Raw genomic sequence first — 142,845 nt, forward strand, 5'->3', positions numbered from 1 at the left:
GAAACTAAAGATGCTGTTAAAAGGCTCATACCCCTTTTAATTAACATATTTCATTTTCAGGCACCCCTCGAACTATTCGATAACTTATTAAACATGTGAAACCTGCCTCTTATATAACATTTCCGGTAGAATTCAATTCCGCCTTCGGAATTATTATACGAGGCCAGGTCAAAAAGTTGTCGGAAACCACGTTATTTTTTTTATATAGATCATCCCGTACATTTATAAACTATAAAATTTTCAAAAATGTATAATAGTATGCACTTTTCCTTAGTTTATTTCCGTTCTTTTGGTTCTTTTCGAGTAATGAGAATTCAGAGGCAGTCTCGGAATTACATTTCCACTATTATGGCTATGAAAATCTCTATTATCATAACAATTTTGTGCTTGTTAAATACCCAGAACGAAGGCAACCGGTTTTTAAGTAATGTGCTTTTTGAAAGGAAATTTAGTTGAGTACACATCATTTTTTACCCGCGTCCCAAAACGCAACAAAGAGAACAGAAAAAGAAAAGAGGTGGATGTTTTAAGTTATATGAAAGCAACATCTTTGTGCTCGTGGAGAAAAATTAAAAAGGAAATTGTGCCTAAAACTGACAGTCAGAGGATTATATACATACAAAAATAGTACACAACAGTGATATTTGCAATAAATCGATGGTAATTATTGATTTATCCAATACCATAAACTGTTATAGTGAGAATTCGCATTTAATGTTCGAAAGGGCACACAAATTTTTGATCGGGCTCTGTATACTAATTCTGAAAGTGGAATTGCATTCTACGGAGAAAGTTATATAAGAAATACTTTTCACATTTTTGATATGTTATATGATGGTTGAATGAAAATGCAATATTTTCTGTTTAGCTATGTATTATATAAACTAAACTGGTTATGGAAATTGATCCGAATTTGGGACACCCTGCACACTAAAGATATTAGCTATTTCTGTATTGCAGAAAACTACGCCATTTATTAAATATGTTTATTATTTTTATACTACTGTTCCTCCTAATAAATAAAATCTAATAATTTGCATTTTCACTAAACGTAGGCCATTACCCATTCATAAAAAATATTATGAAAAAAAAACTCTGCAGCAAATACTTAAAAAAATTTTTTGTTTGTTTTTTAAATTTATTTTTTTATGTTTATTGACAAATATTAATACACAATATAAAATAATATAATATTATAAAACATATTTTCCCAAAAACTTTATGTAATTTTAGCACTTTTTTTTTGTCATTCAAAATATATATTTTGTAATGGCGGTAAAAATTTTATAACTTATCCATTTGCTAGCAGCAATACACTCTGACGATTATTTCTTGGCAAAATTCCAATTTTAGTTTCTAAAATGTGGTTTGCTACGTCTAACATTCTATATATTTTGGGCAGATAAACATTCTCTAAACAATAAGAAAAAATGTGTGTCTCTCACTCACACAGTATTAGCCTCATATTAGTAACATAGACAACTCAGGTTGCAAGTGTAAAAAGCAAAACAAAGTTGCCCCAAAATTGAATTTTAGGGTACACTTCACTTCAGATTTAGAATGTATTGTACTCCAATTATTGTTTGTTGTATTGTATTTTACGTAAATTTGTAAATTTATGTTAGTCACCCAAAAAATTTTAGTAGCAACAAAAATTATGTATACCATTTTTGACACTCAGAGACATGAAGAGACTAATTATCAAAACGAATTATATAGAACTCGCTAACGATATACCGCTTTTACGACATAATCCGGTTTTTAACTTTGGTAAAAAGCTGGCGGATTTGTGTAGAGTTTCATCGGTGAGATTTCTCGATTATTATTAGTCCATGCAGTGAAAAATCCATTCTTACTTTAAAATGTTTATTATAAATGTTTATAAAAAAAACTTATTCTGCATCAACATAATCACTATTATCACTGGACTCGTCCCCCACATTAATAATTAATTCTGACACTAGTTGACTTCTATAAACATTTTCTTCTTCGTTGACATGTTCTACACAGTTTTTCCAACTAGAAGCAGATATTTTTTCTACCTCACTTCTAATTAATTCCTTTGCCCCAGAACTAAATTCCGGCGAGTTTCTTCTGAATCTGAGTTTCAGCTGTCTCCATATCAGTTCTATCGGATTAAAATTGCAGTAATATGATCGAAGCCGGACAGTAGAATATTGGGAACCATTTTTTCAGAAAACCATTTTTTAAGGTGTCTGCAGTCGTGTTTTCGTGGTAGTCAACCTTTGCTTCTTTGACAACTATTGCAGAAAGCAACTAACCAACACACTTACGTAGTATGGCATACGGTGTCATCTCAGCCGTTAATTTTATGGCTCCACTTTCCGCCAAAACAGAAACACATTTAAAATTATAATTTTGGCAGCCACCGGCAAATTTGTCCTAGTCTCTGATCCATTTGAATTTGACGGAAGTTCATCATCAACAATTATTACGTCATCGACCATAACCTCAACTTCCTCGTCGCTGGACATCGCAAGTGACTAACAAAATTGAATTATCAAATCAACCAATAGCAAACTGGGAAGAGATCCATTATAAATCAATTATCTACATAAGATTTTGTATTCCTTTCCTAGGAAAACATTAAATTGGAATTGGAGTTTAAGGTTTTTAATGTGTTTAATCAAAGGAAATTTCTCTACTCTTAAAATACGATAGTCCGCACAGCACAGTTTTAATCGGGTAATATTTTAAATACGGCCCTGCCTTGTGGCACACGTGCTGAAAAGAATGGTCACTTCCGCTTTACAACAGACGGTTCTTAAACTCATTCCGAAGTCAAAACCATAAAAAGTTGTAAACACGGTATATCGTTCGGCGAGGTTTACTGGTACGTATTTAACTACATAGATAGAAATGAATAAATCTGACAATGCAGCACTCGTTATCTCGTACTACATGGTACATGGTACATTTCATTTTTAATTTTCATTTTCATTTGTTAAGAATATTACGGTATTTCTGTTTATTATTGGGTTGACTAAACAGACAGCGGATGCATGGCATCGGTCTAACTGAACCTCACGCTTTTAAGCTGAATCGCTTATCATTCGTATCAAAATGCGTACCCCGGGGATTTACCCTTCCTATAAAAGTGTAACTAGCAACCACAATGCCAACAACTAAATAAATGTTCAAATGGAATGGAAGCATTTGGCTTAAAATTAGTAAATATCGCACTTCGATCAAAGAAATTAAAACATCCAAAACACTCACCAGCAGGGTTTTATCGAGGTTTTATAACCGCTCTGAAATTCTTCTAAAGGCGCACCAAAATATGAAATATAACATAATTAATCGTTCCCTTGTGATTATTATGGTGTCTTCTCCATTTTCAATGTCACTGTCATTTCAGTGCATTTATTTAAGTTGCCACAAGTATTGTTCAAGATGATACAATTAAAAGAGTGTCCTGTTATTGCACTTCGAAATATTAATTGTCTTAAAAAAAAAAGAAATATGAAAAAAAACTGCTGGATGGTAGTGGAACATGTAAACACATGCTTTTTCGTTAAATTCTGACTCATTTTGATTGCCATCAAATACGTTTTTATAATATTATAGGAAATAAATTTGTAATGAGTATAAATTTTGCTACAAGCGCACTAACCAATCAAGTTAGTTTAGATCCCAGTTAATAGCAACCGGACTAAAACAGCCGCATACTTTAAACCTGGCGCATCCACCAATTCTACACTAGGAAATTTGTAATGTACCATAATAAATATTTACTTATCGATCGGCATTTGAACTTTAAAATTTAATTACTTTGAAACGCCAAATTGCATGTACACTATATTTCCGCTCCTTACCCCTGCAATCTTCTCCGCAAGTAGTTTTGAATTATAGTTACTAAATTGTTGTTATACGCGTTACATTAACCTAAACAACTGTAAACTCACTACCTACCGAATAGGTTTATCAAAAGTTTTGGTATTTTGGCAGCGTTTAAGTTTTTTAAAGCGTGGGCACCCAAATAATTAATAGTTAAATTAGCTCGTGCATAAATTTGTAAAAATGTTACCTGTTAAACTGTAGAATAATTTATTCTAATATCCAATTTAATAAATTTTAATACTTTTACAGTCCACCAATAAATTAAAATTTATTCGTTAAAAAAAATATTCTACCCGCGCACCAGTCACGCACAGTAAAAAGTTTATATATTTTATTAATTATCTCCTTTTCCCACAATATTCCCTACTTCAACACCAAATGTAAACTGCCCAACTTCCGGCCAGCACTCTATTATATTTTATAATTACATCCCGTCTCGTGTGAAAGATTGCAAATTGTAATAATTCCAACGCGATTACATGCAGAGATTTTTAAACGAATTGGAAAATCGTATCCCATTGTCGCGCATGCAATTATTAATACGAAAATAACAATTGAATTCCAACAGAGTGCGATTTAATAGTCTGATAATTAGAAATAGGAAATTAATCGATAGTAGGCAAAAAAAGTCACTCGACCGTGACAGGACTCGAACCTGCAATCTTCGGATCCGAAGTCCGACGCCTTATCCATTAGGCCACACGGTCATGTTTTCTATTACGTTTCAAGTGGATAAAACGGAACAGGCAGATAAGTTATGAAAAATATTTTAATAAATAATAGGCCACCAATGAAACGAATCAATCAATAATAAAAATAATTAATAACTACGACGGTTAACGTGTACATCACGAATTTAACACGAGATTGAATTATCAACCTTAAACAATTTTTTTTAAAGAATATTACTGCCTTAATTGCCGCTTGGGTTTTCCGACGATGTTGATAACATTCCTTGACTAATTACAAACAAGTTTTAAATCGGAATTTTGAACATCGCAATCCGCACAATAAACGGAAAATGAATGATTTATATGAAGAGCGCTCCTATCGATTTTCTGTCTAGCAACGTGAAATATGCGTCTGCCGGCACCTGAAATGGACTCCGGTGGAGAAGAAATAGACTGTCGGGTTGCAGGCTTAGAATGTTAAATCGAAATTAGAAAGATAATATCGAAAACTTATATACAGGGAAACTTTTAAAGTAGAACGTAATTATATAACTGACATTATAATTTATTATTATTACCATTCAATTTCTAATAATGCAAACTGATTTTATGCCTCACAATAATCAGTAGGTTGGATTATTTAGGAATTTTTTTCAAATGAAAAATGTATGTGGTCAAATTTGTATTCGACTTTCATCAGTGGTAAAACACGCAGAAAACGAAGATGGATGATGGGAGACCACAAGAACGAAAGAGATAACTAAGGACCTTACCGCGAAAGGCTTGAAGGGAAGAGGAACTTTTCGCCACTGTTCTGGGATTAAAACCAAATACTAATTTCATTTTTAGCGAATTTTGGTTGGTTTAGGTTGGATTAAAACCAAATAATAATTTAATTTTTAGAGATTTTTGGTTGGTTTAGGTTGGATTTACTATTTGCAGCACTTCATTGATTGTCGTCGCTCTTGATAAATAAAACGCGATATCAAACTAAAATATTATTTTGTAGAAACTTTTCAAACTATGTAAATGTTAGAACTCTAGTTTTCGTTAGTTTTGTTTAGCCATCTTTGGCATTTTTTTTTTCAACATATTTCAATTTTAAGCGTTTTTATTGGTCATATAATTGCTTACCGCCCCAGAATCGCACGCTTAATATTATAAATGGTTTTTGAAGTATGGTTTTATAACTTAAGCTCACCGAGTTATGTGTGACGTGACAGTCAGAATTGTGGACCGTCAGTCTCCGATCAAAACATCCGATCGATTCTAAAGCTCTAGCTAAAATACCGGAAATGGCGTAACGAAGCTGACATTTCGATCGCTTGATCTGTGCATAGTTAAGATTTTCCGGTGAAATTTCAAATTCTTTAGATCTTGTCCCGGTGAGAACTTAATTCCCAAATCTCTGGCTCCACTCTGTCCACCTTCCACAGATTAATGGATAATCCGCTCCTATCAGAGGACCGTCAACTCATATGTCCTCTTTTGATCCTTCCCTTATTCGTCGCTTTATCATTCTTACTGGTGTTGCTGTTTTCCTGCCTGTGCCTTCGTGTACAACGAATGTTTCTTGCACAAGTGCGTTTTCAAAAGGATAAAGGATAAGGACTTGGTGGAAATTCGCACTCTATACCACCAATATGAGGGCAAGATGTAATAGTCATTTGTCAAAATTTGTTCAAAAACATCATCTACCCAAAACGTTATGTAAAAAAAATAAGTAAAGTCAATGAAATTTCCCCAATCTCTTAGTATTTACTTTTTCTTTAGTTATAGGATAAGTATTTAGGATCAAATCAGAAATATAATTCTATTTTTAAATGTTTCTTCGTCAAAATTGTAATAGTCTTAGCAACTCCTAACAATAATAGTTACTAAATAAAGCAAATATAAAAGACTATTGATAAAGTGAAAACATAGGTACCTACTTTGCTAACGGGCAATAAAGCCTAGCAGTGGCGTTTTTTTCTAGGTAATTTTTCAAAATGAGCTTAGATATCATTAAATGAAATTGAAAATGAATTTTTTTTTATCAATATTATTATGTGAAAACACCTGCGCCGACTTGATGATATAACCAATGGCAAGATAACTATGATTCTGCCAAAACATTATGTCATTTCCATTGTTTTATTAAAGTTGAACTATTTTTCACGCTTTTATTGGGTTTCTATAAAGAACAGTATATTATCTTCATTTTAGGTGTGAGTATTTCTTGAATTTTCGAGAACGATAATAAGAAATATTATAGAAAAGAAGCATACAGTTATGTTCTCACCAAATACCAAAAATTTAAATAATTTTGTCACTTGGGCAAAATTATGTGTTGGTGTCCATTTCCTTTCAAAAATTACTAGAATTCTAAAAGCCTTTTGCTGATTATTGAACCATATTTCGAGCTGATCATATTTTATGTATTCTACAATGTATTCTTATATAATATAAATTGTTGTTGGTATGTATTGTTGCCCAGAAGACACAAATAATCAATCTGCGATATGATTGATGAGTTTACTTAAACTTCTGGGCAATGGCAAATGGCATTCTCCCAGATTCATGTCTGCTCCAAATTACATTTGGAGTAGAATTATTGTCCATACACAACAAAAACAATTTAGTGGATGTTTGCGTGATATTGGAAAACATTTTAAAGCAAAATAAACATAAAATAGCTAAAAGAGTTAGATTAGACATATTACAAGAAAGGAAATATGCAATATCACATTTGCAATTATATATTTCCATCTTTTTTCACTACGAGTTTTGATATTTGCGTATTGAACGTTTTTCCTTTTCCCAACCTGCAAATTTCATTTTTGTACTTGTCTTCTAGACGATATTTTAGAAAAATTACAAAACCCAACTATTGAAATTAGTTGTAGCGTTGAGGAAGTTTTTGCAGACATTTTATAGATGCCAATTCAATGGAAAAGGTCTCTATGATCTCTCTATGAACATTTTAAGTATTATGTGCTGCAGGGGACGTGCAGGTGAATGTGTGAAATTTAAATTTAGAAGTATGTGCTGAAAGTCATGTCCTTCACCGTACTTTGACCCCTATATTACATTTAATTTAACTTTGAGTGGTCAGTCGATGGTGGGTGGAAAAGGTCCACACCGCCGAGGTCCAATAATACGATTCGCGCTACTGCCGCTACCACTACCGGCCCGAAAACTTTCGTTTGTTTCGGTTTCGCGCCTCCGTCAGTCAATCCTCCGACGTCGCGACGCCAGCATCGCGTTACGTGAACGTCGCGAAGATTTATTTTCGTATTGTGTTTACGCCGGTGACGTTGTTATCCTGCCTTCTTGATCCGCAAACGCGTGGGCAAACGCAGTGTCACTGCACTCTCGACGCACCGTATCTGTGGTGCGATCGAGTTCCGTGGTCGACGCACGTAGGTCACTTGATTTCGGTGGGTTTTAAAACGCAGTGTTTCAGGCCAGTGTAATTCGTGGGTGACATTTCGTTTAATTGAAACTATACCTTTCTCTAACAAAAGGAAAGAGTACAATATTATTGACATAAATTTTTTGAAATCTAAAAATTAAAATTTGATTTGTTTTTCGGCAATGTAAACTGTGGATTTCGTTCCTGACGAGAATATTAACAAATCCAATGAGTTTAGCAATAAAGCAATAACTATATCTGCCCCTTTCAATGGTACAGTAAAATTTAGATGGCAAATATGGCAAAAGCGTTAAAAATTCTGATATAGCAAGAATATAATTTCTAACAGGAAAGATCTGTTTAATTTTTTATATTTAAAGTGTTGTTCGTATAATTGGCAACAATTGATTTAAAGAAAAACCCGATGACAACTTTATGCCAGCTTTAATATAGCGATTTTTCTATTAATATTAATTTCAATTATTGCCTCAAAAATTTATGCATTTCCCTTTCCTTTTGAATCACCCTGTATAGTTTTTTGTCGTTGTTTCTACGTTGAAAGAGGTATAAAAAAAATATGCAAAAATAATCCGAAAGTGATGGCGACACGAAACATGCAATAATATGCCACTTTTCCAAAAACGGCAAATATTTGAGATCGACGCTACTTCATTGCCTGTTGAAACGACCATCATAAAAATTACAGTTTGTCAAGTTTCGCAGGGAATATCTTATTGAAATTTGACTAACCACTTTAATAACTGTTACTGTTTCTGCTGAATTGATTGCTACATTCAAATATTACTAGTATATAAGATTTAAATTTACAAAATCAATAAAATTACTTTATCACACTTGACGTTTCGTTAAAGTAGCTTTTGGACTCACAAATACAGCTTGATAGATAATGTCATATCATAAAAATGGTATTAAAATACAACGAAAATACCGAAAACCTCAAAAATACATTGAGGATGGGTCAAATTGGGAATGTTTAATCGTCTCTAAATTTTCATAAAAAAACTAATAAAAAATCGTTTTATTAAGGAAAATGAAAATAATGCACTTCCACAGAATTTTTTCGCATTAAGTACATCGTTACCCACAAATACTGGCCAAAAGAAAGTCCGAGAAAGGTAAGAATAAACGGAACAACAAAATGACCCAACAAAATATGGTCGACCTTTGTCGTCTTCAAATTATTATAGCACCTCGTCATTCATAAACGCGTTGGCGCGCACAGACAGCGGAGGTCAAGAACATTGTAAAAGCTGTCGGCGTTTTAGTTTCGTTTGCTTTTTATTGTTCGCTTATAAATTCCGCGCCGACGTGTGACGTTACCGGTAACTAACCGCAAAGCACGTTTCAATCAAATCCAGCCTTTATTTTGGAACCGCTATTCGGTACCGACGATTGTGGCAAAAATATTTTCTTCCGAAACACCATTGTAGTAAATTTTAAAAATTATTTTCGTATTGTACGGGTTGCCTCACAAAAAGAATACATAGAGCAAATATATTTACTTTATTTAACCACCCAGAGAGGGTAAGCCAAGTTTTTGGTTACAACAGAAGCAACAGAAAGTCATTATCATAAAAGAAGCCAATAATTATTTAATATATACCGGGTGGACTAGGTTTTTCTTAAAGGTCCGTAACAATCCATAGGAACCGCTTTTCTATGTAAAAATCTCCTAAATTAAGTATGAAAAATAAATATTAAATATAAAAAAAATAAAGGTATTTCTAAAATATGATATATAATTTCAGGATATCTCCCACGATCTTTTATACCAAAAAATAATAATAGCACTTTATTTCCAACAGGTAATATGACCCATTTACAGGAAATCATGAATATAAATCATATGATATATTAATTACAGAGGACGTAAAAACTAATCTTAAATCTACTAATTTTAAAACTAAAAAAAAAAAGAAAAAAAATAGGAAAGGATAAACCTCAAAGTTGTCGCCTAGTTTTCAAAATGGATATTTTATCTGGATAACTGAATAAAGAAAGTTGATTGATGTCTCCCTTTCAGCCGCGGCACAAGAAAACGTAATTGTTCCAGAAAAAACGGACAACCGATTCCGTAATGAACTAAGTTGTAGAGAAATGATTGACAAATTGCATGTCTCTGCGTTCAACTAGGGACAGTTCAGGGAATATTCCTATTATGATTTTTTTACCTATATACAATAAAATTGGAATGTATTATTTTTGAAGTTTAGGTTTCATTAACTCAGATTCAGCTTCGCATCTTGTGATTTTATATTACAATAAAGTCATCATTATTACTGTTGTGAGCCCACATAACCACCTGGATCACCTCGAGTCTCCTCTCCGATTCGCAGTTATCACTCGTGTTGAGTTTTTCGTAAAGGTCGCGCAGTTTGTTTAAAAAGTCGTCGCACTGCGAATTAATATTGGCGAAACTGAAGTACACGCCCGTCACTGACACGTCACTATTTTAAAATGTCTAGCGACATTTTAAAATAGAGAAATTAGTCGATTAAGGTAGATTTGTCACAATTTGTCTCAATAATTTCTTGATGATGATAAAGTACTTTGAAAATGTTTCATTATCGACGAAAGACAATTGAATAATTTCAAATAAACAAAGTAAAACGGAAAAATAATGTATTCAAGTATAATTTTTATTAAAACGACAATTCAAAAATAATTATGCAAACATGGGCACAGTGGATGATTGCTCCTTAAAACAATGTCATCAATGGGAACCTGGCTAAAATTTCTTTACCATTTGCGCCAAAATGTTACGGTGCACAATGAAACCAATATATTCTGTAATTGTTATAAACCTCTTGAAAGTAATGCATAATGCGGGAAATAACAATTGTTATTACATAAAAAAATAAGTCCAACACACTACCTCTAAAGGTTTAGAGTGTAAACTTGAAGAAAAATGTTTGGAAAAACAATAAATACACACAAATTATTGAAAACCAGAACGAAGCAGATTCCAAAAAAGCACTAAAAGTACAATAGAAATGGTCAGTTCACAAATAAACCTAGATAACCAAAGCTTTCCCTAAGTAAAACTTCTAAATGTGACTGCGCACACCGTAATCGTAACCAACTAAACTCTATTTCAGAAACGTTTAGAGTAATAAAATCTCATTAGGTATGCATGAACGAGTACTTAAGCCACTTTGCAAATAGTAACAGCCATATTAATAAGATGTTTTGTTTCTATTTAAATTAAAAATAAAATATAATATTTGTAATATATCTACAAAAAAAGCTCAACAATAGCTTAAAGAAATATTTTTTGCAGAACTATTTGTATGACGATTTGTAACTTGTATAAGGTACTGCAAATTTTAAAAATGAAAAAAAAATGGCATTAATTTTTAATTATTTTTTACTTGTGTTGGCTATTAAAACCATTACCATGCTCTCCGAATGAAAAATGCTATTTATAAAGAGCTTCAAGTGTTTTCATGTCCAGCCCAGCACACAGTAGTCAAATTTCTTATTTTATGAGTTTAGACTCTTCTGAACTAGCTTATAATTTGAATATGGGTTGCGTCGTAGTCAGGGCCGTATTTAATATTATTTGTTTGAAAATTTCGCCACATTAAGGATTTCCTTTTTGTTTCCAGATCCGCTCCGATATGCGAATCAACTGAAATACCGCAGGAGGCGACCGAAACACAAGATGAGTGACAAATCCAAGTGGTGCGATCGACTTTTCGGCAAGCGGTTGATCAAGTGCGACTCCACGGACAACCACAACGATTTTCGCGGGTTTCCCACGTGCGAAGTGCTCAAAAACGTGTCAGTGACGGGCGTGTACTTCAGTTTCGCCAATATTAATTCGCAGTGCGACGACTTTTTAAACAAACTGCGCGACCTTTACGAAAAACTCAACACGAGTGATAACTGCGAATCGGAGAGGAGACTCGAGGTGATCCAGGTGGTTATGTGGGCTCACAACGACAACTACGGCGATTTCGAGATGAGCCACAGAGACAGTCTCTTGGGCTTGCCTTGGTTTGCAATGCCGTTCAGTGAAATCGACTTGAAAGTAAGCCAATTGTTTTTGAGTTTTACAAATGAAAACAATAATGATGTACCTTATGCACCAGGTTTTTCATGACAACCTCTAATAGTTTATTTTGTGCAATATAAACTCTATAAACATCAGTGGAAATGAGGGGGTATAGTTTGTGATTCTTTAGAACAGAAAGTTACCATTTTTAGTTATCTGCAAACAGATAGGTGTATTTTTGTTTGGTCCGCATGCGCCAATCAAAGCTTAACAGAAAACGTTAAATTATTTATGAAACGAAAGAAGGCGGCATTGCAGAAATTTAAAAATTCTAAACTGGAGTCTGACTGGATACGCTGTAAACCTCTAAGAAAGCCTAAATCTCAGCTCTCACATACCAGATATTCTTTAAATTTATTTTTAAAGGTTTCCCATGAAAAGCTAAAAAATCCGTTACATAACTCATAGTTAAACAGTTTGGCAGCCCCATAAAAGTAGACATCTTAAACTAAGCTTTTTGCGTAAATATTGTGGAGTTCCACTTCTAAGTATTTTATGCACGTGACAAGCCAGATAGAGTTTTAATCAATCTTGCATATTTAACAATCTTTTATTTCACGACTCACATGGTCCCTTGGTTTACATTTAAATATATTGCAAGAATTTCGAATTCTTTGTAATCTTTTCGTAAACTTAAGATCAAGACAAGAACCATGTGCAACGTCTGCTTGTCTGCTTAATTCCAATGTCAGAAAACGATAGAGTGACTCAATTATCATTGACAGGCATCCACAAAATATTGTTAGTCTTATATAATTTCCTGGAGAAATTATTACCCTTTAAAACATTTTACAAACTGGATTTTTGAGAATACCTAGATTTTGTTATTCACTTACCACGGCAATAGCTTTGATTTAATTTAAAATATTTAAATATTTAAAAAAATTTCGCTTTTGAAGAACATAACACGACAGTTGATGATATTGTTAATTATGCAGCATTCTTTAAATCAGAGTAGACAATTATCGAGAAAAATTAAGCAGTTATTACCTATTTCTATTACTATATTCGAAAACTAAGCCTTCAGAAATATGTTTTGTATGAAAAGAATATAAGAGACACCAAGCCACTCTAGATTTTTGAATTCAGGAAGCAAATTTCTAATTTTAACAGCCAATGATTTTTTTTTCTATCGCGATCAACTTTTCTTAATTTCGATGTTGTCCTATTTATTGTATACATATATGTTGGAAGAGGTCCGTGAGAGCAGTTTGTTTTCATTTAAAAATAAGAGAATTTTTTCATAGAGAATTTATTCGGAAATTTTTGAAGAAATATTTTAAATTAAGATGAGCCGAGTTTCAGTTACGTCGCTAGAACCCATCTCAATATGTGCGCAGTCCTGCTGCCTTGACTCATAGTTGATTGCGGCAGTTTTTGGATATGTTTATATGTATATATATATATATATATATATATATATATATATATATATATATATATATATATATATATATATATATATATATATATATATATATATATATATATATAGACTCCGTTTAATGAAATTATTATGGGGTATTGCTATAGAAGGTCGGCAACTCCTTTAGCCCAATACCGTAGTCCGGATAGATCAGGGCCGTTCCGAAGACTCCAAATCTTGCCTATATCAAATCAGGGCACTCGGTGAGCCGATGATGATGATACGGGGTCTCCTCCCCTGTCATGTACCATCTGCACTCCGGGTCGTCTCCAATGCCTAGCAAGCAAATATGCCTCCTAGGCTTGCAATCTTCTGTGTAGGCTCTACACTCTTTTCTGGTCAGTCTAAGCAGGGCTCCCTAGTCCGAGAGTGGGAGGGCCCATCCATCATAAGCCTCGCCCGCCTCATTCCCGGAGTAACTCTCCAGCCCACCGCGGCCCGCTCTCTCACCCAGGCCTCGAGAGCTCCCCGACTCACGCACGGGGCATCTCCAAGCGGGGCTGTGGTCCCGTATACTTATGCGAGGAGCCCTCCCTGGCTAAGGCGTCCGCTGCCTTATTGCCCCGGATCCCGGTGTGATCCAGGACCCAGACCAATGTGACATTCCTCGTCTCGGACACTTTCCTCAGTACCCATTTGGACTCCCTTATCAACAAGAAGCAAGTACGCATTGACTTCAGCGCTATGAGTGCAGCCCTACTAACAGAGCAGAAGAATACGCTCCTGCTTCCGTGGTTAAGCCGAAGCACCTCTCTGGTCGCCATCAATATAGCGAAAATTTCCGTGTGATACACAGTGCAGTACTGACCCAAAGGGACCGACAAGCTCTCTCTCCACTCTTCCCTTGATGGGAAGAGAAAGGTCCACTTCTCAAAGAAGATCATCTCGTGGATCATGACGTCACTCGGCATGCTCATGACACCGGGATCCCCGGGCCAGCCCTCTAAAATGTCGTACGTGCCCCGATTGAAGGTTCCCTCTCTCCAGAGCCCGCAGCTCGCTAGCCTGACAACCGTCCTGGCCGCCTCCATCCGCACCCGATCCGACAGACAGGGCAAACCCACCCAAGCCTCTAGGGCCCTCATGGGTGACGTCCTCATGGCGCCCGTTATACAGAGGCAAGCCAATCTCTGCAGTTTGTCAAGAACTAGCCTTGCTCCTGCTCTTTTGGTCTCCGGCCACCATCCCACTGCCCCATGCGTGAGCACAAGCACCACCATGGTACCGTAGATCCACTGCCCCCTACCGCTCTCCGGCACGCCCACAGAGCTCCAAAAGCAGATCTGGTCCTTGATCTTATATATTCCTGGAAGGTCAACTTGGAGTCCAACCATACCCCCAAGTACTTGACGCTTCTACTTGCAGAAAGAGGCACCCCATCCATCGAAATGTTGAGGTTACGCTCCAACTTAATCTTCCTAGTGAAGATGACCATCTCCACCTTGTCAGGATTGACAGCTTAGTTGCTGTCCCGGCACCGTTGTGAGAATCTTACCAATGACCCGTTCAGGAGCCCCTTCCCACGTGCGTACCTTGTATCATTATCACAAGATCGTCTGCATATGCCTGAGCATAGACCCCGTGTTCTTCCCTCAGAATATGCAATATCTCGTTCACCATTAGGGACCACAGGAAGGGGGACAGCTCCGTGATGAGCCGATGGAGACCTGCTCCCCACCCAGTCTTGCCTCAACCCTCCGGTCGTTTAGCATGGAGCGGATCCATTTTACAATGGCCGTCCCTCCAGTACGCTCCACCGCTCTGCAGATCGAATACAGGGCCGTATTATTAAAGGCCCCTTCGATGTCAGCGAACACGCACAGCAACAGCCGTCCCGAGCCCATACCCTCCTCCAACCTGGTCTATAGAGGAGGCCATATTTTTTTGCTTGTTCTATACTACAATTTTTGCAACTTCATTGTGGCGGCCAAGGTATGTCGTGTTAGATAGAGCTGGGAAATCCGCCGTGATATGTTCAATTGTTTCTCCAGGCGTGCCACACTTTCGGCATATGCCCACCACGTTTTTCTTTAGACGGGTTTTTCCATATCATCTGGTTTTTATCGTACGATCTTGGATGGCCACTATAAATCCTTGGGTCTCTTTATACATTTGGCCTTTTTTCAACCAAGTGAGTGAACCCTCTTTGTCTATGCGCCCATCCTGTAGAGTCTTCGGGTATTTGCAGTGCTTTCTCTTGCCATGATTCGGTCCTACTCACCCCTGGTTGCCTTTGAGTTTCTGTATGGTTTCTTAGATTATTTTTATTGTTATTTTATTGTTGTTGTTATTATTATTAATTATACTTTCTTGGAGCTTACGAATATTTTGAAAATTAGCCAGAGACGGTCGGTATTACTAGTGAAAATAATAATTTTTGGTGGGCGCAAGCTGCGGTCAAAATTATTTCGTTTTAAATGCTTCTCCGGAGCGAAGGAAGACATCCGGTTTTTGCCGTTTTATTGACTTCTCAACCGCCGAAGGTTTGTTTACCTTGCAGTAATTAAAGAATTGTTTGGGTTGTGTATCATCTGGCACCGCGGAATGTAAGTAAATACCTCGCCGGTTCGGTCGGCTTCGCATCCAAGTCGAGAAGTCGGGTTTGTTAAATAAACAAGCCGTTTTTTTATCTGTAGGTAGGTAGATGGAGAGGCCGTCGGCGCATTACACAGGGTGTTGTACAGTAAGATGTACTCATTAAATAACTCAGTAACGTAGGTAGTTTTGTCCTAATCGAGCGCCCTCTATATTGTCATCTAGTAAAATTAGGCATTTTTTACGCTTTTCAAGCATATATAATTGTATGTAAGCATATTTTGAGTTTTAAAAATAACGACGTAAATGGCATTTTTCTAAGATTAAATGCATTTTTATGTATTGGGCTACTTTACTTTACTAATAAAACAAAGGATTACTTGCCGTTTTGACAATTTAACAATAATTTGGTAAAATACCTGGGCATAACTTTAAGATCTCAAAACCAAGTGGGCCAAGCGGCTTGGAACTGTGATTAAGAACTATGCTATACGAGTCTACTACATGCATTCCAACGAAAATTTACTTGATGGCGCAGAAATATATTTTAACAGGATATATGGTAAAATTTCTCGTTAATTCAATTATTTTGTTATATTTTTTCTTTCACAAGTAGTTTTACCAACATAGGAATTTTTTTAGTAACGAGTTTATAGTCGGAATTATACCCATTTGTAATGACGTCATTTTTCTCTATCTTTGTTTAGCAGGTTCGAAACCAACAAAATTTTCAAAAAAAATGAATTAAAAAAAATTTACATACCTTTATTTAAGGTTATGTGAAACTTGTCGAAAGACATTTCAAAGTTTTTAAAAATGTAATGGCATAAAATCCAAGCAAAATACCGCATAAACCAGATATTTTAGTCCAACACTACATAGGGAAAATGTGACTGTTAATTAGCAACTTCTACATTACATTAAAAATTGGTATAATTGCGATTATAGTAACGAGAATAACAAATAATAAAAATGAGAAAATTAGGTGCCCCATTGAATTCTAAAAAGAGTTCTATTAAGAATGTACTATGGAGACGTGTCCCAAAAAACTTACTTTTTCAATTTCACTGTGGATCAGAGCTACGACACTATAAAACAGCAAGGTCCGTTCTCTATACCCACAGGGTTATCCACATTATTAAAGCGATTGGTTTTTTTAATATATGGACAAAAATAAAACGTACAGAAAGGACATTTTAAAGAATTGCTATTGGTAGTTAATTCACTGCCGTGAATGTCATCTTCCAAATTACCGCTCAGTTTCAATTCGCAAATATTTCACGTGACGACCAATAACTTGGCATTATTAGTAACGTTTAAACTGATCGTCAACTTGCAATAATAAGAAGCTGCACCAACTAAAGACTTATTAATGTACCACCGACCCTACATTGATTTATGGCGGAAGGTTTCCAACTAAAAGCCGAACTGATGTGAACTGAAATTGAACGAGAGTACCAACTGATCATTTTTTATCATTTATCATTCTTATATTTATATTTCAATTTAATTGTATTTATATTATATATTGATTTTGGTTAATTGCCGGATGGCTATTCTTGTTATTGTTATTAACCACGTAAACACGACGAGTACGATTGCTTTTTGCATGCAATCGACGGTACTGGTTTCCTACTTCCAAATGTTTTTAGAACTTCTTGTCATTAATAGATAGATATAATAGATATAATCGGACGCCTCATTGAAGATTTCAGTTTTTTGTGCATTTACTTATTTCCTTCTCTTCTATTAATTACCATATTATGTATATTACCGCTAGCATCCTATTAAATTTTTATAATATGGATGTCTGGAGCGTTTGAAGACTGAAACTGCATAAGAAGCTGCTTCAGGAACCATAATTCCAGTATTGCAAGATGGTAGCGAGACATTTAACATTTAACTCTACCATTCTAATGTCACAAATTTTGCTGCTACACGTTTCATGCCCACAACTTAAGAAAAAATTGCATGGCACGAACCAATAGAGCTGCCGACGTCTTCAGCCACTTCTGTAATAGTGAATCGACAATTTGTTTTATTTCTTCAACGCTTTCATCAGTTATTGACTTGCTAGGGCGTCCAGAACGAGGTTCGTCACCGGCGTCTTCTCGGCCATCTTGGAACAGCTTGTACCACTTATTAAATTTTTTTTTGCTCAGAAAATCTTATGCAAAGTCTTTCTTCAATTTTTTTTTGACAGCAGAAAATCGCCGAGCACACAAAACACGTCTAGCGCTTCTATCTCCCAAAAAAACAAACATGCAAATTGGCTGAACATATGTTAGGCACATGTGTACCAAAATTATATATATATATATATATATATATATATATATATATATATATATATATATATATATATATATATATATATATATATATATATATATATATATATATATATATATATATATATATATATATATATATATATATATATATATATATATATATATATATATATATATATATATATATATATATATATATATATATATATATATATATATATATATGATGACACTATATTCCGGGATATCATCCGTTCGCTCGTTGAACTCCGACTGGAATCCTGCATCCGACTGGAATCCTGCCAAATCTTGCATCCGACTGGAATCCTGCAGACGTTTCGCCAAAATCTCACTTGGCATCTTCAATGCTCGCGCTCCGAAAACACTTCGAACACTCGAAGTGTTTTCGGAGCGCGAGCATTGAAGATGCCAAGTGAGATTTTGGCGAAACGTCTGCAGGATTCCAGTCGGATGCAAGATTTGCAGGATTCCAGTCGGATGCAGGATTCCAGTCGGAGTTCAACGAGCGAACGGATGATATCCCGGAATATAGTGTCATCACATTTTTCCATCCGTGAATCAATACGTGAGAATATATATATATATTATATATATATATATATATATATATATATATATATATATATATATATATATATATATATATATATATATATATATATATATATATATATATATATATATATATATATATATATATATATATATATATATTATATATATATATATATATATATATATATATATATATATATATATATATATATATATATATATATATATATATATATATATATATCGAAGAAATTCGTAGTGTTAGTTTTTAATCCTAAAACGGTCTAAAAAATATAAAATAATTTAATAAAATTCCAATGTTGGAGATTACACTTCGTTAGTTTCTATTTTTTTCTAAAACGGGATACTGCCGAACATCAGACTGCGAAACGGCAAATTTGACAAACCCAAAAAACAAACATTCCAACACGGAGCGTTTCAGCATAATGGAGGAAGAAAATCTATTAGCTTGTCTTTTTATTTTCTCCAGTCTCTTTCAGGCGAGGGTTGCGTTTGAACAAATAAAACCGTTAAACTAGATTAGGAAAGTTCACTACGTCGGATATTTTGCCTCGAAGAAAACACGACAATAAAATGTTTTTGCCGTTTCTCGATATCGTCTTTACATTTTCCCTATAAAAAAATCCCTTCTCGTATTTTAACGAGCTCCTGTGATTGTGTTTGCTTCCAAACTAAGGCAATTTTAAGAAATAGTCTTTTTTAGTGATAGCTATACTCTATTTAAGAACGGTGCAGAGTAACACATCTCATCGGTACAATACTTAAGCCAATTTCATTTCATTATCGAATGCAAGCAGTACCAGCCAGCTTTGGGTCGACTAATTTATACTTTCTGATTATTGTTAGGATAGCCAGGATAGCCAGAAATAAGAAAAAAATATTTTAACAGAATAATAATTAGGCATTATGTACAATAGCATTGGGTACTAACTGCCATCTCCTCTTGTTAAAAAGAAAGGGTTGCCGATCCAACGGATCAAGTAATCACATTTTCTCCTATTTTATGTCAAATAGGAATTAAATTCTTTATTGTTCTTGGATGCCACTTCCTGATGACTTTCTAGGCCTATCGCCGACCTCTAAATTGAGTGAAATTGAACGAACGTCCCCTTTTTTTGCTCTACACTTTTCTAAAAAGGCCTATAGATAGAAAAATCGATAGATGAATTCGTTGTAGATTAAGTATAAGAATATGGATCGTAGTTTTTAATTTTTTTGGTTTTTTTGTCTGATCTATTCAGAAATTTAATATAATTTCGAAAACACAGTCCGACGTTGACGAGTGCGTTCACTTCCTAAAGAAAGCTGGATTCACCTGCTACATTTACAAGTAATACTTTTTACAAAACTTCTGGATTCCTCCTGCGTCGGTTTTTGCTGAGTCGAACTTGCTGCCGATTCGCCAATCATCCTGTTGGCTTCTTCAGAGCTTGACTGAAACTGGGTCGCATTTTACTCTGTACCTGCTTATATATTGTTTGAGGGAGGCGGAGCTAAATGAGAGGCATATAAACACCGTCTCTATGACTAGCTCCCATATTGGTGACAGATAAAGACCTGAGTCGCGGTTAAGATTGTTAGGTTTTTTATAGATTCCTATAGACTCTCTGATTTTTCGTTGGTGGAATTTTATGTCCGGTCTCGTGATTGGGTTCGGCAACAGCTGACGAATTTATTTGTCTTAGTCGTAAGGCTCTTTCGTGTTCTTTGAGCCTAGTTGATATTTTGCTCCCGGTCTCTCCAATGTATTCTTTGCCGCATATGCATGAAATTCTGTGAACTCCTGGCATCTCCAATGGAATTTTGTCTTTGTATTTTGCTTATAACGGTCAAATTTTTTATCAAACGTCAGAAACAGCTATTGGTTCTCAACTATCACCAGTCTTCGCGAATATATTTATGGAAGCCTTTGAAAAGAAAGCTCTAGACAGCTTTCATCTAAAACCAAAATTATGAAAACGCTACGTCGATGATACTTTTCTTATTTGACCTCATGATCAAGAAACCCTAGTAGATTTTCTTAGACATTTAAACTCTATACACACGCACACAGACCGATACCTTAATGCATGGTCACATCACCATCCGGCCCAAAAATCATCGGTTATCAACTCTCTTGTTTACAGAGCCGTAAAGCTTTCTCAGCCCGAGTCATTGAACCCAGAATTAAAATCTTTACCCCTGCTCTTCTCTCTAACAATTTCCACATTAAAGATATTAAGCGTTCCATCAAAAAATACGCTTCACCACAACCTTCCAATAGCAATGAGGCCGAAAGCAATCCTATACTTGCCACTGTGTTCCTTTCTTACATTCAAAACACCACTGACCATATCTCAAAAGTTCTGAAGAAGTACAACGTCAAAACCAAATTTACCACTTGTCCAAAAATCTCTTAACATCTTCGGTCCTTCAAGGACAAAATTCCATTTGAGATGCCAGGATTTTACAGCATTTCATACATATGCAGCAAAGAATACATTGGAGAAAAATATCAACTAGGCTCAAAGAACACGAAAGAGCCTTACGACTAAGACAAATAAACTCGCCAGCTGTTGCCGAACACAATTACGAAACCGGACAAAATTTTATTTGATAAAACTAAAATTCTTGCATGTAATAATTTTTTCTACCAACGAAAAATCCGGAGTCCTAATAGTAGAGGATCCGGTTTAAAAACAACACCCCTCATTCTTTTCGGTGATATTTTTTTTTTATAATGAAACTTATTGATTAATCAAATGAGAAATGATTGACAGTCTATATCTTAGCAAGACTATTTTTAATTAAAAATTAATTAATTTCTTTTTTTTTCTTGATTACCGTCAGTATTTTTCTTTATAGGTTTAGTCTCAATCAAAGAAAAAAAGTATATTGAAAATGCCATACAATGTGTGACTACGTTTTTTTAGGCAACAATACACAGACACAATACAACAATACACACGCCTTTCTCTTTCTGGCAAGAGTCTTATGCGCAGCTGTTATTGTACATCCTTCTCTGCCGTACATGAAAAAAGATATAGCGCTCGCATCACATCAAATTATTGAAACTTTAGATCGTGTCAATCATTAGCTTTGCCACGATTCCGAAAGTCAATCATATATCGTTGGGTTCGTAATAAAATTCTGTATATTTACATATTAAATTTTTAAAGAAAAAGAATGAGGGTAAATCACTACACCCGATTACCTGTTTACACCTGGTTGACACGTATTGTTGCCTAAAAAAAGCTAGTCAAACATTGTATGGCATTTTCTATATACTTTTTTTCTTTGATTGAGACTAAATTTATAAAGAAACATACTGACGGTAACCAAGAAAAAAAATGAAATTAATTAATTTTTAATTAAAAATAGTCTTGCTAAGATATAGACGGTCAATCATTTCCGGATCTTAGACTATAACAATCTTAACCGCGACTCAGGTCTTTATCTATCACCAATATGGGAATCAGTCATCCTCATTTAACTCCGCCCCCTCAAACAATATAGAAGCAGGTATAGAGTAAAATGCGAGTCAGTTTCAGTCCACCTCTGAAGAAGCCAACAGGATGATTCCAGGAGGAATCCAGAAGTTTTGTAAAAAGTATTACAGTAACATGTGGAAATTTCTTTGAAAAATTAAAATTAGGCACTATGAAATACACCTAATTATAGGTATGCTCTTTCTAGTCCAGATGCAATTATGAATAATTGCTAATATGTTTATCACTTCCTCAGCTTTCCCAAATGACTTAGTGATGTCAATTATTTTTGTACTTACAGCGAGTATTGAAAAAAGTTTAGCATGAGTTATTCACCTAAGTTTGAACCCTGCTGCTATTTTTTCGTTTTGACTTGCATAATCTATAATAATGTTTAGTATATTCCAAACTGTCGCATAGCAGGTTAAAATTCTGCCTAGGATTTCTGTTTTAAAATAGAATGAGAATGAGGGAGGTTCTGCACTTGATCTTGACATGTTTCAACGTTTTATTCTTGTCTAAATTATTACTGCTTCTTTTCATTTGAATGAATGTCAATGATGTACTTGCCATTTTACTAACATCGTTATTACAGAACATACTCAAGTTTTTACTACTACTAAGAGTATTTATCTATATTTATATGGTTTTATTGGTTAATTTGGAAAGTGCACATATGCACTACCTTTAATTATAAGTCCACACCATTTCGAAACAGACTTTAAAAGCTATAGGTATACTCAAAGATTGCCAAGTAAGCTGTGGTGGTACAGAAGTAGCTGCATATGGAATACCTGTATGTCAATAAATAAACAAACCAATTTTTTTAAAAATATAATACGTTAACTGTGGTCAAAATTGGAAATTGAAATTTGTCATTATACTAAGCATAAATGAAGTAACACAAATCAAAAAGGTGGATTAAAATATCAAAAACGGAATATACAAATACATGTCTTGTCTCGATCTTAGAAATTTCGTTTAATTGCGTTTAATTCTGTTTTTAATTTGCAGGTCGATTTTGAAATGGAAATGCTGTGATTTTATATTTTAACTTAAAATTTAATTCTAGACAACAAGAGTTCTTTTTTATTAACTTCACTTAATTTTTACAATATAATAATTTATTTTAACGTTACTTTTGATAAGAACTATTTTTAAATAACAAAATTCTATGTGAATGAGTTTTTTTATAATTAAACAAACATAAAAAGGTTTTAGATAAACACACAAAAGTTACGACAACAAAGTGGTGTGTTCTGATTTCACTGATGGGAGTTTTTAAATCACAACAATCGGACATTTTACGGGAGGAGTATTATATACGTATGTTCTCGAATCCCCACACACAGAAAATGCGACCGCACGAAACCGCCTTTCACATGCGCGGCAGTGAAACATCTAATCCGCATTTCAGTTATATCCATATATTTTCAAGGGGCTCTCTCCTTTAATGGGAAAAGAATTCGAATTTTTAACTTCCCAGGTTCATTGGACACGAACCCTCTCGAGTTTCATTAAAAAATGTGATACGTAGAGCCGTATTATGTATTGCAGAAACGGAGGACTTCGTATCCACCCCAAACAACTCTAAAAGAGGATTTATAAGCACAAATGACTTCATTAAAAGCACAAAAGAATGTATTTAGACAGACGAATCGAAATATCTTTTGTAATGTTATAAAAAACCGTTATCACAGTTTTTTTCATAAACGGAAGAAGATTTATAAAAGAATATAAATGCATTTTTTCGTAAACTGTAAATAAGAAACCGGCAATACTTGACGCAAGAATTAATACGAGGTTATATACCTAGTAAAAACAGAGAGAGTGCTAGCTCCTGAAAAAAAATATCTGGCAGTTTGTAAGGTGTGTTAATTGGGCGCTAAATGTTGAAAATAGCAAAATTCGCGTTTTCTTTTACCTGACGATGAAATATTAAACCCCTTTTTTTGCTATAATTTTGTTTTTACTAAAAGCTGTTCTCTATTAAACTATCATCAAAATTTATTTTTAATATAATAACAAACATTTCCAGATGTTGAAAATGCGCATTTTGCATTGGAATCTGATGCAAATGCAATTCTCTATTAATTATGCTAAATGCGGTTAACGCCAATTTCATTTGTTTTAAAAGTTACGTAGTGCACCCGCAGAAGAATTAAATTCAAAAAGAACGGATTAAAGATGTATTTTCCCTTCTTCCTAGGCTAAACAAATAGGCACCATAAATCATAAAATCTCCTTTTTCGTTGATAATTTGAAATCACTCGTCAATCTTTGAAAATAATATTTGAGCAATCAATTAATAATTATTATGTAAAATCTTTACACTATGGGTACATTCGCAGCACAGTATAAGAAACCCGTTATATAGTGTATTGCAAGATTTTGCTGCTTTCAGAAATCAAAATTGCTGCTGACAGACCAGCAATTCTACAGTTTTCAGTTTGGATCTCTCATTTTATCAGTCGTATTATGTCAAAATATACTTAGATCGGTACATTTACAATAAAAAAAACGAATTGCGTGTGCGAAGATCGACATTTAGAAAGAAAATGGTCAAATGCGCATAAATTTTTACCAATGCCATATTTTTTTTAACTTTTTTCGCAAATTTTCAATCCAGACATTAAGGAACTGATCTCAATATATTCCCCTTAAAAATAATATTGATTATAATATATCGTTGTCAATTTCATTCAATTGAAACAGTATATTTATGACCAACATTTTGTACATTCACAGATAGTTGTTTGCACACAACTTTAAACTTTAAAACGCAAACTAACTTTACAATACAATTGTTAAGACATATGTAGGTATAAATTGTTCAAGCAGCGAATTGAATTCTGCACAAGATCGAACTTGGTTTTTGATGATGTTTTGTTGGATATTTTCAGACCAGGCTGAGCCGACGATATAGAATAAAATCGGGAGTGCCTACTTTGGTGCTCTTGGACAAAGAGGGCGCTACCGTCAGCGTGTCGGCACAGGAAAAACTTCTAGAAGATCCCAACGGTACCAACTTTCCTTGGAGGCCTCGGCCCGTGGACGAAGTGAGTAGACATTCAATGGCGGCTCTATGACTTAGCTATTGAGTTATTATCGGTTGCAGGTACTGAAAGAGGTAGTACTGCAACCTGGAGGTCGATATTTTGAAGACCACCAGAATATACAGAACGAGTTGAGGTACAGGGATTTGTCGGATGGAGTGAGGGGCTTCTATTTTTCTGCTCACTGGGTAAAAACTCGATCAAATTCAAATACTGAATATCTATGAAAAAGTAATTTCAGTGTCCGCCGTGTAGAGCTTTTACCCCACAGCTGGCCGATGCGTACAAAATCGTAAGGAAACGAGAACCCCATTTTGAAATCATCTTCGTCTCGAGTGACAGGTAAGTTAGGTTTTGGCTTTAAGAGTAACTAACTTTGATTTTATGTTTACGAATAATTGGGGGTTTTGTGTATCAAGTGGGGAGTCTTTTTTTTTCTGTCTTTGTTTTATGTACACTGTGTCTCATTTTATGACGTTTAGTTTTTTTTTAATAAGTTTTTTGTTTATAATTTAACACCCTATATCTTATAGGCCAAAGCTTCTCAAAAATGTATAACATTATTCGTATAAATGACTTCACAAAAATGTTTTTTTTTAATTTTCATGAAGCTATTTGCAGTAGGCCTTGGAAAAAGGATTTATTTTAATTGGATACGTACTAATGGGCCTAATAGGTGGCCTGAGGGGTCCCCCGATTTAAAAGTGTTAAAAAAATTTTGTGGCCACATTTAAAAAGTAAAATAAATATCAATCGCCAAAATAATATCGGAGAGCTCCGGGTAGCCATTAAAGAAGCTTTTGAAAGTTTGCGAATACAATCCGAAAGCTTTGGGAATGATTGAAACTGTGTGTGTGTTTTGCGTTAGAGAAAATGGTCTAGATTTTGAAAATAATTATGTTCAGATTTGCAAAAAATGTTAATATTTTTTAATTTTTATGTTCCTTATCCTTATTATTTTTTCGGTTTACATTTTTTAATAATATATAGGTCGTAAAGCTATGTGAAATGTTACAAATAAAATGTTAATATTAAACTAAGTTGACTTCATGCAAATTATAAAAGTTATTGTGTAAGTATTGTCAGGAATAAATAACGTAACTATTTTAGATATTAACAAGGCTCTATTTACACTAACAACGAACATACCCCTCAATCGTAACCTAAATGGACACAGTGTACATATTTTAATAGACCTAATTATTTGAAACGTAACGGAAACATTTGGATAAAAGGCTACCCCTATGGTATTCCAGTATTGATGTAACATAAAATTAATTGTTGTTAGGCAAATAGCAATGATCTTTCTATCAGGATTTTTTTATGTAAAGAGATCGTATTCAAGCTTTGGAAATTAGTACCTTGCTTCCTGAAGACATTTTTGTTGCTGTTCGTAGATCTTAGCCAAATTAAAATACCTTTTCCTTGTTTTATTTTGTCTATAAATGTTACCTACAGGTTTCGATTCTTTTCAGTTGTATTTCTTCTTTAAATTTCTTGGTCATAAATCTCCAATGTTTTTTTTTTCAAATTGGTGGCTCGTTATTTATAATTACAAGTGTGGTACAACAGTACAACCTTTAAAAATCATAATTGATATATCCATTCCAACTACCTAGGCAGCGGATTAGTTTTGGTTAGTGAAAATTGAAATGTTTCTAAAAAAAACGCATCTGCTGCAAAAGCAACAATAATGACTTTGACGAATGAAAGTGAAATAAAACTGCACCCCTTTACACCGGGGTTTAAAAGTTAAGTAAAAAAAATACTTCGCTGTCTTTAACCTGGATATTATTAACGCAATACTCACTTTTTTTCAAAGAAACTTCCGCAGGCTGCGGATCCTTTTGGATTTCTTCAGGAAGACTGTACCTCATCAAAATCTAGAATATCAATCAATCAATAACAAAATTAACATTCCCTCTGAAAATGAAAGAACATCTTCTATTAAATTTTTTCAATATTTTCAAAAATAACCTCATTATAATTTAATATTTTTTATTAAAAAAAAAAACAGTTTTCGTAAATTGATGTATTTATTATTTTTGACCCACAAACTACACCCAGGATCAAAATTTGCCAAAATTTTAGTGGAAAAGCTGTAATTTCGGCCGATTTAGAACCATTAATGGCGACGTGTTGGTCAGGCCGTTTGGTCGTGGTTTAATAACAGGCTTATTCTGAAATTGAATACTCACAGGGATTTTCTCCTAATGATATTACGAAAAGGCGAAAGTCATCGCCCTATGTAAATTTCGCACTTGAATACAAACAAGAGGTGTTATATATCCCGTAATTAAATTAGGGTAGGGTGTTTTGCTTGGTCATTTACCCTCGGTTTTGCGGAGGGGAACGTGCGGGACAGTTCAACCCTCGTCGGTGTTTCGCGTACGTGCCGAAGCGGTTAGAAATAAATATTTTTCGGAGAAAAAACCTGCAAGATCCTTTTATAATAGTTATAACACTTTCTGTGTTTTTCCGCGTTTTTTAATCCGTCAAGTATTTATTTTTGCGCGAATACGTGAAAAAAATTAATAAATGTCAAATTTTTACCAGTCGATGATTTTTAAACGAAACACTCTGCATATGATTTTATGCTCTTGAAAACCTTTTATCTTTTTGTTGGTCCATATATTAGGCAAGCCGTAACATCTAGAGTCGGTAGTGTATCAACACGGGAGTTGGTATAAAAAGAAAACGAGAACGTTTTCAATTATTTTTCACTTTCAAGTCACTTCAGTTTCACCGGAGATGACTCCAATTTCAAAATTTTACACTCTGTATTTTATTTTTTTTATCAATATCTAATTATATTTATTATATCTTACTTTTCAATCAGAATGGGACATTTTTTAGGCCTACTTAGTTTTTTCGGAGTCACTTTTAATTTGCTCTGTTTAAGTAAATGATTATAAAAAATAAAATAAATAAATGATGATTCTTGCGTCCAATTTTTCGTATACTTTCCGAAAAGAGGATTTTTACCGAATATTAATACTTATATTTATGCCATACTAATATACATATAAAAATTACCAAGTAAAATACTGAATAATCTGAATCATAATATTCCCCAATCTGAGCCAGAATCATCTCAGATATCCAAAATGTAAAAATATAGAGAAAATCGCCCTAACGATAGGTTTTTGATAGAAAAATCACCACCAAATAGTGAAGCTATTTAAAGAACAAATTTAGAAGAATCTCACTCTAGATGAAACCATTTATATCAAATATCTAAGAATTACCGATATTTTCTTATAAAAACCAGAATTGAAGACTAAAATGCATTTTTTGTTCAACGCCTTGAAAATTAATGAAAATTTTCAATCTTCCCTAGTGGCTAACTGTTATATTTTAAGACTATTATTTATTTTTTACCCAAATCTGGAACTCATATATTTCCAAACATGGTCAAAGAAGTATATATATTTGAAAAATTAAATAAAAAAAAAACATGATAATGGAACAAGATTCAGTGTTTTTCATTTTAAAAAATACAATCTGTGAAAATTTTATGTTTACAAGTGCTATTATTATATTATATTCGTCCAATAAGTTTTAGTTACAGTTTACACAGTTTACACAGTTACGTAGGGGCTAACAATATCGGAAGAAACCTTGGGGAAATTCCTACAGTCAAGAACTCTGCTCTGCAAAATGTTCAGAAATACGTTGGAATTTCTCTGAAACTCCTTATCATTGTACAGTAAGTCTCATTTTTGATGGTTTAATGGCGTATCTCTTATTAACAATGCTGCGCGTATTGGGGCTTTTGGTTACTTTTACATGGAATGAAATATGGCACAAACAGAATTGTTATAGCCATCTTGGATTTTTAGATACATGGTGAATTTGGAAAAGTTGAACTTTTTGAAACTGATTTGAAGAGGCTTTTTTATGTAGGATCCAGTGGCGTAGTTAGTTTTCTTCTGAAGACCACAAATTTTGATATAAAATTAAACTCGTGTTTTTTTTTTATGGAACGTCTCCTAATAATTTTATTACGCTTATTGCTGTTTATTAGGCATAATTTCTTTTTTCTTAATATACCTTACTGGTCAAACAACCATGATATTTCGTAATTATTATATATAGGATGTTCTTTTAAAAAAATAAATAGAAGAAAACTTACTGCTCCACTGAATGCTCATAAGTAAGAAATCTATCGGGACTAGTTTCAGCGCGCTACAAAGGATGTCCAAAATACTTAAATTTTCCAAAATTACTCTGTATAATGATGAGGAATTTCAGAGGAATTCCGAGGTGTCTCAAAACATTTTCGGTTACTTCGAGGAATTTCAGGGTATTACAGGAGATTTTCTGGAAATTTCGAGCATATGAGGGTATTGTTGCGGAATTTCTAAAAATTTTGGGAAAGTGCGGTGAATAAATTACTCGAAAAGCAAAAACTAACCAAAATTTTCGCGGCCCAATCACCATTTTAGTATACAGCCTCGTATTTTAAATATCATTTATCACGCTAGATTTATTAATACTATATTAATTATTAATTAATATATTAAACCACCTAAAATGGGCCACATTGTACACGACTTTACCCTCGGTGCCGCGTTTGTTGGCAAGGACGTATGGTATCTTGAAATGTATTCTGCTGAGTGGCGTATTGCTTTGACTTTGAGTCGTCAACCTCACGAGACGCAATCATTTTGCTTTCCGCGTTTTTTCATTAAAAATAAAATCGCTTTCCCCCGAACCCCGCGTATTTTAATTAAGCCGCATCACCTTAAGTCTAACGATATTGAGGCTCCAGAATACACGCGCTCCGTGTGCATATTCCAAACAGGAGCAATCTGATTATTCCCGAACCCTTGGGGCGTGCCTCTTCAAAACCCCCGTTGCCGTGGCGACGGTCGCTTAATGTCCCATTACTTCCCCCCTAGGCGAGCGATGCTGGCGTTCACTATTATAATATTTTAAAACAATAATTTTTCAAAAAAAAAAAACAGAAAAATACTCCGGGCTTCGGACGTCGCCCTGATGCGATAGAAAAAAAATGCTTCGCCGATGAGTGCTTTTCAACGGGAAATTTTGTGCGAGCGTCCGACAATCGTGGGTAACATCTGGCAGGGCGAAAAGGGCGCGACGCCATGGGGTGGGCGAAAAAGCGTCGAAATAAACCGGGAACATTTTATCTTCGCCGTAACGTAAATCGGAATTGCGTCAGGTCGATCTGCTGAGGGAATCGAACGGGAAAGCCACTTAAAGACGATGAAATTTTCAAATCAAATTCCCAACCGCTGGGAGGTCCATTTTCAGGATTCTAGTTGCGATGCATAACTACACCGTGACTTAGAAATTATAACGCCCAGTATTTGAGTATATGGTAAATATATTTTATTAATATTTCGGAAAGTAGTTGAGATAAATACGAATAAGTTGGTTGAAAAGGATGCTTCAAAATTCAATAGCTGCGCCTCCACGAAGTTTTAACCTGCTGCGACGTGTATTGGTATGGTCTGTTCATAGATATAAGAAAGTGACCAATTGCTTTTGAATAGGATTATCCAAGGGTGGTCATTAACGTACAATGCAACAAGATTATTACCTAAAATTTCGGAATTTTAATTCAGGTAAAATTGTGGTCCGTAATAGAAAATATTTTTATACCTACCTGTGTTTAATATTCTTTGGTTTGGTATACTACTTAGTTTAAGCTTATTAGTAATCATTTTTATTTCGTGTGTAATACAGCGTGTGTTGAATCGTGTGCGAATTATGCAAAATATGTGTGTGGTGTATCTCAAAAGATGCACCCACCCAAATGTAAAACACACTATTCAAATGAGACTAAGGAAGTTATAAACAATGTTTATTTGACTCTCGTTGAACGTGGTGTCAGCAAGCAAGCATCTTTAGAAGAAACGGCCACATTGACGAGAATTCCAAAATCAACTGTATGGAAAATTGTGAATAATCCCATTTCAGTGAGGAAAAAAAGAAGCGATGCTGACATTTGCTCGAGTGTAGATGAAAGTGATCAAGATATAATACGGCTTAAAATTTACCAGTTATACGAGGAACAATGCGTGCCTACATTAGATATCTTAATTAGGAGGCTTGAAAAATATGAAACCGGTGTTAAATTTGATTTGAAAAATTGATTATGGAAGTGTATTCAACACATGGGTTTTAGATTTTAAAAAATTGACAAAAGGCAAGTTTTAATGGAATCTTTTAGAATTGGGAAATGGCGACTGGAATATCTAGAAAAAATTGGGATTTACAGAGAATAACAAAGGCCAATTATTTACTTGGATGAAACCTGGTTCGACACATGATACCGATAGTAATACTGATATATTATGTGAATAATTTTAAGTAATTTAAGTAGGTAATAAAAATAATTTGTAATTTTATTTTAGATTTAAACATAAATACATACATAAATAAATATTGTTTAGTATCTTTCCTAACAAAACCCCAAATAATTAAATTCTAAGCAAAGTACGGACCTGTTCGGCCATATTTCATTCTTACAGCTTGCCCGGGTCTCTCCTTAATTCGTATCAGTTAGTCGCTTTCTTATATCTATGAACAGACTTTACGTATCGGATGGTGGATATAGTCGGTACCAAAACGCATTTACCTGCCAGTGTTCTACCTTTGTACGCCTTGGTGTCGTACACTCGACAGAGACAACACCAATTACCGGATAATTACACTAGTTTCCATTACAAAACAGAGTCCCATTTTTACATAAAATCAGCAAAAACTGCTGCCGAAACTCCAAAGGCCGTCTTTAATTATTATGGACATTATCATTCTAGATTTAGTAAATGTGTACCAAACGCATCGACAAAAAAAAGAAATTATAGGCTGCGCAGTAAGCGGATTAATTACCCAGAAAATGGCCTAAAAATGTGAGTTATTAAACATTGTAAAAAATTACACAACAAACTTGTCGCATGCTACAGACGAAATAATTGCTGCAAAAGTTTCAAGATTGCCTCCTTATAGAATTGGTGTGGGCTTAGTGCAAAATATAAAAAATAAAAAAATATTATGGGTGAGCCAAGACACGATGACACTGCGCTAGTATATATTTGGAAGGCAGCTCTCCAGACAGTTAACAAAGAATATTGGATCAGTGTATAACACGCACAGAAAATATAGTAAAAGAATACTGGGAAAAAGACACTTGATATAACGGTACCACCACGATTATTAAAGTAGACTAAGGATAATTTTCTGGTAGTAGTAGTTGCAAATTAGGCCTGGAGAATGACGATGTTTCATCGTAAATACAAACTAAATAAGTTTTACTTGTATATATACTCTAGGCAAATTGTATTTTATACGGTATGATTTTTTTAATTTTCCGAATTTTATATTGTTTTAATTTTTATTGCATTGACAAAGTTTTCGGGCAATAGTCAATATGGGCGAACTAATTAAATTAATAAATGCCCAGTGCAACTGATTCTGTCTCTCTTACTCCCAACTAATATAATCGTAATCGTTAGTGACTGCTGTTTTGCATTGATTAAATAGACATTCATGGCGAAACAACATCTATTGAAGTATAAGTGGAAGCAAGATGAACAATCTATTTTATTCTGTCTGGCATTTTATTGCCGACTATGCCATCACAAATCGTACCGACTATATGTGCCAATGGTAGATTCTTCCAGTATATTCATACCTCCTTCGCCGTGTTCCTTACAATACTACCCACTATACTACCTGGAAATCTAGCCTTGTTAGGGATAAAAGTTTAATAGAAAAATGTATTGGAGTATTGTATTGTAGTCGGTTGAGATATTTTAAAATATAGTAGTTACAGGATATCCCGAATTCACTGTAGCGGTTTTAACTTTAAATATTTAACCGAGACATCTTATATTTTTGTTCATTTCTCAATTATTTTTCAAACTATAATCGAATTTGGCAGCTACAGTAATTTCGGGACGCCACATGTGCATGAAATTGCTATATTCTAAAACATCGCAACATAGCAATACAAAACTTTTGTATTAAAGTTTTTCTCTATCTGTACTAGATTTCGAGAGGATATAGGGGGTAGTTTTATGTAGTACAAGATATAGCAACCCGACTCGGTGTTCTACTTATCATTGCTGGTCGGAGGAAGTGTCTAGTAATTGCAGCGACATGTGGTCTGGCAAAGTCTTGCTGAAAAGTTGAATCTTGCAGTTGCTGGCAGTAGAGCAACGCGACAGGTGGTAATACGGTATTAACGTAGAATCGTAGATCACATTTTTGTCCAGAAAACTAGAAATGACCAGCTTCCATTATTACGTTACCTTGAACCATAACGCCACTATTAAACGAAGTGTCATACTCGATCTAAAATTGAAGTTAATAGCTTTATCGACGACTTCAGCGGACTTCTTGTAAGACCATAATGATATATCTCCATGGATATCGGCCCGTAATTAAGATAGCGCTGATTATATTGAAAAGGCCTCTAACGGCACTAGTTGTATACGATCTGCGGTTCTTTTTAAACGCCTAATGCTCCTAGCGACAGTATCCAGTTGCCCAACATCGCATTACTGATGTAGCATATAGCATTTAATTGATGCTACGTGACCCGTCTTTCAAGTCCCTAAAGGCAACTTAACTGAAACTAAGCAATATCTTTAAAAAATAAAATCTATTTATTTTATTATGAAACTAAAAAAGAAACATGTTATTTCGATTTTAGATCAGATTGTACGTCACCAGTAAAGTGACTATATTTTTACCACGAAAACATCGACGAAAATTCAGAAAAAGTTTACTTAGTAAATGACTTTAAAACTGTTATCAAATTAAGCAAAAATACATACACAAATACATATGCTTTCAAATGAATCTGATAAATCAAATGAATCTAACTTAATTACGCTTAAGAGTAAGAAGGAACTCAAGGAAAATAAAAAATATATAACAAGACAACCATCTATATAACAAGACAATAAAAAAACAAGTACATCAACAAGTCAATCTTTTGTCAAAATTTTGATTTTAAACTAGTATCGTATAAATATATTCTGAAACGTTTTAGGCGCCAAATTTAATTTATCAATAAACTTGGTAAAAGATCTTGCTATTTTGTAAGAGAATAACCTGTAAAAATAATATTTTTAAACAATATTCATAATATTTCGAGTGAGAAAATGCTTCATATTGAATTTTGTACATAGTCTCGAAAACAAGGCTGTCCACGGCGTATCGGAAGGATCAAACTTGAGTCCAGACTATATAAATATTTTACTTCCACAAAAACAAGAAGCTTCAAGGACATGGAAATAACATTCTATGTTGATGCAATTCAATATCACAGAAAAACGTTCATAAATGAAGAAATCCGCTTACGAAGGTATGTTTTATATTTTTCCTGTCTTTATGTGAAATTCTTTTGCGTCAAGAAGTGGGTGCTGGTTCCGTACTATCAATTTTTACTGAAGATAATCCTTTTAGAGCTTGAAATATGGATTATTTTTGTTATAAAATATATTATAATATTTTATATGCTGTGTATACTTATTATTATTATTATTATTATTATTATCAATTTCCATTCAAGTGCAATTTCTCATAAACAAATATCCCTTTTTCCAGAGATAATACTGAATCCAAAAGCAAAAATCAATAGCACACATTTTTTATTTGTAATAAATTAATAAATAGATTTGGGCCTCTTTCGAATATTTTTTCTGCTTTTCCAGCACTGGAATCAACCTTAATTATTAAGTGCAATCGAGCATATAAAGAATAGGCAAATTATTTTCTTATATTTTACTTGCAGCGTTAATAGTTTACTCAGTTCCCCGTGGATAAATTAATTTCACTTTTGATCGAGCTCCTGCGGAAAAATTTACGATCGGTCGTGGTAGCTGATAAGGAACCCTAACGGCTTTGCCGTAATAAACTCTATAATTTATGGCGTATAAAAATTACGAACGTCTTAAACTAGCCGGTTTATTTTTCAACTCCGCTTCGAAAGCATTTGGGGCCTGTTTATCATCAGTCGTTTATCGCTAGGTTAACCCTGATGGGCCAAAGGTGCACGTAAGATGTAACTGAGAGTTCAGACCCAGAGCGTTCAACTTTATCACTGAGTTAATTGATTTGTAGTATTGGAGTTGCTTCGTTTCAACACTGCATAATATGCGTCATACTGAAACATTTTACCTTCCTACTACACTGTTTATAAAACACATCTCTAAAGAAATTTAGCAAGGTACGAAACCATTGCATGCAACTTACTTAATTATTGCCAGCAAAGGTGGAGTCACAAAAGACTCACCTGCTGGGGAATGACAGCATTGGTTCACAGAAAAGCATGTTGGGATTGGTATCTATAAGGAAGATCGGTCTACGCATTGGAAAACCAATATGCCACGAGGGAAACGACAAAGCTAATCTTTCAGCAAAAAAGAGAGCCCAAACATCATCGCTAGACGAAGTTCGGATACTCAGATTACTGGAAGACTGAAATAGAAGGGTTCCAAACCATTTTGGTTTTCATTGGAGTAAAATCCTTATACCAACGTGTTATTTGAATAAAATCCAGTTCGAATAAATATCCCTTTAAGATGTTAATAAAACTTTTTTTTTTTGTTTAAAAAGTCTGCTTGGGTAGCGTCTTTCGTAGATATAATTTCACTGTCACACCCATCAAAAACAGTAAAATACTAACGTGAATAAGAATGCACTGCAAAGTTATAGTATATTATGCAACAATTGCGGTAAACGGCATTTGACTCACGAGTTTTTAATAAACGAGTGAGTTAAAAAGTTTTCCGAACATGTTGCATACTATACTTTTTCTACGACCGTTAGTTTTTCGCAAAACAACTTGAATTCATTCACTGTCATGACCGTCAGAATTGACAAACGTCAAAATTCAAAGCGTGGGAAATATCTCCGAAAACATCCGATTGCTTCCAAATCCGTGCGGTAAAATCCCGGAAATGTCCGACATGGCTCGAATTAGGTATTTTACAGACGGGAGTAAAAAAAAATATTTCCTTGTTCATAATTGCGGTGAAATCTATTTTTAGTTTTTTGTCATAGGTAGGTTAAAATATACTAAATAACATTCGAGTCCCAAAGTCTCCTAATCCCGCAACCCTAAGAAGTCTAGACCGCCATCTTTTTTTGTAAATAACTCATTAACGGTTATTTTTTTTAAATGTTAAAATGCTTTATTGTAGATTATTAAAAAGCAGTCATATTTGTCTTTTATTTGTTAAAACAATCCTATAAATAAAACTTTGTTATTTTTTTAAACAACGGTTTTAAATGTTTTAAAATACAAAACCGACCTACAAAAAATAATTCATTCTTACAAGAGATAGAGAAATGGAAAATGTGATAACAACTAAGCTTAAAAAACAAATAAGCGTAATATAATTTTAACATCATTAAGTGCTTTTAAAAAACATCTCAAAAAATTTGTTCTATCTGCAAGCCTCGAAGCAATAAACATATAAACATAATAAATAATAATAAATATAAATACATAAAGAACAACAAGTAAACGAAATATGACAAAATATACATGTACAAGAATAAATAACAAAAAATGGGCGAGAATATCGAAAATAAAAAGACTAATATTTATGTGTAAGATGTTCTTGTTTTCAATATCAAATTTAAATATTTGTATTCAAAATATTGTGTAGGTTAGACTTTGTATTTTATATAAATTATCCTTGAACATTTATTTATGATATATAACCCCGTGCAACTTAATGATTTTAGGGACAATTTTCATTTATTTATTTTGCGGATATAGAAAATGTGATCTATTATTTTTAATTTAAATTTGTCGTTGTCTATAGAATAACCATATTATATTTGATGGAAAATTGTACCTTCTTATAAGTTATTTCTTTTTTCGTGTAAAAACGTGTACGCTGATCCCTGCCTAGTAGTCATTGGGAGATGGAGTTGCGCTGTTAGCGAACGCTGTTTTGTCGATCAAGCGTAATAAGCGAGCTCATGCCCCGTCGCAAATTAAACTTCCTGCCGTTTTCCCGGCTGCTTCGACTATAAACTTCCCCGCGAAATTCGGGATAAGTGCCGTAATTTCCTCGAAATCCGCCCCGCTGGAAAACGATTGCCGCGAGGCTGACGCGCACGGTCCGAAATGCTTTACTTTTTGCCCTGTGCCATTTTGTAAATTGATTCCCGCTTACGACATCATATTTTTGTTTCAAATTTACGTCTTGATATACGATTAACCTAGTAGAATTAAAATTTATTTTGCAGTTATCGCCGTTTCGAAAACTAATTTTCCGATGAATTATTTGTTTAAAACAAAAAATTAACAATGACTTTAAAAATTAATTTAAGCAATTTAAAATCGATGTTTAATAATTTTATTTTTTTAATTTCTCGAATAAACCTTGTCCTATGACTTCTGGATCGTTTCAAATAAACAATTAAAGAAAACCTAAAAAGTTATTAATTATTATTAAATTACTTGAAATTTTCTGGGCGTATTTTATGTCCTAAAGCGCTTTTTTTGTTGGGGTATAAAGTTTGCTAGATATTTTTCTGCTATAGTTTATTGCCAATATTTCTCTAGAATATATTACAAGAAACAGTTTCTTAAACCACACATATACCAAAGTATACAATATAATCCCACCGAGTTATATCAAGAACAAATCAAAAAGCCAATTACATATGCATCATGTAATTCACCACTTTTTAATGACGGAAAAATATCAACTAATAATTTTGAATCCTCAACCTCCAAAGTTAAATTAATGAAATTACACGAACAGGATATGCTAATTAGGTCTGTAGTTTCTTTTGTAAGAACACAATCAGTTAAACTTTGAACAAGATTAATAACGATTTTGGAATATCATATCATATCAAAATAAGACTTGTAAGATAATTTAATAGTTTGCTTAAACCAAAATTATTTTCAATTTAATGGTCAGTTTTATATTGCTAAAGAAGGATTAATTATGCGAAATCCACGTCGTCTGCTACTTGCAGACATTTTCATGGACAATTTAGAAAATATCCTACATTATCTGAGTAAAAGTTTTCTTTGGTGGTAGAGATGCGTAGAGATGTTTTTGCTTATTTCAATGGAACTGAAACATAATTACGGTCTTGTTTGAATCATATTAACTCTATACATAACTGTATAAAATTTAAGATAGAGACGGAACTAAATAACTCTTTAAACTTCCTGAACTAAATTATAGAACAAATTAGATTTTTCCATTTACCATAAACCCTCACTGATACAGCCTTTTATTCTTTTAACCACAGACTGCTTACTGTACCACAGAAAATTTGTGAAAGAATTAAATATTATTAAACGAATAGCTTTTAACAATGGTTGATGGATAGAAATGTAACTTAAATACAGTGTCAAATAACTATGAACTCTATGCATCACATATTAAACACCGAAACTAAAATTTACAAAACAATAAAATACATAGGAGAACCTAGGGAGAAAGTTTCGAAACATCTATCTAAATTTGGCCTCAATATTGCTTTTAACACTTGTTGAAATGTGGATCAAAATTTATATCGGACAAACATGTAAATCATTGAAGAAACGCATTTATAAAGAAAGAAAGAAAAGAAAGTTCGGATTCTAATCATACCATTCATTTAAATACAGAAATGTACAAGTTTGACGATAATTTTGAGGTTTTACATAATGATTCAAAAAGCAAAAAATAAGATATTCGAATCTATTACCTAATGAGAACTTGGATTTAAGTGGGTCTCCCTTGTTAAATGTAAATTTTGCTGAGTAACGTGTGACGTTACCGTCAGAACTGACAAACGTCAAAATACCATTCGTTGCTAAAATTTACCGCAAACATTCGATCGTTATTCAGCCACTGATCTTAAGCTTTGCTTAAGATCAGTGGCTGTTCGTATGTGTTTAGTTCCACAGAAAATGTTTATAAATTTATACAACTATTCACTCAATTAGCATAAATAACATAATTTACAACACAGAATTTTAGAGCTGCGTTCTCTCTGTATCAAATGAAGTCGCGATTTGTGAAACGTCACAGCTTTCGCGAGAGTCAACCTTCTGTTTGTGCCCGTGTTGGATTTTGAACTCCACAACGTCATTTGTAAAAAACGAGATTTTAAATCTGGCAATTTTTTTTCATAGTTGTGTCATAAGTTCCTGTAAGTTAGATTTAAAAAAATGGTTCGTTTGAAAGGCTAAACGGTAAAAAGTTATAAATTTGTAAAAAACAGCAATTATATTTAAATTATTCCCATTGACAACTCTTTTCTAAATGGGTATTGAATATTTGATGGGACAACTTTTATTTTGTATTGTCAAATGGGAATATCAGCTATTCTGTCATATTATAACGTACGACAGGTGCAAGTTGCTTTTCCTAATTCCTAATATTCATTGGTAAATAAATTATCAATAACATTCAGAAATACATTAAGTAAGTATTATGAATGTTTTGCGGGGAAATATAATTTTCGGAAATCCGATGCGAAATAAGTTGGAACTTCGTGGAAGAGCTTCTCGGTAGTTTTAAAACGCAAAACATCTGGGCGGTATTAAAGCTAAATGTAATTCATTGATACATTTTTATTAAAAAAAGTGTTTTACAAAACCAGAGTTCGTTAATGTGATTAATTCTATCACAATCCTATATATTCTATAACCAACATATTCTTCACTGTTGTTCTTTCTTATAAAAATGAATTGTTTTGACTAGCAACATCTTGTCAATAAGTATACGATGAGAACTGGCGCATGCGCCAGTGCCGCAAAATAAATGAATGCACGCTGCGAACGAGTTAAGCGGTTAAACAAAGAACGAAGCAATAAAATCGACTGTAATATCCAAACTCGTCGTGCCCGCTTCCGTGCCGGGTTAAATTCTACATGGTTAATTTAGGGGTTAATTTCACCCTCGCGTTCGGGCGCGGGGAGTGAGTTTGACGTAATCCGAAACACGGGACAAAACAAACACACTCGGCATCGGCGTCACGACGACATTTAACGTAGAGCACAAATAACCTTAGATTACGATCCCGTGGGTACGAACTGTTCGTAATGTATACGATTATTGTTTGATTTTTGAAAAATTAAAACAAAAAAATTAATTCATATTCTACTTTACGAAATAAGCGAAAGAACAGTTTTGAGCTCTAGTAAAGATAAAATCTTTCCCAGCCGTTCCTACTAAAACTTTTAGGAGCCACCTAATGCTAGGTAGCACCTTAATTTAGTTGAAGAGTTTTTCGAACGGTTTACCACAGAATTACTATAATGCGATTTATGGTCCCAATAAGCACTGCGAAGTGCGAATCTATGAGCTTATTTGACTAAAAATAATGACCAGACAAGAATAATAGTGAAATATATGAAGCCAAAATTTATTTGTGTGAGAGATTATAAAATATATGAAATTCTTTATTCTTAGATGATACATTGAAGCTCAGAAGCTTCAGATTCCTTATCTAAGTTCCGACCTGTTTCTTGTAATTTTTATATAAATCCAAAAATATGAGAAATTGTATACTGTGTTTCTGGTTCATTCTCTTGCAACTGTGTGGTTGACAGCAAAATCAAAAATTCCGACTAAGCTGTAAAAATAATGTATTTGCATCCAATAGAATACATTAAAAAAGTAAAATTACTAATTGGTTAAATTGGTTAAATTATTCTTTTTTGGTATTTGAGCCCAGGTCTTAAACATGGAGAGCGAAATGTTGAAACTCTAGAAACATTAGTAGAAGCGTATATTCTTGGATGAGTCTCTCGTTATCTTACTCTGTAAGTTGTCTTGATCCTCACTCTAAAAAAGTGCAAAAAAATTAAATTCTTGGGTTTGCTTTATATTAACCTTAAACCAAAGGGACCATACGAGTCATAAGATAAATATTTAAAATGGCCAAATATGCAAGGTCGATTAAAGCTCCATTTTGGTTTGTCACCAGCATAAAAATACCTGCCTAACACCTAAAAGTTACTTAAATGCGCTTCTGCTCTCTGCTAATATCTTTGTCTATATAGCATTTATTTTTCCTAAAAGTGACAGGGACAGAGCAATATTTCGTCCTTTTCAATGCTCAGAAATAACAGCTTTGGATAAATTCATCTTCAAAATTGACAACCTTAAATTTTACGAATGGTTATGACGTTACAGGAGTATCGACTCGTACAACGCCTACTTGGAGTCAATGCCGTGGCTGTCCGTGCCGTTTCAGCACGCCTCGGTCAGGGCCGAACTGGCCCAGTTGTATGGTATCAGGGGAATCCCTACTCTGCTTCTACTCGACAGCAACGGTCACGTGATAACAATGGACGCTCGCGCGGAACTAGCCGAAGATCCTCTGGCTCAGGTGATTTTCAAGAAATTTTCTGATTGATTTTGTAATACTCTTTGAGTTGCAGAATTTTCCATGGAAACCACGCCCAGTCAACGTTTTGACAGATAGGTTTTTAACGAAACTGCACGATTACCCAGCGATAGCGTTGTTCGTCGGTAAGTTGAGACAAATTTTAGTACGATACTTACCAGCGATAGATGCAAATCCAACTTCTCTCCACCTAATGCAACCCGCGATGTATCGAACAAAAAAGCGGCGACGACACTGCTGTTGGTACTCGACAACAAACAGCAACCGTTCGCCGTTGTTTACGCTCGTAAACATGATTTTTCGTAAAACAGATAAGAGAATATTTGTATATTCGGCGAAACTTGCTTATAGTTTATTAACAGTGTGGTGGAGCGCTATCACCATTTCGTCCGCTACTTCGCTTGATGGGTGTATTTTCAGAAAATACCGTGGAACAAATTCCATGGTCAAACTGAAAACTATGAAATTCACTAATTGTCAGCCTCCCTGTTGAATGCCGCAAGGTCTTATTGGTAGAAAACAAAATCTATGTCTCATATCTCTTTAATCATGTTTCAACGGAGTATTAGATCAGGCGCTTCTATATCATTATTAATATTTTTTGGCCATTGACTAGCAAATAACATTTACTGCTTATCTTAATAATTTAACGAATTGCGTAAATATTCCAACACTGTTTTCTTAAATAACCTTACACTAGGTATCTCCAGTAGTGGATTAAAATGACAGAAACTATCGCAGTTATTATATAACTTTTCCAGGTATAAAATTAAGTGTTATGGTAGTAAATTATTTACAATTTTATATAATGCCCTACTCTATATTTAACCCATTTAACATATTTAACATTAAATCCTAATAGTAGAACCAACCACTTGTTTATTGTACAAGAAACCAATGTTTTTTTTAGTACAAGAAATGAATATAATAATAATAATACTTTTTACAAAACTTCTGGATTCCTCCTGCGTCGGTTTTTGCTGAGTTGAAATTGATGACGTTTCGCCAATCATCCTGTTGGCTTCTTCAGAGCTTGACTGAAATAGTCTCAGGAGGAATCCAGAAGTTTTGTAAAAAGTATTACAGTAGCCTGTGGAAGTTTCTTTGAAAAAAAACAATAATAATAATAATAATAATAACATTTATTTCAGCAATTAGATAATAGATTCAAAAAAATATATATCAAATGCGTAGTGAATTTGAGAAATTTGTGCGTGCATTTGTTCAGTCTAATGCATGTTGATATTCGAATTGAAAACTTATGAACTTATGAAAAGTATTAAATTAAATCGCAACTTATCACCCACTTAATTTTATTCACAGCTAATTTATCACTTTTAGAATGTCATAGTCAACACTAAACAACTAAGAGCCTCTTAATTTTTGTATATTTTCCCTATTTTGCAAATACACTAGAAGGGCGTTATATATTCTAGAGACTGCAAATAGAAGGCTCCTCTGCACTGAAGTAAATTTTACCATCGGTACTGGCATGACCTGATGTGATACAAATCTGGTTTTTACTGAATGTCTAATTGTTTCTTTACGAATTTTGTTGAGACTTAATAGTCTGATGACTGTTCTAATATTTATTTTTTAATGATTTTGTTGATACTTAGTACTTTCGCTTCGGTAAACAATTCTTTAGGATATAGTTTGTTTTTCAATAATATTATTTTCAAAACACGCTTCTGGCTTATTTCTAGCGATTGAAGAGCCATATCCGCTGCAGCACCCCAAAAAAAATATACCATAAGATAAAATTGATGATACTAAAGGTTTATATATCCTAATAAGGGAACTCTTTGACAAACTATGACGTAATATAAAAAATTATCATCAAAAACTAGTTTAGATTATTATAGATGAACCATCGTGAAACTGTGGTAAATTATTGTGCTATATATCTACAATTTAGGGCAATGAGGTACACTTGATGATACTGGGGGAAAATGTGATCTTTTTCTATACAAGTAGTTAAATTCATTCCCAATGTAGCAGCCAAATCTTTTATTTCATGCATATTTATTTTTATTTGTCAAATATTTTTTACCCACTAATTTCCAATTTTTCTTGTACCAGAACTTTCCCAGATAGTAGAAGGTCGTCAAAATGACGTCATTAACTAGTCATTTGACTACTGATGTCATTTAAGTGACATCTTTTTTAAGTCAACTTAAAGTCAGATTTTGGTCATTACTGCCGAAAAATATAACGATTTTTAAATTGCTTCTTTTTTTGAGTGAGGAATTATATAGTTAATGAATATATATGAGCCTTTCTTTTTAAAAAAATAATAATGGAAATATAAGGTACAGAGACTTAAATTTGATTTTCTTTTTTTTTTATGTTGACTCTCCCTGTATAAACAATGCGAACTAACTTCAAGACAAGTATAGACTGTACCATTTTTTTAAATTGTTGGCGTAATAAAATTACAGCTGTCTGAAACGGCGTCAAAAATATAGGGTATTAACCACAAAGCATTTTTGACGAAAAAATGGCCATAACACTCAATATTGACCATAACTTATAAATTGTTTCTTTTAATCTCATCTATAGCATTTAGCATTTTTCTCAAAAACAAATAATAAACGAGTTATATTACTTTGACACGCTATTTCGGCACCCGCTAAATATCTTCTGGTTTACAATAGAAGAATTTGATAATAGTTTAAATTAATCATTAAGTTTAAAGTCGATATCTCAAATTAGTCAAGTAATTTTATGACCGCATTCTGAGGTAATTTTTATGATGTTAATAAGACATCCTTGTTTGGTTGGTTTTTCGGACCACTTATAAATCGAAAATGACTGCACTTGCCCCTGCTTCCTGGGTTATTACGGAATAATATGGAAAAGCTTTAATAAATCTGGCAGAAGGGTAATGTCTAATGAAGCAACCGAGCTAATGCGTCGCACTAAATGATCAATCGCCACATTTAATTCTTCTCCTTTGCCCTTAGACTCGGAGGAAACCGAAGTGCAATTCGCCGAATCAGTATTGCTGCCCGCCGCCAGTAATTACTACAAAGTTAACGACATAAATTTCGCGTCGACGCCGGAAAATCGGCTGTTTTCCAACTGCAACGAAGACGACTACTTTCTTCAATTCTTAATCGGTACCGAGAACGAAACGACTGACATTCTTCGCGATCTGATAGGGTTGGACGACGTGGTGCCGCTTCTGGTAGCGATCGACTTGCCCAGCAGGAGGTACGCTACCATGGAATACGGGATCGAGATAACCACCGATTCCGTCAACGATTTCGTCACGAGATTCCAGAGGAACGATTTAAAATTTAAGGACATAAACGAAGAAGGTGTGGAAAACGCCGAAACCGTGTAATTGTTAAACGTTTCGGCAGTGTGACACTCTACAACTTTTAAACGGTTTGCGGTGAGGTTTTGAAATATTTGAAACATTTTGTATAATTGTCTAAACGAAACAATCTCCTATTTATTATCAATTTATCAATATCAAATATCGAATAAAATAAAGTAAGTAAAGTAAGATACGAGAGCCACTTAAAAAATTTCCCACCTAACAATGATACAAGACATTTTTTTTTATTTACCTACACAGTCTCCTTGTAACTCTCTATGGAATACCCAGCGTTTTTCTCCGCAAAATATTTGTTCACGAAGGTTGCCTCCTGATTTGACCAAAATCTTTGTCCTTTGAACAAAAAGAAGTCGCGTGGGGCTAGATCCGGTGAGTAAGGCGGATGGTCAAGCGGTTCGCACCGCTATTCGTGGATTTTCGTCGTGGCAACCGCTGAGTTGTCTAATTTTTGTCTTCTCAAGTAATGATGTGTAGTATGCTTTCCTAATGGTTTTTCCTTTTTGAAGGTAATCGATTAAGATAACTCCACGAATATCCCAAAAAAACACTTTCACATCACTTTCCCAGCCGAAAAAACAGTTTTTGCTTTTTTCGGAGTCGGTCCCCCCTTGGCGGTTCACTGTTGTGACTGTGTGTATCCAAGTTTCATCATGCAGTAATTAATGGGTTATTGTTGAGCGTTGGAAACGTTTATTCGAACTCGGTTTTGGTTTAATGTAAGTGAACGCGGCGCCCCCAGCGCGAACAGCTTTCTCATGCCTAAATCTTGATTTAAAATGTGACAAACACGTTCTTGGGACATTATAGTAACCTCTGCTATCTCTCTAACTTCAATTCGACACCATTCGATCGACTTTAGCAGCTGCCGAAAATTTCGCTGTGGTAAATGATGGTGCAGAGCCCCCATACATAGAGTCCAACTCAACTTTAATTTGCGTAAGGGTATTGCCTTTCAAAAACAAATATTTTGTAACAACTAAATACTCAATTTTTCCATTTTCATGAAAACACTCACAAGTGAAAACCACCCGTCCAAAATGGCTGAAACTTTGATAAGTAACTATCAAGAGGTGCACAACTACAATCAGTAGCTAGTGTCGTCATCTTCAGGCTGCGGACGGAATCTTTTGAAATGGCCATCGTAACTCTTTTTTTAATGGGTAATCTTACTTACTTTTATAAATCCGTTTGAAAGAAATCTGAGGGGAAGTAAAAAAATTATAACCTGTACATCGAACGCGTAATAAAAGATAGACAGCAAAAAGATATGCGGTACGACTTACACCACACAAAAACACCATACGAATCCTAAACCTCCTTAAAACTTTGTATTTCTAATTGGACAACGATCATTAGTTTCTCCAGGACGACCAACGATTACTAGAAATACTAGCATTCTCTTAATCCTTACTAATTATTTATAGAGCCACCCCTCAATCTTAAAAAATGCAACCATGACTACAGTCTTTTCTTAAAAATTGGTCGTTTAACTACCTAACATTGTACAATATGTCATAATTTCCAATCGAAAAGACTGGCGTGATTTTTTCTTCGTGCGAGTTTATTTTCAAACAAATTTAAAAAGTGCCGGTTTAAAAAAATGTTATTCTCGCTCTGCGTAGGACTTATTTAATAAACTAGATAAGCGGAATTCAATTTAGAAAATTTCCTATCAAAAATATTGATTAAAATTTTCCTCATCAAATAAAAATAAGAAACAAATCAAACATTGCAAATAAAAACAGCTTTCCAAATTTTAAATAGCTACTCGAAGCCGTTTAAAAGTTTTTAATAGATTTTCCTGCGTCAACCGGATAGGTCCTTATTTATAATCCTGTATTCATATTGTATAGAATTATTTTCCAATTTACAGTTCTGAGAATTCACTTTAATGAGTAACGTGTCGATAAGAATTGTATTCATTTCAGCAGTCAATAACATCGCTCTCCATAATGTTCGTGGTGGTATTTGTAAGGGATATAAATTTTTGTAGGCACGATCGCTACTGGTTTCGTCCCAAAATTGCATACACAGCTCTAAAATGTGATTAGAAACACCTTGTTTAAATGACAACTTCACAGCGATCACACAAAAAAATTTGCCCTATGTAGCGAACATCATGGAAGCACAGTATATGGGCCGTTGTTTTTTAGTCAGCTCTGTTTTTGTGATTTTTTAAAACAGAAACAACGCAACACTGTTGGACTATTAACTAACTATTTAATTAACTTTTTTTATATTTCGCATTTTATATTCCAAAAAACGGTAACCAACATAAATAAAGCCTCCCCGCTCACTAAAAACTATAAGGGGACAGATTAAGTGCGCACTGATGTATTGTCATCCTCTGTTAGCTAATGGAATTCACTATAAATAAACTATTTAAAACCAGGCGCCTTTTTACCACTCATTTGGCGCAGATCTATGTGATGCGGTCATTATTTTTATTTGTTTTATATGCTAAAACTGTCTTAAGAGTTTCTTTGCAATTTAACGAAGTGAAGGTTTTAAATTGCAACGCCTCCATGTAGATAGGAAATGAGATCGTTTGCAACGGTATAAATAATTGTAATGTAGCAAGAACATGATGTGATTTTAGCCATAATATTAATATTAGATAAATGCGAATGGTTCTGCCCCAGAAAATGTATGTTCCAACCAATTATCGTTAACCGCGGAAAACTGAGGAATCTTGTATCTGAATGTTTTTTTTACACACCCTATTCTGGAGAAGTTAGGCAGAGTTAACTTTGATGTCATTAATAAAAATTACATTTTTCAAGCTGATTTTTATTTGTTTTGCGTTTGTAGTTTTTAAGTAGGAAAAATACAATTAAAATTCTATACATTTATAAAGAAAGTGATTAAAACCAATAAAAATATCAAATAATACCCAATTTTCATTAAAATAGCACTTTATAACTTGAATTAAGAAATAAAATTGTTGAAAAAATGTAATTTTAACAAGAAAAAAAATGCTTTGTCAGGTGTGGGGTTCGAACCCACGCTCCCTTTCGAGAACCAGAGCTTAAATCTGGCGCCTTGGACCGCTCGGCCAACCTGACCTATGAAATGTTTATCTACTACGCCGCATATATACATATTACATACAATTTGTACCCGCAAAGATTTTAGACGATTACAAGGGATTTCATAACTTCGTGGATAAAAATTAGAATTGTAATTTGATAAGAGCACGGCGTTGTCGAAGAAGCTGTAGATATAGTAATGAACCACTGTTCAATTCTAAAGCTTTTTTGTTCTAATTTAATTGTGTTAAATGGATTTCAGTTCACTTCAGTTCAGTTTTTGAAAGGAGCTGAAAATGGTTCTTGGCTGTTTGGTACTTTAAACTTTGTAATTTCATGAATAAAATTAAACTCGAGAACCATATTTTCCATTAAAGAAATGATAGTGTGCCTATCGCATAACTCTTTGGCAATAGATTTTAACATTCAACATTGTCAAATAAAGAAAATTCGAAAAACTTGTATGAAAAAGATTCGGACTTCCGTCCACCGTGATTTTTTGTTACTGTATGCAACCATTAATTCACCGAGGATTTTGCATGGACAGGTGAACTTTTAATTATTTCCAGATTATATTGAATAAGCCTATGATGTAGGTAGGTAATAGTTTTTTAGTATATACTATAGTTTAGGGGTCAGATTATAAAATAACAATATAATAAATTAATCTGATTGAAAGAAGGTAAAATCATGCAGAGACAAAAAATAATAATTGATTATATTGAATAAACCTATGATGTGGATAGGGAATAGCTTCTTAGTATATATTATATTTTAGGGGTCAGATTATAAAATAACATAATATAATAAATTAATCTGATTGAAAGAAGGTAAAATTATGCAAAGAGACAAAAAATAATATATTGAATATATACAAATAATCAATATCTTCCGCTTCGTTTTCGGCCACTGTATTTTGAATCAGGCCTCACATTTTTCCCTTGTTTTCTCCTTCGCTCTTTCTTGTCCATAATCCAATTTTTCACACTCTTCAATGGCTTCCCCTTCTGCTGTTTTGCTCTTTCTCGCGTTGCATAGCTGACACTTTGTGAGTTTCCCTCGGCTCCCAAACCTTTAGGCAATGGTACATTGCCACCAGTCATCAGAACTAAAAAAAACTTCTTGGCTTTGGTCGAGTTGGGATAATCTACAACCACTCCCCCATAGAAGCCAGCCCTCATTGCTTGGGATGTTACAAGTTCCATTTGTTCAGCATTCTCTGGGTAAAATTGAAATACAGCCCTTGCCGATCTACTCTAAAGCATATTGCATTGACATGTGTAACATTTGATTTGAATTATTTCTTACCAAACAAGAGTACAGGGTACTAAAAAATTTGCCGAGCCTCTGTATTGGTTTGTGAGATGTTTTGTCTGCATTACACAACCACTGAAGTGCAGAAATTGAAATCGCTCCATCAAAAGACCCTAAACACCAAAATATATTTGAAACTAAACATTTCAGAAAATTCCATCACCTGCTCTGAAAGGACAACCCTGGCCCATATCAGAAAGGATTAAATCCCCTTCCACTTCTCTCTCCATAGCTACATCTAGCATAGCAGTAGAAATATCAAGGCCTATCCAAAAATGACCCTGCTCTTCCAAAACACTACCACTTAATCCAGACCCACAACCAATATCTAAGATAAAACAAGAAGTGTCTTCAGGCAAAAGCAATAGTTCTATGGCTCTCTCAGACATCTGCTCTTGAATCTCAATGATTCTGGAACTATAATCCACTTAATTTAAATTAATATATACTAAGATGTTTTACTTACTTCTGGGTATATTTCTTAGCTTCTTCTTCATTATAAAACTTAAAATAATATAAATCAAATTTAATCTAAATCAATTAATTTACTAATCTTACTATATCGGGAGGAGCCAAGTGTTCTGGACGAGACATGACTTTGTCTTGACTTTAACTCTCAGTAATTCGAAGAGCCTCTTACAAACCAAAATAAAACAATCACACATAACCTCAACGGTATGCACGTGGATCATAGATGAGCCATGGAAAAATAATTATTGGCTGAATTCTTTGATTTTTTAGTGCACACTAATTTTTCCTGCTTCATTTTTGAACAGCAGAAAGAATAGAGCATGGTTTTTACTGTCAATGGTACACGTCTAATTATTTGGAGAAGACGATTTTTTTGACTCAGGCCGAAGCCTGTCCTGCTGATGGAAATGACCGTTTAAGGTTATAATTCGTTTGACGTTTTAGAGTGGTGGTTAAGCGATTGTTTTGTAGATTTATCATGTTTTTCGTGGTTCTGCACATTTGAAAGCGAACCACTGGTAAGTTTGGCAGTGATTATTCCATCTGACTGTTATTTTTACCGAGTTTGTACATAAACAAGGCTGTCATAAGGAGATTAAAGTTGTTGCTTCTTGTTCTATCAGAACATTTTGATTTACACATACATGTTATCTTATAGCTCTATATCTTCGAGTTTGATTTTGATATTGGCATTCGAAAATACATTTAAAAGATAATTGCGATATATAAGTTTTTACATCCGTCCTTAAATGAAATATATCGTAAAATTACAACAGAATATTAATAGGTTCCGATAAATGCACATAATTAAATAACGCTACTAAGCAGTTCATTTATTGCTAGAATCGTGTAAAGGTCAAGTAGCTTAGCGTCCTTCAAATGTTTTGAGCATTTCTCGATAAATACTTTTTTTAGCCTTTCACTGATGGCATTATTTGTTATGTAAATTTTACTAGAGCAGATATTAGTATTTAATTAGTTTTAGCTTTTAAGGTGCGTACAAACAAGATAAGTTTGCATAAGTATTATCTAAAATAAACTTCATTTTTCTATTGTGTAATATAGCGTGATTAAATCGTGGATAAAATATTATTTTAGTATACATGTGCCTGGTGGCCGTAAGATTTAAAAATGGATCCGGTTGCTCCCCATTTCGTATATCCCTTCCGACGACCTTGGCTTAGGGAAAACGGAGCCGCGGCCGCTGCTGGTGGCTCTAGCAAAGGTGTAAAAGGCGTCATAGCCGGTAAGGTGCAACAATTCATCTACCAACCTGTCCATTACTGTATACTAGGTTTGATTTAGGTGGCATCACTGGCGGTATCGAAATATGCATAACCTTCCCTACAGAATATGTCAAAACTCAACTCCAACTTGATGAAAAAGGTGCTGCCAAGAAGTACAATGGCATTGCAGACTGTGTCAAGAAAACCGTGAAAAGTCATGGATTTTTTGGGCTTTATAGGGGTTTAAGTGTCTTGCTGTATGGTTCAATTCCCAAAAGTGCTGTAAGGTACATATGACACTTTTTATCAACCAAAAATTTAGCCGACATAAAAGGATGGATGTTTTTAATGACAATTATGTTGCACTGACTTTCTAATTATTTAATAAAATTATTAAAGGAAATTTGATGTTAGGCAACATAAACAAAAACCTTTAAACTCATTGAAGGTGAAATATTGATACTCTTTGTGTTATCTGATGCTTAGGACATGAGGACAAAAAAAAATCTGTGTGTTTCCATATAGAGGCTAGATATATAGAAACTTATGCTGATAATACAGGCAATTTTCTATAAAACTTCAACACATGTAGGGGTCTATAAGATTTTTGGGCATGCCCCTGAAATTCACACACGAACTTGAACTTTGCACTATTTTCACGCCGTCTTATTGGTTAATTTGAAATCACTGGTATTATTACCGGACTTCAAAAGTGCCTCTATTATCGCAATGGTCAAGACCTCTATATATCAACTAATAAGACCTTGGTGCATAAAAATGGCTTCACCCTCCTAGATTTGGTGCCTTTGAAACGTTCAAGGGTGCGATGATACAGCCCGATGGCACTTTATCGCCGGGGGGTAGATTGTTGTGTGGTCTTGGAGCAGGTGTGTCGGAAGCTATTTTCGCCGTCACTCCCATGGAAACGGTCAAAGTAAAATTTATTAACGACCAAAGGAGCGCCAATCCGCGGTTCAAGGGTTTTTTTCACGGCGTCGGCATCATCATAAAGGAACAGGGTGAGTTTTTGCCGTTCCGAGGGTGAACCTTTTCTTACCGTAGATGTATGCGGTTAGGGATCGGGGGAGTGTACAAGGGATTGACGGCGACGATAATGAAACAGGGTAGCAACCAGGCAATTAGATTTTTCGTTATGGAAAGTCTTAAAGACTTGTACAAGGGCGGGGATCAAGAAAAGAAGGTTCCAAAGTGGCTGGTGGGACTATTTGGCGCGGTCGCTGGTAAATGATTTTTAATTTGAAGTGTGGGGATTCATGACGCATCTGATTTCGTTTGAAGGTGCGGCGTCGGTGTTTGGTAACACGCCCCTGGACGTAGTGAAAACCAGAATGCAGGGACTCGAAGCCTCCAAGTACAAAAATACCCTGGATTGTACTATCCAGATCTGGAAAAATGAGGGCGCGTGGGCCTTTTACAAAGGTACTGTGCCTAGATTAGGCAGGGTTTGTTTAGACGTTGCCATCACATTCGTGATATATGACAGCTTCATGGAAGTATTCAACAAAATCTGGCCATAGAAGCTATTTGAACTTCGTATCAGGGATCCTAGCTGTAGGTACTGCTTTATTGCATTTCGAGGGGCATTTCCAATATATTCTTAATGTACTAAAAAATTACACATTCCCGAAGTTTTTTACATTGATCAACAAAAATGTTAAGGACAAACTGCCAAACTTTATATATTTGTTAATTTTATTAATTTATTATCAATTGTTTATTGTTATTGATTGTTTTTGTCGAGTTTTTTTTGTTTACAAAGAACGCATTTACACCACCAAATTTTATGTTTGTGACATTTTTGTTGTTTATATTGAAAATATATGACTATTGAATAAGTGAAGTTCTTTACCTAAATCACCTTCTCAATTATAGGATCTACCGGGTGGCCAATTAAAAAAGACACTCTGGCCTATCTCGAAAAGTTTTTGGGGTTAAAAATGCAGTCAGGATAAAATGCTGGAAATTAAGTTAAAAGTTTCTTGAATGGTCATCTGGGGAGATTAATTTGAACTGCTTGTATCACCGCTAGAGGGTGTTTTAAAAACTTCGTTTTATTTATTTGTAATATAAGATTTCTTAAAAAACGGGATTTAAAATTAAAGAATGCGATTACGCCCCCTGGCGACCATTCTAGAAATTTAACATTAATGCCCAGCATTCACCCGGTGCATATCAGTAAGTTCAGCAATTTTGTGTAGTATCTGGTCAGATGCAAATGAGAATCAATCAACGATAGCAAAAAAAAACGGTTTTAAAAATCGCAGCATTAATGTCACTAGCAATATTTTAAAAAAATCTAATTGAAAGTGACAATGATAAAGACTCTGATTGCAGCAGTTTTCAAATCCAATAAAAATAAATATGGTTAAAACTTTTATTTGTTGAAGTTATTGAAGAATGTAAAATATAAATTAGTGACATCTTATGTGGACAATCAATATGATTAAACAGGAGTATATATTTGTTGACAATTTTTTTCTCTAAACCGCTTATTTGTGGCTCAGGGAATTGAGGAAAAGACAACTGCGCTTCAATAAAAACCTCGGAATGCTTTTTTATAAACGTTTATTTTTGTAACCGACAAAATGTTTTAAAAAACATTTTAATGTATAAATAATAAGTGTGTTTCAGCAAGTCCGAACGGTCTCGATAATTTCGTGAATGTGATTCATTTTTAATTTTCTTATCGAAATTAAACTAAGTAGGTGAGTTTCCCCATTTTTTGCTCTTCATTTTTCTTGAAACGTTAGTTTAACTCATAAAACACCAAATTTTTCTGGTAAAATTTTCGTTTATAACAACATCCCGATTGAGGAAACTTTACGCAAAACAATAACGCAAATAATACTGACAAGCTAACCTACATTTAAAAAAATATATATCATTCAACCCTATTTGCCAATCACGGGACCGCATGCTAAAAAATAAAACTCCCGAAGGTAAGAAGAATCGAAAGAAACTGTGAGGACGTTGTTATAAATGCAAAATTGCAGCTTCTCTGCCTCTAACTAGTATTAACATCTATTTTTTTTACCAATAAAGTCCCTTAATCAAACACTTTTTACTTAATCTATTATACACGGTGATGTGGCTGACGCGCTTTCAGGCAGTGGCGTACGCTGTCGCGATTAGTAATTCTAGGCCTGCTTGAGGATCATTCTCTGTCTTGTTGACCCATAAAACGGGAAAGTGGAAAAATTGCAAAATAGTTCGTGGATCTTATTGGATTGTTGATTTAGACAAAACTTCTTCATGTAACTTTGGCACCAATTAACAACCTTTCAAAAAACTGAACATATTTCATATCCAAATATTTCATTAAAAATTATGGCTTTTGGAGTGTTCAAAGAGTCGAATTTCCATTTTTTTACCATTTTACATTTTTTTAAGTTATCACTTTAAAAATCAAGCGGTTTTGGTTAATTCAAGTTGTGTGAATGGCGATATCACAATAATAGATGTGCAAAGCCGGTTCCAGAGCAGAAATCATGACATAACCTCAACATCGAACATTTTGCCTTTTTCTCCCTCAAAAACTTTTAATATATTTGTACCATGTACTCAATCTGTTTTCAATTAAAAACAATAAGGAAAAAATTGTATTTCTCGAAAACCATTTAAGTAGTTTTTCGATTGTCGATTGCCTTTGATTTGTATGCTTTTCTAGTTTTTACTGAACGCAGATTGTTATGTCAAAGAGATGCGAGACTACATTTTACAATTATTTTTTTATCCAGTTAACCTACGTTCAATTAGTAATAAAACAAGCTGTACACGTTTAAGATCTGCTTAATAGAAATGGACACTGTAACATTAAGTTTCTCTGGAAGGTTTTCGCATCACCTTTAGTCGCATTTTTGCCGACTTCAAGTCTTGACACGCCCCGTTCTGAAGCCGTTACACCGGCCACATCACAATTACAGCCATGTTCTAAATATGTTCATCCCATAAACATAAGTAGAATTCTACAATCTTACTTTAAATATAATTCTTGAAATGTAGAAACTTTTCAAAAGTACAAATCCAAAATGATTCGTGGAACGGAAACCGACAAACCAAAGAAACCCTCTGGATGGCATCTATTCGTACTTTTAAAAGTTCGGATGTGTATCCGTGGAAAAGGTCCGGAATCCGCCCCCGGGACGGTGAAAACGGAAACGCGTACGGGGCGGTGTCGAATCGTTAGGGTGTGTGTATCCACTCCCGTACACTGCCTAAAGGTTAATCGGTGCATAACTGAATTAATTCCTGGGCGAATCCCGGACGGTTCAAATTAATATATATCATATCGTATATAATTTCTAGAAAGCTATTTTTCAATTTTAAATAATCTTTGTTATTATAGTTCTGTATTTCTTTTTCCGCAAGTTTCAACGCTTGCAAAATCGCGGGGCGACACATGGAAACGACCGGCGACAACGTGACGTCACGTGCGTTGTTGTACTTTGTTTTTTTTTTGTACGATCATTAAGGAGGAGAAACACGTAACGTCGCCGTTGCCGTCGGGGGTTCTCATAATTAACACAAACGAGGTACGAATTATGTTTTATATTTATACCATAAAGAAAACCAATAAAAAGAGAGCGAGGTCTCAGACGTCCCGAATTTGAACAAATCGAGTTACGACTAACGCATGACTCTCCGTCTTTATCTGGCTAGCTGGGATAGAAGAAGAAAACAAAGTTAATTTTATTTATTATCGTTTTCTTGTACATATACTAATTTTTTACGTGTGAGGGAAAGTGAATCGAAACTCCAAATAAAGGTAGATTAATTGTCAGCGAAGTTATTATATTTAAATAAAATGCCTAATAAACCTTTGACAAGGACACTCAAAACGAGCTTGTCACTAAACAATTCTACGAACTCATAGTATTTAAAGGTTGTTTGGGTGTTTTTGTTGTTTGGTCATAATAGTCCTTATTTAGCTAAACATATGAAAGCTCAGACAATGAAAAAATTTTTAGAGAAGCAGTAAGTGCAGAAGATGTGGTAATAACTCTAATCATAGAGTCCACTATTTCCTTGTTTGTACCAAAAGCTTAAAGTAAACACTTTAAGGGTCGAATTTTTAAAAATAAATTAACAATTTTTTTTGTATGACGCTAATTATAATATGTTAAGGTTTCCTCAAATGTATTCGTGAACCAACTTTATGAAGAAATTTTAAGTCCAAATTAGGATTTTGTTTTTTTTTAAATTTTATATTTTTTATCTTTCAAACAAAGCGATGTTAATTAGAAAATATCGCATTTTTATTACTTTTCTCTATAACTGTAATACAACCGTCCTTATTGAAATTTCCCGCCACCAGAAAATTGGTTGGTCCAGGGGATCGCGGTGGCGCTGGCGGATGCGGTTCCGATATTTACCCTCATTATTATTAGTTTTCTTATGATTTATACTCATCGAAACTGAAAGCCTGCCCGGACACAATACAATTTCCCGCCTCAACACCGCCGTCGACGTTGCAAGCGAGCAAAATTTTAAACGCAAATTAATTATCCGCCAAACCCTTATTCGAAAACTGACTAGTCTACGGAAAATAAACATCTCTAAAGGCATAACGCAATTTTTTATACATATTTATAAAAATTCGAAACAACGCAAAAATGTGTGTGTAACACTTTTTTTTTCTCGTACGACCCGAAACAAAAATATATATGAAATAGCACAATGGTACGCAGTTAGAAATTTACTAATCACAATTTTTAGTGTAGTTTTTGGTTTGCTTCACTTATTTTAAAACGAATCGAAAAACAGACCCGTCATCGTTTAAATCAACCAAGAGTTGTAAGTTCATACGTAAACTGTGTGGGGCGGGGCACCACCTCAAATTCCGTGTAACAGCTTCAATACACACATAGTTAACAAGTTGAAATTACCAATGTTAATCGTAATACATCACACGCCCGCTCATATTTTGCCCATTGCTGGCGACCTGCGATCGTCAGCTGACAAATTGTTGAAAATCAGTTCTGTTTAACAAACTCGATTTTATTCTACACTACGAAAGATGACTCCAGTTCCCAAACGACTTGCTCTTAATGTCTGCATCATTTCATCGAACCTTAATAAGGGATGAGAAGGGACACGGTCGGTTTTCTAATCGTTACGATTAGAGTAAAACCTTCCAGAATAACGGGTCGTAATATACTAATAGCCAATAGTATTCAGATCTGAAACATGCCTATGTGAACATTGAACCTTTGGTTGCTAATTGGTTGCTAAAGTCAACCAATTTCTCGAATCTTTAGAAAAAATATTTCTATTGACAATGGACAAACAACTTGAGATCTTTTGAACTTAAAACTTTTTGATATGTCATCGATAGCGGAAATCGTAGCTCAATTTCAACTCGTTAAAAGCAAACTTAGCCTAATGGCCAAAGTAATCCTTAGTGAAAACCAGTTTCCTGGTATGAAGCATGCCAGGACGGAGCAAAATATGAGCGTAACTATATCACAAAAAAACAACTATCGTTACCGTGAACTTTTATACACAACAAATTAAAGAAGTGTATATACACACGAAATTTTCATAATCGTCAAATTTTATTTTTACCACGCCTTGGTATGAGGAACAAATCAGACCGCAGACATTATCTCGGATCACTAAAATAAATAGTTTACTATAATTTCAACCGGTCGCAATCGAAAGTATGACAAGGTGCCCTACGAACGAAACAAAAAAAAAAGAAAGCAAATATTGTCACTAAAAAAGCACTTAACTTTGGCAGTGAGAATAATCTTATCAATCTCTCACGTCTCCCCCGGTATAGCTATACATTGTCAACATTTTAAGAGAATCTTACCGAAAAAACAGAAACACCGTCCGGCGAATGTTATCGTCAAAAACCGGAGAAAAAAAAGTGAACAGAAACCCAAGAACAATAAGTCACAAAAATAAAACGAATAAATAAATATAATAAAAATATAATAAACCGTGTAAAGGTTTTCCCGTTAATTTTTTTTTCTTTACAAAGACAATAGAAAAATCACAGAGCGGCGGCGTCCCGCGGGACGACAGCTTGGCTGCCGGCGACGCCATTTCATATAATATTTAATATAATCACAAAAAAGAAAACAATGTGGTGCCCTCTTAACCTTTGAGAAGTAAAAAACAACGTGCCCCGAGCGAGATCGAAAACCTAACCTCGCATTTCGGCGCGCGTTCCGATGTCGCTCCGGGCGCATCCTCGAAGGATGAAAAAATTTAACCAATATGGTACACGCTATATTATAGCAACAACTTAAAAACGACAAAAAATAAATAATCTTTTTTTTAGTATTCCTTCGTAACATATAATAGAGAATCTAACATTTAGTGTTTTTTTTTTCTCGTGTTAAAACACTGCACGAAAACCAACTTCTGAGACTGTCTCGAAATCGAACCGTCGTCGTTTTAGGGCCCCGATCGGTGATCACATCTCGAAAGGTCCATATTTGGGGGGGACCAACACCGAGTCCTATCACATGAGGTCGCCCAACTACGTTAGATCGAAAAACAAAGAGGTTAAGTTTAACGAAACACCCTAAAGCTAATTAATTAATAGCTCGACGTTGGTCCCCGAGACTCCACAGCTCAGAGTGCTATACAAACTAAGGGCGGTAACCCGACGACGGCAACTATCCAATTTTTTTAATTTGTTATATTAATAAATCTAATATTTTTAGTCTAAAATGGGCACACTAGCCTACTTTAAACTCGTCCCACTGTCTTGTTGGGTATTATTGCCAACCTGCAAGGAAACAAATTATATCAGCACCTCGACGCAATACAATCAACCACAAACTGTCCCGTAAGTCCTCAATTACCGCATAGAAACTAATTATGTATTTACATTGCAAATCATATTTCAAATAGAATTAAAAAAAATTTGATTTTTCTCCGAAAAAGTTTCGTTTTCTTTTCTCTATAAATCTTTAATGCAACAAGTCGCAAAAATTAAAATTTTTAACAAAAACAACCCTTCTATTTTCTCAATAATCACGATCAAATAAGTTAAATCAACACCCGCACCCTAATATAATAAATACTAAATAAAAACAAGATAGCTGCGAAGGCAAAAATAAATCAAATAAATTAAAACTAGAACTTAAAAGTGTTAATTTATAATGTTTGTCCGATGTTTTTGTAATAACAGCTTGAGTTAAATGTGTCCTAAACTTCACTTTTAGTTGTATTGATTATATCATCGAACTTGTAGAGTATGTGCAAATTAATGTGACAGCTTCCATAATTGTTAGAAAATCATCTTCAATCTCTTCCTCGGCCTCATCCCGGAAGAGACTTTAAAAGTTAAACCATCTATGTTGTTTCACTACACAACTTATTAAATGATTAATTTTGTTTTTATCGTTACGACTGGGTGGTATGAGATGCGTAACGTTTCATTTTCTACACATTTTTCTGCATATCTTGAGGTCCGCTAGGAGGATAATGACGCTTTCATTCAAGTGAAATCTTTTCTAACAGAAGTAAATTGATAACATAATTTATTAATCACAGTACTTGCACTATATTCTATATTAATTTATTAATCCAGTGGTAAACCCATTGCGATAAAACAGTAAATGACACTGGTATACTTTTTACAAAACTTCTGGATTCCTCCTGCGTCAGTTTTTGCTGAATCAAACTTGCTGATTTTTCGCCAATCATCATTCTTCAGAGCGTGACTGAAACTGTTTCAGTCAAGCTGTGAAGAAGAAGAAAAAATTTCTGGATTTTTCCTAGGTCGGTTGTTAATGAATCAAACTAACGTTTGGCTTCTTCAAAGCGTAACTCAAACTGGCTCGCATTTTACTCTGTAGCTGCGTAGATATTATTTGAGGGGGGCGAAGCTAAATGAGGGGCATAAACATCTTTTCGGATGACTGATTCCAATATTGTGTGGCTGTTAAGATTATTTGCTTGCTTTATAGATTTCTACAGATTCTCGGATTTTTCGTTGGTAGAAGAATTGATTACCTGGAAGAATTTTAAATATCCAAATTTGTTATCTCCAGCATTCATAAGACCAAATTTAGAAATTTTTTTGCTAGATTCTCCTATGTATTTTATTGTTTTATAAATTTTGGGTTCGGTGTTTAATATGGGATAGATAGAGTTCAGAGTTAGTTGAAACTGCTTTTTAGTTATAATCTTATCTATCAAAGAGGGGTCGTAACCATTGTTGAAAGCTACTTGCTTTATACTATTTAATTCTTTTTTTAAATTTTCTGTGGAAAGTAGTATATTAAGTAGTCTGTTTATGGTAAATGGAAAAATCTAATTTAGTCTGTAGTTTAGTGATAGCCGTCTCTATGGTAAATTTTATACGGTTATGTATGGAATTAATATCTATCTATGAAGCAAGCAAACAATCTTAACCGCGACTCAGGTTTTTACCTGTCACCAATATGGGAATCAGTCATCTGAGTAGTAGGCAGGGAGTTAAGCTCTGAAGAAGCCAATAGGACGATTAAGGAATAGTAGGTTAATGGAATTTCGAAAGAGGTGCACAAAGTCCCTAATATTGCTTATCATAAATAAATAGCTGCACTTGGGAAGTCGCCGGCCGGACGTCATGATCAATGAAAGCATGTTTATCCATTTTAGCCCAATAAGCACATCTCTTTCCTTTTTCCCTTATTTTTATTTTTTACTTTTTTGACATTTGGAAGGAATTAAAGCCCTTTTTGAACAAACGTTCTTTAAAACCGATGAATTCCGTAAATTTGGCAAAATAGCTGTAAGAGTGGAATAAAAGTCAAATTCCAAATGGTCACTCACCAATGGGTGAGGCTGATCTTGCGAGAGCATCCCGCCGCCGCCGCCGCCCCCGCCCTGCAGTTGCCCGGTGGCTCCGCCCGTCGGCTGCTTAATCTTCTCGCAATAATCGCTCAGGATGTCCCGAAACCGTTGCCAGCTCTTCTCCGGCACGGTTATGGAAGTCCGGAAGTTGGTTTTGACCTCGGAAATGCGCATGTAAACGCCGCGGTTGTTTTGACCTCCATGGAAAACCACACGTTAAAAAATCTCGAATCGAGGTGTGTGTCGACGGCCAACTTACCAATGTCAAAGTAGAAATTTTTGTTGTCGACGTGCATGTGTCTGCCTTCCGGTAAGTCGGGTTTGTACGCGTGCTCGTCGGTACTAAATTCGTCTAGGAGATCTGTGAGAGCGTCCCGGAACTCGATCATTCCCTGCGCCGGTATCGCAACCTGAGACCGAGGCCCGCCCCGGGTGATCGTTTGCGATACACGCAGAAAACGCCCCCTGGAGTTCTCCTTCAGGTCCAGGTAGTAGCGACGATTGTCCTTGATCATCATCTCGCTCTTGAGCTTGCCATCTTCCGGCACATTGTCGGGATTGGGTGGGCCTAAAACAGCATTCTCGGCTATCACAAAAATGATTCAAGTCACTGAATATTCATTTGACCAATTAAATTTAAAAATGAGTGGGGTCATAACATACCAAGTGAAGAATAATAATCGCTAAATGTGGAAAGGTGGTCTCGAAACTCGGCGGCAGTTGAAAGGGCTAGAAATATCTGGGATCGTCGGCCATCGGCTCCAATCTGTAAAGTTAAACCAGCAACCTTAAACGTGATTTAGTGCCAGAGAGTCTCAACCGAAAAAGAAAATCGTCACCTCAAAACAGGCTATTTGACAGTGGTAATAATAACATACTTAATATTCGTGTTATAAGTAAGTTTTCTCTTGATTGACTATCATATCGGCAAACAAGTTCAGTTCATCATGGTTACCCTGCGATTATTTTAAAAAGTAATGACTGAATTTGAATAAGTAACTCTTTCACTAATTTAATTAACATTGAAGTTTAGACTTAGGATTGGTAAGTAAATAACACAATATTTACGTAGATTGAAATGATCATCGGAGAAGCAATCACATGAATATTCTCTGTTTTATTGGGAACGCTAGTTTTTTGAAAGTATTTTATTTATAAGGAACGGGAAAAAGTTTTATGTCTAATTCTCGCTGGTTTTTTGATAAGTAGCAAATACATTGCTAAACTGGGTTAAGTAGGTTTACAGAATAAAATTATTACGAATTATGAAATATTATTATGAATAGAAAAATAATATTTCCTGAATGACATCCATCAACAAACAGGTAAGTTTTTCCTTTAATATTGAACATTCGTATGTGTCCATAACATTGCAAACATGGACTTCTTATGCAGCAATGCAAGCATTCCCAACTTTTAAACTGAAATATTTTTTCTGCTGATTTGTAAAATTGCCAATAACCTAAAAGTATATTTTGACATGTCGCGTGACAAATGTTATGGCGGGAAATTGGAACAATTGGACCTGAAAAGGCAAAAAGTGGAGTTAGATAAAAACATATAAAAAGAGTTATTTGAAAACGTGTTTAGAATGAGGTTTTGGAGCTGTATATTAAATTTGGAACTAAAACATCAGAAGCAAGAACACATTTTACCATCCATGATAAATTTAAAAGAAATCAGCATGTAGCGAACATTGTGGAGACATTAAAAAAGTATCACATTTTGCAGGCACCATATAGATACCAACCTGAGATCGTTACAAACCAATCCAATAGCCTATTTTATCAGTTGTTCAATTCAACAATACTTAAACTCCTTTTACCTCAGCAACTTTGATAAATCTGCCTCTTCGATTCTGTTTCACATCTAAATAAAACCTCTTGCTCTGTATCTGTAACATTTTTGTGGCCAGTTCCTGCTCAACTTGACCTTGCTGGCCTAAAACACAAACGCACGGCGGTCAAAAACCTAACCAACAAAAACACTTAAATATTATAAATAACAAATTCATCACATTTTGACAACAAATTTTAGGGTCAACATACTAGGATCATGCCAGTATTGTATTCTGCCAAGGACCCACTCACTGTTCATTTTCAAATAAAATTCGAAAACTGCTGCGGTACCGGCAAATCGAGCGTCGACACTAATAATTATGAATCACATCGTGAGGGGGCAATAGTAAAATCTACTACTGGATTCCCAGAAACGGTATGAGTCATGACTTTAAGAATTTCATTCATAAATTTAGGAGATTGGCACAAAAAATAAAGTGTCCCTCGTTGGGGAAACTATTGAAATATAAATGGAAACAAAAAGATTTTCCCGTGAAAGCCGTAATAATTCCCCAAATTTTGAACTCACCTGAGTCATACTCGCTTCCTTGTTCCATACCGTGATATTCTACAATAAAAATAAGAAAATACGGCGTGAGTGTTTCGTTTCGGCGTTGTTTTGAATTACACTAATTTCTGCCCTCCGGCAAACTAACAAGCACCGAATAATTTCAGTAAAATTGATTAAAAACATAAAATCCGCACGTAAGGTCGAGAATTGCAAATTTTGACATTCACTTTGAAGGGAAAAGGCAACCGAACTGACGTTGGCCAAGGTCACTGTTTAACCACGGCTACATTTCGAAAACTCCGTCGGTTTTCCGGCTGTATTTAACAAAGCAGCGAGAAAAATCGTATCGTCCACCATCGCATCACCTCCGTTGGGGATATTTAACTTAAAAATTCATATAATCGGCAAGATGTGAATAACTTTGTCTGGAAACAATTGAATTTTACGCCATCTTGCTACACTTGTCGGGTTTGCGTGCGGGTTTAGCAGCAATATAGCCCGTGTTTTCGGACAAAATTTTGCACACGAACGCGGGAAAGTGCAAAGTTTCTTTGGGCAGTGGAATTTAGGGGGCTTTTTCTACTCACTTTGCGAACTAGAACCTTCATCTCCGCTACCTATATCCGACATCGCAAACCCTACTTACACACTCCACTCAACCTTCTCAGTTTAGGGAAAAATCGAAATGTCACTAGAAAACAGTTTCATGCTACATTGAATCCAGGTCCGGACGCGGCTATTTTTAGGTTTTCCCCAAATTTCCCACGACTTTTCAAGGAAAATACTCGATGCCTTAATGCAAATTGGATGCAAAGAAATGCTAAGAAAGTCGATTTGTTGATATAAACAATGCTCTCTTGAAAAAGTTTTAGTTTCAATCATTTTGAGGATGTTATATTTGGAGCTTCAATATTGCTCACAGAACATAAAAACAAATATTTTCCCCAAGATATGATATGTATATCTGCAACGCAAACAGGATTTATATCGTCTGCTTGGATTATGTAGTCAACATCGAAATCAAAATAACTGGAACTTGAACTCGTCCGGTCCAATTATTAAACAATGATCTAATAATAAATAACGTCATAAAGTTATGTCATAATCGTTCGGCGGAATCCAAATCATGCGCTCGTTTTGCCCGAGACCGGAGGGGAGATTCACGCGTGCGTGCAACGCTAATCGTGTCTATTGCTTGCTATCGCTATTGCGTTCCAAGGGGAACAAAGATGGCTATGGATCTATCGGCCATTTTCTAAAGTGAGATAGAATAAGGAGTTTTTTGAGAAATTTCGACATTTTTACAAGAAAAACTCGATTTTTCTGCTTTACGGGAATGCCCAAGGGCACGACAATTAACGTTTGACCCCTCGTTACTCGCGTTTAAGTGAAAACGTGCGAAAAATTCGGTAACATCGTCGCAGCGTCTTCCTCAACGAGACAGAGTGAAGGTAAATGGTTTTCTTTGTTACTTCTATACACTTATTTCATTTTATCACATCGTCTTTGTTGTGTAAAAAGAGAGAAATTTTGTGTGGAAGGATAGCCACTTTTGTATATAAATTTAAATACTTTTTTTACTTCCTATATACGCATATAGTTATTTTTGACTGGAGTTTGAAATTTCCGAAAAACACCACGCCCAGCTGCGTAAAATTTCGTGGGACGATCAGGCTGATTAAGCATTATTTTTTGCTGCAGAATTCAATTGATACCCGCTATTTCACCGAATCCGAAAAGTGTAAATGTTTTTTTTTGTATAAAGTTGGAATTCATTCGCTTTTATATCATCACAAAGTAATATCTAATCATTAGAACAATTAACCAATAGCAAGATACCTAGATGCATTTCGGTTAAGTAGGTAGTCCGTTCACAATAAAATTTTGATTTGGATTTTAAGTTGTATATTACTTTTTTGAATATATGTTCGCACCTAATGTGGTTTAAATTAATTAATAATGCGCTTGTTTGGTTAGCTGGTCTGTTCTTTTTCTGAAGGCAATTTTTGGCGTTTAGTTTTATCGATATAATAGACTTTTATAAAAAGTTTTATGATGGGCTGCAGAGGCGTCATAATCTTTAATAAAACCCAAAAAAAAAACATTAAGCAGATATTGACGTCTTATAAGGTATACCAGCACAATAAGTTTGTTTTTTCAGAGCGTTCTTTTTGTAGCCGATATAAACTCATTTTATCTGTTTGTTCAGTTGGAGTGGGTCAGTTACAATTTAACAGTAGTTATTAATAATAATGTCTTCTTAGCAATGAAGTGCGAAATTTTACAAAAAATATATTAAATTAAATTAGAGAAATCTTTATCGTCTAAGAGATTAATATCCATTCGCAAGACGATTTTATCCTAACATCTATTAACTACAACCATTCAACTATATTCTCTCCAGTAAAACAATAGCAGAATATACTGAAAACGTCAATATCACTACAGAAGTTATTAAACAAATTTCATTAACTGATAGTATTTTTTGGGGTTACTAGGTGAAATACAGGTGTTACCGAAGAGTCTTTGAAAGTACCAAAATTCAATTATTTCAGCCACTCAGGGCAGTCCACTAATAAGTCACATAGTTTATAAAAAAACTGAAATGATACCTCCTACAACAGTGCGGCAGCCGTAAACATTTCTAATAGATCACTCTGTGCCAGTCATCTAGCCTTTTAGAAATTATTTACATGAAAGTGCAAAAATGTATAAGATTTAAATCGTTATTTGCTATTCGTGAATAGAGCGAGTTATTTACAGATATTTATTTATTTAAGGTAGTTGCTAAACAATATAATTTTTATTTTTAATGAATTAGTATCCGATATTTTTAGATGAAAGAGTAGTCTGTAGTAGATACACGGAGAACATCAGTTAATAAGATTAGTTCTAGGATAATCACATGAGATTTTTCTTAACAAAAAATCTTCATTTGTTGAGATCTTTTCTGTAACTCCATCTCCATATACTATACTATACGATAAAGGACGGAACTAGGTACTTCCCTGTTGCTATATTTGTTATAAAATTAAAAATATTCTCAATTATGCAGCATGTTTAATCAAACATGCTGCATAATTGAGAATATAACATGAAACATTTTTTTTAATGAAACACCCTATCCATCTTTGCTTATTAAGATTTCTGCAAGACATAGTGAATAATAACTATTGGGCTACCCTCTGTATATTCAAAGTTTGTTTTAAACACAGCTATATAGATAATACAAATATTGGGCATTCGCGTTAAAGCATATCTTTAGTAACACCTTGGTATAAACTCAGATTTGTCAACTTTAAGATTAAATTTTGTTAAAATGCTTAGGGTCAAGAGCGGGGTGATCGAATACTTCGTAACCCACATCTGCTTCACGGAGATTTCTTTTATTATTAATATCAGAGGTAGCAGAATTGAAGTATATTGGTAGAAATAAACCATGTCTTCACTAATAATTGGAACGACTTTGGGATTGGAAATGTAAGTCCGCAGGAGTAAATGAAATATTAACGAAATCTTTATTGCCCAATTCAAAAAGGTTCTATAATTTAGGAATTATTAGAGTATACAGTTAATATATCCCTAAAAAAATTTTTGAGTTTTATGTACCTTCGGGTTCTAGTTTTAAATGATGAATCAATTATGACGCAAGGGACAGATTTCGTCTGTATCATATAGTCGACATGGTTAAGAAAATTGTCTAGGTATTCATTTTTCCTTAAAGTCCCAAAAGTTGCCGGGTGGTCAAACCTGCTTCATCATGTTTGACCCGAATGCCATCACGACTCAGCAGTCCCAAATCCAGTACCAGCAACCGCAACAAACTGCCGATAAGGATAAGTCGCAGGAGCAGAAGCAGCAGGACACGTTCGCGCCGTTTTGCTACGCGAATGTCAACATGATCCATAAAATCACTCCGAACACAACTCAAACGCACAACTCGACCGTTAACATGTCCCAACTGACCGACGACAAATGTTACATCACGCAACCATTCAGTTACAACTACACGTTGGTGAATCAGAACTTACTCACTCAAAACGCTATTTCAAATATAACTTTCAAGTGCGAGGTGTGCGGTTTGATGTTCGCCCACCTCAGCCTTCTCAACCACCATAAAAAGGTATCTCACGGTCAGACGGATCAGGGGCAGGTCCAGCAGCAACAAATCACCGTGCAATTGATGCCACAAGTGCAACAGACTCAGCAACCGACCCAGATTGTGGTGTCGGCGGACCGTATCCGGTTCTCTTGCGAGGAGTGCGGACTGACTTTTAGCACCCAAAATGATTTGAAGACCCACAAAATTCAATCCCATCAGCAACAACAGCAACCGCAGCAGCAGCAACAGCAGGTGCAGCAGCAGACGCAACAGCAGTCGCAGCAGCAGCAGAATACTTTAAAAATTAAAAACTGCGAGTCGTGCGGAACCTTACTCCCCCAGGATACCAACAAAAAGAGGGCTGTCATGAAGGTGATTGTTGTAATTGGTGTTGCTTTGTGGCTTTTATACTAGGGCAGCGCCAAAATTTCCTGAATATGAAAGAAACAAAGTAGAGTAACATTTTTTTATTATTTTTAAATATAATCCCCCTTAACTTCAATACACTTATTACATCTCTTTATTAACAACTCAATCCCTTTAAAAAAATATTCTTTTGGTTTGTCTGCAAAATTAGCTAAAACAGCCTCTTTTAACTCAACTTCGTCGTTAAACCCTGTTCACATAAGTCCTTTTTCAAATATCCAAACAAATAATAGTTGGTGGGAGCCATATGTGGACTATAGGGAGGATGATCTATTGTTGGAACCCACACTCTAAAATGACATTATACAGCAAAAGATGCACGCCTCTGGTCAGTTTTCCTCAACGTTTTACTCTTATACAGTCTCGCAATTTATGTAATAATGTTGCGTAATATTTGCCATTGACAGTGGTATTAGTTTCTTTAAAATCTATCAAAAGAATTCCTTCACAATCCCTAAAGATCGTGGCCATCACCTTTTTTATTGACTGGCAGACTCTGAATTTTCTTGGAGGTGCTTCACCCTTAGGAAGCCACTCCATTGATTCTTTTTTCAATAGAGGGTCATAGTAGAGAACCATAGTTTCATATCCCGTCACAATAGTTTCTATCACAGGCTTCGGTTCCGACCCACAGAGTTCCAAAAAAAGACCTCGCACACTCGACACGACGTTGTTTTTGAATAGCCGAAATGTTTTTAGGGACCCATCCTGCACTAACCTTATGCATACCTAAATGATCATGCAGGATTCGACGAACACTTGCATCAGAAAGCTTAGTAATTTCTGAGATTTCCTTGACCTTTAAACGTCGACCACTCAATGCCACCTCTTCCACAATCGCAATTTCCGTTATGACCTCCACTGGTTGACCAGTTATTGAATCATCTTCAAAGGACTTCTGCCCCATTCGAAACCGTTTTGCTCATTCTTTTACTACATAATGCGAAAGAGAACTTTGGCTGTACACACCATCCAGCCCTTTAATAATTTTAGGTGCTAACCCTTCTTTTGTCAAAAACTTTATGACATGTCTTGTTTAAAATGCTGTCAATAAAAAACTATTTGACGCAAGACTTCAATTTTTTTTTCGCAGCCTACTAAGATATATATTTAAAAGAAGACAAAGTTTTATCGTGATACTGGAGCTGCATCTATGTCAGGCCGGAAAATTTTGGCGCTAACCTCGTATATTACGCTAGTTCAACTTCAAATGCTTCCATTTAATCAAATATTTCGTCGGAACCCTTCCTATAATTCGTTGCTCCACCATCTGGTTGGGTTGAGCTATTATTATCTATTAGAAAAGTGCATCAGACCTAGAACTTACAATTTTGATCATATGACAAGTCTAAACAAAATTCTAGTTGCTAAGCGAATTTTTATAGGATATAAAGCTGTGGTTTTTATTTAATATTGAACGGAACAGTAAAATTTAAAATTACTAAATGTGTCAATAGTGTCATTTATGAATAATAGGTTGTCTTCTTGCTTATTTATATAGATGCTGAGAATGGGAGCGTTCTCGTTTGATTACTATTTTTGCCGATATATCCTTACTGAATTTTTTTACACATACATTTTACACATTGCCAATTCGATAAACGTAGTTCACTGCAAAGCATAGAAAATGTTCTCATGTTCCGGGAATTTATTTCTGTATAATTAGGGAATATGAAAAAAAAATTAAAAAAATGTGGTGTGATTGAAGTCATTAAAAGTTGCTGGCAATTCTTGCAATTTTTCAATTTATAATGCAATTAAGTATTTTGGAAAAATGTAGCATATTTAGCTATCAATAATATAAACTAGTTTTTTCTACCAGCCAGCTGGTGGGTCCAGCGTATACATATATGTAAAACAATTGGAGTGAAGGAAGGGTTCGCAACTAACTGTGGTCACTCGGTATCATAAACACAGATTTTATCACCGAGTGAGCAGTTTCCAAAATATCTTTTATAGGTGAAATGCGAGAATTGTTTGAGCGCCGAAGCAATACAGCCGCAGATTTTCGTGGTCGCCGCGGCACCCGAGACCGCGGTCAAATTCGAAGAATCCACCGGCACACAGACCCAGAGTAATTTAGGCACCCAGAACTCTATCCCGATAGGGGTGAAAAACAACCACCCCGTGAAACGGAGAGGCGTGGCTAGCGTCACCAAATGCACCAAATGCAACGGTAGCGGCATCATCTTCATCGGGGGCACCAAGAACCAGCAAAACGTCGACAAACCGTTCCATTGCAACATTTGCAACGGCTCCTTCAGCAGGTATTCCTCGTTGTGGTCGCACAAGCGGCTACACACAGGCGAAAAGAATTTCAAGTGCAACATATGCGGGTTAGCGTTCGCCAAGGCGGCCTATTTGAAGAACCACTCACGCATACATACGGGAGAGAAGCCTTACAGGTGCTTCTGGTTCCGTTTATTTGTGGTTCGTTTTCGTTCAGTCCGCGATGTTTAAGGTGCAACGTGTGCGGTATGCAGTTTTCGCAGTCTCCGCATTTGAAGAACCACGAGAGGATTCATTCGGGCGAACGACCGTACGTCTGCGAAGTGTGCGACAAATCGTTCGCTAGACACTCCACCCTGTGGAACCACAGGAGGATCCATACGGGAGAGAAACCGTACAGGTATAGTGTTCCATGTTCAGTCTCCTGGGTTCGGTTTGCATGACGTCTTCACTGTTGTCATTTTTTGCGAAATCATAGCAAAATACTGACAAAAAAATGCATTTTTTTATATGTATTGCTTCACTGCAGTATTAGTACAAAAAAATATAAATTAAATATATAAAAAATAAAGTATTCATTTGCCATGTTTATGTGTATTTATGTTCGCATTTATTATTACTAACACTAGGCATTATTAGACAAAGCAACATTTTACACTTCCAACGTTTTTTGGATATTAAATTTTTTGAAATTTTTGAATTATTAAAATTAACGTGAGCCGCCAAATAAACTTATGTTGCACATAAACTGCAGTTAATTCCTAATTGACTCTTAATATTTTAAAAAATAATGTTTTTTTCAATTTATTTCCGATAACCCGAAGAGTTGGACATACAAAAATAAAAATATTTATGAAATTAGATTTGGAGTTATTGCCATGTGCGTCCCTCTAATTCCATAGTTGTTATAACTCAGTTTTTTATATTTTATCATTTCATTATGCTTCTATTTATCTTCTACCTTCTACCTATGGTCTGCCTACCTACACCGGGTGACACAAGAAAGTGGGAGCACTATAACTTTTAAACGGCTTGAGATAGCTATTTGAAATTTGGAAGGGGTAATGTAGGCTGAATGTCCAATTTTTTCACAATATGTTGCACTTCCGGTTACCATAATAAAACACTCTCAACAAAAAATTCTAACCGTTGAATCTCAGAAGAAGCTCTCCCTCTAGAAATTACATTCTCAACATTTTTGAAGTTATACTATCAAATGCAGACTATATACTTCGCTGTAATTCGGTAAAATAGATAACCAAATAAAAATGTGCAAACTGTTAGAATTTTCAATCATGCCGACTTGATGATGAGTAGAAGCAAAGCCACCTAAGTAATATTTTGTTTTTATAAAAATGAATTTACTTATGTTTTTTTTCCTAGATTTTGAAAATTTTGGTGTCAAAATTTTGCAAAAAACGTACCGTTTTTAAAAAGTTTTTGTTCCCATTAGGGTGCTATTTGAAAAAATAGGTTAGCCTAAAATTAATAGTTCATGATCAGGTGACCCGGTCAATAGTATTTACGATGGTCACAGCCTCCTAGACACAATTTTCAAAAAATAAATAAATAAAATAAAAGAGAAAACCCGTCCTATCCTTAGTAGAATGCTCTCCTTAATCCAAAAATGCAAAAAATATAGGGGTTTTTACGTTCGATCCAGTGGCGTAGTCAGTTTTCTTCGCAAACTTCACAAATTTTTATATGCAAACTAAACTATTTTTTTTTTTAATGAAACACCCTGCATTTATTTTAATAATTTTATACCATCACAAATACATATAGTCGCTTACCTATTCAAATTCATATATCTTGTTAGTCTTGCTAGTCCCCACTTGTAAGTTTCGTTTGCTTTTGCTAGCTGTACCATTCTTGAGCTTCATAAATTTGGTTTTATCCAGCTTAAATTGGAACCCAAAAGTTTCTGCCTTTTTTATAAGTTGTTGTATGATAGGCATTGTTTATAGCCAAGGGTGTTTATAGTGGATCCCCTTTTCTTAATATTTTACGTATATTAAAGGTTTTACTTTGCCTTCCTTTATACTTACTGCTGTATCTTTTTTTTTTAATTTTATTATTTTCAATAGTTTTGGTGGTATATCTGCTCTGTTCACACTATCACATACTCCTTTGAAATCTAGAAACAGCATAAATGTAGGAATATTTTGTTTCTAGCAACCCGTTAAAACTTGCTTTAACATAAAGATCTGATCTGTTGTCGATCTATTTTTTCTGAATCCTCCTTGGTTATCTCCTAATATTTCGAGTATTCTTCCATTTTGTTCTTTAATAGTTTTGCCAGTACTTTTATAAGTTCTGTTATCTGCGTTTGTAGAAATTCTTCTCCGTACTTTATATTCACTCGGGCTTTTCTGGTTCTTCAGCTTTTGTTATAATGGCCTCGATTTCTTTAGTGGCAGGCTCAGTGGTTATGCTATCCTCATGACATCCATTGACATGTCCTCTTCTATGCCGAAATTTAGGTTCTCCTCAAAACATTCTTTCCGCCTTTCTAGTATCATTTCTTCGTCGCCAATTTTGTAATAATTTATTCATAAAAAAATAATATTTTGCGATTGCTCTTTGTGATTAACGTAGGGTACTTGTAAATTGCAGGTGCGATATTTGTAGTTCGTGCTTCAACCAGGCGACTCACCTAAAGAACCATGCGAAGGTACATTCGGGCGAGAAACCATTTAAGTGTGACATTTGCTCGGTGGGATTCTCGGACAGGTTCGCGCTCAAACGACACCGAAACATCCACGAGAAGTACCGGACGAAACACCAGATCCAATCGAACGACGAGGGTCAAGGATCGGTTACGAACGATTCTACGGGCGTGTCGACGGTGACCACCGTCGCGACGACCACTGACGGCGAGGAGCTGATCGAGGCCAAGTTCGAAGAGAAATACGAGGCGGAAGAGATGAGCGGCGAGGAGATCACGGATATCTCCGAACTGCAAGTGCAGCTCCAGTAAGATCGACGCGTTTCGTTTTGGGGTGATTGATGTCAATTCCGACCGTACTGGCCTGTGATATTAAATTTTCCGGTAAGGTTACGATTGTTTTTCCATAAAAATTCGACGGGGCGCCTTTGTTTTCTTGGAATTGACATCAAAAACTGGGATAACGCGGTTAGGGGATCAGTATACGGAACATTGTTTTAAATGTTTTTGTTTGAAGTATTTTTGTACAGTTCGATTGAATTTGAATGCTTTTATATAGTGTTTAGGTACATATTTTGACTTTGAGTAAACAATTGCGGGCGGGATTCGTATAGGCACAATTATGACAGCTCGAAACGTGATATACGTTATAGGTTAGGTGATAGACGTAAACGTATGTCACTTGATGTAAATTTGGCAGTTTTATTGCGCACGTGATACAAAGGCTTTAATTTTTAACTCAAAATACAGTCATATCAATACTGATACATAATAAAAAATAAAAACCCTAGCGTTAGGTGGAAATATACAGCGACCAGGTACTGGTAACCAAACCTTGAGTATGATCGTGCGCCAGCTATTTCAACATAGACTACGTTCAGGTATATTCAACTTTTTAAAAGCAGTTTACGTTTACACTATTTTTATTTATATTTAATAATTATTTTACTATTGCCTTCCATTGTTTCATTAGCAGTCTCTGCTTTTCAGCGTGAGAATCGATTAAATGTTTTCGAATTCGTCCCACATACGTCCGATTAGCATTTTTTTCGTGCATCTTCAAACACTGCCAGAAAATTCCGGCTTTTTTTGTGTACTAGTTGTTGGTCAGAAACGTCTTTTCAGGCTAGAATTGATTGTCAACGAACATGTTGAAGAAATCAAGCGATCTTATTTTACGCTTAATCAAATCGTTTGCATTTAGCATCAACCAAGCAGAAAAGTTCAGACGAGTAGTAAGTAACATCAAACGTTTGCAAGTTGGCCGCTGACAGTTCACGAATTTGGCAGTTTTCTGTGTGTGGCATTTTTTTGGCAATATTTTGTCAAATTCTTAACGAAAAAACGAGTCACGTGTGTGTAGGTTACATAGGAAGAAAAGGGCAAAGGGCATTTTAGTGTGTGAAATTTGGGGACACGCGCAGAAGATCTATGTGTAAATACGATAAGTGTATTGAACTGTAAGTGTTTTTGTTCGGGCTTAATGGCCGTCGTTGAGTGGAAATTGTTCCTGACGTTTCGCTAGCACGAACTGCTAGCTTGTTCTGAGGTGCTTCCATCTCCGATGTTGGATGCAGACTGACGCGCTCCCGGCCGTAAGTTGTATTTATGCCTGGGGAGTCGGAGAGGGGAGGGGGCGGGGCATTTTAACGCATGAGTGGTTGTGACTACCGGGGTTGTCCTTGTGTTCCTTAAGATGGGGTTCCAAATTTGTTTGAGCTGCAATGTCTCTTCTTTTCTATTGAAATTATTTGTATGTTTATGGATTTCTATTGCTTTCCAAATTTGTTTGAGCTGCAGTGTCTCTTTTTTTCTATTGAAATTATTTGTATGTTTATGGATTTCTATTGCTTCTCGTACGAGGCGGGCATGATAGCCCGAAGTAGGCGCAAGAAGCCTGGCTTCCCCAAAAAGAATGTCGTGATCCCCTTCACTGAGCGCGTGTTCCGTTACTGCCGATTTGTCCGCTTGTCCCAGTCTGCAGTTTCTCTGATGTTCCTTTATCCTGGTTGCCACAGATCTTTTTGTCGTTCCAACGTACACCTTTCCACACGCGCATGGTATGAGGTAGACTCCGGCGACTGACAGTGGATCTCTCTTGTCCTTGGCTGATCTTAGCGTTTGTTGTATTTTCCTTGTTGGTTTAAATATTGTGTTAATATTATGCTTTTTCAATATTTTTCCGATCCTGTCTGTCACTCGAGGAATAAAAGGTAGATAAGCACTCGCAACCGTTAGTTGTTTACCCGGGTCTTGTCGTCAGGCAGTTCTGGGCCTCATAGCCTTATCGATCTCAGATATCCTGTATCCATTTGATTGGAAGGCTTCTTTGAGTTGATCTAGTTCTGTTTCCAGGTATTGTGGATCAGAAATCCTCCTGGCACGTTCTGTTAAGGTTGTAATGATTCCTCTTTTTTGGCTTGGGTGCTGGTTGGATACGGCATGTAGGTACCTGTCTGTGTGAGTCGACTTGCGGTACACTGTGTGGCTCAGTTTCCCATTGCATCTTTTTATTAGAACATCCAGAAACGCTATTAGCTGATTTTGTTCTGTCTCCATGGTAAATTTTATATTTGGATGTTGAGCATTTAGATGGTAGGTGGTCCAGGAAACGATCAAGTCTATCTCTTCCATGACTCCAAATTACAAAGATGTCATCCACGTATCGGAGCCATTTTGATGGTTTGTATTCAGACGAGCTGATCGCTTTCTGCTCGAATTTCTCCATAAAGTAGTTGGCTATCACCGGGCTAAGTGGGCTTCCCATAGCTACCCCATCCGTCTGTTCGTAGAAGTCGCTATCCCATAAGAAGTAACTGCCCGTTAGGCAAGACTGGAAAAGCTTGACAATGTCATCTGGGAAAATTCTTGCGATCAGGTCTAAAGATTCTTTCACCGGGACCTTTGTGAATAAGGACACAACATCAAAACTGACAAGGATGTCATCTGGCTGGAGAATTATGTCCTGAATTTTGCTGATAAAGTATGTTAAGTCCTTGACATACGACTCCGAATTTCCCATGTGGGGTTGGAGCAATGATGCGAGGTGTTTGGCTAGGCTAAAAAAACTAAAAAAACAGGAATTGATGGAGACAATAGATTTCCGAACAATGAGGCAACTTATATTTATTCTGTAAATTTTTGTATAAAAAGGCAACCATGACTTCTTTCTGTCTTTAAAAGTATAAAAAGACGAGGTTCGCGAATGCACATCAAAATTTATTCTTAAATTCTTGTTGCGGATACGTCTTTGACCTTGCCTTAACTGTCTAGTTTTTTTTTTTTTTTTTTGTAAGTCAAAATTGGTCTATAATGCTAGTTTGACACTGAAAACAAATCGATGATATAATTGATGGATTGAAGATTTAGAGGTTCTGTTTGAATGTTTTTGTCTTTTTAGAACAGTATTCATAAACTTATACAAGAAATAGAAAAGGCAATGATGAAATAAAGAGGGGAGGAGAGTTAAAATTGGTGAAAATAGTATATTATGCAATAAGTGTGGTAAGAGTCTCGAGTTTGTCACCAGCGAAATGCAGAGGAGCGAGTGTTTAATAAACGAATGACTTAAAAAGTTTACCAAACATCTTGCATACTATACTTTTCCTACGACCGTTAGTTTTTGGGTAAATTTTTGCAAAACAACACGTTCACCAACATGACTGTCAGAACTGTCAAACGTCAAATTTTCCCCTGTGGTAATAGCCCGGAAATGTCCGAAGTAGCACGCAGCGCTAAGAAACGTTACTGACGTGGTAAAATAACACTCTACACGCTAGATCCGTGTATAATTGAGTATTTTAGAGAAGGGAGTAGAAAATGGGAATATTATGCAACAAGTGTGGTAAACGTTTATTAATAAACTCCTGACTTTAAAAGTTGACCAAACGGCTTGCTTACTATACCTTTTCTATGACCATTAGTTTTAGGGTACATTTTTCGTAAACAACAATATTTTCACTGATAAAACAACGTCAAAATCCACCCTGCATTAAATATCTCTTTCCGCACACTAGATCGGTGTATAATTGGGTATTTTAGAGAAGGGACTAGAAAGTAGTACAAGTGTGGTCAACTGCATTTGAGTCACGAATTTATTTGGTACAAGCGGAGCGAGTGTTTTATAAACGAGTGAGTTAAAAAGTTTACCAAACCTGTTGCATACTATACTTTTTCTACAACCGTTATTTTCTTGGTTCATTTTTGCAAAACAACACGAATAAATTCACTGACGTGACCGTCAGAATTGACAAATGTCAAAATTCAAGCCGTGGGAAATATGTCCGAAAACATCCGATTGCTCCCAAACCTGTGTAGGAAATGTCCAAAGTGGCTCGCAGCCGTGAGAAACGAAACACTTGGCAAAATGACATTTTCCGCACGCTGGATCCGTGTATAATTGGGTATTTTACTGAAGGGATTAGAAAAAAAGTTTAAAAATGCTGCTGAACAATTTAAACAGTTAAAGAAGACAAAAGAAAGTTTGAATAAAATACAGTCTTGTGAAAGCACAGATCGAACTAATGAACACAAATTTTTGAGATGTGATGTGTGCAGAAGGTAAACATATAGTTAGGCTTTAGATTTCTAGCTACAGGTGAAACTTATCGAGGTCTAGTGTACAAAGTGAGCTATTTCTTTATTCGTACCAAACCTTTAATATATGACATTTGTAAGATAAATTCTATTTCTTGAATAAATTTATGAAAAACTTCATGACTTTGTTTAACGAGTATTTGATATCAATGTAGTGATGTCGCTCTTCAAATCTGTGAACTAACTTCATGAAGAAATTGTCAGTGTAAAACTAGTATAAATATTAGACAAATAGGAGTTGTAAAAGTTCTTAGGAGCAATATTCCATTACAGCTTTTTATTTAATATTGGAACATGCTCCAATAAGATTGTACAGATGTTCTGCCATCTTAAATTGATGTTGCGTTTTTGCAGAATCGAATAAATCGCGTATAGTAACCCTTGGTATTTTTGTTTGTTTGGTCACAGCGGTTCCTTTAATAAAATGACTATGTTAACCTGAATACTCCTTTCCAGATACCTCGACTTGAATGGCTATAGTATTTTAAATATAGCTTCTAAAATTGTAATTACCATTTAGAATTCGAATACTCCATGAATTAATTTTAATCCGTATTTTCGCGGGTATACTCGCCATAGGCACTGTCACATACAGAACTCATTTCACAAATATTCCAGGCCTCATGGAACTCGGACATGCATTTTGGCTAGAAATACATAGTTCGCATGTCCCCTATGCTAGTCGTAGTCGCCTTTAAAGTGGCCGTAATAAAATAAAGAAGAAGAAAAAGGACCATACCTAAAAGAACTGTCAACTACAATTCCAGATAATTTGAGAGAAAATATTGTATATTTTTAAAATACGAAATGTCAGATTATTACAAGAGTCTTATTTCAGACGAGTAAAATTTTAATTAAACAATTTCGTTTACCTCGTTGCATATACTTTTTATTTTAGAGAGGTAATTGCAGCGTTAATAAAAGAAAGTCGAAGAAGGGAGGGATTCTTGTCCACTGAGAATACTAGATTAAAGCCAAATTTAAATTTTTTTCAGAGAACTGTTACCAATCTGGTATCTTCAAATACGCGGTAAGCCCTTTTTTGCATCCACTTTCATTTAATTAAGCAGCGCTAATATTTTAGAATTAATAAAACACAAGATTCCTTGAAATTGCGGCTGCAGAGTGATAAGAAAAATTTAAAGAAGAGCTTTGTTGAATCAGATAAGCGGGAAATCGATCACGTATTTGAAAGAGTGGAGTTCTTAAAGCGGAAAATACATTTTGTTCAATCATCTGAAGATATTAGTGCTCGGGCCAATGTTGTGACAGAAGTTTCTTTAAATAAAAGTACACAATGTTCTGTACATGAAAGACTAAAACAGAGTGATAAGCAAGACAATATTAGCGACTGCTTTAAGAAAAGTTTTAGCAGTGCCAAAAGCATTCCTAAACCCACAAATAATTTATTTGATGGTGATGTAATTTATATTTCGAGTGAAGATAGCTCTGTGGAGGTTGTCCCAACCACTGTAGATAGAAAATCAAAAAGGAAAAAGAGATGTAAACTTAAGCAGCATAAAAAAGACTAATTTAGGTGAGCGAAACTGATATATATGTATTGAAACATTTTTGTGCCATTCTTAATATACTTCATTTTTTAATTTTGCTTTTAATTTTTATCCTAGTAAATTGTTAAACTGAATTACAATGATTAAATAAGTTATTAGAGTAGCAAAAAAAGCAGATAACAATTTCTGGTTAACAATCCAGAACCCACTAGCATTGAATTCTGGATTTAGTCCTGCTGTAAAATTTATAACCTCCAATAGTTTGGTTTTCAAAGCCATGTGAGTGGTCGATCCATACAAAATATGACTAGTTTTATGTATATTTCTGCAGCTTTTGACTGCTCTGTCACAGGATAATGATATTAACACCATAGGGATCTAAAACAAAGGCGATCAATGCCAAGTCAATACATGTTAAGACGGAATTTACCAAATATCCAACTGGGAAGGCAGTATAAGTGATAGCAATGCTGATTTCAATTTTTGTCGATAATAGACCATAGTTTATGTCATTTAAGATTTCAAACAGTGTGCGTATGGTCAGGAAGAATTGTGACCAACCAAACACGACATTAAATTCATTAACTGCCATATAAAGCAGTTTGTAGAGGTTGATGAACTTATCAAAGTTTTTGTTCCACAAAATTAGCGTTTCGCCATCGCTAGCTGATTGTTTCAACATTTTGTTGAGGAAATTGTACCGGTTTTTGAAATACGTCGCGAATAATGTCACCAAGATCATATAATAGATGGTGTAGAAGTTAGATATTCGGAACAAAATGTAGCTCATGTGAAAATTCATGTCGTCCAGAAACGTGTAACTGTCATACAAATGTACTACAGAATAACTGCAATACATAGCGATAACTTGCATATTAAACCAGTATACTGGGGAAGCTCTTCCGCAATACCCGTGGACGCTAATTTCTTCCTCCACCCGATGCATTATCTGAAGCATCCTTTTCCATTGATCTCGCCGACAAAGGCTCATCAGTAGTATCGCCTCGATAAACAAGAAATCGCAAATCGCTTCGATGTACTCCAATATAATCTCCGACAAATAAAAATCATCATCCATAAACAAAAAAGTTCTAGCGTATGAGCAAAATATCGTTAGTCCTAAAATAACGAGTCCCAAAACGATTAGAAAAAAACGAACCGATTTTGGGTTACACGCTAAAATATTCATTGGCGTTACTCCGAGATAATTACCGGGCTTGTACCAATAACAAATTAGTCTGTAATCGTCTTTTATGGGAATTGACACCACACTATTCATGGTAAAGGTAGCTAATAGATAGAATCTTTTTGTAAGGGTTACATAAATTCTGTGCGGGATATAAATTATGCATGCGCTAGCTATAATGAGCCCGCATTTATGCTGACTAGCCAACATTAATGGGTGAAATGTCATTTAAACTGAAATCACCCTTAAATTTTTACATATTAAAAGGTAAATATGTGCTTATGCCAGGCAAATGCAACTAATTATGGGGGAATATATTGGCAGACTTCGTTTGGTTTTGATTGATTGTTAAACTGCAGCAATACGCGAGAATTGTGGAAACCACATATTTAGGAATTAATGAGGGCGATTTTTGTGAAAGGTGTCATAAGGTTAGAAGAGCAAGCTATGTAACAAAGAAATAAAAGCAGAAATAATGTGTGTTTTTGGCCTTTTTTACAAATTTCGATCTTAAAATGCTCATATTGTGGTTTCTAATCACTATTTAAGAAAACACTGTCGAAAAACTGCAGACTGTCAACGGCAATATTCAACGCACCGAGGTTTTATTGGATAAAATCCAGACTCGCGCATGCGTATATTGAATGTCTACCAACATTTTTAGTAGTAGTAGCTATATGAAGCAAACTCATATAGCTACTAGATATAGACATAGAGGTCCAATCTAATACCGATGGTACAGGAACTTTTAAAGCCGCTATAAAAAAAGGTTGATAGGGGCCATTCAAATTAAGTTTCACTAATCAAGCAGTTAACTTAATTTTTCTTATCAATTTTATTTTCCTCTGAGGTTGAGTCCAAAAGTATTTTTATTTTTTTATTGTTGTTACATAAGTAGTAATTTTTTATTTTAATGGCACTGTGAAAGTTCTCCCTCTCTAATTAATTTAATTAATTAATTAATTTATATCTATCCCATTATTTATTTATTTTTTGCTTAGATAAAATTGCATACATACTATGCAATGCATAACCTGAAAAGACTTGTCCTTAAAGGCGATAATTCGCCAAAATCTCACTTCGCATCTTCAATGCTCGCGCTCCGAACACAGTGTTCGAAGTGTTTTCGGAGCGCGAGCATTGAAGATGCCAAGTGAGATTTTGGCGAAACGTCTGCAGGATTCCAGTCGGAGTTCAACAAGCGAACGGATGATATCCCGGAATATAGTGTCATCACATTTTTCCATCCGTGAATCAATACGTGAAAAGTATATATATATATATATATATATATATATATATATATATATATATATATATATATATATATATATATATATATATATATGATGACACTATATTCCGGGATATCACCCGTTCGCTCGTTGAACTCCGACTGGAATCCTGCATCCGACTGGAATCCTGCAAATCTTGCATCCGACTGGAATCCTGCAGACGTTTCGCCAAAATCTCACTTGGCATCTTCAATGCTCGCGCTCCGAAAACACTTCGAACACAGTGTTTTCGGAGCGCGAGCATTGAAGATGCCAAGTGAGATTTTGGCGAAACGTCTGCAGGATTCCAGTCGGATGCAAGATTTGCAGGATTCCAGTCGGAGTTCAACGAGCGAACGGGTGATATCCCGGAATATAGTGTCATCACATTTTTCCATCCGTGAATCAATACGTGAGAATATATATATATATATATATATATATATATATATATATATATATATATATATATATATATATATATATATATATATATATATATATATATATATATATATATATATATATATATATATATATATATATATATATATATATATATATATATATATACATATATTCAGTGCGCGCAGGAATTAGTCAGAGACGCTCTATGTCAATAGGGACCAAAACCAATGTGTTCAAAGTTCAAATACCAATTCCAGTGCCATTTTTATTTGCTAAATAAATAGTTTTAACCATATACTTCAAGTATATATTATTGTGTTGTCAGAAGCAGTTTATTAATTAATTAATAGTTAACTTACTATAACTTATCGGTCCTGGTTGTTTTTGGCTAACGGTAATAAACTTTCTCAAATTTTCTATGCTATTTTAACGTAATATTAAACTGAATTATTATAATCAAATAAGTGGTAACGGATGAAAATAAAGTGGACAAAACTAGCTGATTGACTTTCCAAAAACCGGCTGCGTCGAACTGTGGTGACAGATTTTCGACGTAACGCGCGAGGTGCAGCAAGGCCGCTTTTCTGTCCGATTTCTCCGCCATTTCGTACAACAGGTAGCAGGATTCTTGAATTTTGACCCCGCTTTTTTCCACCGCGTCGCAAGACATCACCACCGCAATGGTTGCTGCCTAAAAAAACTCCGTTAATTAAATTCTTAAAGTGCTTTGTACTTCTTGGGAAAAACGCTTCAAGTTTCTTTCACCAACAAGACGCCGTCATTTTCAACATTTGATATCAATCAAGCTGTTTGAAATACTCTTCAGTCATATTCGTCTATCTCTGACGTAATTACAGGTACCAGTAAACAGTCGAATGAAATATACATCTTTGTACGCACTTAACCAAGAACATGTATGCAAAAATGCGAAAATGTATGCAAGTTAGTAGATATCAAAAGAATGCCACAATATGTTATACGTCAGAGCCCTGAATCATTATGTGAATCATAGTGCGGAGGAGGTATACTAAAAAATATATAGTCCAGGAGCCAGCTGGCTGAAAGTGCTGAATACAAACTATATATCTATACACGCTCAGGAGATAAGCAATTATTGGTACCTCCAGATATATATCAAAACACAATCAAGTGTGTATAATGTCGAATAATATCTCCATAATCGTATCAAACCTAGGCATTGCATCAAAAATCAAAATTGAGACATGTTTCATTTATTTATTATAATTAGGTACCCTAACATGACAAACTAACTTCACAATTTACAAAGGTACACTAAAACTAAGTATATTTACCTTAATTCAAAAGAATAAGCAAAAATAATGTAGAAATAAATTTAATTTAGTCTGAGCGAAATACTCTTATTACTTGATTTTTAAATGAATTGAGTGACAAAGCAAAATATCTATGTGCAAAAAGCAACTGCTACAATTTCTTTGCAAAAGAGATATTGCTGAGTTGCTTCCTTGATTTGTACTATATTTAGGCGCATAGAATAAAGCAGGCGTTCTAGTCATCACCACCCTAGCATTAAACGATAATTATTCCATCATCTTTGGACAGTCTAGTCTGTTATTAACCATATTGTGCAAAAACATATTATAGTTCATGAGAAAAATAAACTTTTTTGAATGTTTGTAATTCTGTTTGCATTCTTATGATGTTGGAGACTCCATATCACACTGGCAAACTCAAGACGCTCATCCTTGTAATAAAACCCAAGTTTCTGTAAACCTTTTTCACTATGCTTGAATTTCAAAAGTAATTTTTCTGTCTATAGTTACTTTAAGATCCCTGATATGCTTTACTTCTTTAATAATTACTCCATTGAATTTATAATCAAAAGTTATATCATTTTTTTATTTACTGAACTTAGTATAGTAACATTTGTCAATATTTAAGAACAGTCGGTTTCCTAACTAGTAGTCATAAAATCTATCAAGGTCCTTCTGAAACTTGCGAAAGTCGTCGATACTCCCTGACTGGCGCATACACACACCTTTTGGTCATCAGCATATGAAATAAATTTTGCAAAACGAAAACATTTAGCCGCGTCCGCTCTGAACAAAGAAAACAGAATAGATGTCAGGTGCAATCCATGGGGTATGTTTTAGTTCCATTTACCTCAACAAACATAGAACAAATATGTGATTGAAGAGTTTGGTAAAGAGAACCGTGCGCACCGAAATTTTTACTAAGATTGTAGGATGATGTACTTGATCGAATGCTTTGGAGAAATCATTATACATTGCATTCTATTATCTAACGCCTTAGACATATCCTGAACATACAGTGAGAGATTAGTAGTGACGGACTTACCCCTTAAACTGCCATGTTGGATTTCACCAAGAACGTACCTAAGTTTAAAAAGTAACTCCTCTATTATAATTGCCTCAAGCATTTTGCCTGTGTTCATTCTGAAAGTGTTGCTACTCGGAACTTCAAATTATTTTTGTTAGACATATACCATGGAAAACACCCGAAGCAGTGGAAAGTGTCATACATTAGACAACTTAGCAGCTAGTATTGGCAAGATCTGGCAGTGTTACTAATTGTTAATTTATTAATTAAGTAACTAGCTCCTCCTCCATTAAAGTTAGAATTGTGTTTGTCGTAGTTGGAAAGGTCTGATTATGGCTATTGATCACAAAAGGGAATAAAAATTGTTCAAAATACAAATATGCAAAGTGTCATTTTAAGACATCAGTTTCGTTAACTACTGTCGCGAGCCACTTTGAACGCTTCTCGTACTTAAGTCACAACATTGGACACGCTCTAATGTTTTCAGTAGATTTTAGCCAAAAATAGTACGAAGGGAAGAGACGAATTTACCTGTTTGCGAGGTTTGCTATGTGTGTGCGGTTAAGTTAAGTGGATACTTGCCGCGTATAAAATGGAAAACAAAGCGTTGACTGCTATAATTTCGGAGCTTATGGGGGCGTTCTTCGGCATCATATAGTCGACGCCATTCAAAACTTCCAACACACCTCCAATCGTCATGAAAAATATCAACCAGCCGAATATAGCGTTCAGTTCTCGCACCACGTTATGCATCAGCCTGTACAGGTGACAGAACTCCCTCAAGCTGTACAGAAACTCGTCAGTTACCACGACAAACTGCGCCACCTTGCGCTGAACCGAGCGCTTTACCAAACCGTCCAAGAAATCGTACCTGTTCTTCAACCACGTGACGAAAAACATCAAGAATATAATCGTGTACATCATGTAGTAGGTGACGAATCGGAATATGACAAAAGCAAGAGAGTAGGATACGCTGTTCCAGTTGGCTACTGAGTCGAAAACGTGGATACCAACATACGCGCAGTGGCTAGAGTACACTTTGATTCGCACTCGCCATCTGTCGGAATCGTTCAGAATTATGTCGTAATAGCAGGTCAGCTTTCGCTCCAAGTGGTTCATGGTGTTTAAGAGGCGTTTCCAGTTGCGTCGCCTACTGATACTCGACAACACCGCTATTTCTATGAAATGCAACTCCGAAATGCCTTGGATGCCGTCCATGACCGCCTGAGATATGTTGAAGTGGTCGTAGAACTTAAACCGCTCGAAGAAGGAGAATACTGTTGCTCCCAAATAGCATGCAGCCAAAAGTAGGGGGTAAATTTTCTGCGGCAGGGTCGATTTCGATTGCAAGTGAATCGGAGTTACTCCCAAATAAGTGCCAAATTTATACCAGGATCGGATCACTGTGTAATCAGTTCGGAAAGTGCGTTTTGCGTTGGTATCCGCCGCCATAGCGACTACTATATTTTCACCGATATAATTGGTCGGAGTTGCTATCTTTATTTACTATCCGGAGTGCCCATGTTTATTCGGCGTTCTAAGCTTAACGATCAAATAAAAATTATGTGCCAGTCGTTTTATTATATGGTTTATTCCGCCAGCTAACGGGAACAAACACATTTTTTTAAACACCTTTTACCTTCCCGGGAACGAACAATAAATTACGTCCTTTTATGCAGTAAGTTTTAATGGAAGTTTAACAGAACTGAATATCCTGTAACGTTTTATAGGCTGATAGGTTCTGCCTAATTCTTGATTATTACCCAACTTGTTTTTTCGCGTCATACGTGTATCTATCATTTTGACGATCTTACAAGTCATTTAGTCTCGTCTAGGAAAAAGAGGCTAACCTATATATAATGTTGATTAAAAAAATAATGAGCTATCGTTTGCCTTCTAATGCTTTTATGGTTTCATACATGTCTTAACGGAAAACTTAGCAGACCCACATAAATTGTTGTGTTGATGGTGTCATTCAAGAAACATCAAATAATAATTATCCCAATAGTAGCTTTTGATATAAAAATTGTGTTCTTTAGGTCTAGCACGTTTTACGTACAACTGCAAGCAACAAGATACTGTTTAATGAGGTAATAGCCATCTTCAAACAATATTGAAGATATTGCATGTTGCATAGCTGAGACGTCAAGAGTTATTTTCCTCTCTCTTCTAAATGGCTACTTAATATCGAAATGTGGTTCATCTTCAATGCGAGAGAAAGTGATTTTGATGTGGAGTTAGTTTATTACAGCCTCAACAGATAACAGAATTGAAAACTTCATAATATTTATAAAATTAATTTTTATTGTTTATTAAATAATAATATGCTTATTCTGTAGACAACGATAAATTTAAATTAAAAACCATTAAGTTGTGCGGGATCACATATCATAAATTTACCCTGCCACATATTGCAGAAAGTGACGTTAACAAATGTTTAAAAGGAACTGCTACATAATTTATATAAAATACAAAATCTAACCTACATAATATATAAGATTTGAAACACAAATATATCTTATTATCTTAGATGTTATTTTTCTTTTTATTTTAGACATTTTCCCCTTTTTTGTTATATATATATATATATATATATATATATATATATATATATATATATATATATATATATATATATATATATATATATATATATATATATATATATATATTGGACGGGGTTCCCCTGCGTCCAATCGTAAGCGCCTTTAACTCACCATTATGCAAGCTGGAAAAACATCTGGCCAGTGCACTTCAGCCTATAGTGGAGAAGACAAGGCAGATTCCTATGTTAAAAACTTAGAACATTTCACTCAGATTTTAGGTTCTCTCAGGATGGACAAGGACGACATTGTGGCAAGTTTCGATGTCAAATCCCTCTACCCCTCTACCCGAGTATTCCAGTAAAAGAGGCACTCTTGCTTATAGAAGAAGTCAAGACATTGCCTGAAAAACGCTTACTTTATGTACAACGGGAAAATTTACCGACAAATAGATGGAGCAGCACTGGGATCATCTCTCTCACCTGTGATTGCCAACCTCTTCATGATTTACTTCGAAAAGAAAGCAATAGAGAAGGCAAATCTGAATCCAAAACTATGGACAAGATACGTTGATGACGTATTTGTTGTATGGTCTTTTGGAAAGGAGAAGTTTTTGAAATTCCTAGATCATCTGAATTCCATTCACCCAAGGATTCAATTTACAATAGAACTTGAAGAGGATAACAGTCTGCCCTTTTTAGATGTGCACATCACAAGGACCGAAGATGGACACTTGGAACACACTGTCTATAGAAAACCAACACACACTAATAGATATCTGAACGCTAAATCTCATCACCACCTATCACAGATACAGGCAGTGGCAAATACATTAATTGCTCGGTCCTTCAGGCTCACAAACGAGAGGAACAGAGATAAAGAACTGAAGAAAATTAGTACCTGTCTTCGACAAAACGGATACCAAAAACGGACCATCAGCAAGGCAATCAGTAAACAACAACAGCCGCAGCAGAGGGTGCAGGACGAGACCCAACGAAGATCGGTCGCTGTCCTGCCATACATCAAGGGGGTTACTGACAAAATCGGCCGAATATTACGGAATCACGACATATCAACGGCATACAAACCTGACCATACCATCGGAGCAATACTAAGAAACCCAAAACAAAAAATTACTCTGGAAAACCAAGGAGTATACAGTGTAGCATGCGGATCGTGCAGCCTGACGTGTGTGGGACAGACCAACAGAAGGATTTCAGCCAGGCTCGAGGAACATCGTTTAGCCATAAGAAACAAACAAACAACATCTGCTTTGTTTCAGCACCAACATCAGACAGGCCATAAAATTGATTTCGGCACTTGCAAACAAATAGCTAATATTCCTGATTTTAGGACTAGGATTATACGAGAGGCCATCGAAATAGAAAAGTCCGGACACCTGAATACGAGAGACGACGCTCTGCATTTATCCAATACGTGGAGAACGATAATCAAACAGCAGAGCGATGCGCAGCAACCAACGGGGACATCGCAACTACGATCGGGCGAAATTAACAACGCGACAATTCGGGGGGCGGAGCTACCTCCCCCCACGCACAAGCAGCACCGTTACCATCTACGTTACCATACCGCACGCACCGCCGATAACCTCCCAGTGTCCGAAGTGTTTTCGCAGCGCGAGCATTGAAGATGGCAAGTGAGATTTTGGCGAAACGTCTGCAGGAGTCCAGTCGGATGCAGGATTCCAGTCGGAGTTCAACAAGCGAACGGATGATATCCCGGGATATCGTGTCATCACATTTTTCCATCCGTGAATGAATACGTGAAAAAAAAAAAAAATATATATATATATATATATATATATATATATATATATATATATATATATATATATATATATATATATATATACAGTGTGTCCAAGATAAGGATGCACAGCATGGGGATCTCGGAAACTATAAGAGATACAGTGTCGGTTAAATTAGACAAAAGTTGCGCATTTTGATACCGAACAAGATCCCGTTTTACAAATTTGAAAATTCCAAGCCGTTCCGGAAATATCCGAGAAAAACCGAAATATTGCGATTTCGTTTTTATTATTTTTTAAAGCTATTTGAAAAGATATGAAAAAACGGAAAACACTTTTCCATTGGCACTTTTTAATCTCTCCAAATTGACGTTAACAAATTTTCATTACAGCGTTTCGATTCCATGGAACCACCATCAACTTTGATTTTTCTTATGGGACGGAAAAAAAGTACACACAGTATTAGGTTGTGCTTTTCATTGCGAATTCAACGATGTACGATACAATACGGTTACTTATGTTTTTATCCAGAAAAATGGCTTTTTAATACATTTCAGCATTTAAATGGAGTAGGCCATGACAAAATGACATCCTGTCAATTTCAATGACACATTAATGTTATTTGTCTTTGTTATCAGTCGATCATAAGTTTATTCCTTTAGTTATTGTTTTTGTATTTTTATTGTTGTTGTCTTTTTCTAATTTATTTTGTTCTACAATGGAGGGAGGTAATTTTACAAACGAAGAAAAATGTGATATGCTGTCTTGCTACATCTGATGCCAAAGAAATTGTGTGGAAGCCGAGCGTATGTATTCTAACAAATACCCAGAGCGGAGACAACCTGACAAGAGTATTTTTCGGCGTTTGTTATTTAATCTGAAAGAATATGGATCATTTAAGAAGCCTGCATTATCCCGACAAAAATCTTCCAATGAAGAAAACCAATACATTGTTCTACAATCTGTTATCGAAAATCCACAAACTTCTACCAGAAAAATTGAAGACCAGAATGGGGTAGCTAAATCTACAGCTCAGTTTATTTTAAGGAAAAATGAATTTAAGCCTTACAAATTCAGAATATGTCAAGGATTAAAACCGGGTGACGACGAACGACGTAGACATTTTTGTGAGTGGTATACCAGGATGTGTGATGAGAGTTTTAATTTTCCAAGTGATTTGGTCTGATGAAAGTATGGTGACCAATAACGGTATTTATAACAGGCGCAATACACACTATTGGTCGCAACAAAATCCACGTGTTAATAGACTATCCAGACATCAAGTTCGCTTTGGGTTTAATATTTGGTGTGGGATTTTTGGTAGCAAGATTATAGGCCCTATTTTCTATAATAATTCCTTAACTTCCGAGCGGTACCTTGACATCTTGAGGCACGATTTAGAAGATGCCTTAGATGATTTACCGCTAGGCGCTGTGCAAGGCTGCTGGTTCCAACAAGATGGTGCCCCAGCCCATAACTCCAGAGAAGTGCGCCAATATTTAACTGAACGGTTTGATGGAAAATACATTGGGACTTACAGTGAAACACCTTGGCCTCCAAGGTCCCCGGGCTTAACTCCCTTGGACTTTTTCTTATGGGGCTACATAAAAAATGAGGTATTCAAAGAATGTTTTGACAACGAGGAACAATTACGTCAATCAGTACGAGCAGCGTTTAATAAAATTACTCCTGAAATGTTAAGTCGTGTTTTGGAGTCTACCGTGAGACGGGCGTACTTATGCCTAGAAAATGGAGGTCATTTATTCGAGCATTTGTTATAGAATTTGTTTTTCATTAACTTGTTGGATTTAGTTGTTATGTTAAATGAACAGTTAGAGTTAGTAAATAAATAAACACATTAACTCGAACTTGTCAACCATTTTCTTTTGCCTTTCATCGTTCGGATCTCATGGCCTACTACAATAAAATACTAGAAATGTATTAAAAAGCCATTTTTCTGGATAAAAACATAAGTAACCGTATTGTATCGTACATCGTTGAATTCGCAATGAAAAGCACAACCTAATACTGTGTGTACTTTTTTTCCGTCCCATAAGAAAAATCAAAGTTGATGGTGGTTCCATGGAATCGAAACGCTGTAATGAAAATTTGTTAACGTCAATTTGGAGAGATTAAAAAGTGCCAATGGAAAAGTGTTTTCCGTTTTTTCATATCTTTTCAAATAGCTTTAAAAAATAATAAAAACGAAATCGCAATATTTCGGTTTTTCTCGGATATTTCCGGAACGGCTTGGAATTTTCAAATTTGTAAAACGGGATCTTGTTCGGTATAAAAATGCGCAACTTTTGTCTAATTTAACCGACACTGTACCTCTTATAGTTTCCGAGATCCCCATGCTGTGCATCCTTATCTTGGACACACTGTATATATATATATATATATATATATATATATATATATATATATATATATATATATATATATATATATATATATATATATTATGCATTTGTTGTTTATTGCTTCGAGGCCTACAGATAGAGTAAACAGTTGTACAGCACTGCGACATGTCGCAACCAAAATTTGATCTCTCAGTTCTCTGCTTTTGATATGCCACTGAGCTTATAGAAAAATTTCTTAACAATTCTTAACAGTTCTTAACAACAAGTCAGAAAGAATTAGACTACAAGTTAATTACAATGCCAGATTAGAGTTTTATAAATGAGATCCAATTTCAACATTTAAGAAAAGACTGGAGGTGCAAGTTGCTATTTCTACTTTTATTGAGAAGTAGAAAGGAACAAAACATAAAAAAAAGAGGCAAGAAAATTAAATATGCAATTTTCACCAATTAATTCAAACAAACCAAAATAATATTATTATTAGGTTATTTTGTTTGTTGTTGTCATTCTGACACAGAATGAAACGTGTTTTTAGATAATAATAAAAAATAATAAAATATTTTTCCACTCCCGTCTGTAAAATACCTAATTACACACCGATCTAGCGTGCGGGAAGCGTCACTTTACCACGCCAGTTTCGTTTCCCACGCATCCGAGTCTCTTCGGACATTTCCGGGATTTCACCGCACGGGTTTGGGCGCAATCGGATGTTTTCGGAGTGGGATATTTCCCACGCTTTGAATTTTGACCTTTGTCTATTCTGATGGTCATGTCAGTGTTGTTTTGCGAAAATGTACTCAAAAACATAGAAAAATTATAGTATGCAACACGTTCGGTAAACCTTTTAAGTCACTCGTTTAATCAACACTCGCTCCGCTGCGCTACGTTCGTGTCAAATAAACTCGTGAGTCAAATGCCGTTTACCGCACTTGTTGCATAATATGCTATTAAAAGGAACCAGAGATATTAAATTTTCCAAATATAGTTTAAGACACTTTTGCATGGCAGGTATTTCTAAAACATAATTACGGGAACCGGTTGGTTAAATTGCATTATGACGATGATGTACGTGGCAACTGCGGAAAGTAACGAAGAGAGCAGGAATTGGTTGACCTGAAAGAATATCGCGTAGAAATTCGGCGATAAATCTTGGGAATACTGCGCAAGGAAAATTAACTCCTTGACGACTTCTTCGTTGTCGACGTTTTTCACTAGTAAGTAACATTTCCGTGAAAACTTTCTCCCCGACTTCTCGACCCGATCGCAAGACATCACTATAGTGATGGCGAGTACCTAAAAAGTTAAAATTGCGTGATATTGTTTTAATCATTGATAAATATTATATTTCAAAGAGACCCGACAAGACCTTAAAGTTGTTAACCCACATGTTCCGGGCGAACACCTGGTGTACAGAATGGTTTATTTTAGATGCCCCAACCTTGTTTCCACAAGTACGACACTGCGGAAAAAAAGTTAAATACAATAGGAGTTTTACCTTAAGTATATATATTTCATAGGGTGTTTAGTTTAGCCTGTCGAGTTTAGAAGTTATGACCAATTTTCTGCAGCAACTAGTGTATTTAAATATCTAGTTTCTTAAAGGTAATATAAAATCAACAAGTAATGCAAGTGAAGAGAACTCATTACAAATGATAAAACGTGTTCTAACCCCCGTAATCATGTAGTATAGTTTCAATTTTCGCAATTGCATTTCTAACAAAGTGTATATTAAATAATTTATTCCCTGAATTAAACAATTCTTAACATTACATACGTTTAGTATTAACCGGGATACAAAAATTATTGCAAATTAAAATTTATTTGCTGCAATTAAATATCCAATCTCGGAAGCGTATTCTTTTTGACGCCAATAACCGGATTTTTTGAACATTTCGACGGGAACACACTTCGAAGTGTTTTCGTAGCGCGAGCATTGAAGATGCCAAGTGAGATTTTGGCGAAACGTCTGCAGGATTCCAGTCGGAGTTCAACAAGCGAACGGATGATATCCCGGAATATAGTGTCATCACATTTTTCCATCCGTGAATCAATACGTGAAAATATATATATATATATATATATATATATATATATATATATATATATATATATATATATATATATATATATATATATATATATATAATGATGCTGAATTAAATCCCAAACCCAATAAAAGTGTTCAATGAGTTTTTTAATTAGAAAAAACATGTTCATTTGTGACCACAATGGTATAATATATTCTTGTCATAGATAGGTCAACGCATTAAATAATGGATCCATAATAAAAATTCCCAATTTTAGTTTTCAAGTGTAAAAAAACATATTTTTCCGCAAAAAAATGGATAAACTCATTTTTCTCAAAAACTGCTCAAAAAATACTGAAAATCAACCAAATAATTAGAATTTTAAAAAATATTCATGGCACTCTGTTTAACAACGGAACACAATGTATACACAAAAATAATATAAATAGAATATATACTTAGGGACAAACACTTTTTGTATTTATCTTTTTTTCCTCAGTGTGGAAAATATTGAGAGGTATAGGAGCATCTTAAATGGACTCTGTAGGTACAAGATTATATTTAAGTCATGCGAATTATTACGACTACTAAATCGGACCCACAAACAAAGTTCGAGGAAAGAAAAGAAGAAAATGAGATTTTCCCAAAATTTTGTCAAGGGAAGAGATGTTAAAAATGAAAAGAATAAAAAATAATCTTAAGTCAATTTCGTTTTTTTTTGTTTAGACCATTTTTCCATTTCTGCTAACATAAAGTGGTAAGGAAAGGATATTTGTTATTTTAATCTTAATAAGTGTGGATTGAGTCATCAGAATCAAACGAGCTAGCTCTCGTTAATAAGGGCGTTCCTTACCCTATATTCTACGTTAAAAGTAATAATAATCTGCATTTGACAGTAGAGGCTAACAATCGTTGCCCGCTTTTTCAAAGATTGTAAAAAATAAGCGAAAATCGCAGCAAAATATTAATAAATATAAAAAAGTAGGTTTCCAACTACATTATTTCTAAAACAGGGTAGAAAGCAAGGTAATAAGTTTTTTTTTTTAATTTAATTTTTAAATGCTTTAATGGGGTACTACACCAGTATTGTGTGTATCTATCTATTGCAAGTATTGATTATTATTCGATTTAAAAAACTTTTGATTTACATACGACTAAACAAAAAAACCAGCAATTTTTTAGAAATTTTAGGTACTGGTCGTGGTCTCCTGTATGGATAAATAGGTTCGTTCCATCTTTAAATCACAAGCAGGTTTGAAATAAATATTTCAAATTCATCATTATCATCGTTCCATTTCATTCCCAATTATAAAAGCATCAAAACTATAGAAAAACACATACGTGTATGTTACGTTAAATTTAATAATAATTAGCAAGCAGAAAATCTCAAAAGCAAAACTAAACAAACTTAAACACTCGGTCCGCTGTTTTCCACTCTTGCCAAAACCAACTCATGACTAGAGTGTCGTTTATCAAAATTGTTGCATAATATGCTATTAACAAACATGATGTTTCCGTGAAAAGTAATCCTTAATTTTAAATACATCTCTCATCAAATCGTGAAAACAAACTGGGAAGTACACGATAGTTGGTTAGTTTTGGTTAGTTTTTGACTACTTACCATCTTAAGTCTTAAAGTCTTTTGAAAAGCAAAACTTATAGCAAATTCAAATTTTTTAACGTTTAATTACTTGATCTATAGGATATAATGGTACCTAATACTATGTATATAATGCCTAATTTTTAGTATGTTAAAAGTTTTTCAAACCAATCAAAATCAATCAAAGTGGCTAAAGTATAATTGGGTCAGTCCCTTTGCATATCCAATGAGGTTTTGAGACTTTACCTGGATAGTCTGTACTTAACAAACCGTATCTGACTAGAGTTGGTACGAACCTAATGTAATTGGTCTTTGCTGATGACGTACCGCGTATAGAAACAAGGGAATCAGGTGGCCCATACCGTAGCTGAAGTTATAAATATTGTTATCGATGACCGAAAAGGCGGAAAGAGAATAAAACACCGACAAGATAATGACGAAAAAGATTTGTAGTTCGAAGAGACCGCGGGCCGCCACCAGAAGTTCCCAGAGGTTCCGGCATATTTTCGCAGTGAATTTGATCCGGCGTATCCTTAGCGTAACATTGAACCTGTCATCGGTCACCGCGTCCACCACCATCGTCTTCAAGAAATCGAAACGCCTTTTTAGATAGCTGGTGAAACTGCAAACGCAAAACGCAACGAAGATAGCATAGAAATTGGTCAACCTGAAACACGCAAATAAATGAGATTTTCTTTTCGTATACTTACTTTTTATTAAGTACAAATTTATATTTTTACTGCCGCTACCCCTACTCATCCCGTAACCAACTCTTTTTTTACAATAATCCTTCTAACCAATTTTGGGTCATTTAGTAGACAGTAGAGGGCTCTGTGTGCAGATTTTCTTTTAAATAAGAAATGATTTTTTTTTGCAAATTACTCTATATAAATTTTATCTGAACTAGCACTAGAATGCCTTTGTTGACGCGTCAGTGGACAAGGGGGTCATGCTTAGTGGGATTGAAGGTCATGCGCAAGAAGAAATCATGCAGCTGACTCCCCTGTCAGAAGGGTTGCTGGACTAAACTTTATAGCAGCGGAACCTATTGTCATCATAGCGACGTTAGTCATTAAAGAGCTGATAAAGGAAAATCCCGGGAAATAATTTTTAATTTTTAAACAATCAAAAAACTCTGTAACTTTAAGCTTGATCAGTTTGACTCACCATTTGGAAAATAACAGCAAAATTCGATATATTTTACATCCTCTGGACAAATAACCAACGAATGTGCGACACATCCAGCCGATTTCCCAAGCAATGATAAAGGAAAATATGCAGATGACGAGTTTGACGCGAAAACATTTGCTTTTCTGAGAAAAGTTCGTCGACTTCAGTTTGTTTTCGATTTGTTCCAATTTTTCGTAAAACTTGATCCAGTTTTTGGTGTTAAACCCGGAATTTAGGATACACGTTATCGCGAAGCCCACTACTGAAATTAAAGACTAGGTGGTCATGGCTAATGGAGCAACAAATGTCATACTAACCCGTTATACCCTTCAGGTAAATGATTACTGCAAAACTGATGGAGCATAGACGATATTCTAGTTCTGGTGCCCAAAAAATGGAGACTATGACTCCAATTGCGACTCCGACGATAGCAGAAATCACAAGTTTAAAAAATACGGTTATCCAAAATTTGGTTAACGAAATGGGCACAATCAGCAGAAATTTTCCGATATTGAGAATTGTTATTAGTAATTTAATATCTTCCTGTGCGGTTGCTTGGTGTTGATTAAAATGCTGCATATTACTAATTCAACGAAACTGCCTGTCGCAGACTGTTTTATATCTACCCAACAATATATTCCAATTGGGCACTCACATGTAATTAACGAGTAATTACTGCATAGTATATTATACTATTGTTACGTTTTATCATTAATCATCCCTCGTGGAACAAACAATTTTTGTTTTGGTTCTAATAATTATGGTGCAAACAAAAGTTATTGGGCTGTTCCGCCCACTTATCATAAAATGAGTTTTCACATTAGCTAGAACTATCGTAGTGCTATGATACTACCGACACTTCCTTTGCCGTAGCCGATATATATGTATAGAATGTATAACGCTCCAAATTTTACTATAAGGATAGTTCTTTAGCTATATCCACGGTCTACATCGATTTCATTTTCTGAAAACTAGAAACAGCTGTCTTATGCAGTTGATTAACTTTTACTTGTTTGACTTGTTAGACCGTATAACCATAGCGCTTATGATATATGTATGTATATTATTTGCTGTTATGGAATTGGAATTAAGTATTCAAAAACATTACAGTGTTACATAGAATTGGTATAAACGCAGTTTACAATTTGGGTACCATACAGGGTGTTATTAAAATGAAACCATATAATTTAACGAGTGAATCTCATGGTCAAGGAACATATGACTAAAATAATCGCTACCACAGTTGCAGCCTGGTATTCGCGAAAAATTACTCCAAAAGTTTAATATAAAATATTAGTCAGGTCACTGCTTCTTTCAGCGGGCCACATTCGATAATATAGTGGCCCTACTATGGTAAAAATTTTCCCCCGCATGCCTCTAAATTTCACACACTTAACTCGTTTTCACAGAACATTTAACGAGATCTAGATATATTTTGTGAAAATACTGGCGTAAAACGCCGCAACGAAACAAATTGACGATCTATCAGCGGTCATATTGGTCGTTGAAGATCGCAAGGTCATTGGTTCAAACTACGAGATTTTAAATGTCGCGCATGCTCAAATTGCGTGGACCTTCTCAAAAAAAAATTGACGCACGCAATCAAGGAGATAAACGCTGAGTGCACCAAGCTCCCGAATGGGGATGCGTGACGTACTACGTAGAAACATCAAAAGACTAAGTAATTTGATCCTCATATGCAAGTAACTCATTAAACTTTTTCGACCAGGATTGGTGACAGCACTACCAGCTGAACTGGCGGAAATATATATCCGATGTAACTATCTTTTCTGATTCATCGAGCTTGGGCTTGGGCCGCGTGTTAAAGTTAAGCAGAAAAATGTTGCAAATTATTTATTTTTTCCTTGGTTAGAATAACAATTTCTTAACTATCGTCGAACAAGTAGTAACAACAGTCTGTACTTTAGGCGTCTTCGGCGAGGAAGAAGACATAATTGTAGTCATTACTAATTTGATAAATGCATCATGCTCATTCTAAAGTTTTTAAGGCATTCTTAAGTCCTGATAATACTAAGCTGCTGCTTTATATTTTAAGCTTGCATCGCTTCATTCCGTTGGATATTTTATCTTCCTACTAAAATTATTCTGTGGTGTTGATGCAAATGGTTGATGTGATTAGTAAACAAACTCGATTTTAATATCTGGGATTCTTGTTTGTAATTTTATTCCAGTCTTGGATTAATCGTTGTTTGTTGTAGCAAAAAACTCGTGGTTTTATTTAACGGAGTGAAATGGCTCTTCGTACTTATGGCGACAAACCTATTAGCTTCCAACTCGAAGAGAATGGCGAATATTATTGTGTTGGTTCTGAGGTATGTAGTTTTCATTATTTACATTTTTTAGCTACATGAATATGATGCATTTTAGGTCGGTAATTATCTTAGGCTCTTCCGCGGGTCCCTTTACAAGAAATACCCTGGAATGTATAGGCGTTCCATCACAAATGAAGAAAGAAAGAGGCTCATTGATCTAGGCTTATCGCAGCATGTTCTTGCTAGCAGTGTTTCATTGCTCCGCACTATCGAGGTGGAAGATATTATAGAAGGCAACGACGAGAAGTAGCCGTTTATGTACAATTTCACAAACCAGTTGATAATTTATTTTGAAATTTAGGTACAAAGCAGTATCAGTGCACACGAGCGATCCTCCGCTACCTAGGGAAGGAAAGAGTAAGAAAAATTTGCAGTGGGTACCTAATTTGCCGAATTCCAGTCATCTAGATGCAGTGCCACAAGCCACACCTATAAATCGAAACAGAGTAGCAGCAAAAAAGGTTCGTGTGGAATATGGTAGTTTTTTTAGTTCTGTAATGGAAGGGCATAGATGCGTTAATTCAGGTACGATCATTTCCGTTGTGTTTTGACGATACTGATCCCCAATTGAACCAAGAGAACGCCTGTCAGCAGGAAGTTTTGGTTCCCATAAGGCTTGATATGGAAATTGAAGGTCAGAAGTTACGAGATACGTTTACTTGGAATAAAAATGGTAAGATAGGGAACGAATATTTGGACGTTCATGTAGTTGATGAATTTCAAGCAACAAATTAGGGACATTGATGTTTGCACCAATATTTATATAAAAACTAAAAATTGCAAAAGAGAAATGGTATTAAATAACAACATTTTGTGAGTCATTGAAAGACTATTAAAAGCTATGTCTCACAAATGGAACCCTTTAGCTGTCTTCAGAAATATATGTAAAAATTGCAAAAAAAAATTGGATTGGACAGGGGTCTTTGAAATTTCCCTTCAAAAACTACTTCTAGCTGCCCTACAAGCTATATATGCCTTTTTTAATATTAATGGTAAGAGAAGATTTTTTAAAAAAATCAAAATGTGAAAAATGAAAAAAAAAAATTAGATATTAGAAAAAAAGAAAATATTGAATTTACCTTTACTATATATAACACTCACTATTGACTATTTTTTTATCACGATGTTATTAGCTTCACTTGTAAGGTACTCGCTTCGGCGGTACATATACTGAGTAACTGTGTATAGGAAGCTTCCACTTCGGGAGTCCGGTTTTGGGTGGAGCTTTTTGTGACCCTTCAAAATTTTTTTACTTTTTAAAAATTTGTCTTTTTTTATCTCAATTGTAAGTAAGGAGTTTTGTTTGTTAATAATCTCCAGGATGACCCATTCCCACAAATTTTGTTGTTTAATAGCATTTCTTTTTCGCAAATTTTAGAAAACGTCAATGTCCCTAATTCGACCCTAACATCACACAGGTAGTACTTGGTTGCTTCGCTTATGTTGTCATGTGCATATTTCAGAAAGTCTTATTACGCCAGAACAATTTGCTGAAGTTCTTTGCGACGATCTGGATTTGAACCCGATTGCTTTTGTGCCCGCCATAGCTCAAGCCATCCGTCAGCAATTGGATGCGTTTCCCAATGAGCCGCCCAGTATAATTGAAGACAATAGCGATCAGCGGGTTATTGTCAAATTGAATATCCATGTGGGCAATACTTCTTTGGTTGATCAGGTCGAATGGGACATGAGCGAGAAGCAAAACAATCCTGAGGAGTTTGCGTTAAAACTTTGCTCAGAGCTTGGATTGGGCGGAGAATTCGTGACGGCTATAGCGTATTCCATCCGGGGCCAACTTAGCTGGCACCAAAGAACTTATGCTTTTAGCGAAGCGCCTTTGCCAACTGTGGAGGTTCCATTTAGACCTCCTTCCGAGTCTGACCAGTGGGCACCATTTTTGGAGACGCTGACCGATGCCGAGATGGAGAAGAAGATTCGAGATCAGGATCGGAACACGAGGAGGATAAGGAGACTGGCCAACACTACACCGGGCTGGTGAAGAGAAAGAATAAAATAAAGTTTTAAATTATTGTATGATGTTTATTGTATTCCAACTTTTTCCATGACAAGTTCGCTTAAGTATAAATTGAAAATAGAGTTGTTGTCAGATTTCCTCCCACACCTTCTGCTGGCAAGGCCAGTCATAGATTACCAATTAAATGGTAATGTTAACAGATCCACGAAGGTAATTTTTTCAAAACGACTTTTTATCCAAATTTTTTAGAAATTGGTAAAACAATTTAAAAGGGGCTAATTTTACTCCAGTAGATTTAAAATTTTGAAGTCCTGCGTACTAAGAGTATCGTATAGTCTATCTCCATCTTCATCGTGCTGGCTTTTGCGAGCAATTATGGAAGTTACCTGCCAACGGAAATGAAACTCGGGTCGTTTTTTTTTTATTTAGGTGGATATAGTCTAATTAAATTGCACGAAGAAAAAAACTCACATTGCATATTCCAATTCATAGCTAGGAATATACCTTGAATTAGAGTTGTGTCAATCGTGAATGATTCGGTCACTTTCATTTTCACTTCATAGTATCGAACGACCGAATCCCGCTTGTTCGTAACGATTCGATCACCATGTTCGCTCTCGCGGCCGCCCTGACCTGTCTGAAGTGACCGAATACAGGACGAACGATCGACAGACCGTACCAAAACAAATCGAATTCCCCTTGCGGAAAACGATTGATTTGAATGGTTTAAGATTTAAATGAATGAGTGAGACAGGTCACGGAAAAGGAATGGCAGTATTATTATAATTATTCTATAGTATTGAGTTGCGACATCGATAGGTAGGTTCGCTAATTTGTTGAATTGAATATTGAATGAAATTTCTATTTCCACACATGTATTTAATTTAAACAAATTAATGTATTACTGGTACGACCCAATACGTAGCACCGATTTTGATAAAATCCTGAGGCAATAAAAAGCAGAACACAGCTAAATATTATACTAACTAAAATAGCAAACAGAACATATAGACACAACAATAATTTAAATTCAAATGAATCTCAATCGGTCGTTCGGCCTGTTCCGATTCAGTGATTATTGAAAAGTATTGAAATGAACGATTGATTAAAATGATTCGGAATCCGTCACTGATTGATTCAGTCCTCGTAAAGTGAACGATGGAGACCACACTAATTTGAACAATGCGATCGACGCGCCAACTTGTTCCTTATATATATGAAACAGCAAATTAGTCGAGAAGACTGCCGAACGTTCTCGAACGAAGTATTCGAGAACACCATAGAATCAGAACAAAACTTACGAGAATTTGCCTTGTTGTTCTCGAAAAACTGTCTGTCCTTGTTGTTGGAAGCCAGTGCAAGCGAGACAAGCGCACGTCATGGCAAACATTTCTCGATAAATCTACTCTCTGTGTATTGGGTGTCCCAACGAAAAGTTTTTTTTTAGTTAATAATTTAATCTTCTGAATAACTACGTATACCTACACTGTTGGAATATTTATATTATTACGTCATATCCGACAAGACCCCGTAACAAAGAGGCGCCGCCTTGTTTTTTTTGCCGATCGTAAAATGTATCGGCGTCTCAGGCAAAAAGGACAGGGTGGGCAAGCTGCGGTGAGGAGATAATTAGGGTATTATTATGCGATGTTTTTGGGGGTTTACGATGAGTTAGTGAAGACGTAGTTGTCGAACGGAGAGGATTAAACTCGATTCTGCTTCATTACGTGGTTTTATTTTTGATGATCCTTACAAAGCAGCGGTGGGATCAAACTAAAATCACTTACAATCGTTTTTTTTTTTCTCTTCTCGGACAAGTTAAAATTATTGTACGTCATGGGAAGATTTAAATCGAAAACAGTTACAAGTGAAAAGCGTAATAAACGGAAAGAACGTTCATCCTCGTCTTCGGGAAGTGATAGTGACAGTTCGAATTCGAGTTATAGCTCTTCCGATAATAGCTCGAGGAGAAAACGGACAATAAAACGTTTGAGAAAAGAATTAAATGATTTAAAAAGGCGTAAGCCGGTCTTTCGCGCGGGAGACGAACTTTTAGTGCCAAAATTTGACCCAAGTCGGGATGACGTGATGGTGGATAATTGGTTGAGTAAAGTGGATAGTTTGGCAGAACGTTATCAGTGGGACGATGATACTATTCTTCGAATAATTTCCGGACGATTACGAGGTAATGCTCGTCAATGGTACGACGAGAACGTGGAGTATGACTCAAGCTGGATTGAAATTAAAACATCAATGAGCCTCTATTTCCGTAAGTCTGTTCCATTTTCCAAGTTACTAAAGGACGCTGCTAATTACGAAACTAAGCCGGGACAAAACCTAGGAGATTATTGTTTTAAAAAAATGTCTAAATTAAGGGCACTTAACATAAATATACCTGACGTTTATTTGATTGACGCAGTAATCGGCGGTATTAAAGACGATAATATATCGCGAACTGTTAGAGCCGCACAGCATGAGAATGCCAATGCACTTTATGCGTATCTAAACACCGTGGGTAACATGCCTACGGAAATTTGTAGTTTTCGTCAGAATAATACTAAATTCAAACGTCTGCCTTGGACTGGCTTCAATCGAGGAAATTCGAATAATAAAGAATTTTCTAGAAAATCTGAGTCCCGCCCAACGTGTTACAATTGTGGTATTCCGGGTCACATTTCAGTTAACTGCAAAAAACCACGTCTTGAATGTAATAATTGCAAAAAACTAGGTCACACTAAAGAAAAGTGTCCCTTTTTACAAAAGGAAATACAGCACGTTAATCTGTTAGCAAAGGAAAAGTTTCCTAATATATTCTTACAGCCCGCCCGAATTTTTGGCAAAAAAATAAAATGTTTAATAGATTCGGGCAGTTCAAATACGCTAATAAAGGAGTCCCTCGTTAAGAGATTTGGATTGCAACGTATTGATTCGGAGAGTATGACTTTGTGTAGTTTTATGGGCACTTCTTTAGATAGTAGGTCCCTTTGTAAAATAACCGCTACTATACAAGGGGTTTCGGCACAAGTAAGTGCCATAATTCTTCCGGACAAATACCTTAAATATGATTTATTAGTTGGTCGGGATTTTATTAACCAAGAACATGTAATCATGATTAAACGTGACGATCGATTAGTTTTATACAGCTTATTCCCCATTACAAGTGTGTCTGTGAGTTTGGTTGAGGTTTATGACACTATGGATTTAAATAGTGTAAATTTGGGCCCTATTTCAGAGGCTGATAAAGTAAAATGTATTTCCTTATTGCATAGTTTTTCGGATTGCATTTCATCTTCCATGGAAAATTTAGGAAATACGAATACGGTAGAGATGGAGATAAAATGTATAGTCGACACACCGGTTGTACGTTATCCTTATCGTATGCCTGAGGTTGAAAGGGGTATTCTCCGAAATATGATTCAAGAACTTTTGGATAATGAAGTCATCCGCGAATCCAATTCTCCGTACTCCAGCCCGATTACACTTGTTAAAAAAAAGGATGGAGGCTATAGAATGTGCGTTGATTTTAGACATCTCAATGCAGTAACCATTAAAAACCGTGGTGTATTGCCACATATCGAAGACCAAATCGACAAATTAGGAGGATTTAAGTATTTCACCAGTTTAGATTTAGCATCCGGTTTTTATCAAGTTCGCATGGCTGCTAATTCCATTGAAAAGACTGCATTTGTAACACCCGATGGCCATTACGAATTTTTAAGGATGCCCTTTGGGTTAGCAAATGCGCCTTCAGTTTTTCAATCATTAATAAACAAGGTTCTGGGACCGTTAAAAGATGAATTTGCCTTCCCCTATATAGATGACATTATAATTCCTTCATTGACGGTTGCGGAGGGACTAGAACGCTTAAAAAAGGTGTTAATCCAACTTCGTGCACATAACCTTACTTTAAAAATCAGTAAGTGCGTATTTCTTGCAACTACTATAGAATATCTTGGGAGAGAAATCAGTGCAGAAGGAGTGAGGCCAGGTAAGAAGAAAATTCAAGCGGTATTGGATATGAATTATCCTTCCAACGTTAAGCAAGTGCGTCAATTTCTTGGATTAGCAAGTTATTTTCGAAAATTTGTCAAGAACTTCTCCATGATTGTCGAGCCTCTAACAAAATTAACTCGCAAAAGTGCGAATTGGATATGGAGCGCACCACAAAAAGAAGCATTTCACCAAATTCAACAAAAGCTTATATCTTGTCCAATTCTTGCAATATATAACCCTAAATTAGAAACCGAACTTCACACAGACGCATGTTCCATCGGTGTCGGGGCAATATTGCTTCAATATGATGCTGAGGGTAATACACATGTTGTCTCTTATTTTAGCAAAAAAACAACAAGCGACCAAAGGCAGTACCACTCATACGAACTCGAGACTATGGCTGTAGTTTATGCCTTAAAATATTTTCGGGTTTATTTATTGGGGATAAACTTTAAAGTGGTTACGGATTGTAATGCCTTGCGAACGACCTTATCAAAGAAGGATTTGATCCCGCGCATTGGAAGATGGTGGCTGGAAATTCAAGAATATACCTTCGAAATTGAGTACAGGGCCGGCAAAAAGATGACGCATGTTGACGCTCTTAGCAGAAACCCTATATCGAACAATAATTTTAAAGTTGAAGTTTTTCATATAGACTTGACAGAAGCTGACTGGATTACCGCCGCACAAATGCAAGATGAACAGATTTGTAGAATCCGAAACATTTTAGCCGATAAAATAAAAAATAGCGATACAAAGTTTTACTTTGAGCAGTATGAGTTAAGGAATAACAAATTATACAAAAAATTAGGAAATGGAACCAAAGCATGGGTTGTTCCACGAGCAGCACGTATGCAAATTTGTCGTTTGTGTCACGATGATTCTGGGCATCTTGGTGTAGAAAAAGTGTTACAAAGAATTTGTGAAAACTATTGGTTCGCAAAAATGAGGAAATTCGTAACGAAATATGTTAACGCATGTCTAAGTTGTATGTATTACAAACAGTCGTTTTCTAAACGAGAATGTAAATTGAACCCTATTGAGAAACATCCGATTCCTTTTCATACATTACATGTAGATCATGTTGGGCCGTTTATGACAAGCAAAAAGAAGAATAAGTATATTTTTGTAATTGTTGACGCATTTACTAAATTCACTGTAATCGAACCAGTACATAATCAAAAAAGTAAATACGTTATTAGGGTTTTAACCGACCTAATATATCTATTTGGAGTACCTAGCAGAATTATAAGCGATAGAGGGACAGCTTTTACATCTCGAACTTTTAGAACATTTTGTAATACTTATGGGATTAAGCACGTTTTAAATGCCGTTGCCTCGCCCAGAAGTAATGGCCAATGTGAGCGATATAACAAAACCATTGTGAGTGCGCTATCAACAACAGCTGCAGGCAAGGATGAAAGAGATTGGGACAAATATATAAAACAAGTGCAAAGCGCACTTAATACAAGTTTTAATAAGGGTATTAATTCGACCCCCATGAAGGCGCTTATTGGCTATAATTCAAAACATGCGGCAGAGGCAATAATTCTGAATGAAATCCAAGACGAAATCGATAGGCTAGACCTGGAAGAGCTTAGGTGTAAAATTTCGGATCACATATCGAGGGACCAGAAAAAACAAAAAGAACGCTATGATAAAACACGACGAGATGCCAAAAGGTACAACGACGGTGACCTAGTTAGAGTATTAATAACGAGTATACCTACTACGGGTGCCAGTCATAAGCTTCATCCGAAATACAAAGGCCCTTTTCGCATCACAAAAGTACTATTTAATGACAGATACGAAGTTGAAGACTTACGAGAGGGGTTCAAACGTAGACGAACTGTTGTAGCCGCAGACCATGTTAAAAAGTGGATTAGTATACAAAACGAAGAGGATTAATGGCAAACGTGCCTATGAGCGAACGTCGCTCGTGTTTTGTATTTTGGCAAACGTGCCTATGAGCGAACGTCGCTCGTGTTTTGTATTTTGGCAAACGTGCCTATGAGCGAACGTCGCTCGTGTTTTGTATTTTGGCAAACGTGCCTATGAGCGAACGTCGCTCGTGTTTTGTATTTTGGCAAACGTGCCTATGAGCGAACGTCGCTCGTGTTTTGTATTTTGGCAAACGTGCCTATGAGCGAACGTCGCTCGTGTTTTGTATTTTGGCAAACGTGCCTATGAGCGAACGTCGCTCGTGTTTTGTATTTTGGCAAACGTGCCTATGAGCGAACGTCGCTCGTGTTTTGTATTTTGGCAAACGTGCCTATGAGCGAACGTCGCTCGTGTTTTGTATTTTGGCAAACGTGCCTATGAGCGAACGTCGCTCGTGTTTTGTATTTTGGCAAACGTGCCTATGAGCGAACGTCGCTCGTGTTTTGTATTTTGGCAAACGTGCCTATGAGCGAACGTCGCTCGTGTTTTGTATTTTGGCAAACGTGCCTATGAGCGAACGTCGCTCGTGTTTTGTATTTTGGCAAACGTGCCTATGAGCGAACGTCGCTCGTGTTTTGTATTTTGGCAAACGTGCCTATGAGCGAACGTCGCTCGTGTTTTGTATTTTGGCAAACGTGCCTATGAGCGAACGTCGCTCGTGCTTTGTATTTTGGCAAACGTGCCTATGAGCGAACGTCGCTCGTGTTTTGTATTTTGGCAAACGTGCCTATGAGCGAACGTCGCTCGTGTTTTGTAGTTTGGCAAACGTTGCCTATAAGCAAATGTTGCTTATTTTATTGTTTATAAAGGAATATCGCTTATGTTTAAGATACCCTACTAATTGATTATGTTTTTTTTATTACGTAAGACTAGGAACCAAGCTAGAATAGTCAAATTATTGTAGTTTTGAAAGATTTAAGTTACGTTTAAATTTCACCATTAGGTCTGAGGACAGACCAATAGTCAGGATGGCCGAGTGTTGGAATATTTATATTATTACGTCATATCCGACAAGACCCCGTAACAAAGAGGCGCCGCCTTGTTTTTTTTGCCGATCGTAAAATGTATCGGCGTCTCAGGCAAAAAGGACAGGGTGGGCAAGCTGCGGTGAGGAGATAATTAGGGTATTATTATGCGATGTTTTTGGGGGTTTACGATGAGTTAGTGAAGACGTAGTTGTCGAACGGAGAGGATTAAACTCGATTCTGCTTCATTACGTGGTTTTATTTTTGATGATCCTTACAACACAAACTTTCCCTTTAGCGGTAGGCCATAAAGAATCATAGAGTTTTTAAACCTACGCGTAATTTTATTCTAATTTTCTATATTTGCGAGGTATAATTAGTCGTTAGTTGGAAATAAACATTGTCTAATGGGGGCTATACACGTGCAGGCAAGTCCGCACGCTAGTGTGTCCAGATAAGTCCACGAGCAAGTGCAAAACGAATTGCGGCCACACACTATTCAGGTAAACGTCGAGGTTCACTAGTTGGTGGGGCCTGCTGCTGTGCGAAAAATCAACGTCGAAGAAATGTGTGTGATTGCAACCGCTGTCGTTCTTGCAGTTAACAGTATGGAAAAAAAAGAAAAGGAAAAGACGGAAATGGGTGAAGTCGTGGTTATCCAGACGTAATACATACTGGCATGTTAATTTAATAAACGAATTGAGATTAGAATCGGATGATTACAGAAATTATCTGAGAATGGAATGGAATTTAAACAACTCCGCATTAAATTATTTTTTTTGATAACGTCTTCCTTTGCTGCATCTTCGTTAATTTCTTTTAACTTCTTAACTAAAATTTTGTATGCCTCTTCTTTTAATATATTATTGGAATAGTCTTTTAATTTTATATTCCACAAGCACGGATTGTTTTTATATAATTCTATGAATTCCCTCATAATATATTCGTGTTTCTGTGATAATCTAGAATTTGCCATTTTTTCCAGCGACTATTCTGCCACGAAAATCACGTAGAAATAGTCTTGGCGCGAAACCTAAATCTAAAAACCTAAAACCTAAAAAACACACTAACTACTTGACCTTCGCACTTGCTCTAAAAATCAGACACAATCTGATTCTTTAATACGTCCCTTATTTAATTGGTGAACAGTTTATTTTTTTGTATGATTGACGTGATAATTAGGGTGGGTATAAAATATTTGTTATTAATAATATTATTACCAAAAATTAAAAAAATAAAAATAAATACTTATAGATTGCATCATAATTGGTATCGAGTTTGATATATTGTAAGGATTTCCAAGACAATGACCTACAAAGTAATGATATTAAGTCACAAACAAACATTATAATAGAATGGAAAATAACGCAAGTTTGCCTTTTGAGTGGGTATAAATTACAATAAGTTTTGGCCTCACATTTACTTTATACTTGGTAGATGCCCTAAAGTCACATCAGACACGTTTTTTTTAAACGTACTCTGTCTATAAGATTTCGGGTTTTTTTCTTTTTGTAAGCCTTTGAGTATTAAAAATATTGGTCAATTTCAGCTAATCAGTTCGTTGGTTATCATTATTTATTAATTTCCAAATGAAGAGAATGTCACAAAACTCGTAATTTGAGCGAACGAATGCTAAAGAAAATATTTGGCTCCCTCTATATTAAAATCGAGAATTTTCTGTGCTTTCCGTTGTTTCTTCATTCAACGCCAAATGCTTTTTCTCTCTGTTTAAGCCAGTAAGTTAAAAAGAGATAGAACGAACGTGGAAAGTTCGAGAATTTTCGATACTGTTCGGGAACCTCATTCTGCAGCCTATAAAAGCGTCGCCCATGCGCTGTATCGGCAACAGTTGAAATTGAAAAGTGATATATAAAAGTGCTAGTAAGAAGCGAAGCAAGCGAGCGACAATTTTCCAAGTTTCGTATAGTTTATTTGTAAAAGGAGAATAAAGGAAAAACAAAAATGGTGAAAGCTCCAGCAATCGGTATTGATTTGGGAACGACCTACTCGTGTGTCGGTGTTTGGCAGCACGGGAAGGTGGAAATCATCGCCAACGACCAGGGCAACAGGACGACTCCTAGTTATGTGGCGTTTACCGATACGGAACGTCTCATCGGGGATGCGGCGAAGAACCAGGTGGCGATGAACCCGGCTAACACCGTATTCGACGCTAAACGACTGATCGGAAGGAAGTACGACGATCCCAAAATTCAACAAGATCTCAAACATTGGCCGTTTAAAGTCGTCAACGACTGCGGTAAACCGAAAATCCAGGTGGAATATAAGGGAGAGATCAAGAGATTCGCCCCGGAAGAAGTTAGTTCGATGGTGTTGACGAAAATGAAGGAAACGGCCGAAGCATATTTGGGAATGCCTATTAGAGATGCCGTCGTCACTGTTCCGGCTTATTTCAACGACTCCCAAAGGCAAGCTACAAAAGATGCGGGCGTTATCGCGGGACTAAACGTTATGAGAATCATAAACGAACCCACGGCAGCGGCGTTAGCGTACGGCCTCGATAAAAATTTGAAGGGAGAGCGGAATGTTTTGATATTCGATTTGGGAGGAGGCACTTTCGACGTTTCCATATTAACCATCGATGAAGGTTCGTTGTTCGAAGTAAGAGCAACGGCCGGTGATACACATTTAGGAGGAGAGGACTTTGACAATCGATTAGTCAACCATTTAGCAGACGAGTTCAAACGCAAATACAGAAAAGATTTGAAAACCAATCCTCGAGCGTTGAGAAGGTTAAGGACTGCCGCGGAACGAGCCAAGAGGACGCTATCGTCCAGTACAGAAGCCTCTATTGAAATCGATGCTTTGTACGAAGGTGTGGACTTTTATACCAAAGTTACAAGGGCCCGTTTTGAAGAACTTAACGCGGATTTGTTCAGAGGAACCTTACAGCCCGTTGAGAAAGCTCTCAATGATGCCAAAATGGACAAGGGTTCTATTCATGACATAGTATTAGTCGGCGGGTCCACGAGAATTCCTAAAATCCAGCAGCTTCTGCAGAATTTCTTTAACGGGAAACAGCTAAATCTTTCCATTAATCCAGATGAAGCAGTGGCTTACGGGGCTGCCGTCCAAGCAGCAGTATTGAATGGCGAGAAAGACGAGAAGATTCAGGATGTGCTGTTAGTTGATGTAACGCCTTTATCGATGGGCATCGAAACTGCCGGTGGGGTTATGACCAGAATTATTGAAAGAAACGCCAGAATTCCATGCAAGCAAACTCAAACGTTCACAACATATTCCGATAATCAGCCCGCGGTGACTATTCAAGTCTTCGAAGGGGAAAGGGCCATGACAAAGGACAACAATCTTCTGGGTACCTTTGACCTAACCGGAATTCCACCAGCTCCCAGAGGCGTCCCTAAGGTCGAAGTCACCTTCGATTTGGACGCCAACGGAATCCTAAATGTTTCTGCGAAGGATACCAGTTCAGGCAACTCCCGTAACATCACCATCAAAAACGACAAGGGCAGACTATCCCAACAAGATATCGACCGAATGTTGTCGGAAGCAGAGATGTACAAAGAAGAAGACGAGAAACAAAAACTCAAGGTGTCTGCGCGAAACCAATTGGAAGCTTACATATTCCAACTGAAGCAGGCTGTAAGTGAGTGCGGTGATAAACTGAGCCCCGAGGACAAGTCTAGGGTGGAGCAAGAATGCGCGGACGCGTTGAAGTGGCTCGACAGTAACACTCTGGCTGAGAAAGAAGAATTCGAAGACAGACAGAAGCAGCTCACTTCCGTCTGCAGCCCCATAATGGCCAAACTCTATGGAGGCGGCAACCAGCAGAACTTTGGCCCTGGACCCTCCTCAGGTGAAATGCCCGGTGGATGTGGAAGACAAGCAGGCGGATTCGGTGGACAGCAAGGTGGACCGACAATCGAGGAGGTCGATTAAGAAAGGAATCTAGCGTTCTAGTTACTATTTAGAAGACAGAATCTGTGATTTTTTTATAATTATTTATTTTTTATACATATTTTGAGTTTAATAAAATTTTGTATGAGTATGTAAGTCTTTTTTTTTAAATTGGGAACTATTAACTTTACCACTCGGAAGAAAATAATATGTAAATAAGATGGTCAGTGTTTGCAACCAAAAAAAAAAATCCCTGAAGGGATAGTAGATTTTCTCGCAGAACTTATTTCGCACCTACAAAAAATTGAGTTGTGGCGTAATATCACAAATTTTTGAAGTACAAGTCGGAAGCTCTGAAAAACAAATCGAAAATTCTAAGAAATAACTTGGAATTTATGAAAAATAAGTCTTTGACATGAGTCTCTCGTAAAGGATATTGCGAATCAAAACATCAGATGATTCATAAATGATGGACAATATCTAAATTGGAGGTAGTATAGTCCAAGTCGCACTGAGAATACAGTGTGGGTTGAAATCAACAAAATGTTAGGATTTGTTGGGCTCGACTATCTAATGACCTAAAAAAGTAATATCGTATAATTTATGTTTCTGGAAAATTACATAAAATCATCGAAGGTTAAATTTTATGGAATGTATACCCTCATGTCAGAGCTCTTTAAACGCGGATTTTAAAAATACATAACCCAACACGGTTATTTTTATTATTTAAAAAACAAAATTTCACTTAGTTGGCCACGGGTCGTCTTTTTTTCATTAGTCTTTCCATTGTTTGTTTAATTATTAATGTAGCGGTTTCCTCGTCCCAATTAACCAATTTTGACGGAAAAGTGTTTAAATATGGAGGCCCATACCATCTGTTTTACATTGTTGTCGAATTGGGCACTAAATTACGGAACTTTCAATACATTACGTTATAAAATTTGAATAATTAATTTTTGCTTAGTGCTAATGATATTTCGATAAATAAATAAAGTAGTTAACCACCCTTAAGTACATTTTACGATCATATAAATATTGTTATTGGTTATACAGTTATACGAATGTCAATAATTAAGGCGGCGATTTTTGAGTCCACTTTTCAAAAGTAAAATATATTTTTTCAAATATTTGTAATATCACTTTAGACATTTTAATGAGATTTTGCATCTATGTACTATGCATCAACAGGCATTATTTACAATATTTTTTTAAAAATACACTTCTAAATTAAAAACTATTCTTCACTTGCTACAAGTTTGCACTGGTTAAACCGATAACTTTTTTTGTGAAAAATAAAATGTCTATCTAAAGCAAAATATTTAGTTTATAACTACCAACTAGTGTCCATCAGAAAAAAAACTACTAGAAGACTGTCCCTTTTACTTTTACAGTTTTAATGAAATACAAGATAAATGAAATACGATTCTTATTTTTAAAAAAAGCATTACCTACTACGTACAATCCTATGTACGAGTTTACGTACACGCCACCTATGTCTGCCCCAACAAACAGGTGAAATTTCGTACGCCCGCTACTGATGTATTTTGGTTTCTTGTCGTAGAGAGACTCATTGTTTTTCTTGCTCCTACGGACCACTATGGAACTTTCGCAAAATCGATGCAATTTCTTCTTCTTCTTCGTCTTCCACGTCTCGCTGAACTTCAACGTTACGGGAAACTTTGATGAATATTATTTTTTTTACAAATAATAGCGATTTCCAATATTTTTTCTAGTATCTCGCGCACCCTGTGTGATAGACCAAAGCTGTAAATCTCTCTCGACACGGTTTACGATACTGTTGAAATCAAATTATCGCATCTTTAACAGTTTTTGATTTATCCCCAATAATTTGCCCAGAAAAACGGAAATTTTTAGGATATTTTAAATTTGTTTGCCCATAAACGACACACCCTGTATATAATTCAAACAATGTGCGAAATGGAGTTATAGCCCTGGATCTCCCATCGTAAATACAAAAAGTGCGGCCTATAATACCGTTTAAAGCAATTACTCATATATTCTGCAAATTTTGATTAACGGAAAATAATTTACTCTGAAAAAGAACAATTTTCAGGGTCTTTTATATCTTTGTCTAAAATAGAAAAACCGTGTAAATAATCGAAAAAATGCTTAAAGTAAAAGTTATAGTACCGGATATTCCGCGTTCGTTCAAGAATTTTGTCAATCGGGTAAATAGTTTTTGAAGAAATAATTTTTTTCTGGATGCCAAAATAACCAAAAAAAGATTTCAATTTTCTACTGTTTAAATGTGGACACGGACTTTTATTTCGCTGCTAAATTTGAAGTTGATATCTGTAAATTTAGGACACTTGACACATTTCTTATATAGCACGGAATATATTTGGACATCCTGTACAATAGATGAAAACCTTAAATACAAAAGTTTTAGCTGTATGAATCGTATCAGGTACAGCCAATATTCAATAATAGGGATCCATTTTTCAAAATTTTCGGCGCACTCTGTATATTTTTGAAAAACTGTCCAGAATAAAAGTTCATGGAACCGTATCTTCTGCGTCTTTAAATTCTAGCATTTTTTGGGACGCGTAACAGTTTTCGAGAAATGATTTTTTTAAAATACACTATAACATCATTTTAACAAACGAAAAATGAACACAAATTTTGGTTTATGAATATCAAAAGTAACCGCGTATTATATATTTTTGAAACCACCGTTTAAAGGGCATTTCGTAGGAAATAGAAACACTTTTAGCTGTACAAAGCAACTTTAACTTTTCATTCTAATATCCGAAGCCACATTTTTAACGCACCCAAATCCTATTAACAAAAAACACGTATTTCTTATTCTAATTTATTAAGAAAATCATTTTCTTACAAGAGGAGACTTAACATTATTACGCTTCCATATTTTAATTAAGAACGCAAACGTCGCACACACTGCTGACCCCAAAGACCCGACCCTTTCTTACAAAAATTATATTTATACTTTTATACATCGTAATTTCTAAAAATCGAAAACCAAAAATCCCTGAAAAGTTATCGGGGGTCTAATGGGGACAAAGGAGCTCCACTAAAAATCCACCCAAAAACGCAATGCGGTCCACTTTTTTTTAAATAAGAAACTGCGACGACCGCCAGAAAAATCCTTCCTACAGACAAAACGCCGTTGGCGTGTCCCTATAAAGTGTTTTACTCGTCCTCTTCGTCGTCCTCGACCTCGTTCTCGCCGTCTTCTTCCGAATCTTTCGATTCTTCTTCTTGCTTCTTCTTCGGACGACCTCTACGGCCGCTCGATTTGGCCGGCGCCTTGGCCTTTACGGCCGCCTTCTTCTTGGTGGTGCCCTTCGGTCTTCCGCGACCTCTCTTCGCCGGCGGCGACTCCTCTTCCTCCTTCGCCGCCTCTTTTTTCCCCCTCTTTTTCGTCTCCGCCTTCTCTACTTTGTCTGCCTTTTGGGCCTTGTCCGAGGCCGCTTTGCGGCCTCGCTTGGCCGGGGCAGCTGATGCGTCGTCCGACATCTTTGATCGATTATTCCTGCACCTAAGCTGGAGAAAATCGACTGCAATGAAAAATACAAAGCTTTTAGTTTCGTAAACATAAATATACGGGGTGTTCGGAAACTTGGACGAACGGTTCAACGTGCTAAAATAATAATAGTAAAAATTCGAAATCATGTAATACTTTCCGAGTTATGGCTAGTCAAAATTCTTTTTTTTTTTAAGAAAGCTGGTATTTTACGCGCAGCCCTGATTTAGTGTTTCAAAAATCTGTCATTAGAGGGCACTTTAACAAGAACATTTTTATTTATTTAGACTGATATCGTAGAATAGAACAGATTGCCTTAAGCAGAATCGAAAATCCACAAAAATTGTTACTCTTTTTTAAGTCGATTAGTGTTATCGTTTAGCCACAAATCGACTTTTTTATTCTCGGCTTTTGTGATTCTGCGTACGGCAATCTGTTCTATTTTGCAATATCAGTCTAAATAAATGAAATATAGGGAAACGAAAAAAAAATGTTTTAAGCAAAGCGCCCTCTAACGACAGATTTCCGAAACATTTTTACTAAAATAGCAGCTTATTCCGTTGATAATTAGACCCACTGCGTTAAAAACACGATTAAAAAAAAATAATTTTGACAAGCTATACCTCGGGAAATACTACGATGTCGAATTTTTGTTACATTACTTACTATCATTATTTTACCACGCTGAATCTATCCTCCAAGTTTCCGAACACCCTGTATAACAGAAGATGCGCATAAATGTACGGCGTCGCCCAAGCTGCTTCGGATTTTCCCTACTAGGAATTTTAATTCCTTCCATTTTATAACAACCGTGGAAGTTAGAAAAAAGGATACAGCCAACTTCGCGTTGCTTCAACCGAGGTGACTAACGGAGGCAAACTGGGGACGAGAGAAAAACAACGAGATGAATATAACAGCATTTAATAACACTTGTTGATGAAACTATGGTCATTCCTGGGAGGTGACTGATTATATCGTGGCAGCACTTTTTCCTGTCGATGGCTTACGAACCACAAGATTATGACGGATATATAAAACTGTAACCGATTGTCAATCACGGCCACCTACGAATTGTAAAGCAAAAAGGGACTATTAATCAAATTCTGAAAACCGCTATTATTATAGTTTACAGCAAAAACCAAAAATAGATATTAATCTCGTCACCTTGCACAAAAATTCCATGTAGTTACCCCTCCGCTAAGAGGGTAGAAAAAGAAAGAGACCCTCCGGCCTTAACGCAAAAATAATTTATTTCGTCGAGAGAGCACGGAATAAAAACATAGCCTAGCGCCTAAAAAGTTTAACTACGTACCTGATTTTGATGTTCGGATTAAGTAAATCACAGGGAATTTACGAACGAAATGCGTTCATCAATTTTTGATTTGTTCGATTTTAATTGATTATTTTTAAAATTTCATAATATGTATTTTCCGTTCCGAAGCAAGAAACGAATACAGGTAGGTAAATAATATTTTGTTTTATTATTACTTATTAGAATTAAGGCATTTATTATTCTTTTCTTGCCAAAATTTGAATTCATGCATAGTGGTGAGGGGCGCAATTTTGAATTATTGGATTTACGAACGCATAATTTGCCTTTCCTAACCTCCAATACCTTTTTAATACTGGTATACCACCGAACGGCAGTTGCCAATTTACATCAATGTCAGTGTCAAACAGAATAAAATTTGTCGGTTACTTTACGGAAACAAAACCAAACATTACTGAAAACGTAAGCATTATTTGCCCCTTGCCAGGGGCACATTTGAACAAAAATGGGGTTTTAAAAAATTAAAATATTGTTACTTTAATAAGTAAAAACAAGTAAATAAAACATAAAAAGTTATATACCTTGATATGTACCACGATATGACAAATATAATATTTTTACTTGTGTTAATGTTTATAATTTTTAGATATTTATTTTTATTTGTTACGATACATAAAAAAAGTATTTTGTATTCATATTGTATAATTTCTCTATCTTAACGTATTAAAAAAAAGTGAGCGCAACGCGTTTCATAACCTCTAAAAGAAAAATATTAAACAACTGGTTAATTTTAAATCGGTGCAATTAATCTTGACGGCCGTTTGTGGTCGCGACCCGCGTTGGCAAAATCGCCCAACACCAATAAACGCGGCCGACAATCAACAGAAAACATCAGCAGCGGGTCCAAATAAAACTACAAGAATTTCGGCCATCTTGTGTGTAATTTCGAAAGTTTCCGCAGAAAGCCTAACGTTGTAGGTAAAGCCGACGCTCAAAATTGAAAATCAATAACGGACCTTCGTATTTCCGGCAAAACGCGTGCCGCAAAAATGTCTCAATTTTAACGGGCCCAAAACGTCCACTAGATTTTGTAATTTCGCCATTTTTATTCATTCGAATCGTCGAACATTTTTTTTAAGGTCGGGAAAATTAGCGACAAACGCCACGCAGGCCGATCCGACGATAAAACTCGCGTATCGTATTTTTAAAGTAACGAAAAAGGTGAAACAAAACTTGGCGTCATTCGAAAAATAAAGTGCCGCGCGCGCCATACTCAAAATAATACAATATTAAAATGTGTCGACAACACCCAAATATTTTCCGACCCTTTAAGACGCCCGCTTTGAAGAATCACAAACGAACACCGTTCCCAAAAAAAACAGCTTTATTTCGGTGCATAAACGAACATTTTAGATGCCGTAGTTGCAGAGAAATTAATTTTCAAACGTGAAAATCGAACAGGCTTCGTTGCCGTGTGACAAATACGGGCAGCCATGGTGGTAAATATGTGGAATACAATTCGCTTCGAAAATTAATTGCTCCGCAATCGCGAAACCTACCGTCTCGACAGCTACACGATAAATTCACACAAAAAAACTAATATTTTATAATATCTGCGTGTCTCGTGGGAAAAATTCCCACAATTTTATAAAAATTATTGAAGACCAAATAAAAACGACTTACCTTAAGATCACACTAGTTGGCTATGATCGGGTTGGTTTGACGGCGTTCCGCAGTGTCGCTCGCGTAGCGCGCCAAACGAAATCGACCAATCACGGGACGACGTTTTCGGCTAAACAATCTCCCCGTCTCGCTTTGTATTCGTTCGGGTTTTGTCTCGCGCTCAACCGCCGTGTTTTTAAACGGTTTTTGTTGGGGCACGCCACGAAAGTTATTCAAAACTTTGGTTAATTTTCGATTTGTTCGATTCTAATTAAGCGGTTGTCAGAGAATGAGATTCGTTGGAAACATAAACAGCGTTTTGGTTAGGTTTGGTTAGGAAAGCGTGTGCGCGATTCGTTAGATCGGTAAAATTCGATTGATAAAAAAATTTTGGCTTATTTGAACTTTTTCTTAAGAAGCGTGTGAAAGTTAGGAGGATGAGTAGGCAGTATTGACTACTCAGATTACAACGATATTTTTAAAGATATACTATACTAGAGGTGCGATAAAACTTTTGTAACATAACCTCAAACTTAAACAACTTAATGTGGGCATGTTTCAGAAAAAATCTTGACTTTTTTTTTAGGGAATCGGTTCAAAATATAAACCGAGAAGTGGTAGATTTCGTCAATGCGCAATATTTAGGTACAGATTCGGCAAATGAAGACTAGTTTTGAATTAAAAGGCTATCTTGCTTTACATGATATCAGATTAAATGAGAAAGTAAGTTTTGCCTAATGGCAACAAACTTTTCCGCAATTGTAGAGACTGACATAAATTCAGTGAACAGCTAAAATATGGAAGAAATTTATTTTAAAATGAGGTTTTTACGTCATAACATTTTCTTGCCCATTTTTTGCATTAAACAGGAAACAGGGCCTGTAAAACATCGTCTACCGTTAAGTGGTCCAAAAACTAATGAGAACCCAAGGCTATACATTTTATTAATAGTTGAGGATGAACCTAATCATGTATCTTTTGAGGTAACGTATATGTTAGCCAATCAAAAGCTTTGCAAGTATTAAAAATTATTGGACCTCCCAATCTAACTGGACCCCAAATATTTACAATTTCTTTAAACTGACTTCTCTTCTCTACTAGTTTCTTTCCCAAATTCAAAATTTTACATTGGTAAGAAAAGATGCAAGATAGATGGCCTGCAATATCACCAGATATTAATGCAGTGGATTTTTGCTCTGTGGATATTTAAAATTGAAAGTATTTAAGGAAAAACCACAGAAATAAGGCAAATTAATAAAAATATGTTGGGTAATGTTTTGGAAAAGTTTTTAAACCAATTAGCATATTGATGAGGAAGTTTAATGGTATTTTATTATTATTTATTATATTAATATAGTTATTTATATAAAATAAGTAGTAGTGGTTTACATTAAAATAACCTCTTTTAAAGCTTTAAGAAGGAATGTGGAAAATATATACAAAATAAGCTGTAGTACTTGAATAATGTACAGGGTGTTCCAATTAATGTTACCTACCCCCTTATGTCACGAACGATAGGATTTTTAATTTTTTTTTAATTGCAAACTGAACATCCTGAATATTATTGGATTATTTTGGGTTCCCCAGAAAATGGTAGACAGTTTTGAATAATTAACAAAATTTTTCTCATAAGGGATACTTAATTATTTAGTTTTGGAAAATGTAGTACAAAAATTAAACGGTAAAAAACGTAAAATGTATTTTTTTTCGATCTGGCATTAAAAATTAAGCCGACTTTGTATAAGATTGTGTATACAAATTGTATTTTTCTCAAAGACACCATTTTTGTTGAGGTTTGATCAGGATATCTGAATTTATTAACAAGAGTACTATAAACCATTTTTTTATGACTCGAATTAATTAAAACGGTCTCACGAACGCCACTGGTTGAAGAGAAATAAGTGTTGATCCATGCCGTCAATTTTTCCTTATTCCTTCAAATCTATAACGAATTTTTGGACATAACCTTACGGTGAAGTTTCTTTAGTATAATTTGGACTGCCCTGTATATAAACATTGCCTTTTATTTATCAATTTACAATTAAAATTTTGTAGTCAGGTTTTAATAGTATTTTTGTCACTTTATAATTGTTTTTTCACTTTATTTCCTTAACATTTTGCTTTTTCCAACGAAAATTTTATTCTATTAAAAGTTTTATTCAGAAAAATCAACATACAGCTATTTACAGACTTATCATTTATTTTTGACACTTCGTTTAATGAATCCAAAAGTGACTTCAGCTAGGAGTGATGACAAGTTAAGGTGTAATAATTATAAACAAAAATTATTTAAATTATTTAAATTAGACGCGCAGCCAGTACATCGAAGAACGGATCCTGTTGTAATCGGGCAGTTGTTCCACCGGTCCTACGGCAGCGATCGCTGGGCATCTACGAGAAAAATCGTCACGTTGTACCTCAAGGAAATGTAAAATGGAAGTTGTTAAATTATTTGTTTGGACTCCAATTGCCTCTATTATAAATTATTTAGACAGAAATATGACCATGGGAAGTCGAATCACAAAGATAATACAAAAGACGGGCACGGTAAAATAGGAACACTCAATAGATTAATGCCCAAAACTGGAAGCTCAAAAGAAAACGTGAGGAAAGTGGTGTGTTCCACAGTCCTATTAGTTGTAGTGAGTGTATGTAGCTTGTATACAAGCAATAGACACAATGGCCGACGAAGTATCAGGAAACTGGGAAAAAAAGAAGCAACACAACACGATGGAAATATGACGGGATTAGTAAGACCAAGAAGATTGGCAAAATGGACAAAGGGAATTGGTAAATTGAAAACATGACTACTTACATACCTACTTAAGTTAGAGACGGAGCGCAAAAAAAAGGGTCATACACGTTGAACAAACTTTAAAAAGTCAACAACTCGAATAATGTTATAATCATTTGTTATTATAAGAACTGTTACAAACAATATTCCTAGCTTCATATTTTAACTTTAGTTATGGTCATCAATAAAGTAGTTCAAATGCACCATCTGGGACGTTTCAGTTATATAACTTTCTATACAGCGCAATAGTCAAGAAAAGTTAAAAATTTTGTGATTGGAGTTTTCAGATACTGTTGGAATGGCAATGAGTACGCTTATAGGGCGGCAGTTGGACCATGCTTAATCACCAGACTTATAAATTGGTACCGCAAAACTTGACTTCCCTGAAGTGATTTGTTAAAGATGACTTGCAGAGGTCTTGATTAGATAAAGCAACAGTTTTTGTCAGTTATCTGGTCCCTGCCTTTTATCAACTCTGAATAAATATCCGAAATCGGGATTACAATGTTACACAAGTTGTGCGGACTCATTTCACATGGACCGAGCCCAAGTATCCCGCCCATACAAGCTGAACTGTCGTTAAAAGTGAAGAGGTTAGTAACAATCCGTGTAATCATACTTTAGGGTTTTCCTTGATTGGAGGCTTTGACATCTGCGACATATTTTCGAAGACACTGATTTGATAATTGAACGCAATAATAAGAGCTTTCAGACAATGTGAGAACCACCTTTCCACTACCAATTTTTTTCACAAGAAAATGTCAGAGAAGTTGTCATCCCATGAAATTTATCCCAGGTTTAAGGTGTGCCGGGGGCACATCACTAACAGTTGCCGATGTGGTTTTTGTCTTTTAAGGTAGTAGTTTTAAAAATGTTATCATTGGGGATACATTCCAACTGTAACATTGAGATTATAATTTAAAATAAAAAAAATAGAAGTCCGAATAAATACTTTTGAGGAAATACAAAATGATCAGACCCTACCTGTCATATATATACTTGTAGCATACGTCCCTTACGTTTCGGGCGGTGATGCTGTTGATGCGGTGTATAAATTCGTGGGGAGGCAATCGCCTACCGTAACATAACAGCTGACGTCCTATCAATTGCGGAGAATAAGGTTCGGTTCCTTTTTCCTTGAAGAAAAACCTTACCGATATCCTCACAGACGGCGGTAGACGTGTCCAGTTGCAACAACGTATTAGCAGTTAGCAGGGCTTTGGCGCGTTCCACCTCGCCCTCGGTGACGCTCGTACATAACCTCATAAACTCGGACTGAATGTTGTAGACCATGTCTTCGATCGTCAACGGATCCGAAATAAAATAGATGCCCCACAAAGCGGTGTCCTAATAATAATATTAATTATATAACAATTAAAAATTATGGATAACAGTTTTCAGTTGACGTGGGAAGATTTTTTTTAGCACAGTGCTGTCTAAACTGAAGAGTGACTTGTCCAATAAGACACCATGAAATCCCCATATTCCATATAATTCCAATACAATGTTTCCAGCACCAACAAATGAAAAGTTTATCAGATTATCATAATTTTTGCTTTACTTAGTAAATTTATCCATGAAAACTGAAGACAGCCTACAAACTACATAAACGCTTTTGATACAGTTGATCACATTATACTAGTGTCCAAATTGCAGAATATGAGAATAAGGGGTGTAAGTTTGACCTTCATAGCAAGTTATCTGTAAGATAGACGCCAAGTTGTAAGGATAAATGGTATTAAAAGTGAGAAAGTTAAAACAAATGTTGGAGTGCCTCAGGGCTCAATACTTGGACCAATATTGGCCGTTTTATGATTTATTGGTTTAAGGTGACAGAAGAAAGTGGGAACACTCTGTAACTTTTAAACGACTTGAGATGCGATTTGACATTTGGAAGAGTTAATATAGGCTGAATGTCCATTTTTTTAACAGTATGTAGTCAACGGTTGCACTTCCGGTTTCTAGCTTTCTAAAAAAAGAATGTGCAGGAAGGCGACATCCCGCATAGTGGGCTGGATACAATATCAACTAATCAGATAAAAATGTACAAACTGTCAGAATTTTCAATCATGCCCACTTCACAATGAATAGAAGCAAAGCCACCTAAGTAATATTTTGTTTTTATAAAAATGTATTTACTTATCTGGTTTTTTCCTTCCTGCGAGCTTATTTTTTAACGGATTTTGAAAATTTTGGCCTCAGAATGTTGTAAAAAAAGTATCGGTTTTAAAAAGTTTTTGTTCCCACTAGGGTAATATTTGAAAAAACCAGTTTATCCTAAAAAAATAATAGTTTATTACATTAAATGTTATTTACCAATAGGCAAGTAGAGAACAGTTTCATTTACAATTTTTCGTATGATCAGGTCACCCGGTCCATAGTATTTATGATGGTCATATCCTCCTAGGCACAATTTTCAAAATTAAATAAAAGTTTAAAAAAAGTGAGAACCATCCTATCCTACGTAGAATGATCTCCTGAATCCAAAAAATGCAAAAAATATACGTTGTGCCATTTAAAATTCGAAACTTACTGTCGTTTCTGCTCAAACAAAAATTGGACACTCGGCCTCTATTAACACTTAAAAAGGTTAGAGTGTTCCCACTTTCTTGTGTCACTAGGTTTACTCCTGGCTCTACCAAATAAACTAGTACTCAACACAGACCAAGTCCGTTTTTATCTCTTTTGGAAACTATAGAGACTCTGTTCCACAGGATTTTGGAATCAAGATAAATGGTGTGAGTCTGAAAAAATTACTGGTAGCAAGTATCTACGACTATCTTATGACTATAATGTAAAATGTTTTTTATAGATTCAAATACCAACAAGAAAGCAGTTAAGGCAAATTTGTTATAGTGTTTTCCATAGTTTTGCTGTGTATATAGTCATAGGCTGGGGGGGTCTCTACAGTTCATCCTTTCCGAAGAATATTCTTAAAATCATTGAAGTAACAAAACAAGATGCAGATAGACCACCGAGTATTAAACAAGCAATTGTGGTGAATTCTACAGGGTATCAATATAGTGAATTATAAAATGAGTATATATAAAATCAATTGAACATTTATAATAAAGGTATTATTTTGCAGCGACACCTATTGAGTATTTGACAAAAGAGATATGTGAATCTCAATGTCGACACTAAAGAGCTTAAAAAAAGTTAAAGAAAACAGAAGTGTTACAATGCAATAACTGAAATTTAGAAATAAAATTCGAAATATCTATCTTCTTTTCAATTTGTAAATTTATAAAAAATATTAATATATTGTGTATAATCAGCGAGGTGCAACTCACAAAGAAAAGTAAGTAGTTGTAAGTTTTAGTAAGTAGGGCCAACCAAAGTAAGGGGCTGTATTTGCCCACTATAAGTGCATTACTGAATTTTTGGTATTAATATTATTATATACTTCCAAAAACGCGTTGCTTGATTCTGTAAAAAGATGATATACAGTTAACAGGCTTTACTTATTAATATTATAATATATAGATAAAATATTTAAAAAAATTTAAATGCAAATGCAGATACACATTTAGACAGACAAAATTATGAGCTAATAAACTCTAGTCCTATTCAAAATATTAAAAAGTAACTTTTGGGAATAGCATAATTATTAAATTTGTCAAAAAATATAAGTAATGACGTCAAATCATGATATTTTGTTTATTGTATTTGGTCATGTATCTCGTGTTTTTTGTAATTCATTAAAATTAATTTTAAACATAGATGTTTTACTTAAGTGTCCAGTACAGTTACTAACCTTGTAACAGGTATTGAAGCTTTGAAAAGAGTGGCACAAGTCACTCTCACCGCTAACCCGGGCCAAATTGGTGGCGTTTTGTTTGGCGGAGGCTTGGGACCTGTCCCAAGCCCCTAATAGAGTGGACGCAACCATCAAGGTCAAGGTGTCTGGATCAGTCCACCCGGCTCCTTCCACGGCCAAAGCAATGTGGGCCAAAGGAAGAGAGTCGTCCCTTACTCTGATTTCGGCTCCAGTAAACCGACAAGGAGATAATACGGGAATATCTTCGGTATAATTATTGTCTGAAAAGTTAATTCCTTAAACCAAATCCAAAGGTGATCTTCATCAAACGCACTTAATTTGTTTAAATTAGTCTCTACGAGCTTAACCAAGTCTTCGTGGGCGACGCCACCCGCACCGGCCACTACGATGCGACTCGCTTTATAGTGATTATCCAAATAGTTGCGCAAATCTTTAGCATTGATGGACCTAATATTAGCGGTGGGGCCCAATATTGTATTGGCCAAGGGAGTGCCCTGGTACGCCACCGCATGCAAATGATCGAACACGACCTCTTGGAGGTTAGATTCGACCTCCTGCATTTCCCTTAAAATAACACCCCGTTCGCGTTCAATCTCAGCTTCGCCTAGCTTGGCGTTTTGGACGATATCTCCCAAAATTTCAATCGCTTTCGGTACATCTTTGGCCAGACACTTTGAATAGTAAACGGTTTGTTCTCTGCTGGTGTAGGCGTTCAGTTGGGCTCCCATATCTTCGATTTCGATTTCTATTTGACTTTGGGTTCGCTTGTCTGTACCCTGACGTTGAGATGAAATTTCGAATCTGAGAAGAATTTTCGAAACTTACCTTGAAAGCCATATGCTCCATGAAATGAGCGACACCGTTATTTTTCGCATTCTCGTAACGACTGCCGGCATCGATCCAGATGCCCACCGTCGCAGTTTGAGAGCCCCAATCTTCCGTAGCAACTCTTATGCCTTTAACACCATGAGGAACGCGAGACATTTACATAATTTTTGGTTATATAAAACCCTTAGCTATAATTACCATTTTTTAAAGTGGTTACTTTAGTCGGCGGCACATTTAAAGTAATTTCCTGTTGCTCAGCGGTTGCGCTGGATGCTTTTCTGACATTTTTCACGACCTAAAATGAATAAACATTCCAGAGCTACTCGCTGGATTACGTAACATTTTAAGTAAATTCTAAAAAAACGTTATCGTGGGCACATTATAATTTTCATTACGAAATTTAACTACACGTTTCACGCCATTACCTTGCCCACATTGGGATTTCTGGACAATTTTGTTAAAGACTGGGACAATTTTAGAATGGATGCCATTTTGCTTCCCAAAAGGTGACAAGTGACAATCGGTAATTCCTCCGATATCGACCGCGGATATTCTGCGCCATCTATTGCCGAATGCAATGTCAGAAACAGATTCCTGTCGTCTGTGTGCGATTGCCAGGCGCGACGCGCCGCTAGGTCAAGCGACGTCTGCCGTCGCAGTCGACCCTGGAAACTCGCCCAAATTTCAAAGCCTTCTATATTATATTGATTTTTTCAAGAAACTATTAAACAACCCTGTTTTGGGGCTTTATTTTCGAGTTTAAAGACTGCGGTGGTTTTGGTTGGTGCGTGCGCGGGGCCCTTTTTATCACGCCACTTATGATTTTGGTGTTCGTTTTCCAAGTAACAAACATCCGTTTGGCAGACCGGCCAAATACTAATCGGTTAGGTAAGTTATCAGTTGTAGAATATGTTTTGGACGTTTTTGGTGGGGATTTTGAGAGGTGCGAGCGTTTGGTTTGAAAGCGGTTCGAACGAAAGTCGGCGGCGATTTCCAAAAAATTTTCGAGAAAAATTCCTAACCTAGAAATCAGGGCCCTCGCGATGAGTGCGTCCGCTGCCGTTTTAAAACGCGGAAGGGCAAATAGTTGGCTAGGAAGTCTAACGAAAACAACGTTTTTCCGAAAATATATTCAGGGATTTCCTTACGTCGATGATCTAATAATAAGTTACTTAAAATAATGAACGGGTAAAGTTGCGTGGGAGTCTGTCGCAATTGGGTGGGCAAAAGCGCGAAGGGTATTTATCGCCGGCCTAATTTAATTGCGGGCATCGAATTTTTGATTTTACGCGGTTCCTAAGTTGACGCCTATGTTTCGCTCCTTGACGCTTTAGTAAAACGTAATTCGCAACGTCGGGGATCATTAAACAGGGTGGACAACTTAAAGGTTATGTCGCGACTTTAAGATAAATTGCAATGACAGCGTCGAACGACAGTAATGTGACATCGGTTGTTTATTTGAGTATTTGATTTTATTTTTCTTTATTTTAATTTTAGAATCATAATTTTCGAGAAAAGTTTTGCAAGTATATACAGGGTGAGTCAACGATAGAGTAAAGTCCATTATCTAACGCAAAAGTTGTAAATTTATTATTCAGTATACGACATATATTTTTTAAATAAGTGGAAAACGGACAAGAGACCAGTTTCCATTCATAAATGGTTCAATTAATCAAGTAAAAAATATTTACTTGAGTAAATGAACATGATATGTAGATGTTAAGCGAAGTTTTTCTATTTCTAAACATATGTTTACTGATGAAAGGCACATTGTCTTTTGGGAAATTTTGAAAATCATTTATTTGTCAATTGTTTTGTAATGATGTTTTGGATTTGAAATTTCCAAATAGGTCTGTGGTATAAGAAAAAAAATTACAAAACATCTGAATAAAGTTAACCTCCATAATTTTACTTTCTTCTTCCAGCGCGGACACTGATTGAATTTTTTAAATCCAATAGGATAAGTATCTCCATTTTTCATTTTGCGCTACCTTCTCAAGAAGATATTAGCAAGATCATAAAGCAGATTGTTTAGAGACTTGGTACTTTCCATTCATATGGAAAACAGCCATATTTAGACTAATCAGCCTAGCTTAGCAAGGTGTTGGAGAAGGTTGTTCATCAGCAAGTAGCTTTGTATACAACTAGTCAGAATCCAACAATAAAAAGTTTGGATAAAAATGTTCGTGCGTTATTGTGTGCTAAACAAGGATTCCGATCGATCTGTATCTTTTAAATAATAGGCAGCAGTTCATTAGGACTAATATCGGTACATCAGATTTTTGTAAGATTATATCTTAAGTGGGAGTGCTACGGGGTTCAATTCTTGGACCTCTGTCTTATATCTTGTATACATTGGATATGCCTAAGGAGGCCGAATTTTCTCAAATTCATTCATATGCTGATGACATCCAGTTACTACACACATTTAACTTAATGAGTTATGATAACGTCGAAGCTATTCTTAGTTTGGATTTTCCTCAGTATAGTAAAAAACGCAATCTTATTTTTAATTAAAAAAAAACAGTGTTCGAAGTGTTTTCGGAGCGCGAGCATTGAAGATGCCAAGTGAGATTTTGGCGAAACGTCTGCAGGATTCCAGTCGGAGTTCAACGAGCGAACGGATGATATCCCGGAATATAGTGTCATCACATTTTTCCATCCGTGAATCAATACGTAAAATATATATATATATATATATATATATATATATATATATATATATATATATATATATATATATATATATATATATATATATATATAACAAATTTAAGTTAATTGGGGTATCGGTCCTGATATATATATATATATATATATATATATATATATATATATATATATATATATATATATATATATATATATATATATATATATATATATATATATATATATATATATATTTATTTATTTGTCAAGAGTGCTGACCTTTTATTTTTTATATGCGTAGCTACGGGTTAACAAGTGAAACGTGTTCGTGAAGTAGTGATAGTAACAAACTTAGTTAGCCTTTGCAACTGGAATTTTCACATTATTATTATTATTTAACCTATTTTTAACCTATTATTATTATTATTTTAATCCTTTGCTAGGCGCACTGGAACAGTCGGTTTGAGTGCAGCAGTGGCTCCATGTAGTTATTATTATTATTATGATTATTATTATTATTATTATTATTATTATTATTATTATTATTATTATTGATATTCAGTTTCTCGCAGGTCCGATTCTAGGAAGCGCGACTTGGTCAACCTAGTATCAAGAAAACGACAGTCCAAAGTTCGGTTTCTTTAATTGCCGTTTCCTTTTTAACGGTAAACGCATGCACCATCGAGGAACCGAGACCGAGACATTGACCTTACCTCTTCCACCAAGGTAATCCGATGGCCCACTTTGAACCCGACTTCTCGGTCACCCCACTTACCAGAAACGGTGCACCGTTCTTACCGTGCGATTGACAAATCTAACGTCGTATGATCGACAGTCGGTGCTTTATTTTTAACCGTGTTTTCGTTGGTCCGCGTGAAAAGTGAAAATCGCTTCCGCGTGTCTTATTGGATTTTTTTTCCATCGTCGAGGTAAGACGCGCTCCCAAAGTAAGGGTCGTTTGAGGGGTAAACCGCCGACCAAAGTGTACACCGTAATTCCTTTTATACTTATAATATTTATTCCCCTGAAATTCTACGGAATTCCTCGAAACTCTTCGTAATTCATCGGATTTACTTTAATATTCCTTAGAATTTTTCGTAATTACTTGGAATCCCTCGAAATTCCTTTAAAATTCATTCGATTTCCACTGAAATTGTTGGAATTCCTCGTGTATCCTTTGAAATTCCTTGGAATTCCACTGAAATTCCTCGAAACCCTTCGTAATTCCTCGAATATACTTTGAAATTCCTTAGAATTCCATTGAAAATGTTCGCAATTCATTGAAATTCCTTTAATTTTTTCGTGATTATTTGGAATCCCTGAAAACTCTTTTCAATTTCCTTAGAATTCCACTGAATTTTTCAGGAATTTCTTCATTTTTTTTTAATTCTTTGGGATTCCTTAAAAATTTTCGGAATTCGTTGAATTCGTTGTAACTAGATGAATTTTTTCGTAATTCCTTGGAATTGTTCGGAATTTCCTTGAAATACCTTGTAATTCTTCGGAATTTTTTGAAATCATTCGTAATTTCCAGAAATTATTCGTTATTCCTTGGAATCCCTGAAAATTCCTTTGAAATTCATTCGATTTCCACTGAAATTTTTCGCAATTCCTTGCTGTTCTTCGTAATTATTTGGAATCACTCATTTCCTTTGACTTTCCTTCGTTGCAATTTTTGGTAAACTCCTTTGAAATTCTTTGTAATTTCACTGAAACTCTTCGTAATTACTTTAAATTCTTCGTTACTCCTTGAAGTCCTTCGTGATTCGTTGCAATGCCTTTCAAATTCCTTGGAACTTGCTCTGAAATTCTTCGGAATTCTTTGAAATTTTTCGGACTTCCTTGGAATTCTGCGGAATTTCTTTGCATTTATTTGTTTTTTGAAAAGGCTTGGCGTGTAGGTTTTAGTATTTAAATCCATTAATTACTCTATTATATTATTAAAAAAAGATACGTTGACGTATATGTATATTTACTATTTGATAAAGGCACAGCTGCAATAAACCAATAAATAACTGTGAAAGTGTGAACATTTTTTGTTCTGATTTAATTGGGTTAAATGGATTTTCATCAAGGAAAAGCCACCTCAGTTCAATACTTCTTGGTTCCCTACATTTTCGTGATACACAAAAAATAGAAAAAACTGCGCTAAAATAATATAAATAAAAATCGAATACAATTTTAAAAGTGTAATTAGTTTTAATTTAATTTAATTTTAACGTAAAATGTCAAATGTTTCAACGACAAATAAAAGTGGTGGATCGGTGTGCGTTTTTGAATTTCTTTCAGCGTTCTCGCAAACGAAAAGTTAACAAAAACGAAACATCGAAACTCCCCTTCCACACACCGCATTGATTCCGGCAAACCAATTTAAACACAATTAGCGTTTGGTATCGAGCAGCGTTAGCAGCGGAAGTATCAATCTGAATTGCCATGTTTTTGACTAGAACTTCACCATAGGATTTAGTTTTACTTTAATAACCAGATTAGATAGTGGCTCCAAGGGATTTGCTCTGCTGTCTTACTGTAACGTAGTTATTTTCAAACTCACCGTATAGAAAATGGCGCAATGTTTGAAGTCCTCCTCAACTTGCTTAAACCATCTTGATCTCCACAACCTTTGAGGGTTTTCATAAAATCTTATTCTTTTTTTTTTAAGTTATATTTTTTCTTCATTTCCAGCATCTCTTTCTCCTATACCAGATATCAAGTACTCAATTCTCTACTAATTGAGTCCAATGTCTGAAGGATATCTATGAAGATCCTCTCAATTTAGGTGGTCTTCATATGTTTTTTCTATGGTTCGTTTTAAACCATCGATTTTCCTCTTATAAAACCACACCGGTATTATATTCTTTATTTGTTCCGAGTGCGGATAACTTGAGATTGAAAATGTACAAAACGTCAAATATAAAAAATAAATGTTTTGATAACTGACTATTAGCATTTCAATCTTCCAAAAAGTTCTTTGAAAGTGTCGGATTTGGTCCACCCTGTTCATGCCCGTCTAGTCTGAGTAATTATTATTAACGTTATATGGTTGAATCCACTATAATTAAATTAGTGATATATAACTCAGTAGACCAACCAATCAAGTAGACATAAGTAATATTTTTAAACTTGTTTTGTTAAATTTTTGCTTTTTCCGCTATTTTTTCAGAAAACTATTTTGCGGGTATGTGAGAAAACTCCACCTGGTGACAAAAGTATGCAATAGGAAAAGCTCTTGAAATGAGATTTACATTGTAAACAAACAAATCTAAAGTGTACTGTTCCTCAGGTTATTAAAACCGGCTGATTTTCTAATCTCAGCCATTCTACAGTTTCTATTATTAAATTTATACTTTTGTTAAATTTTAATATTTATTGCAAGTTTTTGTCCTACGTGTTTAGAAATAGTCGGCTATAACTGATAAATTGTGCTTCGGATTTCAGTTCATTTTACATGGCGATATTTGTACAGTTGTACAGGGTGTTCAAGATATTAAGTGCAGCTATCGACTTCATATTTGGCAGAAGGGTAGGAGTCCATACCCGTATTTCATCTGTTCAAAAAGGACTTACTTAAATCTCCCAAACGATTTTATAAAAAAAATGTTTTTTTTTGGTATATTTTAACTTCCAGGAAAAAAATATTTTCTCGAAAACTATTAACCCAATCATAACCATAACTTTTATTTCAGGCATTTTGAGATATTTGAAAAAATCCATTTCTCGCCCTCAATCTAGACGCGATAACGTCATTTACTACTGTCACGTACTGCATGGTTTCAGAAACCAAGGATTATCTTGAAAACCACTTACTTTATTGGAAAAAATCATATACCAGGAAACGTTGGAGATCCATTGTTGTGTGTCGTTAATGGGCAAACAAACTAAAACATTTCCGTTTTTGGGAATAAATGAAAAACTGCTAAAGATTCGTCAATTTCATTTGATATTTGAAAAAATATAACTGGAAGGCGCTATTATTTGCACAGAGTTTTGTGTTTACCAAAGTGATTTTGCGAAAGTTCCATAGTGGTCCGCAGGCACTTGGCACCTGCAAATTAAGACTAATTTTAAAATTGCAATCTCCATCAATTCTGGTGATGCAATAATTAGACTCTTTATGTAAATTATGCTATTTAATATAAAGAGAGAGGGAAACGTTAAAATATTTAATTTTGGGAACAGGGTTCCACAAGAGTGACAATACGTTTTTGTTGTTGTAGCTCTGGAAGAGTTTCCCCAGCATATAATAGCGTAAGATAAGCAAGATTGAACATATCCGAAATAATACAATAGTAAAGTATGCATAGATATTTTTGTTAACTAAGTAGTCAACTTGGCCTGTCCTGGACAAATTATTGTCTATGAACAAACTCAAATACTTGGCTGATTAATCGATTTACCCTTCATTCTAACCAATAAGTTCTGGTTCAAATCCCTAAGCGAAAACAACATCATCTCAGTCTTTGTCCCGTTCAAACAAATACCGTTACGCTCACAATATCGGTCATACCACTTACTGCCCTAGTGGCCAAGAACGTGAGATCTTCCGGACTTCTAGATGACACTACCACAGCAGTATCATCTGCATATAAGCAAACATAATTTTCTGAGAAAGAATCAGATATATCATAAATAAATATTATATATAGTAAAGGTCCCAGTATGCTTCCTTGTGGGACACCGCTGGTGAGTTCTTTCCAGTATGCTTCCCTGTGGGACACCGCTGGTGAGTTCTTTAGATGAGGATCTAATCACAGAAGCATCACTTCTAAGCACAACTCTTTGGTCACGACTCTTCAAAAACGATTCAATCCAGGCGTAACTATTCCCCGTATACCGCAATTATTTAACTTATTCAAAAACAAATTAATGTCAAGCACATCAAAAGCTCGCTTGAAGTCAAAGCAATCTTGTTAATGCGGAGTGAACTTCAGTAAGGTTTTTTTTTGTTTCGTCGCTGAAAATTCACCACGTTTCTTGGAGATACGGAGCAAGCGGCATTAAAAAAATGAATTTGTCTGGGATTTCAAATTTTGCGTTAGAATTTTAATTGGACACTGCGACAGCGCTATATGAACGGCAGGTATTATGAACTGTGCCGAGAGCTACAATTTTCGTATTTACAGCTTTCGTTTACTATAGAGGATGCGGGAGATATTTGGAAAAACAGAATAAATAAAATCATAAATCATCAGAAAATGTCGATATTTCCAAAAAGTAGTTTCGGTTTTAGATTTCTTATTATCAGAAACCACTGTAGGCAAAATTTTGCAAGCTTTTTCTGATATAACCTCGAAATCCCATTTTGATCTGAAATACCAGCTCAAAAATCGATGGTGGGTAATTTATGATTTATATCTCGCTTATTACAAACTGTGAGAAATTTAAATCTATACGCTATATACCTTGGTCCTTTCTTTAACCAACCATACCAAAAAGTCCCACACAAGTTGTACCGTTTGCCGTCGGGAACGGTTTCTGTAGGAGGCTAAAAATTTTTATAAAATAATTACGAGTAAATGGAGATGGTTTGGGTGGATTTTATAGTATCTGCTGATAGACCTTCGGGAAGATATAAAAAAAAATAGTGGTTGTTTAATTATAAATTCCTTAGTCCTCCGGGGAGACAAAATATTGGCAAAAAAAAAACAGATTTTTTTGATAAAATGATTTATATTTCGGTTATTTATGATTTTAAGTGTTATATTCTTTCCTCTATTCAGTGATACCAAAAAATCTCACTGCAATTTTTTAAAAATTATATTAATTTTTATTTACAATTAAATGGTGTGACCTGGGGAGGACTTTATAATTTTTATTTATAGACCTGATTAACCTTAATCTTCAGCAAAAAGTTCAATCTTTTCGAAGCAACGCAGGTATTTAAAAAAAATGACAGCGCTCTTAAAAAAAAACGCGGAATTTGTAATTCGGAATATAGGACAACCTTCCCTTATTCGATTGCCGATTTTTTTTCAACGGCAATAAACCTACTTAGTCACGGACTAAGTTTTTAGTTTCCCTCCGCAGAGCCGAATATGATTTCAAATTTTGGCGGATTCGTCGTGGCAATGGGCGCGGCCTTTGCGGTTGCATTTTAATTAGCTACCGGGCTTCGAATTTATCAGGCTTGAGGGCCAATCGGATACCATTCCAACCACACGTGGTTTGCCAATTTTAATTTAGTTCGCTCGCTGGCAGGTTCTTCTTTTTCAATTAAGGCGCCTAACGTTCGTTGTTATGCTCTGTTTCCTAATGCGAAAGAGTTATAAATCATTATGTTTACGAACACGTTCCATAGGTGTAGTGAGCGTCTATCTACCGAGAGTGGTAGGTAGACGAACCACCGCATATTCTTTACTTTCCGGTAGTTATTCTTAATGTATGAAATTGTATATATTCACATGACAATTGTTTCAACATTTGATAAAGTCACGGTGTTGTCTAAACAATTGTCATGTTATTATTATTATTATTTATTTTGTTAAATGACTTTTCATCAAGTAAAAGCCACCTCATTTCAATTATTAGCAGGGGATTATATTGAGTTATCAAATTCTTTATTTTAAATTGCATTTTCTATAGTGTGTAGTAGAGTTTTGTTGTTTTTCCGATTTTGCAGGTATTCTTCATATTTTATTTGTTGTTCATCCATTTTTTATTTCAATAAATAGTGCGCAATTTATTAATCATATAAATTTTCTTTTGAGGTATCTGTTTACTTTTTGTTGAAATATATTAATATTGTAAATTGTTTTTTTTTGTTATAATAAAGGCTATTTATTATTATTATTATTATTACTATTAATATTATTATTATTATTATTATTATTATTATTATTATTATTATTAGCAAGTTTGATGTACTTTTAGGCACAAAAGTTAACTTTTTTTAGCTTTTTTTTTTCGTCGCGAATATTTTTTGAAACACCCCGTATATTACCCATTTTGCTGACAGCTACAAATATGCGCCATACCGTTTTTTGGCGTTGTCAACTCGATGATACTAATGAAGGCCGGTCTAATTTGCGTTACGATTAAAATTTCGTTCGCAAAATTGTCATTAATTTTTTTTGCGTTTCCCATTAAATTCGTCAATGCAATTTCCGTAATAAGCAGATATTATCGCCATTTCGAATATTCACAATTAAGAAGTCTCAATTAACTAACTGGTAATAAATCAGTCACAAATTAAATACGTATGTTATCGAGATGTTATCTGCGAAGGTGACTCAAACGTTCAGTCTGATTGCCGCTCCCAGTCAGTCCCCTTTGAAATAAAAGCGTTTCCCGATTGGTAAGTCACGAAAATCAGTTAGTTTTGAAAAAAGAAAAGGTTAAAAGTGATAGAATGAGTGTTTTTAATTTCAAAATTGAAAATGCAAAGTTGATAAAAAACTGTACGGGGTGTTAATTTTTACGTACCCCTCGCCTTGGTGCAGTGAGGGCGAACCTTTCGAGCTTGTTGTGTCAGAGTGAACAAGAAAGAATGATAGCGGAGAGTGAGCGAGAAATAAAAACAGAAAGGGTGAACAAGAAATGAAGACAAAGATAGTGGGCGAGCAAAAAAAAAAGTATACCAACCCTTGACCACTAGAAGGTCACGATTGAAAAAGGTAATTAAAACTAAAAATCATCTTCTATTCCGTTGCTTTTAAAAATTTCAATTTAGGTTACAATTATAGAGGTCGAAGAATTCGACATCTATAAATTACCAAGTAAGCGGGCCCAAACATTATTTATTTGTTGCGGATATTGAGTAATTGAGTAATCAGGATCAATGCTTGACATTTTCTCTGTTTACTTTCCCATAAATGTTGTTTAGGAATTTTCATATAACTTTGAGTTTTGTAGTTTTTTTCCTCGTATTGCTTTTCGCAAACGGCGCATAACTCTTTATTTACGTTGTGGTAAGAACTCTTGATGTACCACTACACGATTAATCAAAGAAAATAGTAAGCAAAACCGATCATTTGATCGAACTTGACGTTGCTGGAGCTTTCAGAACGAGGTTCGTCATCGGCGTGTCCTTGGCCATCTTGGAACAGCTTGTACCACTTATAAACATTTTTTTTTACTCATAGTAGATTCATCATATGCCGTTGTCGACGGGTGGTTTGAATAAAACAATCTGAATATACTCGAATTTCTCATAATCACAAGTCTGTAATTGACAACATTTTTAGTACGCTTTCATTAAATGCTTTAAGTGCTCAAGTGATTTATACGAATATATCTGATCATTTCATGCAAAAAGTATCTTTTTCTGCACTCCACGAAAAAGTAAAATCTGTCCCAATTTATAGAAGACGCTTTACTAAAGATAATAATATAAATAACTTCGGGAAAGAACTATTAACGTAGATTGGACTGCCTTTGATAGAGCGGGAAGACCTAGAGAATAAATTTGGTTGGTTGTTCGAAGCATTTACGGTGAACTTTATATTTTGTTTTCCCCTAGGAAGGTGCAAGTCTGGTGGTAAAATTAATAAAAAGTCATGGCTTCTCAGGGATAGTATCAAAGAGGATTGTTTGGTGAGAGATTTGGCTGTAAGGTTAAAAAATATATTGACATTGTAAATAAATATAATATTTTAAAAAAGTTACATCAGAAAAAAATGCCGATGCAAAGAAATTATACAATAATCATTTTATGTTAAGTTCGAGCAGTATATCGCAGGCATCTTGCCAAATTATAAAAAATGAGGCAAATATTCATAAAGGTAACCTTCCTACATTTTTTACTGATAACAATAAAACTATATCGAATATCAATTTGGCTGCATCTGATTTTAATGATTTCTTTCTACAGTCTACTAAGCGACTAACTTCGGGATTTGATTTAAATTTTAATGTAAATTTAGGAAACGGGATTAGTAGGACACGGAACAGGGAAATAATTTCATCTCTTTCTAAAAAGCATTCAGCAGGTTTTGATGAAATATCGTGCTCCCTTATGTTGTCCGTTATTGATTTACTTGTCGACCCATTAACCAATCTTATTAATGAATCCTTCTCAGATGGTACATTTCCAGCTATATTAAAATAAACACGAAATTTACACGAAATATTCTCAAAAATTTGGCTGTTGGAATTTTTAGGGAAAGTAAGCTTTTTCAGTAATAACCAGTATGGGTTTCGTAGGGAAGTATCAATACATGATGCAATTGTTGCTCTAGATTTAGATAATAATAAACCAACAACTTGTCTTCTTTTCGATCAAAAAAGAGCTTTTGACGTAATTAACATTGATTTGTTGCTTCTTAAGTTAAATCATTATGGTATTCGTGGCAACGCTCTAGGATGGTTAGAGAGTTTCCTGAAAGATCGCGTGCAAAAAGTTGTCTTAAAACAAAACGATATAAAAAAAAATTCTAGTGATGAGGTGACGTCCAGTATATTGGGGCCTCTATTATTTATTATCTTTATTAATGACATAGTTGCCTGCGGATCAGATAATAATTATCTATCACTATTGATACAGCTGTGGTTTCCTGCGGTGCCGACATGGAGGATCTCTAAGAACTCTAATGAGGCGGTGGCAGATATTGTTCATTATTGTAATAGAAATTGTCCTGTATTAAATCATGATAAAACTGAATTGATTTATTTCTCACTAAGAGGTATAGTTAAGTGTAATAATAAAACGATCGAGAGGCGGGTTGCGAAATTTCTGGGAGTTTATTTCGATTCTGGTCTTTCTTGGTCTCATCAGGCGGACTATATTCTAAAAAATTATCCACACACTATTTTGTCATTTGGCAACTTAGAAGAATGGTCGATTGTAGTCTTTTATTGCTATATTATTATTCGTGTATTACTTAATTAATTTACTACTATTACTATTACTGCTTGGGGAAATAATTTTGTTCCAAAAAAACTTTAAACCAAAACATTATTCATTGAAACGCAAATTTTGACATTTCCTAGTCTATACATATTGAAGTCGGCAACGATGGTTACATCTAATTATAATGAGTATATATGTACTCGTGCAACCAATGAACATTATAGTTTCAGACAGAATTATAACCTAGATATTCCAAAACGCAAATTAGGTTCGGTAGCAAATAGCTCAATCGTCCTTCCTATAAAACTTTTTAATAAATTACCACCGGGGACGACACAGATTTCGGGCTGTGGTCAGTTTAAGGCTGAGGAGAAACCATTGCTTATCCAGAAGGCATTTTGTTCTGTACAAGAGTACCTGCAGTGCACTTTTTAATACATGTTTTAACCAACGTTTGACCATTTCAATTTGTGTTTGTTGTTTATAACTCTATGTGTTATTTTAAAAATGCCGTGTATCTTTATTGGTTGTGTATTTTGGCATATAACATACTTATAACTATACAATATAAGTTGTATGGAAATAAAGTATATTATTATTATTATTACCTTATCCCAATACCGCGGACATATATTTTTTTAATATTAGGTTTGCGATTTAGTTTCTGGTTTGCTTATGTTTGGCTTGGTTTAAAAAACGTACTGTGTTATTTTTCCGCTCTACTGTAACGTTTAGATTACCATAACGACCGATACCGGACCTTCACCATTCGTTATTTAATAATCCGATTGCACTTCGTTGGCACTTTCAATCTTATTACATCGAGTCGCTGCAATTAAGCTAATTGTTCCTTTTTTCTCTGTTTACCCGCGTGTCGTGGAATTTTTGCTTTGGCACGAGCGGAACGTGCCAATTTAACATCGCCACATCGAATGTTAATTAAAGATGTTTTTTACTTAAAAAACTGTCCCTGAAAAAAGTTTCGCAGGATCTGTTTCACAACACTATTAAGGGTCGTGATACTAAACTAATTCAGACTTTTATATCAAACCTAAATACCACATGCTTTTCTAGTAATAAAGTTTCCTTTGTTAATTTGTCTTGTCATTTTCAATGTTTTAATGTGCATTCTATGAAATTATATAAAAATATCTTATTACGAGTGGGCTAAAATAGAAACTGTGTTACATGATTCTATATTCTATTAAACAGATACATAATATATAGGGTGTTCGATAGTGTTTTGTTTTACACGTCACTTGGAATAAAAATTTGACTACTAACCCTATATTTTGTTTTTTTGTTTGCATTGATATCTCTAAAAACAAAAAAGTTACAGCCAACTAAAATCTTATCGAGATAAATTGAACGCACGGTATAACCGGGCCTAAAGAACTCTTTTAATAGCTCTTTGGATGGAGTATTTGGAAGAAGAGATTATTTTAACCACTTTGCAAAAAGTTCATTTGTCACTTCCCGATGGTAGTGTCGTCAGCAGTCTCTAATGTTTTTTGCTGAAAGTAGCAAAGCGTTTGGTACTCAATATTCCCTCTAGATGCAGGTACACCGTGTGCCGTGGGAGATACGGAAAAAAGTTTCGTACAAAAGTTTCTTGGACTCTCCTGAAGATTTAAAATAAATAAATCTTTTTGATACGGATGTTGAGGTTATATGTTTTTTTTTTCATATTCATATATAAAATTGTGCTACCGATCCAGGTATTGCAATGAAAATTTAACCACAGACTAACGGGATGATGCACTACTCAATCAGTTTGACAGATGCGCCTCAGCTTATACAGGGTGTTCCAAATTGGTGGTGCCGTTTTGGCGAATTCAATTAACAAAATCTCAGGATATTTTTATTGGCAATATTAGGTATTTTTTAAATAGCAAAGACATCTTACTTCTTGTAAAGATATAACACTTCAGATATACGAATAAAACCTATTGCTAACAATGCAGATTTAATAAAACGTCTGAATTCATATTTAAATAAGTTAATTTCTAACTTGATTGAAAACACTTAGTCACAAAAATGAATAGTTAAAGTTTATAGGCTAATTAACCAAGGTAACAAATTTCAATAAATAAATCTATAAAAAAAAAAGTTAACTGAAAAGGGTTCATTAATTCGGTCCATAAAGTTCTTAAAATGCCCTTTCCATCTGACATAAAACAACAAAAAAATAACGAAATATTTAAAAATGTTGTAGGCTATGACATCACAATCTTTTTTTTCCAGCTATGCAAAATTCGAATAGGAATTTCCTAAGAAAGTGACCTTTATTTTAATCAAGGATTCAACAAAATGTCGAAATATGCAAGATGTACGAATCTTTTTTTCGTATCTCCTATGGGTCCCCGGATCGTATAGTGGATCGTTTTATTGTACTTTCTAAATGCAGTTCGATGATCCTTTTTTGTCACGGGTATCGAACTAGGCCTGGCCTAAATATTTTGTTTCTCGTGACCGTTTATCATGTGCTAGGCTATACTCTCTTCCCTAACTCCATCGACCCTATTCAATGGTGTCCCGTTAAACGTCACATCGCAATGTCAACGTCACCGAGTAACCGTTTCCTTTTCCAGGCACGCGCGGCACCGAACTGAACCCGCTCCGAAGATGAGATCGAAAACCCCGACGAAACTCTGTTGACGGCAAAACGTACTTCGCACACTGACACACATAAATTCTTCCGAGGAGAAACGGCACAAAATTACCGAAAAAATCGACGTAGTGTTCCATTAGGTTAAACGACATTTAGTTAAGGATTACACTCCCCCCCGGTTTTCCGTTATAAATGTCCGAGTACCAGGGTTGACTCGTCGAAAGGGTTTGTTCCGCACGCCTATGGTTATACAGCGGCGCGCGACGTCCAGTCAAGTTAACAGCGGCATAGTCGCGATGTCTGCGATACCGCACGCCAATGGTACAGCGGCGTCCGCCTCGGCCATCGCCGAGTTTTACGACAGCAAAACCGTGTTCATTACGGGCGGTACGGGGTTCATGGGAAAAGTACGTTTTTTTACCGGGGTAACACGAAAAGTAAACTTTCTCTTTTCGTCCAGGTCCTGTTGGAGAAGTTGCTGAGAAGTTGTCCCGGAGTTTCGAAGATATACCTCCTCATCAGGCCAAAGAGGGGTCAGGAAGCGCAGGAACGGTTGCAGCAGCTCTTATCCTCTCCGGTGAGTGACCATAGCACCGATGGCTGCTTAAATTCGGTTCGCAACGCATTTTGAAAACATTGGATTTAATTTCAAGTGCTTTCGCGTAATACTTTATAGTTGCGAAGAATATAAAAGGTAATAAAGACAAAAGCTGTCTGGGATTCCATCCCATTTAATTACTTATTTAATAAAATAATTAATTTAATTCAATCAATAATTAATTTAATTAAATAAATTATATACTCACCATAATTAATTAAATTATTTTAATAAATTTAATTGATTTAATAATTAAAGGAGAGATAATTGGATAAAATGTTAATAATATTAAACCAAGTTAATAACTATTTTAGATATTTAATAAATCCTTTTTGAAATACCTTCGTGAAAATTTGAAAAAAAATCATTTTTGCGGGGTCATTTACACAAATAACCGCATACTGTTACGAGAAGTTTCATTAAAAAAAAAACAAACTTTTGTTTTTCAAAAATTCGTTTCATACGATACCCGAGATATTAGGGAAGCCCCGAAACTTGTATTTTTTAAAATTTTGTTGGCGTCATCTTTCGTAGGGACAAAGTTTACTATAAATGCGAAAAACTTGAGACGGTGATTTCTTGTTCAAAATAAACGGTGGTTTCAGTTGTTACAGTTTTCAAATAAAAGCATAGAAAAATTATTAGGTTGGGTGCTGTGAGAGGGTTATATATTTTAGCAAAGTGTGTAAATATATATTTTTTAATTATTTATTAATAAACTAACTGATCTGCATTAAGTGCGAAGAAATATCTTTGAAAATATTTTACTTAAACAATGTGACAACTCAATGAAAATGTACTTCGTGACGTCACCGCATTATTTTTTTTAGCGGGAAATTGTCCAGTTCAAATTTTGATTATTTATTACGAAGTTAATATTTCACTTATGGTAAAAATATTTAGGTGAATACTTTTTAAGTCCCATTAAAATTTGCATTCGATAAAAAACATCTTCGAGAACGCTATTGTTAAATATTGATGCTTTCAATGGCGTTATTTAGTTCGGCGAACGGATATGGTTCATCCGTAATGCCGAATCGAAGGAGGCCGACGCGTGACGTTGCATTTTACGCATATTCGTTTGTTATCGTTCCAGAAAGATTCGTACACTTTCTCTCGGCATCCTACTCTTAACACTTTCGTTTTTTTTTGTTTCTAGTGTTTTTCCGTGTTTTCGGGTTGCTTCGGACTTGGACTTTCCCTAGTCCCACATCCGCATACCAAATATTGATATAAGATAACCATAGTTATTATATTGTTAGAAGAAGAATTTGAAGATGGTTCGCGTTTTTTATACCCTTCAGAATATATAGAATATCAAAACAAAATTAATATTAGGCAAACAAATTAACTGAATTTCCCAGTATGTTCCTCAATATGCTTGAGTATAATTTTGTTTAAAAGAAACTGTCTTCAACATCTTCTGGATTTACGTAAGCTCTTTCTTCAGAGGTGCATTGAAAAGCTTTGAAGATGAAGTTTTTGATATTTTGACTTGATTTTTTACTTTTGGAACTGGAGTTATTCTTGCTTTTGTTCTAAAAAGGCGGAAAAATGGAGTTTCGTCGGCAGAAGTTAATTAAATATGTTAGTGGGTTCTTCAACTGAAAACATTAAGCTCCGAAGAAGCCAACAATGGACTGAGATTTAACAACTTATTCTACGTGTTTGTCATTTTGACATGAAACTGTAGCGATGTTTGCCTTGTTCTAAGAAGTCAAAAAAAATAGAATTTCGTAAGCAAAAGTTAATTAAATGTTTTAGAGGTTTCTTCAGAGCTTAACTGGAAACATTAAGTTCTGAAGAAGACAATAATGGACAACTTTTTCTATGACGTTTTGACATGATTTTGTGTTTTTACCAGTGGATTGACTCTTGCTTTGTTCCAAGAAGCCGGAAACGTAGAATTTCGCACGCGGAAGTTAATTAAATGTGTTTAAGGGCTCTTCAGATATTAACTGAAAACATTAAGCTCTGAAGAAGTCAGCAATAGACTGATATTTAACAATTTTTTGTAAGACAATCTTGACATTTGACTTTGACATTTTGACATGATTTTATACTTTCGCTAGTTCATGGAGTTGCTTTGTTTCAAGAAGCCGGAAAAATAGAATTTTGCACGCGGAATTTAATTAAATGTGTTAAAGCTTTCTGAAAACAGTAAGCTCTGAAGAAGCCAACAATAGACTGATATTTAACAACTTAACAATTTGATATGATTTTACAAAAAGGTGGAAAAATAGAATGTCGTAAAATAACGAAAATGTCTACGATGGAGTTTAATTAGGTAAAGCTAGCTGAGATTAACTATTCAATCACTCGCAGCCATAGAAAGAAGATAGATACGATTTTTTGACAACTTTTGTCTTTAGGTTTTCTCGATATTTTTACACTTTCCGAGAAAACGTATCGTCCCAAATTGTTTTAACTAATTTGTAACGGTGGTTTCTTCGAATTGTAGCTTTTCGATGTAATCAGAAAGGAACGGCCCGCGGATTTGAGCAAAGTGCTGCCCATCGAAGGTGACATCACGCAACCCGAATTGGCGATAAGCGTCGCCGACAGGGCGACGCTCTCGCGAACGGTGAACGTCGTGTTTCACAGCGCCGCCACCGTGAAATTCGACGAAAAACTAAAACTGTCCGTCACCATCAACGTGCTAGGCACGCAGCGTCTCGTCGAACTATGCAAACGGATGACCAATTTGCAGGCCCTGGTGAGTGACAAATGAATAAACCACGTAAAGATTACGTTCCCCTTCTAATCGATTGTTGATGTCTCCGCGGATGCTT

At 35.3% G+C, this 142,845-nt stretch overlaps 12 protein-coding genes, 1 long non-coding RNA gene and 2 other non-coding genes across 27 annotated transcripts in view; 8 read left to right on the forward strand and 7 right to left on the reverse strand.

The window, feature by feature from the left end:
- Positions 1 to 4,495: 4,495 nt before the first annotated feature.
- On the reverse strand, positions 4,496 to 4,568 carry Trnar-ucg (transfer RNA arginine (anticodon UCG)). The gene has a single exon. It is a non-coding gene; the product is annotated as a tRNA-Arg (tRNA).
- Positions 4,569 to 7,764: 3,196 nt separating this feature from the next.
- Positions 7,765 to 47,840, forward strand: LOC132706657 (nucleoredoxin-like). Of its 3 annotated transcripts, none has more exons than XM_060678121.1 (8): positions 7,765 to 7,951; positions 11,556 to 11,980; positions 25,227 to 25,382; positions 25,442 to 25,567; positions 25,621 to 25,721; positions 41,528 to 41,723; positions 41,776 to 41,866; positions 44,708 to 47,840. In XM_060678121.1, the coding sequence occupies exons 2-8, from the start codon at positions 11,612 to 11,614 to the stop codon at positions 45,088 to 45,090; spliced, it is 1,422 nt and encodes a 473-aa protein (XP_060534104.1). In that variant the 5' UTR covers positions 7,765 to 7,951; positions 11,556 to 11,611; the 3' UTR covers positions 45,091 to 47,840. The 3 variants fall into 3 exon arrangements, with proteins under 3 accessions (XP_060534104.1, XP_060534105.1, XP_060534107.1); XM_060678122.1 differs by having other exon boundaries at positions 7,765 to 7,933; XM_060678124.1 differs by lacking the exon at positions 7,765 to 7,951 and adding an exon at positions 9,003 to 9,062.
- A 228-nt stretch (positions 47,841 to 48,068) lies between these two features.
- Positions 48,069 to 48,152, reverse strand: Trnal-uaa (transfer RNA leucine (anticodon UAA)). The gene has a single exon. It is a non-coding gene; the product is annotated as a tRNA-Leu (tRNA).
- Positions 48,153 to 48,902: 750 nt separating this feature from the next.
- Positions 48,903 to 50,131, reverse strand: LOC132706364 (probable 18S rRNA (guanine-N(7))-methyltransferase). Of its 3 annotated transcripts, none has more exons than XM_060677651.1 (5): positions 49,989 to 50,131; positions 49,897 to 49,934; positions 49,594 to 49,841; positions 49,425 to 49,543; positions 48,903 to 49,372 (listed from the first exon to the last, which is right to left on the reverse strand). In XM_060677651.1, exons 1-5 carry the CDS (start codon positions 50,022 to 50,024, stop codon positions 48,998 to 49,000), a joined length of 816 nt encoding a protein of 271 aa, XP_060533634.1. In that variant the 5' UTR covers positions 50,025 to 50,131; the 3' UTR covers positions 48,903 to 48,997. The 3 variants fall into 3 exon arrangements, with proteins under 3 accessions (XP_060533634.1, XP_060533633.1, XP_060533631.1); XM_060677650.1 differs by having other exon boundaries at positions 49,594 to 49,847; XM_060677648.1 differs by having other exon boundaries at positions 49,594 to 49,857.
- A 157-nt stretch (positions 50,132 to 50,288) lies between these two features.
- LOC132706363 (putative tricarboxylate transport protein, mitochondrial) lies at positions 50,289 to 52,984 on the forward strand. Of its 2 annotated transcripts, none has more exons than XM_060677646.1 (6): positions 50,289 to 50,419; positions 51,000 to 51,147; positions 51,207 to 51,414; positions 51,923 to 52,146; positions 52,204 to 52,368; positions 52,427 to 52,984. In XM_060677646.1, exons 2-6 carry the CDS (start codon positions 51,033 to 51,035, stop codon positions 52,663 to 52,665), a joined length of 951 nt encoding a protein of 316 aa, XP_060533629.1. In that variant the 5' UTR covers positions 50,289 to 50,419; positions 51,000 to 51,032; the 3' UTR covers positions 52,666 to 52,984. The 2 variants fall into 2 exon arrangements, with proteins under 2 accessions (XP_060533629.1, XP_060533630.1); XM_060677647.1 differs by lacking the exon at positions 50,289 to 50,419 and adding an exon at positions 50,430 to 50,894.
- A 737-nt stretch (positions 52,985 to 53,721) lies between these two features.
- LOC132706051 (transcriptional activator protein Pur-beta) lies at positions 53,722 to 63,961 on the reverse strand. Of its 3 annotated transcripts, none has more exons than XM_060677124.1 (7): positions 63,883 to 63,961; positions 63,314 to 63,352; positions 62,772 to 62,887; positions 61,610 to 61,712; positions 61,206 to 61,514; positions 60,926 to 61,143; positions 53,722 to 58,889 (listed from the first exon to the last, which is right to left on the reverse strand). In XM_060677124.1, the coding sequence occupies exons 1-7, from the start codon at positions 63,923 to 63,925 to the stop codon at positions 58,845 to 58,847; spliced, it is 873 nt and encodes a 290-aa protein (XP_060533107.1). In that variant the 5' UTR covers positions 63,926 to 63,961; the 3' UTR covers positions 53,722 to 58,844. The 3 variants fall into 3 exon arrangements, with proteins under 3 accessions (XP_060533107.1, XP_060533106.1, XP_060533108.1); XM_060677123.1 differs by having other exon boundaries at positions 61,206 to 61,532; XM_060677125.1 differs by lacking the exon at positions 63,314 to 63,352 and having other exon boundaries at positions 61,206 to 61,532; positions 63,883 to 63,951.
- A 558-nt stretch (positions 63,962 to 64,519) lies between these two features.
- LOC132706253 (zinc finger protein 62-like) lies at positions 64,520 to 77,694 on the forward strand. Its single transcript, XM_060677470.1, has 5 exons — positions 64,520 to 64,746; positions 67,020 to 67,769; positions 69,783 to 70,228; positions 70,285 to 70,452; positions 72,669 to 77,694. The coding sequence occupies exons 2-5, from the start codon at positions 67,056 to 67,058 to the stop codon at positions 73,030 to 73,032; spliced, it is 1,692 nt and encodes a 563-aa protein (XP_060533453.1). The 5' UTR covers positions 64,520 to 64,746; positions 67,020 to 67,055; the 3' UTR covers positions 73,033 to 77,694.
- A 235-nt stretch (positions 77,695 to 77,929) lies between these two features.
- LOC132706254 (uncharacterized) lies at positions 77,930 to 78,891 on the forward strand. The gene is made up of 3 exons (XM_060677472.1): positions 77,930 to 78,158; positions 78,215 to 78,346; positions 78,401 to 78,891. The coding sequence occupies exons 1-3, from the start codon at positions 78,124 to 78,126 to the stop codon at positions 78,846 to 78,848; spliced, it is 615 nt and encodes a 204-aa protein (XP_060533455.1). The 5' UTR covers positions 77,930 to 78,123; the 3' UTR covers positions 78,849 to 78,891.
- Positions 78,892 to 78,935: 44 nt separating this feature from the next.
- Positions 78,936 to 80,106, reverse strand: LOC132706451 (gustatory receptor 68a-like). The gene is made up of 4 exons (XM_060677796.1): positions 80,040 to 80,106; positions 79,739 to 79,946; positions 79,258 to 79,675; positions 78,936 to 79,205 (listed from the first exon to the last, which is right to left on the reverse strand). Exons 1-4 carry the CDS (start codon positions 80,104 to 80,106, stop codon positions 78,936 to 78,938), a joined length of 963 nt encoding a protein of 320 aa, XP_060533779.1.
- A 17,260-nt stretch (positions 80,107 to 97,366) lies between these two features.
- On the forward strand, positions 97,367 to 99,915 carry LOC132706564 (SWI/SNF-related matrix-associated actin-dependent regulator of chromatin subfamily B member 1). 2 transcript variants are annotated; one of them, XM_060677948.1, is made up of 6 exons: positions 97,367 to 97,818; positions 97,874 to 98,064; positions 98,120 to 98,175; positions 98,227 to 98,279; positions 98,344 to 98,491; positions 99,282 to 99,915. In XM_060677948.1, the coding sequence occupies exons 1-6, from the start codon at positions 97,738 to 97,740 to the stop codon at positions 99,815 to 99,817; spliced, it is 1,065 nt and encodes a 354-aa protein (XP_060533931.1). In that variant the 5' UTR covers positions 97,367 to 97,737; the 3' UTR covers positions 99,818 to 99,915. The 2 variants fall into 2 exon arrangements, with proteins under 2 accessions (XP_060533931.1, XP_060533930.1); XM_060677947.1 differs by having other exon boundaries at positions 97,368 to 97,818; positions 98,120 to 98,279.
- A 7,370-nt stretch (positions 99,916 to 107,285) lies between these two features.
- Positions 107,286 to 110,709, forward strand: LOC132706232 (heat shock protein 70 A1-like). The gene is made up of 2 exons (XM_060677443.1): positions 107,286 to 107,334; positions 108,665 to 110,709. The coding sequence occupies exons 1-2, from the start codon at positions 107,301 to 107,303 to the stop codon at positions 110,608 to 110,610; spliced, it is 1,980 nt and encodes a 659-aa protein (XP_060533426.1). The 5' UTR covers positions 107,286 to 107,300; the 3' UTR covers positions 110,611 to 110,709.
- A 2,698-nt stretch (positions 110,710 to 113,407) lies between these two features.
- On the reverse strand, positions 113,408 to 117,155 carry LOC132706774 (nucleolin-like). 3 transcript variants are annotated; one of them, XM_060678306.1, is made up of 2 exons: positions 116,903 to 116,927; positions 113,408 to 114,107 (listed from the first exon to the last, which is right to left on the reverse strand). In XM_060678306.1, the coding sequence occupies exon 2, from the start codon at positions 114,064 to 114,066 to the stop codon at positions 113,740 to 113,742; it is 327 nt and encodes a 108-aa protein (XP_060534289.1). In that variant the 5' UTR covers positions 114,067 to 114,107; positions 116,903 to 116,927; the 3' UTR covers positions 113,408 to 113,739. The 3 variants fall into 3 exon arrangements, with proteins under 3 accessions (XP_060534289.1, XP_060534287.1, XP_060534288.1); XM_060678304.1 differs by lacking the exon at positions 116,903 to 116,927 and adding an exon at positions 114,818 to 116,842; XM_060678305.1 differs by lacking the exon at positions 116,903 to 116,927 and adding an exon at positions 117,027 to 117,155 and having other exon boundaries at positions 113,409 to 114,107.
- A 120-nt stretch (positions 117,156 to 117,275) lies between these two features.
- LOC132706775 (uncharacterized) lies at positions 117,276 to 119,171 on the forward strand. Its single transcript, XR_009619641.1, has 2 exons — positions 117,276 to 117,505; positions 117,592 to 119,171. It is a non-coding gene; the product is annotated as an uncharacterized LOC132706775 (long non-coding RNA).
- Positions 119,164 to 124,960, reverse strand: LOC132706772 (mitochondrial-processing peptidase subunit beta). Its single transcript, XM_060678303.1, has 8 exons — positions 124,834 to 124,960; positions 124,607 to 124,703; positions 124,406 to 124,536; positions 123,894 to 124,356; positions 123,557 to 123,840; positions 120,954 to 121,146; positions 120,784 to 120,898; positions 119,164 to 119,396 (listed from the first exon to the last, which is right to left on the reverse strand). Exons 1-8 carry the CDS (start codon positions 124,897 to 124,899, stop codon positions 119,309 to 119,311), a joined length of 1,437 nt encoding a protein of 478 aa, XP_060534286.1. The 5' UTR covers positions 124,900 to 124,960; the 3' UTR covers positions 119,164 to 119,308.
- A 90-nt stretch (positions 124,961 to 125,050) lies between these two features.
- The window catches only part of LOC132706771 (putative fatty acyl-CoA reductase CG5065), a 31,712-nt gene continuing 13,917 nt past the window's right edge, over positions 125,051 to 142,845 (forward strand). Inside the window, exons 1-4 of one of the 3 annotated variants that reach the window (XM_060678300.1) lie at positions 125,051 to 125,296; positions 139,436 to 139,862; positions 139,916 to 140,032; positions 142,515 to 142,769. In XM_060678300.1, the coding sequence (XP_060534283.1) occupies positions 139,698 to 139,862; positions 139,916 to 140,032; positions 142,515 to 142,769 (537 nt within the window). In that variant the 5' untranslated portion in view covers positions 125,051 to 125,296; positions 139,436 to 139,697. Of the gene's footprint in view, positions 125,297 to 127,848; positions 127,990 to 134,210; positions 134,352 to 139,435; positions 139,863 to 139,915; positions 140,033 to 142,514; positions 142,770 to 142,845 lie in introns of those variants that run through there. The other 2 variants (XM_060678302.1, XM_060678301.1) reach the window with 2 other exon arrangements.

Source organism: Cylas formicarius, unplaced genomic scaffold, assembly GCF_029955315.1.
Source record: "Cylas formicarius isolate icCylForm1 unplaced genomic scaffold, icCylForm1.1 PGA_scaffold_8__14_contigs__length_24414737, whole genome shotgun sequence".
In the NCBI taxonomy this organism is placed as follows: Eukaryota; Metazoa; Arthropoda; class Insecta; order Coleoptera; family Brentidae; genus Cylas; species Cylas formicarius.

Coding starts and splice junctions, on each gene's coding strand:
- LOC132706657 (XM_060678121.1), top strand. CDS start 11,612: ATGAGTGACAAATCCAAGTGGTGCGATCGACTTTTCGGCAAGCGGTTG. Junction 25,568..25,620: donor TCTATTTTTCTGCTCACTGG/GTAAAAACTCGA, acceptor AAGTAATTTCAG/TGTCCGCCGTGTAGAGCTTT. Junction 25,722..41,527: donor ATCTTCGTCTCGAGTGACAG/GTAAGTTAGGTT, acceptor ATGACGTTACAG/GAGTATCGACTCGTACAACG.
- LOC132706364 (XM_060677648.1), bottom strand. CDS start 50,122: ATGATCCACGTGCATACCGTTGAGGTTATGTGTGATTGTTTTATTTTG. Junction 49,858..49,896: donor GCTAAGAAATATACCCAGAA/GTAAGTAAAACA, acceptor ATTTAAATTAAG/TGGATTATAGTTCCAGAATC. Junction 49,544..49,593: donor GGGTTGTCCTTTCAGAGCAG/GTGATGGAATTT, acceptor TTTGGTGTTTAG/GGTCTTTTGATGGAGCGATT.
- LOC132706363 (XM_060677646.1), top strand. CDS start 51,033: ATGGATCCGGTTGCTCCCCATTTCGTATATCCCTTCCGACGACCTTGG. Junction 51,415..51,922: donor ATTCCCAAAAGTGCTGTAAG/GTACATATGACA, acceptor TCACCCTCCTAG/ATTTGGTGCCTTTGAAACGT. Junction 52,369..52,426: donor ACTATTTGGCGCGGTCGCTG/GTAAATGATTTT, acceptor TTTCGTTTGAAG/GTGCGGCGTCGGTGTTTGGT.
- LOC132706051 (XM_060677123.1), bottom strand. CDS start 63,925: ATGTCGGATATAGGTAGCGGAGATGAAGGTTCTAGTTCGCAAA. Junction 62,888..63,313: donor AGGAAGCGAGTATGACTCAG/GTGAGTTCAAAA, acceptor TTTGTGTTTTAG/GCCAGCAAGGTCAAGTTGAG. Junction 58,890..60,925: donor AAGATCAGCCTCACCCATTG/GTGAGTGACCAT, acceptor GTTTCCTTGCAG/GTTGGCAATAATACCCAACA.
- LOC132706253 (XM_060677470.1), top strand. CDS start 67,056: ATGTTTGACCCGAATGCCATCACGACTCAGCAGTCCCAAATCCAGTAC. Junction 67,770..69,782: donor AAAAGAGGGCTGTCATGAAG/GTGATTGTTGTA, acceptor TATCTTTTATAG/GTGAAATGCGAGAATTGTTT. Junction 70,453..72,668: donor ACGGGAGAGAAACCGTACAG/GTATAGTGTTCC, acceptor TGTAAATTGCAG/GTGCGATATTTGTAGTTCGT.
- LOC132706254 (XM_060677472.1), top strand. CDS start 78,124: ATGTCAGATTATTACAAGAGTCTTATTTCAGACGA. Junction 78,159..78,214: donor AAGAGTCTTATTTCAGACGA/GTAAAATTTTAA, acceptor TTTTTATTTTAG/AGAGGTAATTGCAGCGTTAA. Junction 78,347..78,400: donor CTGGTATCTTCAAATACGCG/GTAAGCCCTTTT, acceptor CTAATATTTTAG/AATTAATAAAACACAAGATT.
- LOC132706451 (XM_060677796.1), bottom strand. CDS start 80,106: ATGAATAGTGTGGTGTCAATTCCCATAAAAGACGATTACAGACTAATT. Junction 79,676..79,738: donor GAAGAAATTAGCGTCCACGG/GTATTGCGGAAG, acceptor TATGTATTGCAG/TTATTCTGTAGTACATTTGT. Junction 79,206..79,257: donor CCTTCCCAGTTGGATATTTG/GTAAATTCCGTC, acceptor CCTTTGTTTTAG/ATCCCTATGGTGTTAATATC.
- LOC132706564 (XM_060677947.1), top strand. CDS start 97,738: ATGGCTCTTCGTACTTATGGCGACAAACCTATTAGCTTCCAACTCGAA. Junction 98,280..98,343: donor ACAGAGTAGCAGCAAAAAAG/GTTCGTGTGGAA, acceptor GCGTTAATTCAG/GTACGATCATTTCCGTTGTG. Junction 98,492..99,281: donor GTTTACTTGGAATAAAAATG/GTAAGATAGGGA, acceptor TGCATATTTCAG/AAAGTCTTATTACGCCAGAA.
- LOC132706232 (XM_060677443.1), top strand. CDS start 107,301: ATGGAAAAAAAAGAAAAGGAAAAGACGGAAATGG. Junction 107,335..108,664: donor AAAGGAAAAGACGGAAATGG/GTGAAGTCGTGG, acceptor AAATGGTGAAAG/CTCCAGCAATCGGTATTGAT.
- LOC132706774 (XM_060678304.1), bottom strand. CDS start 114,872: ATGGAAGGAATTAAAATTCCTAGTAGGGAAAATCCGAAGCAGCTTGGG. Junction 114,108..114,817: donor GAAGCAGCTTGGGCGACGCC/GTACATTTATGC, acceptor TTTTCATTGCAG/TCGATTTTCTCCAGCTTAGG.
- LOC132706772 (XM_060678303.1), bottom strand. CDS start 124,899: ATGGCATCCATTCTAAAATTGTCCCAGTCTTTAACAAAATTGTCCAGA. Junction 124,357..124,405: donor TGGAGCATATGGCTTTCAAG/GTAAGTTTCGAA, acceptor TCTCAACGTCAG/GGTACAGACAAGCGAACCCA. Junction 121,147..123,556: donor GCTTCAATACCTGTTACAAG/GTTAGTAACTGT, acceptor TATTATTATTAG/GACACCGCTTTGTGGGGCAT.